Source organism: Hyperolius riggenbachi, chromosome 1, assembly GCF_040937935.1.
Source record: "Hyperolius riggenbachi isolate aHypRig1 chromosome 1, aHypRig1.pri, whole genome shotgun sequence".
Classification (NCBI taxonomy): domain Eukaryota; kingdom Metazoa; phylum Chordata; class Amphibia; order Anura; family Hyperoliidae; genus Hyperolius; species Hyperolius riggenbachi.
Window position 1 is genome coordinate 240,131,369 of NC_090646.1, and position 144,179 is coordinate 240,275,547.

The 144,179-nt window shown below is 46.0% G+C and overlaps 2 protein-coding genes across 2 annotated transcripts; both read left to right on the plus strand.

Moving 5' to 3' along the window:
- The first annotated feature begins 3,543 nt into the window (after nucleotides 1–3,543).
- On the plus strand, nucleotides 3,544–72,771 carry LOC137504071 (alcohol dehydrogenase 1-like). The gene is made up of 9 exons (XM_068232031.1): nucleotides 3,544–3,624; nucleotides 12,227–12,328; nucleotides 21,982–22,123; nucleotides 31,038–31,125; nucleotides 32,172–32,391; nucleotides 34,523–34,783; nucleotides 61,798–61,933; nucleotides 63,121–63,259; nucleotides 72,230–72,771. The coding sequence occupies exons 1-9, from the start codon at nucleotides 3,607–3,609 to the stop codon at nucleotides 72,252–72,254; spliced, it is 1,131 nt and encodes a 376-aa protein (XP_068088132.1). The 5' UTR covers nucleotides 3,544–3,606; the 3' UTR covers nucleotides 72,255–72,771.
- Nucleotides 72,772–76,392: 3,621 nt separating this feature from the next.
- Nucleotides 76,393–121,222, plus strand: LOC137547346 (alcohol dehydrogenase 1-like). Its single transcript, XM_068270851.1, has 9 exons — nucleotides 76,393–76,460; nucleotides 85,905–86,006; nucleotides 92,571–92,712; nucleotides 94,852–94,939; nucleotides 95,038–95,257; nucleotides 99,813–100,073; nucleotides 113,808–113,943; nucleotides 118,714–118,852; nucleotides 120,725–121,222. The coding sequence occupies exons 1-9, from the start codon at nucleotides 76,443–76,445 to the stop codon at nucleotides 120,747–120,749; spliced, it is 1,131 nt and encodes a 376-aa protein (XP_068126952.1). The 5' UTR covers nucleotides 76,393–76,442; the 3' UTR covers nucleotides 120,750–121,222.
- The last annotated feature ends 22,957 nt before the right edge of the window (nucleotides 121,223–144,179 follow it).

Sequence of the window (144,179 nt, forward strand, 5' to 3'; positions counted from 1 at the left end):
AAAAACCCCCTATAAACGAGTGAGTATCAATCCGTTTCCAGGGCTTATTGAGAAAATCAACCTTTAAGCTCCAGTGGGGATTTTTGGAGGGGGTACTACTGGAGAGGGAGCTAAAGTACTTGACGGTAACAGAATATACTATACCCACTTTCTATATACTCCCAAAACACATAAGAATGTAACTACCCCACTGGGGTGCCCAATAGTGTCAGGGAACAATAGCCCCCTAGAACGTCTAAACATCTAAATTTGTGGACACAAAAATTAAAGACATTGTCAAGAATCTCCCCTTGTTTGTGATGGATACCAGGGATGTGCTGGCTGGCATCGAGGGTGTGCATGTGGAAGAGGACTGGTTATTAGTGGGCTTTGATGTTGAGGCCTTCTTTACATCAATACCAAATAAAAAGGGACTTGAGGCTTTGGACTATTACCTCATCATCTATTATGCAGATTGTGTGAACCAGGTTGACGTTATTCTGGACTCTATGGGACTGAATTTGGAAAACAACTTTTTTGAATTTAATGGCAGTATCTAGAGACAAACACGAGGTGTCACTATGGGTGCGGCATGCTCTCCTGCCTATGCGTGCCTGCACTTGGGTTTTTAGGGGGCAGGAGGTGGTGAGGGGCACTATTGGGTATCGAGAGCACGTCGCACTTTGGATAAGACATGTGGATGACATCCTTGTTCTGTGGAAGGGTTCTGAAGCAGAGTTGCTGACCTTTGTTGGAATTTTGAACAATAATGATAATAACATATTTTTGACGGTGAATTACAGCCTCTCTGAGATAGCGTTTCTTGATCTCTCTTGATAATCTCCTTACTACATGTAGAGACCCCAGGAAACACCCTCTTGTCTGCGCATAGCTCTCACCTCCCCTCCCAAAAATGGGCTGTGCCGACCGGTCAATTTCTCCAGTTGTGCAGGAATTCTAACAATTTGGAGGACTTCTATAGAGAAGCTGGGGAGTTGAGGGCCAGGCTATTGGGAAGAGGGTATCCTAATAGAGTTGTGATTACAGTTTACCACAGAGTATTGGCCAGGAATAGGTCAGATTTGCTTAAAAAACACTGTGAGAAGGAGGAAAGTGCTGCTGCTGCCTCTGACAGTAGAACAATTGTTGGAGGGGAGGGGGGTTGTCCCGTATTGTCACCACCTTCGGGGCCCATTTCAATGAAGTCAAAGATATATTGAGCTGACATTGGCATTTAATGGGGAGAGATCCCTTGATTTCCAAAATTGTGGGGAGCTACCCAAACATGGCCGCACGGAGATGTACCAATCTGGGAGACCTTTTGGTCAGCAGCGAATTTAAATGGGACAGAAGGAAGAGAGGAATAATGCTTCCAAGAAAGGAATGTATAAATGTCTTGATTGTGACATATGTCAATATGTACAGACAGGGAGCCACTATTTCAATCATGATTGTAGTAAATCGTTCCCTGTGAATGATCGAATTGTATGTACAACAGAGAGAATGATCTACCAGATCCGCAGTCCATGTAACTTATCCTATATAGGTAAGACATTTAAATCCCTAAATACCCATATAGGTGAACATGTGTCTAATATTAAAAATCCAAATGTGGACAGAAAGAAACTAAATCCTATTGTCAGGCTTTTCTGGTCACCTACTGTGAGTCAGGCTGTATGCCCGTATGACTGACATATATAACCCAGCCCTAACACCTGTGAAAGCTCCTGCCTAATACAAACTATAATACCCTACAGTCAGATGTAGCATACAAGCTGGCAGACAGCAATCACCAAACACAGCAAGGCAATGTAACACAGTATATTTAATAGTCATTTGAGGCCTATAGGCTGAGGCAATCCAGATGAAGTCAAGGTGGCAGGGAATGGCTGAAGTATAATCAATAGACAGATGTGAGGTCAATCAGTCCAGGGTCAATGCATCAGGCAGTGTTCATGCGAATCCTTTAACAAGCCAGGTCGGTAACAGGGTATCCAATAGAGAAGCGTGGTCAGATTCAAGCCGGGTCGGTAACAGGTAATCCAATCTAGAAGAAGCTTAGTCAAGAGACAGGCATAAGTCCTCAGCAAGACAAGCACTCGGTGTGAGCGCAATCTCAGCAACAAGCCCAGTATAGGCTATCACGGGCACAGACTGGAGCACTCACCAGGTTCAAATACAAGGCCAGACTAATCGGAGCTCGGCGTGTCATCTGATCAGCTTACACGCAGGGAGACACGTGGCTACTGTTTACGTAGGCAGAGAGAGCGCACTGACACGCGTCCTCCGTCTGCTGCCCTGCACGCATGTGAGTCAGCGCCAGGGACGACAACAAACTGTGAATCAGCGGCAGGGGCCTGCCGACTCCTTACACCTATGGTTTTGCACTTTAAAACGGTGCACAACTCTGATCCGCGAGGGTTAAAAGTCATGGGTATTTTTAAATGAAACATAAGTTCCAGACGTGGGGACTTTGATAAAGAATTGAGAAAAAAGAATCTGCACTAATCTTTGAATGTGGCACTCTGATACCTTAAAGGAGTTATCAGGCAAAATAGCCCAAATGGGCTTTACTCACCTGGGGCTTTCTCCAGCCCCTTGCAGCCGACTGTCCCACGCCGACCGCTCCTCTCCCCGCCACTGTCCCGGTCTTGCCGCTCGCTATTTTTCTGCGACTGCGCAAAGCATCGCTGTCAATAATGGCCACGTGGGCCGCGCCGAACTGTGCAGGCGCAGTAGTTCTGCGCTTGCGCAAAACACCGCGGACAACGTGGCCATGATTGAGAGCGGCGCTTCATGCAGCTGCAGTACGGCTGACCACGCGGTCGGCCTGAATAACGAACGTCGAGACCAGAACAGCAGCGGGGAGCGGAGCATTAAGCGCGGGACTGTCGGCTGCAAGGGGCTAAAGAAAGCCCTAGGTGAGTAAAGCCCATTTGGGCTATTTTGCCTGATAACTCCTTTAGGACTCAATAAGGATTTGAATATAAAAGTCTTTCTGTAGTCTTTGTACTCTCCCTATATTCCGGAGTGAGTATTTCCTGCGTTCTCCCTGGTCGCTATGATAACAGCAATTGGAACGCATAAGCATATTTTTAAACTATGTGATTGGATATCCATTCGCCCACGGAGTATAAATGGGCGTTCCTACAGAAATGACGTCACGTCTGAAGAGGTCCAGTGACTATGTCATAGACTATTTCTTATGGTTTCTTCTTCTTATGGTTGAGCGATAATCAAGAAAATACAGGATTTGTTTCCTCAGTTAGGGCCTGTTTCCACTACACGCAGATAAGATGCAGAATGGATGCAGAAAAACTGACTCCAATGAATGCCTATGGGAAAATCTGCATCAGAAAAATTGCGATTAGTGGAAACAGGCCCATAGGCATTCATTGGAGTCAGTTTTTCTGCATCCAATCTGCGTGTAGTGGAAACAGGCCCTAAACTGTCTTAGCTGTAAGCCGATACGTTCTTTTCAGATATATTGGTGTCTGAACAAAGTACTCACTATAATGTAATCATTTACAGGAAGTGGGAGTGAACAACCTTTTACTTCCTTGTATAGGAATGCTGTATAGCTACTCTGCATGAGACAAGCTGCTTGTGGAAAATAAATCTTTCATAATGGAGACAACTGGAAAAGTAAGAAAACAAATTTTTTTATTTATAAATGTGGGTGTTTGAAGTACATAATAAAGGTAGCATTTTGCAGACACTGGAGCATAATGACCCTGAAGAGGGCAACCATTTGTGCCTTTATTTACAGCCATCTCTTCATGGGCAAACATTTTGAAAGTTCTAACAAGAACCTGAACTTTAAAGTTTCATTGCTGACTTTCTGTGGAAAATGCAATTTCCTGTCACAGTATGCTGCAGTGGCATAGTTTCTGTATTGTACAGGTTAGCTGTACCACTCTGGGATATAGTATAGGGTCTGTTGTGACACTGGAGTGCTGTGTGCTGTGCATGTCACCATTTTCTGCAGTGAATGCAAACAATAGCACCATAACAGACATGCAAAAAGGTTCAAGGACACTTTCTGTATATCGATTTGTCCAGTGTTGAAAAATGCAGACTGGTAGGCACAGCAGGCAAAATCAGTGGCCTAGCCCATAACAACTACATAGGTTAAGTGTTCAGACTGCACTAGCTGCATGTTTGTTCAAGATGTGTGAAACAGCTTATAATGAAAGAGTCTCCTCCTTTTAGCGGATCAGTGAATAATGGCGCACAGCGCCTATGCATACAAATGGCGCCGCATTAAAAAGATACGCTTATCGCTATTTATCGTTAGTACTGCATAATAATGGTGCACAGGGATAAATAAAAAAAGAAAAATGGCACACACTAACGTTATTTATCAATAGTGGCACACACTAACGTTATTTGTCAATAGTGCCGTTCATTTGCCAAACATCAGATGTTATTGCCCACAGTAACGTTATTTATCAATAGCGCCCTACATAAGCCAAACTGCAGACGTTATTTATAACTGCAAAACGGTGAATGGATTTAATGTAACACTGTCAAGGTTAGGGTTAGGCACCACTGGGGGAGTTTTAGGGTTAGGCACCATCAGGGGGGTCTTAGGGTTAGGCACCACCAGGGGGGGGGGTCTTAGGGTTAGGCACCAACCGGGGGGGTCTTAGGGTTAGGCACCACCAGGGGGGTCGTAGGGTTAGGCACCACCAGGGGGGGTCTTAGGTTTAGGCACCACCAGGGGGTCTTAGGGTTAGGCACCACCAGGGGGGTCTTAGGGTTAGGCACCACCAGGGGGGGTCTTAGGGTTAGGCACCAACCGGAGGGTCTTAGGGCTAGGCACCACCAGGGGGGTCTTAGGGTTAGGCACCACCAGGGGGGTCTTAGGGTTAGGCACCACAAGGGGGGTCTTAGGGTTAGGCACCACCAGGTAGGTCTTAGGGTTTGGTACCACCAGGGGGGTGGTTAAGGTTAGGCACCACCAGGGGGGGGGGGGTTTAGGGGTTAGGGATAGGTACAGAGAGGGTTCTTTGTGTTAACGCTAAATAATGATAAGGCTTTAACGCTAAATGACAATAAGGCTTTAACGTTAAATAACAATAAGGCTTTAGCATTAAATAGCGATAAGCGGCAAACGAATTAGTGGCAACACCGTGCGCCATTATTCGCAGGCGCCATTTTCAGATGGATCCTCCTTTTAGGCTTCTTTTCCACGTATTGTTGAACTGTGTGCTCACTGCTCAGCAAGCAGTTGCCAGGCTGCAGTGATCAGTTACCAGGCAGCAGCAAGCAGTTGTGAGAGTTTGAGAGTAGAGATGAGCGTAATGACGTAATTACGATTTCGCGAAATTTCGCGTAATTGGTGTAATTACGATTATGGCTGTAAGTACATAATCGTAATGAAGAAGGATTTCGCGAAATTTCGCGTAAGCGTAATTTTCGCTTAATTTTCGCATTACAGTGCCTATTACGAAATTAATGCGTATGGCCATGCTCCCAAGCGGAAAAGTTGACGCATGGATCAATGTTAGGTAGCCGCCGACTTTAAGGGTTAATAGCAAAGCCCCCTTAAATGCTAAGAGCCTCAAATTTGGAGAATATATTAAGGAGATCAGGAGGAATAAGAGGAAATTTTTTTTTTTCAAAAAGACCTTATAGTTTTTGAGAAAATCGATGTTAAAGTTTCAAAGTAAAAATGTATACATTTAAAAACCTGCCGACTTTAGCGGTTAATAGCAAAGCCTGCTTAAAGTTTAGGAACAAGAGGAAAAAATTTTTTTTCAAAAAGACCTTATAGTTTTTGAGAAAATCGATTTTTAAGTTTCAAGGGCAAAAAATGTCTTTTAAATGCGGAAAATGTCAGGTTTTTTTGCACAGGTAACAATAGTGTATTACCGTATATACTCGCAAGCAAGCCGACCCGCATGTAAGCCGACCCCCCCACTTTTACCCCAAAAAACAGGAAAAAATGATTGACCCTCATGTAAGCTGGGGGTAGGAAACGCTGGCCGCGTGATCCCCCCAGTATGTCTCAGTATAGCTAGTATAGTGCCCAGTATAGGTAGGTAGTGCTCAGTATAGCTAGTAAAATGCCTCAGTATAGCTAGTATAGTGCTCAGTATAGCTAGTATAGTGCTCAGTATAGCTAGTATAGTGCTCAGTATAGCTAGTATAGTGCTCATTATAGCTAGTGAAGTGCCCCAGTTTAGCTAGTATAGTGCTCAGTATAGGTAGGTAGTGCTCAGTATAGCTAGTAAAATGCCCCAGTATAGCTAGTATAGTGCTCAGTATAGCTAGTATAGTGCTCAGTATAGCTAGTATAGTGCTCAGTATAGTGCTCAGTATAGCTAGTATAGTGCTCAGTATAGCTAGTATAGTGCTCAGTATAGCTAGTGAAGTGCCCCAGTTTAGCTAGTATAGTGCTCAGTATAGTGCCCTATTATAGCTAGTATAGTGCCCCATTATAGCTAGTATAGTGCCCCCAGTATAGCTAGTATAGTGCCCCCAGTATAGCTAGTATAGTGCCCCCAGTATAGCTAGTATAGTGCCCCATTATAGCTAGTATAGTGCCCCCAGTATAGCTAGTATAGTGCTCAGTATAGTGCCCCATTATAGCTAGTATAGTGCCCCATTATAGCTAGTGTAGTGCTCCCAGTATAGCTAGTATAGTGCCCCATTATAGCTAGTATAGTGCCTCCAGTATAGCTAGTATAGTGCCCCATTATAGCTAGTATAGTGCCCCATTATAGCTAGTATAGTGCCCCATTATAGCTTGTATAGTGCCCCAGTATAGCTTGTATAGTGCCCCATATAGCTAGCATAGTGCCCCATATAGCTAGCATAGTGCCCCAGTATGGGTGGGTGGGTGGGTAGGTGCTGTCCCTCCCCGCTCCCCCCGCGGCCGCCGCTGCTATTACCTTAGGCGGCGCCGCTTCCTCTATCCCCGTCCTCCTCCGGTAACTCATTCACAGCAGCGCGCCTCTCGCTGCTGTCATGACGAGGAAACCATAGAGAGCGGCTTCCTGTAGCGGCGATGCCGTTACTATGGGAACCGCTCTCTATGGTTTCCTGCGTCATCACAGCAGCGGGGGGCGCGCTGCTGTGAATGAGTTACCGGAGGAGGACGGGGATAGAGGAAGCGGCGCCGGCTAAGGTAATAGCAGCGGTGGCCGCGGGGGGAGCGGGGAGGGACAGCACCTATCCACCCACCCACCCACCCATGACTCGCAAGCAAGCCGACCCCCCAACTTTTGGCCCACTTTTGGGGGGTCAAAAATTCGGCTTGCTTGGGAGTATATACGGTATTTTCATAGATTCCCCCAAGTGGGAAGAGTTTTACTTACTTCGTTCTGAGTGTGGGAAATATTAAAAAAAAAACGACGTGGGGTCCCCCCTCCCAGACGTCTTTAACCCCTTGTCCCCCATGCAGGCTGGGATAGCCAGAATGCGGAGCACCGGCCGCGTGGGGCTCCGCACCCTGACTATACCAGTCTGCATGGTCCATGGATTGGGGGGTCTCGGAAGGGGAGGGGCAGCCAAGCTTTCCCCTCCCCCTCCGAGCCCTTGTCCAATCCAAGGACAAGGGGCTCTTCTCCACCTCCGATGGGCGGTGGAGGCCGCGATTTCCTGGGGGGGGTTCATGGTGGAATCTGGGAGTCCCCTTTAAAAAGCGGTCCCCCAGATGCCCACCCCCCCTCCCAGGAGAAATGAGTATAGAGGTACTTGTACCCCTTACCCATTTCCTTTAAGAGTTAAAAGTAAATAAACACACAAACACTTAGAAAAAGTATTTTAATTGAACAAAAAACATAGCCACGAAAAAAGTACTTACCTGTCCCTTTAAATAAATGATCCCTCGCACTATCCTCGGAAATGCTCTATCAGTTACAATGTAACAAAGTTATTACAATGTAACAACTTTGTTACATTGTAACTACGCCGCACCCGACGTCACTCGCCGCTCAGCCGCCGCAGCAATTACGCGTCCGTGCAGGACGCTAAGTCCCCGCAGCTCCCGCTGTCCACCCCGCCCACATCTGTCACCCACATGTCACCCACATGTGGGTGACATGTGGGTGACATGTGGGAGAGGCGGGGAGGGCAGCGGAGCCGGTGGGGACTTAGCGTCCTGCACGGAGTCCGGACCCGACAGAGCTCTGAGCTATATAGCTCAGAGCTCTCTAAGCATCTTTGTATTTGGGCTCCAAGGAGCCCCATTGGTCCTTAGCAGACCAATGGGGTTCCTTCAAATCAGAAGGAACCCCATTGGTCTGCTAAGGACCAATGGGGCTCCTTGGAGCCCAAATACAAAGATGCTTAGAGAGCTCTGAGCTATATAGCTCAGAGCTCTGTCGGGTCCGTGCGGCGGCTGAGCGGCGAGTGACGTCGGGTGCGGCGTAGTTACAATGTAACAAAGTTGTTACATTGTAATAACTTTGTTACATTGTAACTGATAGAACATTTCCGAGGCTATTGCGAGGGATCATTTATTTAAAGGGACAGGTGAGTATTAATGGTTAATTAAGAATATTAAAGGACTTTTTTCGTGGTTATGTTTTTTGTTCAATTAAAATACTTTTTCTAAGTGTTGGTGTGTTTATTTACTTTTAACTCTTAAAGGAAATGGGTAAGGGGTACAAGTACCTCTATACTCATTTCTCCTGGGAGGGGGGGCGGGCATCTGGGGGACCCCTTTTTAAAGGGGACTCCCAGATTCCACCATGAACCCCCCCCCCTAGGAAATCGTGGCCTCCACCTCCACCGCCCATCGGAGGTGGAGAAGAGCCCCTTGTCCTTGGATTGGACAAGGGCTCGGAGGGGGAGGGGAAAGCTTGGCTGCCCCTCCCCTTCCGAGACCCCCCAATCCATGGACCATGCGGGCTGGTATAGTCAGGGTGCGGAGCCCCACGCGGCCGGTGCTCCGCATTCTGGCTATCCCAGCCTGCATGGGGGACAAGGGGTTAAAGAGGCCTGGGAGGGGGGACCCCACGTCGTTTTTTTTTTATATTTCCCACACTCAGAACGAAGTAAGTAAAACTCTTCCCACTTGGGGGAATCTATGAAAATAATACACTATTGTTACCTGTGCAAAAAAACCTGACATTTTCCGCATTTAAAAGACATTTTTGCCCTTGAAACTTAAAAATCGATTTTCTCAAAAACTATAAGGTCTTTTTGAAAAAAAATGTTTCCTCTTATTCCCACTGATCCCCTTAATATACCCTAGGAATTTGGTGTTCCTAAACTTTAAGCAGGCTTTGCTATTAACCGCTAAAGTCGGCGGGTTTTTAAATGTATTCATTTTTACTTTGAAACTTTAACATTGATTTTCTCAAAAACTATAAGGTCTTTTTGAAAAAAAAAATTCCCTCTTATTCCTCCTGATCTCCTTAATATATTCTCCAAATTTGAGGCTCTTAGCATTTAAGGGGGCTTTGCTATTAACCCTTAAAGTCGGCGGCTTTTTTATATTATACGGAGTGTTACGGTGTAACGCGAAATTACGGTAGCGCTTAATGCGAAATTACGGCATGAACGAAACGCGAAATTACGCGTTGAAAATTACGCTTACGGTATTTTCAATTACGATTTTAATGGCAATTACGCTACCGTAATTTCGCATCGTAATCGCAAATTTCGCATGCGTAATTATAGTAATGCGAAATTACGAAAATTTCGGCTCAACGCTATTTGAGAGGCATTTCAGGTAGGGGCAGGCTTGTGGCAGGGGCAGGCTTGCCACAATGTTCCCTTCTATCACTCTCCCATTCACTCTTCTTCCCTGCTCCATTTCCGCCGTCATAAAATTATGTTTGCTCTATATCTGTTGCAAGACTGATAGATCCTTGGAGCATGGATGCTTATTATTATTAAAGAGAACCCGAGGTGGGTTTGAAGAATATTATCTGCATACAGAGGCTGGATCTGCCTATACAGCCCAGCCTCTGTTGCTATCCCAAACCCCCCTAAGGTCCCCCTGCACTCTGCAATCCCTCATAAATCACAGCCACGCTGCTGACAAACAGCTTGTCAGAGCTGGCTGTGTTTATCTCTATAGCGTCAGTCTGCTGCTCTCCCCACCTCCTGCAGAACTCCAGTCTCCACCTGCATCCCTTCCCTTCCTGCTGATTGGAGGGAAGGGACGGGGGCAGGGACCGGAGCTATGCAGGAGGCGGGGGAGCAGCTGAGACTGACACTACAGATGTAAACACAGCCTCACAGCATGGCTGTGATTTATGAGGAATTGCAGAGTGCAGGGGGACCTTAGTGGGGTTTGGGATAGCAACAGAGGCTAGGCTGTATAGGCAGATCCAGCCTCTGTTTGCAGATAACATTCTTTAAACACACCTCGGGTTCTCTTTAATGCACAGGGGACAGGGGTTTGCATGATTTAAGCAGCAGCAGAAAGCTTGGAAAGTAGGTCTCCTTCGGACATTGCCATTATCAAAAATGGGTGACTTTAATTTTGTGGGGTTTTTTTAACCTTAAATAAGGTAGTTCACAGCAGTGCCACTGCTAAATTTAAAGAGAACCCGAAAAAAAAATTAAAAAACACTGCTGCGCTGCCCCCCTGGCGGTTTCTAATAGACCGCCAGGAGGGTTAGGTAACCTGCAGCACTACTCTGGCCCGGGGTCATAACTAAAAATCACTGGGCCCCTCTGTGAAACATTGGATGGACCCCCCTCGCTTTCTGCACAGGTAAACTGAGAACCAATGTTATTCAATTGGCTAGTGCTCATTTGAAAGTATTTTTTACCATGCAGATAAAAACAGGCAGCAGTGAAGCACTGGACGCATTTTCTCTATCAATTAGATTAGCTTCTGTGATAAAACATGCTAGTTTCACACATACAGACATACATGGTATGCAGAAAACGCACACAGAAAACCAACAGATGAGTGTGCTCCCAGCCTCGGCTTATAACACTCACTCTGTCCATCTCTGATGGAGCAGAACTGACTCGGCAGACTTCTCCAGCATCACTAGAGTACAGAGCACTTGGGAAGGGAGGGGGGGGGAGACAGGGCATTGTACACAAGACCCTGCTGCACACTGAATAGGCACCTTCTACAAATCTTTATCTACAAAACTTTGTATGATTCGTTATCAGTGGCTGAGCAGTTGCAGTCATTAGAACAACTGTGCAGAGCGCAGAAAACTTAGTCTCTGCTTGTCCTTAGTTGTCAGTCTCTCAGGACAGGGAAAATAAACTTCTCCCCGACAGGGCCCCCTGCAGCTTCTGGCCCGTCTGCGGATGCATCCCTTGCATGGTCTATTGTTATGCCCCTGCTCTGGCCTCCTGTCTGTAGCAAATCTTTACCAGGCAGTGGGAAAGGAGTGTTGACTCTACACACCTCTGTATTCTAGCTATAGCTGATACTTTGCTGTTGCTCTCTATACCATTTTGCTCTCTATTTGCCAGTTTCTTCTTACTCTCCACGACTTCTTTTGCTAAAAGTCCAAATCTAACCTTACTTTGCTTGATCTTTCTCTCTCTCTCTCTCTCTCTCTCTCTCTCTCTCTCTCTCTCTCTCTCTCTCTCTCTCTCTCTCTCTCTCTCATTACTTTATGCATTTTTACTCTGCTACTTTGCTCTCTCTCACTCTTTTTCTCTGTCCCCCTCTCTCAACTTTATACGCTCTATTTACTACCCTCTATTTACCATTTTGATATCTCTCTCTGTCTCACCCCCGTGATATCTCTCTATACAACTCTATACAAATTTGATCTTTCTATTTTTTTATCTCTTTCCATCACCCCTCTCTCAAATCAAATCAAAGATAGCTTTATTGGGATGACCAAGATTCATAAAGGAATGACCAAAACAGGGAAATGGGGGCATGGAAGGGGGTGGGGTAGTGGTATAGTGGGTTACCAGTTTGTGGACATTTTTGGTTCACTGTCCAACACAGTCACTCTAACAGGAGGGATGATGACTTTTGTAATGTACAATCCAGACATGCAAAAGGATCACAATGCATATTTCAAGGGGATAGAGCAAGCTCAAGATTAAACATCAGAGTACCAATACTCAGCAAGGTATTCATCAGGGGTTATTTTATGGGTAATTAGATCTTTTCGATGACTTTTCTCCAGTAGTAATAACTTTACTCAGCTCCACTTTAAAACATCATTGTGAAATCATCAAGAAACACGCAGCGTGTGATTTTGTTCACATGATTTCTATTTTCTCTCCTACTTACACCAGACTAATCCACTTCCAATCTTCAGGTACAAATAACTGTAATACTCCTATTTTACAGGCTATTAAATGCAAGGCGGCAGTGATGTGGGAAGCAGGGAAACCTCTGACTATTGAAGAGATTGAGGTTGCTCCACCAAAGGCTAATGAAGTTCGCATAAAGGTGAAACATACTTACTGTCTGTCTATTTTTAAAGCTCTTGTTTCATTATGATAAAGTGTGTCTACCCTTCACCATAGGAAAATAAGGCAATATTAAACTACCCTTAAGCTAAATAAACACATGTGAGAATTGTCACGCATTGGGGATCAGGAAACAGTACCTCGTGCAACAATTCCATGAACAAGTTTGTAAACACACATCTCTAGACTTGAGGCTAGTGATGAGTTCTGTTGCAGAGGAGAGGGGCAGAGGGACAATCATCGTGGAGGGACTTCCATTGGTCATGGCAGCCTTAAAAATAACATTGTGAACGGTGATGCTTGGGCATCGGGGTTCATTAAAGGACAACTATCAATAAAAGTATTTTTTAAATAATTGTATGTACAGGTAGGCCATGTTAGTGACCCTTCTGTGTTTTCTTTTATTTTGTGAAAGTTTCACAAAGATTCAGTGCCTCCTCAGATGGAGGGAAGGCAGTGACGGCATCACCTGGAGTGAGACAGGGCGTTGTACTGCTGTTTTCCTACAAAGGCCGCTGCTCATTACTTTTTCACATGGTGATCAAAGCTGAAAGATGCTCCTGATCACCACACTGTACAGTACAAGCATGAAGTTTTGATCAGGACTGTGTACAAAACCTGTGTTTTTCCCTCAGCTGCACTGACATTGGATGAGGTAATACATCAGCCAGCCAGGCTGTCCAGGTCTATTTCCTCTAAAATATTACATTTTGTCTACATTTTCCTGTTATGCGCATTTTAACCACTTGAGGACCGTGGGCTTTACCCCCCTTAAGGACCAGGCACTTTTTTCCATTCAGACCACTGCAGCTTTCACGGTTTATTGCTCGCTCATACAACCTACCACCTAAATGAATTTTGGCTCCTTTTCTTGTCACTAATACAGCTTTCTTTTGGTGCTATTTGATTGCTGCTGTGAGTTTTACTTTTTATTATATTCATCAAAAAAGACATGAATTTTGGCAAAAAAATGATTTTTTTAACTTTCTGTGCTGACATTTTTCAAATAAAGTAAAATTTCTGTATACATGCAGCGCGAAAAATGTGGACAAACATGTTTTTGATTAAAAAAAACACATTCAGTGTATATTTATTGGTTTGGGTAAAAGTTATAGCGTTTACAAACTATGGTGCAAAAAGTGAATTTTCCCATTTTCAAGCATCTCTGACTTTTCTGACCCCCTGTCATGTTTCATGAGGGGCTAAAATTCCAGGATAGTATAAATACCCCCCAAATGACCCCATTTTGGAAAGAAGACATCCCAAAGTATTCACTGAGAGGCATAGTGAGTTCATAGAAGATATTAATTTTTGTCATAAGTAAGCGGAAAATGACACTTTGTGACAAAAAAAAACTAAAACGTTTCCATTTCTTCTAACTTGCGACAAAAAAAAAATGAAATCTGCCACGGACTCACCATGCCCCTCTCTGAATACCTTGAAGTGTCTACTTTCCAAAATGGGGTCATTTGTAGGGTGTGTTTACTGTCCTCGCATTTTGGGGGGTGCTAATTTGTAAGCAGCCCTGTAAAGCCTAAAGGTGCTCATTGGACTTTGGGCCCCTTAGCGCAGTTAGGCTGCAAAAAAGTGCCACACATGTGGTATTGCCGTACTCAGGAGAAGTAGTATAATGTGTTTTGGGGTGTATTTTTACACATACCGATGCTGGGTGGGAGAAATATCTCTGTAAATGACAATTTTTTAATTTTTTTTACACATAATTGTCCATTTACAGAGATATTTCTCCCACTCAGCATGGGTATGTGTAAAAATGCACCCCAAAACACATTATACTACTTTTCCTGAGTACGGCGATACCACGTGTGTGGCACTTTTTTGCACCCTAACTGCGCTAAGGGGCCCAAAGTCCAATGAGTACCTTTAGGATTTCACAGGTCATTTTGAGAAATTTCGTTTCAAGACTACTCCTCGCGGTTTAGGGCCCCTAAAATGCCAGGACAGTATAGGAACCCCACAAATGACCCCATTTTAGAAAGAAGACACCCCAAGGTATTCCGTTAGTAGTACAGTGAGTTCATAGAAGATTTTATTTTTTGTCACAAGTTAGCGGAAAATGACACTTTGTGAAAAAAAAAACAATAAAAATCAATTTCCGCTAACTTGTGACAAAAAATGAAATCTTCTATGAACTCACCGTACTACTAACAGAATACCTTGGGGTGTCTTCTTTCTAAAATGGAGTCATTTGTGGGGTTCCTATACTGTCCTGGCATTTTAGGGGCCCTAAACCGTGAGGAGTAGTCTTGAAACAAAATTTCTCAACATGACCTGTGAAATCCTAAAGGTACTCATTGGACTTTGGGCCCCTTAGCGCAGTTACGGTGCAAAAAAGTGCCACACATGTGGTATCGCCGTACTCAGGAGAAGTAGTACAATGTGTTTTGGGGTGTATTTTTACACATACCCATGCTGGGTGGGAGAAATAACTCTGTAAATGGACAATTGTGTGTAAAAAAATCAAAAGATTGCCATTTACAGAGGTATTTCTCCCACCCAGCATGGGTATGTGCAAAAATACACCCCAAAACACATTATACTACTTCTCCCGAGTACGGCGATACCACATGTGTGGCACTTTTTTGCACCCTAACTGCGCTAAGGGGCCCAAAGTCCAATGAGTACCTTTAGGATTTCACAGGTCATTTTTGTTTCAAGACTACTCCTCACGGTTTAGGGCCCCTAAAATGCCAGGGCAGTATAAGAACCCCACTAATGACCCCATTTTAGAAAAAAGACACCCCAAGGTATTCCGTTAGGAGTATGGTGAGTTCATAGAAGTTTTTATTTTTTTGTCACAAGTTAGCGGAAATTGATTTTAATTGTTTTTTTTTCACAAAGTGTCATTTTCCGCTAACTTGTGACAAAAAATAAAATCTTCTATGAACTCACCATACTCCTAACGGAATACCTTTGGGTGTCTTCTTTCTATAATGGGGTCACTTGTGGGGTTCCTATACTGCCCAGGCATTTTAGGGGCCCTAAACTGTGAGGAGTAGTCTTGAAACCAAATGTCGCAAAATGACCTGTGAAATCCTAAAGGTACTCATTGGACTTTGGGCCCCTTAGCGTACTTAGGGTGTAAAAAAGTGCCACACATGTGGTACCGCCGTACTCAGGAGAAGTAGTATAATGTGTTTTGGGGTGTATTTTTACACATACCCATGCTGGGTGGGAGTAATATCTCTGTAAATGACAATTGTTTGATTTTTTTTACACACAATTGTCCATTTACAGAGAGATTTCTCCCACCCAGCATGGGTATGTGTAAAAATACACCCCAAAACACATTATACTACTTCTCCTGAGTACGGCGATACCACACGTGTGACACTTTTTTGCAGCCTAGGTGCGCTAAGGGGCCCAACGTCCTATTCACAGGTCATTTTGAGGCATTTGTTTTCTAGACTACTCCTCACGGTTTAGGGCCCCTAAACTGCCAGGGCAGTATAGGAACCCCACAAGTGACCCCATTTTAGAAAGAAGACACCCCAAGGTATTCCGTTAGGTGTATGGTGAGTTCATAGAAGATTTTATTTTTTGTCACAAGTTAGTGAAAAATGACACTTTGTGAAAAAAAAACAATAAAAATCAATTTCCGCTAACTTTTGACAAAAAATAAATCTTCTATGAACTCGTCATACACCTAACAGAAGAATACATTGGGGTGTCTTTTTTCTAAAATGGGGTCACTTGTGGGGTTCCTATACCGCCCTGGCATTTTACGGGCCCAAAATCGTGAGTAGTCTGGAAACCAAATGTCTCAAAATGACTGTTCAGGGGTATAAGCATCTGCAAATTTTGATGACAGGTGGTGTATGAGGGGGCGAATTTTGTGGAACCGGTCATAAGCAGGGTGGCCTTTTAGATGACAGGTTGTATTGGGCCTGATCTGATGGATAGGAGTGCTAGGGGGGTGACAGGAGGTGATTGATGGGTGTCTCAGGGGGTGGTTAGAGGGGAAAATAGATGCAATCAATGCACTGGGGAGGTGATCAGAAGGGGGTCTGAGGGGGATCTGAGGGTTTGGCCGAGTGATCAGGAGCCCACATGGGGCAAATTAGGGCCTGATCCGATGGGTAGGTGTGCTAGGGGGTGACAGGAGGTGATTGATGGATGTCTCAAGGTGTGATTAGAGGGGGGAATAGATGCAAGCAATGCACTGGCGAGGTGATCAGGGCTGGGGTCTGAGGGCGTTCTGAGGGTGTGGGCGGGTGATTGAGTGCCCTAGGGGCAGATAGGGGTCTAATCTGATGAAAAGCAGTGACAGGGGGTGATTGATGGGTAATTAGTGGGTGTTTGGAGGAGAGAACAGATGTAAACAATGCACTTGGGAGGTGATCTGACGTCGGATCTGCGGGCGATCTATTGGTGTGGGTGGGTGATCAGATTGCCCACAAGGGGCAGGTTAGGGGCTGATTGATGGGTGGCAGTGACAGGGGGTGATTGATGGGTGGCAGTGCCAGGGGGTGATTGATGGGTGGCAGTGCCACAGGGGGTGATTGATGGGTGGCAGTGCCAGGGGGTGATTGATGGGTGGCAGTGCCAGGGGGTGATTGATGGGTGGCAGTGACAGGGGGTGATTGATGGGTGATTGACAGGTGATTGACAGGTGATCAGTGGGTTATTACAGGGAAGAACAGATGTAACTAATGCACTGGCGAATTGATAAGGGGGGGTCTGAGGGCAATCTGAGCGTGTAGGCGGGTGATTGGGTGCCCGCAAGGGGCAGATTAGGGTCTGATCTGATGGGTAACAGTGACAGGTGGTGATAGGGGGTGATTGATGGGTAATTAGTGGGTGTTTAGGGTAGAGAACAGATGTAAACACTGCACTTGGGAGGTGATCTGACGTCGGATCTGCGGGCGATCTATTGGTGTGGGTGGGTGATCAGATTGCCTGCAAGGGGCAGGTTAGGGGCTGATTGATGGGTGGCAGTGACAGGGGGTGATTTATGGGTGGCAGTGACAAGGGGTGATTGATGGGTGATTGACAGGTGATCAGTGGGTTATTACAGGGAAGAACAGATGTAACTAATGCACTGGCGAATTGATAAGGGGGGGTCTGAGGGCAATCTGAGCACGTAGGCGGGTGGTTGGGTGCTCGCAAGGGGCAGATTAGGGTCTGATCTGATGGGTAACAGTGACAGGTGGTGATAGGGGGTGATTGATGGGTAATTAGTGGGTGTTTAGGGTAGAGAACACTGCACTTGGGAGGTGATCTGACGTCGGATCTGCGGGCGATCTATTGGTGTGGGTGGGTGATCAGATTGCCCGCAAGGGGCAGGTTAGGGGCTGATTGATGGGTGGCAGTGACAGGGGGTGATTGATGGGTGATTGACGGGTGATTGACAGGTGATTGACAGGTGATCAGGGGGATAGATGCATACAGTACACAGGGGGGGGGGGTCTGGGGAGAATCTGAGGGGTGGGGGAGTGATCAGGAGGGGGCAGGGGGGGGATAAAAAAAATAGCGTTGACAGATAGTGACAGGGAGTGATTGATGGGTGATTAGGGGGGTGATCGGGTGCAAACAGGAGTCTGGGGGGTGGGCAGGGGGGGGGTCTGAGGGATGCTGTGGGCGATCTGGGGCAGGGGGGGGAAATCAGTGTGCTTGGGTGCGACATAGGGTGGCTGCAGCCTGCCCTGGTGGTCCCTCGGACATTGGGACCACCAGGGCAGGAGGCAGCCTGTATAATACACTTTGTAAACATTACAAAGTGTATTATACACTTTGTATGCGGCGATCGCGGGGTTAACATCCCGCCGGCGCTTCTGTATGGCCGGCGGGTGAGCGGAGTCAGGCGCCGGCGGAGGATCGCGTCACGGATGACGCGATTGCTTCGCCCATGCCCCTAAAAGGACCGCCGCCTCTGTGGGTGAGCTGGTCCTTGTGGGCTCCACTTCCCGGCCGCCCCTGTGCGTTAGGCGGTCGGGAAGTGGTTAATGCAGAGTTTTGTATGCAAATGCAATTTATGGGAAACTGATGCCTGGTGCATTTTTTTCATTGACATGCATTGATTTCATTTTTAATGCAAAAAAAATTGCATTGCAAATTTGTACTTACAGGAAATGGCTGGCTTCCCTCCAAAATAGCCTTATTTATTTATTTTATTTATTTATTTATTGTATTTATAAAGCGCCAACATATTACGCAGCGCTGGACAATAAATAGGGATACATACAATATTTAGGGGTGACATACAGCAAAATGACAATACCTGAATTCAAGAAAGATCAGATCATACAGTATGAGTACAAGGTAATGCTTAGTCAGTCACTGGATGGAGCATGGAGATTAGGCAAGTTAGGTTCACTCAGATGCCTAGCATGGGTTCACAGTAATGGAGGTGCATGATCAGGTTGGACACAAAAGGAGGAGGACCCTGCCCAAAGGCTTACAATCTAAAAGGAGAGGTAGGGACACGAGAGGTAGGAGACCAGAGTTCAGCTGTGGGTTTAGAGCACTTGTGAGGGGTAGTAGGCCAGAGTGAAAAGGTGAGTTTTGAGGGCTTTCTTGAAGATGTTGAAAGAGGGGGCTGCCCTAATGGGTGGAGGTAGGGAGTTCCATAGTGTTGGAACAGCTCTTGAGAAGTCCTGGAGGCGTGCATGGGACTGGGTGATGCGGGGGATGGGGGGCGGTTAGGCGAAGTTCATTGGAAGAGCGGAGTGAGCGGCTAGGTGTGTACCTCTGAGTAAGATCGGAAATGTAGGTTGGACAGGTTTTGTGGACAGATTTGTAGGTCAGACACAGTATCTTGAATCTGATTCTGGACTGGATAGGAAGCCAGTGGAGGGATTCTAGGAGGGGATCCGCCATGGTGGAGCGATGGGAGCAGTGGATAATTCTAGCTGCTGCATTCATGATGGACAGCAGTGGGGCTGTTCGGGTCATAGGGAGACCAGACAGCAGGGCATTGCAGTAGTCAAGGCGGGAAATTATGAGGGCATGGATGAGGAGTTTGGTGGTGGCAGAGGTCAGGAAAGGGCGAATCTTACAGATGTTACGAAGGTGGAAGTTGCAGGACTTTGTGAGGTTTTGGATGTGGGGAGTGAAGGAGAGTGTGGAGTCCAGGGTGACACCCAGACAGCGGGCTTGAGAGATAGGGTGAATGTTAGTGTGGTTAACAGTGACATGCACATCTGGGAGGTTTATGGATGTCCGGGGTGGGAAGATCATAAACTCCGTTTTGTCTAGGTTTAGTTTCAGGAACCTAGCGGACATCCAGGAGGAGATGGCTGATAGACAGGAGGAGACCTTGTCCATGGTAGTGGTGGATAGGTCAGGGGTGTGGAGGTAGATATGGGTGTCATCTGCATACAGATGATAGTTAAAACCCATGGAGGAGATAACCTTGCCAATGGAGGATGTGTATAGGGTGAACAGTAGGGGGCCAAGGACCGAACCTTTGGGGACCCCCACCGAGAGGTGGTTGGGGGTGGATGAGGACTCATTGAAGGCAGTCGTGAAGGAGCGGTTGGAGAGCTAGGATGAAAGCCAGGACAGGGCAAGATCGTGAATGCCCATGGACTGGAGGGACTTGAGGAGTAGGGGATGATCTACTGTGTCAAAAGCTGCTGAAAGGTCAAGAAGGAGGAGAATGGAGTTATTACCTTCAGCTTTAGCGAAGGCAAGGTCATTGACCACTTTGGTGAGAGCAGTTTCGGTTGAGTGGGCAGGCCGAAATCCAGATTGCAGTGGGTCTAGCAGTGAGTTGGCATTGAGGAACTGGGTCAATCGTTTGTGAACCAGACGCTCAAGGAGTTTTGAGGAAAAGGGGAGGAGGGAGATAGGACGGTAGTTGGAGGGTAGCGAGGGGTCGAGGGAGGGTTTCTTGAGCAGGGGTAGTACAGTGGCCTGCTTGAAGTCTGAGTGGAAGGTGCCTGTGGATAGGGAGAGGCTGAACAGGGTAGTGAGGACTGGGGCCAATTCCGTGAAGTGAGGCTGGAGTAAATCAGAAGGGATGGGGTCAAGGGGGGAAGTAGTGGTATGGGAAGTCTGCAGTAGGTGGATGACTTCCTCGGTGGTAGTAGGAAGTGAAGGATGTGAGGGGAGGATAGGGTGGAGGAGGAGCTGGTTGGGAGGGGGTGGGAGGTGAAGATTTGAGATTGGATATTTCCTGGCAGATAGAGACAATTTGTTGGTGAAGTGGGTGGCTAAATCTGTGGCAGAGAGGGAGGAAACGGAGGGGGGGGGGGGGGGGGGGTTTAAGCAGGGAGTTGAAAGTGGCAAAGAGACGCCTTATACTATTGTAGGTATATTTGACTATGATAATGGTATGGAGTTAGGAACATGAATGTGACATTCTGTGCCAGTTAGCGACTAGTAAATTATTCATATACTCTGTAACGTTCTGCAGAAATGCTAACACTATATAACTGAATATTATTATTCATTTCTTATTTTATATTCTTAATTAGCAGCAGTGAAAGTTACTTAGACCAAGCAATTGGCACAGCAACAGAGCAGGATTATCCACCAGGCAACCTAGGCAGGTGCTTGGGGCCTAGTGGGTGTCAAGGGGCCCACCTACCACCTCCTCTGACCTCTCTCCACTTTTATCTTACTAAAAGAGTCACAAGGGGGCCCCAAATCTTTTACCTTGCCTAGAGCCCCATTACATCTTAATCCATCTCTGTAGAGCAAGGATGCTGCTGACAGGCCATGAGTAGAAAGAGGACATTCGGTGAGCTCCAGAGAGGTTGTCAAGAGTTATTTAGTTCCCCCTACTGGGTGAGGGAGGAGTTGTGGTGGAAACAACAAATTTTTGTAACAGGATGTCTGTGAAGCAAAAAACTTCATCTTCACTATTCACATGTTGTGATGAATGATACATTATGTAACCTTAAAGGGGCACTACAGCGAAAAACTGTAACATTTGCATGCAAACATATACAAATAAGAAGTACATTTTTCCAGAGTAAAATGGGCCATAAATTACTTTTTTTCCTATGTTGCTGCCACTTACAGTAGGTAGTAGAAATTTGACAGAAGTGACAGGTTTTGGACTAGTCCATCTCTTTATAGGAGAATCTCAGGGATATATTTATTTTCAAAAACACTTAGTGCAAAAAAAATGTGTAAGGAGCAGGGAAGCTGGCCAGCATCCTTGTTTAAAATCTTTTTAGGGAATATCTTTATAGAGAATAAAAGCCTTGCTGAGAATTCCCTATGAAGAGATGGACTAGTCCAAAACCTGTCACTTCTGTCAGATTTCTACTGCCTACTGTAAGTGACAGCAACATAGGAGAAAAGTAATGTATGGCTCATTTTACTCTGGAAGAAACGTACTTCTTATTTGTCTATGTTTACACATATTTTACATTTTACAGTTTTTCGCTGTAGTGCCCCTTTAATGCTGGGAATACACAATGAGTTTTTTTCAGCAGATTTACTGATTGATCTATTTTCCAATTTATTTCCTGATCGTTTTTCTAATTCACTTCAATGAGAAAATCGATCAGAAAAACGATTGAAATTAGATCCGGACCTGTCAGAAATTATCGTGTCATCTATCTGCCAAAAAAATCTCATGGTGTATTCCAAGCATCAAGGACGTTTCTGCTTAAATGTTATAAATACAGTTATGATTGTGTCCCCTTGTTTTGTTTATAGATAGTTGCTACAAGCATTTGTCGATCAGATGAACATGTGCAACATGGAACCTTAACCGGAGTGAAACTTCCCATCATTCTAGGCCATGAAGGTGCCGGAATAGTTGAAAGTGTTGGTGAAGGAGTGACCTCGGTTAAACCAGGTATGGCACAGCTTTTCAAAAGAATGCTCAGCTGCAACATGAAATGGAACAGATTTCATTTGCATTAAAGTGGACCTGAACACAGAACTATCTCTATGCTCTAAAGGATAAGCAACAGCATAAGGACCTTTAAAGAAAAAATTCTTTATTGTGGATACAAATCCTACAATAAATTAGTGTTTAGCATCCTGTGCTTTCAAATGAGCTTATTTGCCTTATCTGCCATGGCAATCAAGTGACACAGGGGAGAGATCAAATTACAACTTGTGATTAGACACAGATGAGGGGGAATTAGACTGGCTAAACTCTCTAAAACATACAGGGTGCATTTCTCTGTTTTCCTTCTGTCCTGGGCAAGAATAAAGTTGGTCAATTTCAGATTTTCATTAAAAGCCCTTATTCATCATATGTGCACAATTTTCATAGATGATGCAGCTGTTCCAGAGAAATTCATTTTGGAAAAGCCAGTCATGTGTCTAAACGTTCAATGAGAAAAGTGGCAGTTCCCAGAAAACTGGCCATTTCTAAGTTAGTGACTAGCTCAATCCTCAGCAAAGAGTTGATCACCTGACTTCACCATCACCTCCCTCTGTGGTTTAGAGGTTAGTTGTTTAACTCTTTGCAGCCGTCGCGCTACAACTCAGTAATCTCATCTTTTTGCATAGCTGCTCCCAGCTCAGTAGGTCATACAGCATTTTTTCCCTTCCCACACCATCCCCGGTGTGTTTATAAAGCCATCAGTACCTTCCTTTGTGTTACCTTGCTTGAAATGCTTGCTTTTTTTTTACTTTTTAAAATAAATCTACTAAGAAAAGTAAATGCTTTATTTCACACATAGCAGGAATGACTAAACAGGAACTGAGACTTTGCAGGGTTGTAGCAGTTGTGCTGGCTACTATGGCCTAGTGCACACCAGAGCGGTTCTGCTGCGGTTTGCGATCCGCTAGCGGTTGCGGATCCGCTAGGGTAATGTATTTCAATGGGCTGGTGCACACCAGAGCGGGAGGCGTTTTGCTGAAACGCATACTCCCGGGCTGCTGCAGATTTTGGATTGCGGATGCGTTTCTGCCTCAATGTTAAGTATAGGAAAAACGCAAACCACTCTGAAAAAAAGTGCACTTCAGAGCGGTTTGCCAGGCGTTTTTTGTTACAGTAGCTGTTCAGTAACAGCTTTACTGTAACAATACATGAAATCTACTACACCAAAAACGCTTCACAAAACCGCAAGATGCTAGCTGAAACGCTACAGAAAAAGAAGAAAAAGCGTTTCAAAATCTGCTAGCGGTTTTTGGTGTGCACCAGGCCAAAGAGTTAATCTCTCAGCAGCAGAGGAAGATGGGGGTTGAGTCAGGTGATTAGCTCTGTGTTCACGGTAAAATATTAGCTAGTACCACTTTTCAGCTCTTGTCTAATTATGTTGGTGATAACTGTATATAGGGAAATGTTTGAACAAAATACAGACTACTGTTCTGTCAGGCAAGCAGCATAAGACATTAGCAAAAGACAATTTTCCAAGTACACAATTAACCAAGTAATAAAATGAACACTATAAAATAGTTTACGAGCAGGTTTCTAAGGCCTCGTTCACATCATATGCGCTTCCGTGCGGATATGGAAGCGCGTATGATGTGCTGAAACGCAGGAACGGCAGAAGGGCATAGACTGCCCTTCTACCGTTCACATCTACTGCACTGTGCAGCAGTACGATGCGCTGGGAAGCGCTTGCGTATTGCTGCCTGCATTTTGCCCACAAGCGCAGAGCTGGTCCCATCACTGTCAATGGATGGGATCAGCAGCGCAGCGGGCAGCGGCGCAGATAGCGTGCGATCAGATGCGTTGCGTTCAGATCGCACGTCCATCTGCACTCCTCAGATGTGAACGAGGCCTTACAATAGATGAAGAAATGATCCGCATGACACTTCCAGCCTTTTTCTTTTGCAGAAAAAGAACGCTAACAGTGATAATGGGAAAACGAAATATTTGATTTGATCCTGATAAGTTGTACCTGAGGAAACATGATGAGATAATCATGTGTATGTATAGCGTAAAACTTATTCATCATAACCAGGCTGTTTTACTTTGCTGCCTAGACAACTTAACTTTCATGCATGCAAGTGACAGCTTCTGTCTTGTCTATAACCAGAGGTTGATGGATCAAAACCATCCTCTGCTAGGTGTACTTTATTTTTTTACACCTTGCTTTGCCACATGGGCCAAACGGTGGCCATAGCCCCTTAAGAGAAAGTGTCATTAGGGTCTTGCTGTAACATAGATTGTAGTGTAACTATTTCAACTAATGTACCCTTCTTAAACTTGAAGATTGTATACAAATGTAAGCAGACTGCAGAGTGGCGCAGCAGAAGTGTGCTGGGCCTATAACCCAGAGGTTGATGGATCAAAACCAACCTCTGCTAGGCATGATTTCATTTTTGCACCTCGCTGGGTGCATGGGCAAAACGGTTTCCATACCCCTGTAAGAGAAAGTATAATAAGGGCCCTGCCTTATGTGAGGAACCGGCCCGCGGCACGCCTGCGTATGCGGTTCCCGACGGCGGGTTTGACCAGATCAAGCGGGAAGCAGCCTTATTCGAGCTAAAACAAGGCTGGGACCCCTCAGAACACCTCTCACTGCCACCACTAGCGGTTCGCTAGACACTTCCACTCTGCTGTCGAGTCCTCAGCGCGCAATCCGCGTTTTCGTATTCGAGTCAGCTTTGCGCTTAGGCCGAATACGGGAACGCCACGCACCTCCACACACACACAGTTGCAATCTTACACTGTAGTGAAGCAAAACCACTAACAGGCATTCCAAACAATACTGTTAGCCACTCAGCTGTTGAGCTACTCGCACTGGCGTTTTCGTACGTTGGGTCAGCTGCGCGCTTTGGGCCAACGTATGACAAATGCCCCCACACACAATGCAATTACAATTTCATATGGTAGTGTTGCTCAAGCATACAATTAGGCATGGACTTATACACAGCTACACTGCAGTCTCCTCTAGGCTATGAGTGTTAGTTTAGTATAGCAGATGTCAAGCTTATTAAATAATAATTTAATATTCCAGGAAAAAGTGGAACAATGCAGAACAGAATATATCCAAAAGATTACAAAAAAAAAAAAAAGTTACAAAATTAAGAGTCTACAAAGATACACACAAGATAAGTTGCCAAAAATAAAAATGGAATAAACGTAAAGTGAACTTTTACCATCGCAAATGTCCAACCGTGGAGAGACGCGGATCCTCTGGATCATCTCTAGCAATGAGCTACTCTCGAGGGAAGATACCTGTGACTGTTCTGGACCAGCTTAAATAGTCTGAAGTGTCCCCTGGGGCATTTAATGCCCAGCCCCCAGGAACTAATGCCATTTCCCCGTTTGTGACATCACCGAACGCTTGTCATAATCCTCCTGTGATATGCAAACTTCAAAGGGTTCCTGTTTCAGCTTTTTGAAGGTTGCAGATTTCACAGGTAAGATTGTATCCTGAGAACAGCAAGTACCCTGTTTACACTTACATATTTCAAAGCAATTCCATTTCCAGAATCTAACATCCGCATGTGAAAAGTGTACTTTAGTACATACATGAAAAGACTTCCTTAGTCCAAGTTACAGGTGACAAACACATTGTTGACAGTATTGGCCTGATTAGCCATCTCCTAATTAGATTCTAGGCAGACAGGCCCTAATTGCAGAGATTTCCCATCTCCCAGTTAGGAGCAGACCATGGCCATTGTCTGATTACCCCAGCTCTATTCACTGAAGTCCTCTTTAGATGCAAATGTAGGTCTATTGACCCACACACACAATCACATGACCGGTCCAGGAATCTAGCCTGGCATATCTACACCTTTGACATAACACAGCAGATTAGAAAAATGATAGAAATATGTTCTTGTTATCCTTACATCATCAGCCTCATAACTAGCTGCTATATTCCTGACACCTTAACATAGATATTACGGTAGCTAAGACTACTCTTGGGCCTTTCCTGTAGTTGAAGAGATGAGTGAACTGTGACAACACACTTAAAAAAAAAAAAAAAACAGCAAACAGAGAAGCTTCCCCATATTAGAGCATTGGATTTGGTAAAGTCTTAAGCCAATGTGTTGTAAAAGACACAAGTAAGCTTTAGGTTAGCAGGAATGGTTGCATGGCCACCTAGCTTTTCATCCTTCCCAGGCCAGCTAGGCTGACTTCAGCCTGTAGTGTTGGTGGAATAGTGGTGAGCATAGCAGCCTACCAAGTGGTAGGCCTGGGTTCGATTCCTGGCCAATGTATGCGAGTTGGCTTTTGAAATCCTACAAATCCCTAAGCAAGCTCATTTTTATCTTGCATATATCATAATGGTACATGCTAGGCTGGCTTCAGCATGTAGTGGTGGTATAGTGGTGAGGCGAGCTGCCTACCCAGCACTAGACCTGGGTTCGATTCCTGGCCAATGTATGTGAGCTGGCTTTTGAAATCTTACAATTCCCTGGAAGACAGGACCCTCCTCCGGAGGAGGAGGAGGGGAGGATTACACTTCCTGATGTTGTAAAGCAGTGTAGGCCTGCTATTCAACATTCAATGAGATTTCTGACATTAAAATAGTGGTTTGTATCAAATCTAGGATTTTTATTGAGACTTTTGATGTGTATCCCACTCAACCATGTCTCTGTCCAGGTTTTAGACCGTCTGAACATTTTTTTACATCATTTTTCTGGACACCATAATTGTTTATAAATTTCCAAGATCGCCTCTCCATTGAAGTCTATTGCGGTTCGCGAAAGTTCGCGCGAACCGAACTTTCGCGGTAGGTTCGCGAACCTAAAATCGGAGGTTCGGGCCATCTCTAGCCAGGACAACATAGAGGTCAAATTTGATTGATTGTCAGCTGTTTCTTATGCTGGATACACACCATGCGTTTTCGCGTTTGATGCGGCCGTCGATACGCGTTGATTCGATTATTTCCGACCTGTCCGATTGAAGCTTCGATGGATCGTTAGGTCGATTTGCCATACTTTACATGGCATTCGACCTAAAAATCATCGAAATTCGTTCGGAAATGTTCAGAAATACTCGAATCGACGCGTATCGACGGCCGCGTGTGACGCGGAAACTCATGGTCAGGGCCGTTTCTTGCCCCGTTCAGCCGGTTCTGCTGAACGGGGCGCCGATGAGAGTGACAGATTGGGGGGCGCCAGGCTAGGCAGACCAGGCGTCCTCTTTTCCCCGGACAGGTCCACTTTTTCCGACCTGTCCGGGGGCGTCCAGCGGGTTATTTTAAATGTCCGGGTACAGGGGCGGCAAGCTAGCATACACTAATGTAATGTCACTGACTGATGCAGAGGCTCGGCGCGCTGCCTGCTCTGAAATAATAGCAGCAGCCGAGCAGGCAGCGTCACACAGATTTCCAACAGTCAACACTCCACAGCCTCCAGCTTCTTCCTGTATGGGATGTGGGGCCCCGCCCCCTTCCTGTCCCGGCCGCACAGCGGCACTTTCAATGTGTCTCTGAGACACAATCTGGTACACAATGGATGTTGTGATTTCCCTCTGGTCAGAGGAGATCAGCGCAGCAGCAGCACGGTGAGTGGAAGGAAAGGATTTCTGGCAAGCTTTCTGATTGGCAGGCTAGCAGGGAGAGGTAGCAGCAGTGCACAGTGCTTCACTCTCCAGTTTACAGAAGTCAGCTGTCATTGTTGCCTGTATCACTGGCTGCTGTGACACAGAGTGCCCTGCACTATTGATTTATTATTCTGATCAGAACAATGGATCAATAGTGCAGGGCAGTCTGGTGTTGCAGTTGCCAGTGATACAGGTAATGCTGACAGCAGACGTCTGTAGTACTGGGAGCAGCACTGTGTAAGCTGGGACAGTTTAGATTAGCTTGACTGCCTCTGAGCTCTCCTCTTCCAGTGTCCCTTCCCAGCCCCCCTCCCTATCTACATTTATCAGCATGTCCTGTCAAACGGGACATGCTCCTGTCAAACGGGACAAGTGAAGGCTACAGACTTTGTGAATTCTCCCTGCTGTTCCTCTTTTGTCCCATACTGTGTGTGACTGTCTTTATCCCCTCTGCAATGCCTCCACTTCATATATCCCCCTTTTCTCTTTCCCACATTTCTCTTCCTTTTATGCATGTGTCCTCTTTCCCCCACACTCCCTGCTCTGTATTCTCTTCCCTGGCTCTTTTTCTTTCTCTCTTTCCTACCATCTCCTTGCTATTCTGTTTATTACTCTGTTTCCTCAGGGTGTATAATCAGCAATGTCTGAGCTTTAAGGCCCATACTCACGGGCGAGAAATGTGGCCTGTCGCCAGCACACGTGAGCGTGTGGGCGACAGGCCGGCGACAGCTTCTCGCCAGGTCCCTCCGCGTACACACGCGGAAGAGGGACCAGCGGCAAGGCGGAAGCTGTCGCTGACTTTCCTCCTCCCCCCGCCGGAAGCTCCATGTACCTACATGGAGGTTGCTGTCGCTAGTCCGCGTACTCACGCGGACTAGCGACAGTTGCGGCGGGGGGGCAGCGGCGACTGTTGCCATACGATTGAAACTTTCAATCGCATGGCGACAAGAGCGGCGGGCGACAGTTCGGGGGGCGCGCGTGTGCGGCGGCCCATACTCACGGGCGACCTGTCGCCGCAACACGCGCGCGCCGCGTGTTGAGGCGACAAAAGTCCCTCGTGAGTATGGGCCATTATAAGAGTCTGAAGCCTACAAAATGACATCTTCTTTTAGGCATTCCTCTTTAGCACTGTAGCTCTGCCTCCAGGATAGCAGCGTTTAAGTTATGCCATCAATGCTGAAGAGGACTGCCTAAAAAAAGGTAATTTTGTACGATTCAGACTCTCTTTAACTACCTTAATGGTATTAATTTATACAGCACAGATGTCTTCTCTGGTGCTTTACAGGGTACATAGTCATGTCACTAAATGTCAGGGAAGGCCCTGTCTAGGGGAACTCACGGAGAAGCAAGTGATCAGTTTGATTTTTTTGGCTACCTATACTCCAGCACCTATAGCTCGCTACCTAAACTGAGGGCACCTCGTGTAAGCCATCTCGTATGGTTACCGTGGACTACCTGCATTTTGCTAGTAATTGGCTCCACCCACAGCACATCTTGGCCACACCCAATTTTTCAGCGTTTTGCGCTTTCTTTGGTGTTTATTTTTTTACGAAGTGTGCTTTGCGTGCCACTAATTTCAGGGAGGGGGGCCTCAAGTCAGTGCGTGCCGCTGGGGCTGATGGAAGAGGAGAGGATGTATGTGTGTAGCTGAAGCTGCCATGCGGTGAGTGATACACACCGAGCAGACATGAGTGGGAGCAACTGTGCTGAGGGTGGCAGGAAGAGCATTTTGTGGGGGAATGTGCTGCCAATCTCATTGCATTTGGGGGGAATATGCTGCCAATCTCATTGCATTTGTGGGGAAATGTGCTGCCAGTAAGATTGCATTTGTGGGGAAATGTGCTGCCAATATGATTGCATTTGTTGGAAAATGTGTTGCCAATAAGATTGCATTTGTGGGGAAATGTGCTGCCAATTAGATTGCATTTGTGGGGAAATGTGCTGCCAATTAGATTGCATTTGTGGGGAAATGTGCTGCCAATAAGATTGCTTTTGTGGGGAAATGTGCTGCCAATCTCATAGCATTTGTGGGGAAATATGCTGCCAATCTCAATGCATTTGTAGAGAAATATGCTGCCAATCTGATTCCATTTGTGGGTAAATCTGTTGCCAATCTCATTGCATTTTGTGGGGAAATCTTATGTGAATCTGATTGCATTTTGTGGTCGGCCGGCCCTCCACCATGTGGTCTGGAAAAAAAAACGTCCCTCCATGCCCGTGAAGTTGGACAGCACAATGCTAAGGTCTTGTATATTTGGCCCTTCCCATGACCACGCCCACATGCTGTTGTGATCGTCCTCTTTTTTGGAAATCAAAATATGGTCACCCTACGCCAGGCAGAAGGATGTGACGTCATGTCACTGCTAGGAGCCGGTGACGCGCGGACGCAGTGCAGCGAGAGGCAGGAGGAGCTGTGCACCAGCGCGATCACCGGCTTACTAGATCCTTCTGGGCGCTCCTGCGTGTTGACGGCACGTGACAGGAGCGTCAGCGTGACAGGAGCGGCAGTGCGATGACATCGATCCTGTCACGGACGTTTCCTCCTACTGTGCAACAGCAGTGTGCGGCGGAGCCCAGCCCCAGAAGGTGGAGTCTTTTTGGCCACTGCTGCTAGTGTGTGCCTTGGCCCTTGCTGCCGCTGCCCGCTAGCACCTCCGTTCTTTTTGCCCTGGGCTGGTGGTCAGAGCCCACCATGGTGATGGTCTAACAGTGTGACTCCCTGGCTGGGGGTAGGGGGGCGCTTTTTTTGCCCTGGGCTGGTGGTCAGAGTCTGACCACCAACCAGCCCAGGGCAAAAAGAGTACACCCCCATCCCCAGCCAGGGAGTCACAGTCAGACCATGGTGGGCTCTGACCACCAGCCCAGGGCAAAAAGAGCACCCCCCCTACCACCCACAGCCAGGGAGTCAAAGTCAGACCATGGTGGTCTGACGGTCAGACCACCATGGTCTGACTGTGACTCCCTGGCTAGGGGGGAGGGGGGGTGCTCTTTTTTCCCTGGGCAGGTGGTCAGACCACCATACTGTGACTCCCTGGCTAGGGGGCGGAGGGGTCGCTCTTTTTTCCCTGGGCAGGTGGTCAGATGCAGAGTAAAAAATAAATAAAAATGGTGAGTTGGTTTCAAGAAGCCTTTTGACATTATTTGGGATGGGGGGGGGGGGGGGGGGGGGCGCATTTTTTGACTCCCGAACTGGGTGAAATTTAGCCTAGAAACTGCCCTGCTCATGGTGTGATAATTGTTTTCTTACCTTCAGATTTAAGTCAGTAAACATGTATGTCACATGGATGTTTTCTTTTCTGTGCAGGTGACAAGGTAATACCGCTGTATAATCCTCAGTGCAGAGAATGCAGAGGTTGCACTGATCCAAGTGCAAATATATGCCACAAAAATGAGTAAGAATTGTTTTGTATTGATATACCTTTATAATTCACCAGACATTTAAAATTTATAAAATTGTGTACGATGCAATAAGAAAAAAAGTTCTCAAAAATTACAAGTTCTATTTAAAACAATAAGGACTTGACACATTTCCACTATTGACTCTGACATACTGTACATAGTAAATTTAGCAATAGCATGTATGGGAGCTTTACAATGGTGGCAGAGTGGATAACACTCTCTTGCTTTGCAGTGCTGGGTCCCTGGTTTGAATCCCAGCCAGGGCACTATCTGCAAGGAGTTTGTTCTCCCTGTGTCTGTGTGGGTTTTCTCGGGGCACTTCAGTTTACTCCCACATCCCCAAAACATACAGATAAGTTAAATGGCTATCCCCAAAAGTCGGTCCTAAACTACAACGGACAAAGGCAATTTTTACTTCCGTTTATTATAAATAGACATGGTCCCTGGTCAGGGTCATATCCATTCATACCAGGTACTGCGATTGGGACCCCTGGCCAATCGCTGGCATATAATTGCAGCCGGGCATGAGCAGCGCACCCGCAGCAGTAACACATGACGCGAATACGCGTCCAGTTAGACTAGAGCAGCGTCTATCTAGATGACTATAGTCATCCAGATAGACTGAAGTGGTTAAATTTGAGCGCTCCTTTGAGGGACAGTTAGTCATAAGACTAAGTACCTCTGTAAACCGCTGTAGAAGATGTCAGCACTATATAAATATTAAATAATAAAATGAACATTTCATGAAAATGTTGCAATTAAAAAAAAAAAAAAAAAAAAAATGAAATTGGTTTGAGCAAATTGGCTTATCCTTAGTGATATTTTCATGAAAATCATGGTGAGATCAAAATGGCCATATTCGCCAGTCACTATTGGCTATGACAAGATAATTCCCCCCTTCGCCCTACTAAAGTACCCCCTGGATTATGTGTACTTCATGTTTTATTCTCTGGCTCCAAATTTTATAGAAAAATATGGCTACCTTTGCTTGAATTTATCAGTCTTACACACATCAATAATTGTTTCAATATGTTAACAGTATCGGAGGAAAGATTTGTCTGATGGCTGACAACACCAGCAGATTTACTTGCAAGGGTCAGCAGATTCACCTTTTCATGCAGATCAGCACCTTTTCTGAGTACACTGTAGTGGACGAACTAAATGTGGCTAAGGTACACGATGATGTACCACTGGATGAGGCCTGTTTGATTGGCTGTGGATTTACCACAGGTTATGGCTCTGCTGTTAATGTGGCTAAGGTGAGTGATCCAGTTGACTTTAATCTTGTAAGTGGCTAAATCTTTATCTGAAAAGCAAAGACAAGGTTTATGTCCGGTTGTATCACTATGAGCCTTTGGGATCATGTGAAATTCCAGGAAAGAATAATTACAATACCTCAAGGCCTGGGCACAATGTCACGTTGCTCTGCAACACATGTGGCTGTTCATTTTACAAAAGCTCTCTGTTGTAGTGCTGATCCCATTCAACTATACTGAGTGAGGTAGCATGGCATTGCGCATAAAATGCGTGTAGCAGTACGTTGTCAGAAGTATGGCCATCAGATAGTACAGTCTATGTATTGATGCCTCTGATGTCCCTGCATATCACATTTTGACACATATTGCTGAAATGAACTCAGCAATCTTTGCCCAGGCCCTCAAACAATAACAATTAGTTAAGGCTACTTTCTCACATGCCACGTTGCATAGCGGCGCATCCAGTATTTTTTTCTTTACCTTAATATATTTTCTAGCCAGTGGCATACCTACCACAGGGCTGCAGGTGCTCACAGTCCTGGGTGTGCTTCAGAATTTGCCTGTCATTAGTAGCTGTGTGCCCTGGCTGCTGTAATACCAGAGTGCCCTGGACTATTGATTATTTACCCTGATCAGGGTAATTCATCAATAATGTAGGGCAGTCTGCTGTTGCAGAAGCCAGTGATACAGGTGTTGACAGCCAACTTTTGTAGTGAGCAGGGAAGCAGGCTCCAGGCAATTTTAGATTAGCTTGATTGCAGATAATCATATCTCTTTTGCCAGCTTCCCCTCACACCCGGTTGTCTTCGCCCATGCCCCCTTTCCTCTTTTCAGATTTCAGTGGCTTCTTTTAAAAGCATGTACCTGCTAAACAGCACTGGTGATATTTGCAGTCCTGAAGAGTCCTTCCTGCCATTTATCTTCTCCCACCAGGCTCTCTGCCTTGTTCCACTTCCTCTTTATCCCCCTCCTCCTATGCACCCCCCTCTTTCATATGTCCCCCTTTTCTTGAAGGAGGGGGGGTTCTCTAAATAATCGGCACCGGATGTCAAATTCTCTAGGTATGCCTCTGTTTCTAGCTACTTCAGGTCAGAGCTAATGCTTCTCCTCACACTAGAACGATCCAGGCCTAGCATCACCATGGGTCTCTACACATACTAGCAAACTCAGACATGAACGTTACTTATGTACATTACTTTAAGTACACACATGCAATTTTTTGTCACTTGGCAGGTATTAGGGCTTAATCCCTCAAGTGACAGTTCATGGCTGGTGTTGCACAGATGCTTCACTAGCCTCTAGGCTAGAGATCTGTTCTATTACTATGGAGGCGGCGTATATACAACAAGCTGTGCAAAACAGAGTGGGAGAAGAGCTCATGTCCCCGTGTACTTCTGAAGACAAGCAGATCTGTACTGCACATGTTGGAGTTCGTGCTTGCGCATGAGCAGTATGGATGCACCCATCTTCGGAGGCATTCGGGGACGCAAGTGCTTCCAAAGTCATCTGAGGAACCCAAAGGCAACAATTTTGAATAGGGTACAGCGAGGGAATGAGGACTGGGAAGACTCTATGGCAGAGAGACTGCTGGGGGGCCCAGAGTATATATAAAAACATTACATTGAATCTAGGTATTGATTCCCCAAATCATGGCCGGTGAGAACTCTCAGCAGCAGCCAGTCATGTGGCGCCCAAAGAATGTCTTGTGCACCAGACAGTGAAGAATACCCAGGTGAACACCTGCCATCTAGTTGGACAGCAGTGTTACCTGGTGCGGAATTGGAAGCCAGCGAATGACTGCTAGCTGGCTTCTACAGTATGTGGATGGGTGATGCCAGCACTGCGGGACGCAAATTATATATTTAAAGGTGCAGTGAGCTGCATCTTTAAGTAATACATTTTATGTTCGGGGGGGGGGAGTGATAAAGCCTCAGTGGGCCGCATTTGTGAGTTAGAGGACCACTGCTCTATGGGATCCAGAGCTTTCCCTCTAAATAGGTTAGTATCCAACCTTTTTTTTTTACAGCTCACCTCATGATTGCTTCAAGAACAATAATTTTATGAATAATTGTAAGAAGTGATAGTGTAAGTTAAATTGTATGTCTTAACTTTTATTTAACTTAATCTGTCGCAGGTCACGCCAGGATCCACATGTGCTGTGTTTGGCTTAGGTGGCATAGGCTTGTCTGTGATAATCGGATGCAAAGTTGCTGGAGCCGCTCGAATCATTGCAATTGATATAAACACTGATAAATTTGCCAAAGCAATAGAATTAGGCGCTACTGAGTGTATCAACCCAAAGGACTGTGAGGAGCCCATCCATGAGTTGCTGGCAAAGACAACTGAAGGAGGAGTTCACTATAGCTTTGAATGCATTGGAAATCCTGATGTCATGGTCAGTGTCGCTAAACTGTAATAATGGTTATTTCTTGAAACCGTTTAATTTCTCAATGGTTACCCTGATCCAGAAAAATTCATGAAACATTTCTGTCATTGATTATATGTGGAATGCTTATGGACGAATGGCATCACTCATATCAGCTACCCTTTGCCGGGTTCTAGGATCGGACGGAGCTTTGCTCAGGGTGCAGCTGCCAGGGGAAGCGCATGCAAATAGTGCACAACAGGAGCATGACTCACCTACCCGGGATCTAGCGCAACAAAATGTGACAGTACACCACATCTCCTTCCTGGTCTTAGACTCTTAGGCACTCTGTCACACAGGTAACAGCTCCCTCATAGGGAGCGCTGTTACCAGCGTGACAAAACACTAAAGACCAGGAAGGAGATGCAGTGTAGTGTCACATTTAGCTGTGCTGAATCTCGGCTTAAGTGTGTCACACTCCCGTTCCGCATTAAATGCGTGTGCCCCCCCTCCACTGTATACCTTATGAGGCAGCTGACTACCTCATGGGGGCACTCCAGCTAACTTATGGGGGCATTCTGGCTAGTGGCTACCTTATGGGGCGTTCTGGCTACCATATGGGGGGGGGCGCACGCTGGCTACCTTATTGGGGGCAATCTGGCTACCTTATGGGGGCTTTCTGGATGGTGGCTACCTTATTGGGGCACTCTGGCTACCTTATGGAGACACTCTGGCTACTCTACAGGGGGACTCTGACTACCTGATGGGGGCTCTGTGCTTACCTTATGGGGGGCAGTCTGGCTACCTTATGGGGGGAACTCTGGCTACCTTATTGGGGGCACTCTGGCTACCATAAGGGGGCACTCTGGCTACCTTAAAGCAAACTTGAACACAAAATTTAAAGTCAAAATAAACATACACACATCACACTCACCTCCCCGTGTAGTCTGCTTATCAATCTCTCTCTTCTCTCTTACTTTGTTTGTCCACTGTGATTAGTGGAATTCTCCATCCTCCATTTTGAAACTGGCAATTACCTCATAACAGCTTCCTGGTCAGCACACTGTTAAAGAGGAACTGCAGTGGAAATAATGTAATGAAAAAAAGTGCTTAATTTTTTACAATTATTTATACAAATTTAGTAAGATTTGCCCATTGTAAAATCTTTCCTGATATACATTCTGACATTTATCACATGGCGACATCTTTACTGCTGGCAGGTGATGTCTGTGGAAAGAGATGATGCATTTTTGGCAGTTAGAAACAGCTGTTATTTTTCCCACAATGCAACAAAACTCCCACAGTGTGATGTCAGTACTTAGGTGTTGACATCACACTGTGGGAGGGGTTTCACCACAATATCAACCATACAGAGCCCCCAATGATCCGTTTGAGAAAAGGAAAAGATTTTTAATGGGAAAGGGGGTATCAGCTACTGATTGGGATAAAGTTCAATCCTTAGTTACATTTACTTTTTAAACTGTAAATATTGCCCACTTGAGCCATAGAGAAACATGGACATTTCCTTGCTCATCAGCTGTCTTTTCAGTTATAACTGACAGCAACTGATATATTTCAGTTCTGCCAGAACTGGAAGGAATCGTTGGGCGAAGTAAGTATGTAATATTCATTTGCAGGTACATCCTGAGTTTATTTTATTTTTTTAAATTACTCGGTTCAGGTTCACTTTAAGGGGGGGCACTCTGGCTTCCTTGTAGGGGCACTCTGGAAAATCTGACAAATCTACAGGGAGGGGGGGCGCACAGTTTATGTGAGGTCTATAGCCTAGAAAATGCCCTGCAGCTACCAAACAAATTTAAGGCCTCTTGCATACTACATGCGGTTCCAATTTTTTTTTTCATACGATCCGATTTTTGATACTGATTAACCTCCCTGCCGTTACAAAAAATTGCTGCGCACGACAGGGAGGGTGTTTTTTGGCATTTTTTTTTTTTTGTTTAGCATGTAGCTAGCCTAGCGCTAGCTACATGCTTCCCCCCTCCCTGCGGCGTCCCCCCGAATGCGCCGATCGCCGCCGGCGCATTTACCCATCCGGAAATCCCGTTCTGAACGGGATTTCCAGGAGGGCTTCCCCCGTCGCCATGGCGACGGGCGCGATGACGTCACTGACGTCATCGACGTCGTGACGTCAGAGGGAGTCCCGAACCACCCCTCGACCCTCTGATGCGGCGGGTTACGGCGAATCGGCGCGGAGCAGCGGCGATCGTAAGTTACACGCAGCTAGCAAAGTGCTAGCTGCATGTAACAAAAAAAAAATTATGCAAATCGGCCCAGCAGGGCCTGAGGAATCCTCCGCGGCAGGTTACCCCGAGCTGAGCTCGGGATAACCGGCAGGGAGGTTAAAAAATGTAGCAGCATGCAGCGGGTGGTTTTTTTGGGGTTTTTTTTTGTTTGTTTGTTTTTAAATCGGAATCAAAACTCAGATTGTATAAAATATAAAAAAGATTGCATGTAGTGTGCAAGAGGCCTATTAAATGATTTTATTCAGCCCTCTCCTAGGGCTGGAGCACACTAGAGCGGTTCTGATTCTGAAGCGTTTTTTAAAACGCTTGCAGGGGGAAAACTGCTTGGCTAATGAGAGTGAATGGAATGGTGCACACCAGAGCGGCTCGTTTTTCCACAAACGTAAACTCAGGGGCTGCAGCATTTTTTAGATTTCTGAGGCGTCTCTGCCTCAATGTTAACCACTTGCCGACCGCACACTCATACCGTGCGGCGGCAAAGTGGTAGCTGGAGGACCAGCGACGCAGATCTGCGTCGCCAGTTGCCTCCCTAAACAATCAGGAAAGGCCGCTCGCGCGAGCGGCTGTTTCCTGTTAGATCACGGAGCGGGTCTCCGTGAATAGCCTGCGCTGATTGCGGCTCGCAGACTAAATGTAAACGTAGGAGACATTTGTCTCCTTTGTTTACATTGTACGGCGCTGCTGCGCAGCAGCGCCGTAAGGCAGATCGGCGATCCCCGACCAATCAGCGGCTGGGGATCACCGCCATGTGACAGGGGACAGCCTGCCACTGGCTTCACAGGACGGATAGCGTCCTGTGCAGCCCGGATCATCAGGGGTGAGAGGGAGAAGAGGAAGGGGGAATTTTGCCGCGGAGAGGGGGTTTGAGGTGCCCCCCCGCAACATGCCAGCCAGGAGGAGCAATCAGACCCCCCGTGCACATCATCCCCATAGGGGGAAAAAAAGGGGGGCGATCTGATCGCTCTGCGTGCCAGCTGGTCTGTGCTGGGGGCTGCAGAGCCCACCCAGCACAGATCACAAAAAATAGCGCTGGTCCTTAAGGGGGGGTAAAGGCTAGGTCATCAAGTGGTTAAAGTATAGGAAAGTGGAAAACCGCTTTGAAAAACACTAGATCAGAGCAGTTTGCCAGGCGTTTTTGTTACAGAAGCTGTTCAGTAACAGCTTTTACTGTAACAATATTTGTAATCTGCTACGCAAAAACGCTCCAAAAATTGCTAGGCATGTTTGGAAAGCCTCTCTAAACATGCCTAGAATCTGCTTCAAAAACCTCTAGCGTTAGCAGATCTGCTAGGATTTTGGTGTGCACTGGGCCTTAGTTTATGTAAAGGGGGGAAAAAAAATACCACACTCGGTTCTTAGTGATATATGTAGTGTGTTCAGAGCATTTGTATTTGCAGTCAGATCTATTCATCATCATCATCACTCTGTGTCACAGTGCACTTGCTGAAATTGCAGTGTTTATTACAGGTAGATACTAGAGGTGTCCATACATTACTTGATTTTCCTGTTCGATCAGCCAATCAATTCAATCATTTTATCGGATCAGCTGAGAGTCTATTTACGTTACATTTTTCTCTATTGATGGAAATTGGTCGATATCTTACTGAATTAACAAATTTACTTGATTGACTAATGTTCACTGGATTTTGTTCGAATCAGAATCAATATTTGGTTTTAAAGCATGGAAGCACAACATCTTTGAAATCCATAAGTGAAGGAGAATCACATAGGGTCTCTTGCAGTGTGTGGGCCAGACGATGGCTTTTGTTTGACCACACTGGTTTTCCATTTCCCATTCCCAATAAAGTAGATTGCTTAACCACCTGCCGACCGCGTCACGCCTAAGGGCGTGGCCGCGGCGGCAGCCCCAGGACCGCCTAACGCTGATTGCTGTAAAGTCCTGGGGCCAGCTAATGCAGGAGATCGCGCGCAGGCTGCACACGCATCTCCTGCTTGGGGGGTGGAGCTCCGCCCCGCCTTCTGTCCCCGAGCGGCTATTGCCTGTCACTGGCTGCACAGGACGGATAGCGTCCTGTGCAGCCCCGATCTCCGGGGGGGGGAGCAGGTAGGAGAGGGAGGGGGAATTTCGCCGCGGAGGGGGGCTTTGAGGTGCCCCCCCTGCCAGCCACACGCAGGCAGGAGAGATCGGACCCCCCCAGCACATCATCCCCCTAGTGGGGAAAAAAGGGAGGCAATCTGATCTCTCTGCCTGCTACCTGATCTGTGCTGGGGGCTGCAGAGCCCACCCAGCACAGATCACTAAACACAGCGCTGGTCCTTAAGGGGGGGTAAAGGGTGGGTCATCAAGTGGTTAAAGCAAACCTAAAGCCGAATATGGTATAACGCATTGTATGTGTAGTTTGGATAGATAATAGAACATTAGCAGCAAATAAAAGAGTCCCATACTTTTTTCAGCTATATAGTTTTTTTTGTTTTATAACCGTCCATCATTCTGTCCTATTTGTAGTATAGAAACCACACTTTGTCTTTTTAAGGGCACATTCACACTTGCAAAACGCAAAATGCTAGTGCTTTTGCTAGCATTTTGCTGTGGCGATTTTTGGCGATTAACGCAAAAAAAAATCACCATTCACACTTGGCGATCTTTGCGTGATCGCGATTAGCGCTTCTATAGCACTAAACACGATCGCTGGGACTAAACGCGATCGCTGGGACTAAACGCGATCGCTGGGAAATTGCCTGAAAATGGTGCAGGATACAAATTTTCGTCTGGAAATTTGCGTTAATCGCCGGGGATTAACGCAAATCGCCCAAGTGAGAATGGGCCCATAGGGTATTATGGCACTAGCGCTTTAAAAAGCGCCAGCGCTTGAGCGTTTTGCCAAAATCGCCGGCAAAATGCTCAGATGTGAATGGGGCCAAAGGGAACCTAAACTGAGAAGGATATGAATTGTATCTTTCAAATTAATACCAGTTGCCTGACTCTCCTGCTGCTCCTGTGCCTCTAATACTTTTAGCCACAGCCTCTCAGCAAGCATGCAGATCAGGTGCTCTGACTGAAGTCAGACTGCATTAGCGGCATGCTTGTTTCAGGTGTGTGATTCAGCCACTACTGCAGCCAAAGAGATCAGCAGGACTGACAAGCAACTGGCATTGTTTAAAAGGAAACATCCATATCCTTCTCAGTTTACGTTCCCTTTAAGCCAGGGGTCTCAAACTCAATTTACCTGGGGGCCGCAGAAGGCAAAGTCAGGATGAGGCTGGGCCGCATAAGGGATTTCACAATCAGCAGCACCCCCAGCACCCCCCCCCCCCCTCCCCGGCCCTTGCATTGATTTTTATTTCAAAATCAAATTCACACTGAAGCGAACTATTTTGCCTATTTTACCTTATAGTTCGCTTCAGTGCTCCCATTAAAAGTAGTCCACCGTGTCCCCGCTGCAAAACAAGGGCTGCAGAGCCCCCAATTCGCCCAAGGGGCAATCCGCCGGCATTTCCTGGAAAGGGCAGAGCTTTCAGCTTCAGCTCTGCCCCTCCTGACGTCAATCGCGGCGCATCGCCGCCTCTGCCCGCCCCTCTCACTCTTCCTTCACAGAGAGGGGCGGGGAGAGGCGGCGATCCATGCGGCGATTGACGTCAGGATGGGCAGAGCTGAAGCTGAAAGCTCTGCCCCTTCCAGGAAATGCCGGCGGATTGCCCCCTGGGCGATTTGGGGGCTCTGCAGCCCTCGTTTAGCGGCGGGGATGCGGCGGATTACTTGGGAGCACTGAAGCGAACTATAAGGAAGCTTTTGCAGGCGAGGGCCACAAAATATTGTATCGAGGGCCGCAAATGGCCCACGGGCCGCGAGTTTGAGATCCCTGCTTTAAGCTATGAAACAGCAGAAATAATGGCCCATTGAAATTTCCTGCAGTAAAATCTCAAACTCAAATCTCAAGCTGTCTTTCACTGTTTTTAAGGAAGCTTAAAGAGTAACTGTCGGACATAAAATCAATTCTTTATTTTTATCTGGTAAACAAGAATTGGCTTCAAAATAGCCACACTTAAAATGGGAAATGCTAAGAAGGATTTTTTCTTTTTTTACTGTAGAAAAATCACTAAAATCAAAACGTGGACAGTGCAATACATATGTTATGTAAGTAGAGCAAGTATGTGTTTTTTTTCTGAGATAGTATGGCTGACAGCTCCTCTTTAAAAGAAGTTTTATACATACCTGGGGCTTTTTCTAGCCCCCTTCACGGTGATCCGCCCTCGCCGTCCTCCTCTGCAACCTCATTCCTCCGCAATCTGGCCCGGTAACTTCGGGAGTTGGAGCTTACTGCGCATGCACAGCATAGTCGTGCGCACCCCTTTGTGCTCCTGACACCGGAGGCAGGCACAGAATGCTCCCAGCTACGGGAGCACGGCGGGGGAGTGCACGTGGCCATACTGCGCATTCACCGACTGGCCAAATTACCCAGGGCTGCCACCAGCTACAAGTGAAGCAACCCCCAAACGTTGTGAACGCTCTGTTAACCCTTTGCAGTATGCAGGAATCTGGGTCAGATCTGAATATCTGAGCCGGGTCCGTGCATACGGGTTATAAATGTACACTTCTATTAAACACAGGGTAGCGGTTTCAGCAGAATAGATACGTTGGTGTATATTCAGAGCAGGTCATAACCATAACGATTTTAAAATGTTTTAATAATAAAGTTGCATTACATTCATTTATACAGATTAACACTTAGACACATAGCTATAAATAAAAGGGATAAAATTAGAAGGATCTTACTTCAGTTATGGCTGTGCAGTCCATTTGGAGAGTGAAGAAGAGAGCCTGGTTTGAATTGGGCATTCATGGTAAGAGTCCTTGGAACGATGCATGTGTTCGGTCCTTCTGTAGGTGTTCGGTCCTTCTGTAGGAACGCATGCTAGGAGCTCTTCTTTAGCAGATGAAATGCTGAAAGACGAGGCGGACAATGCTGGCCCCAGATTTATACAATCTTAGAATTGGGGCTGGATTACCTCCAAACTAGGTGGGGTTAAGGTGGAGTTACCTCCTGGTCAGCAAGGTCGCAGCCCCCAGACTCAGAGCAGAAAATGTAACATTTATTAATCATCTGCGTGACTCCGCCCCAGATAGGCGTATCGCAAATCCGAGGCTATATTCACAAGCGGCCCGCGATCCTGTATCAAATTAGGGTACACATGTCTAGTCTACCGCATTTGATCTGCGCATGCTGAATAAAGCAGTTTCCCGATTGACCTCCAACAGTTAGAAAATTGTAATTCGGGTGGATGATAGAACTGGTGTATGGGTATCAGAAAATTTATTTTTGTCTTTCTGTGACAAGCCTATTTTGAATTACATATACATTAAAGTTCTCTTTGTTTGGTTTTAAAGGTCCGTACACACGCCGGACTGGAGGCAACGACGGGTCCGTCGTCACCTCCCGCTGGGTGGGCGTTCCAACGACAGTCCGGCGTGTGTACGCACTGTCGGCGGACTGATACGGCTGTTTCTGAGCGATCCGCCGGGCGGATCGCTCAGAAACAGCCATATCAGTCTGCCGACAGTGCGTACACACGCCGGACTGTCGTTGGAACGCCCACCCAGCGGTAGAGTTGGGCCGAACGGTTCGCCTGCGAACGGTTCCATGCGAACTTCAGTGGTTCGCGTTCGCGTCCCGCAGGCGAACCTTTGCGGAAGTTCGGTTCGCCCCATAATGCACATGGAGGGTCAACTTTGACCCTCGACATCACAGTCAGCAGGCCCAGTGTAGCCAATTAGGCTACACTAGCCCCTGGAGCCCCACCCCCCCTTATATAAGGCAGGCAGCAGCGGCCATTACGGTCACTCGTGTGCTGCCTGCGTTAGTGAGAGTAGGGCGAGCTGCTGCAGACTTTCTCTCAGGGAAAGATTAGTTAGGCTTAACTTGTTCCTGTCTGGCTGCATACCTGTTCTGTGAACCCACCACTGCATACCTGTGCTGTGAACCCACCACTGCATACCTGTGCTGTGAACCCACCACTGCATACCTGTGCTGTGAACCCACCACTGCATACCTGTGCTGTGAACCCACCACTGCATACCTGTGCTGTGAACCCACCACTGCATACCTGTTCAGTGAACCCACCACTGCATACCTGTGCTGTGAACCCACCACTGCATACCTGTTCAGTGAACCTGCCACTGCATACCTGTTCTGTGAACCCACCACTGCATACCTGTTCAGTGAACCCACCACTGCATACCTGTTCAGTGAACCCACCACTGCATACCTGTTCAGTGAACCTGCCACTGCATACCTGTTCTGTGAACCCACCACTGCATACCTGTTCAGTGAACCCACCACTGCATACCTGTGCTGTGAACCCACCACTGCATACCTGTGCTGTGAACCCACCACTGCATACCTGTTCAGTGAACCCACCACTGCATACCTGTGCTGTGAACCCACCACTGCATACCTGTTCTGTGAACCCACCACTGCATACCTGTTCTGTGAACCCGCCACTGCATACCTGTTGTGTTCAGTGAACCCGCCACTGCATACCTGTTCTGTTCAGTGGACCCGCCACTGTATACCTGTTTAGTGACCCCGCCACTGCATACCTGTTGTGTTCAGTGAACCTGCCACTGCATACCTGTTCTGTGAACCCGCCACTGTATACCTGTTCTGTTCAGTGAACCCACCACTGCATACCTGTTCTGTTCAGTGGACCCGCCACTGTATACCTGTTCAGTGAACCCACCACTGCATACCTGTGCTGTGAACCCACCACTGCATACCTGTTCTGTGAACCCACCACTGCATACCTGTTCAGTGAACCCACCACTGCATACCTGTTCAGTGAACCCACCACTGCATACCTGTTGTGTTCAGTAGACCCGCCACTGTATACCTGTTTAGTGACCCCGCCACTGCATACCTGTTGTGTTCAGTGAACCTGCCACTGCATACCTGTTCTGTGAACCCGCCACTGTATACCTGTTCTGTTCAGTGAACCCGCCACTGCATACCTGTTCTGTTCAGTGGACCCGCCACTGTATACCTGTTTAGTGACCCCGCCACTGCATACCTGTTGTGTTCAGTGAACCTGCCACTGTATACCTGTACTGTTCAGTGAACCCGCCACTGCATACCTGTTCTGTGAACCCACCACTGCATACCTGTTCAGTGAACCCACCACTGCATACCTGTTCTGTGCAGTGAACCCGCCACTGTATACCTGTTCAGTGAACCCGCCACTGCATACCTGTTGTGTTCAGTGAACCCGCCACTGTATACCTGTACTGTTTAGTGAACCCACCACTGCATACCTGTTCTGTTCAGTGAACCCGCCACTGCATACCTGTTCTGTTCAGTGGACCTGCCACTCTATACCTGTTTAGTGAACCCGCCACTGCATACCTGTTGTGTTCAGTGAACCCGCCACTGTATACCTGTACTGTTCAGTGAACCCGCCACTGCATACCTGTTCTGTTCAGTGGACCCGCCACTGTATACCTGTTTAGTGAACCCGCCACTGCATACCTGTTGTGTTCAGTGAACCTGCCACTGCATACCTGTTCAGTGAGCCCACCACTGCATACCTGTTCTGTTCAGTGAACCCGCCACTGTATACCTGTTCAGTGAACCCGCCACTGCATACCTGTTGTGTTCAGTGAACCCGCCACTGTATACCTGTACTGTTTAGTGAACCCGCCACTGCATACCTGTTCTGTGAACCCACCACTGCATACCTGTTCAGTGAACCCACCACTGCATACCTGTTCTGTTCAGTGAACCCGCCACTGTATACCTGTTCAGTGAACCCGCCACTGCATACCTGTTGTGTTCAGTGAACCCGCCACTGTATACCTGTGCTGTGAACCCACCACTGCATACCTGTGCTGTGAACCCACCACTGCATACCTGTGCTGTGAACCCACCACTGCATACCTGTTCAGTGAACCCACCACTGCATACCTGTGCTGTGAACCCACCACTGCATACCTGTTCAGTGAACCTGCCACTGCATACCTGTTCTGTGAACCCACCACTGCATACCTGTTCAGTGAACCCACCACTGCATACCTGTTCAGTGAACCCACCACTGCATACCTGTTCAGTGAACCTGCCACTGCATACCTGTTCTGTGAACCCACCACTGCATACCTGTTCAGTGAACCCACCACTGCATACCTGTGCTGTGAACCCACCACTGCATACCTGTGCTGTGAACCCACCACTGCATACCTGTTCAGTGAACCCACCACTGCATACCTGTGCTGTGAACCCACCACTGCATACCTGTTCTGTGAACCCACCACTGCATACCTGTTCTGTGAACCCGCCACTGCATACCTGTTGTGTTCAGTGAACCCGCCACTGCATACCTGTTCTGTTCAGTGGACCCGCCACTGTATACCTGTTTAGTGACCCCGCCACTGCATACCTGTTGTGTTCAGTGAACCTGCCACTGCATACCTGTTCTGTGAACCCGCCACTGTATACCTGTTCTGTTCAGTGAACCCACCACTGCATACCTGTTCTGTTCAGTGGACCCGCCACTGTATACCTGTTCAGTGAACCCACCACTGCATACCTGTGCTGTGAACCCACCACTGCATACCTGTTCTGTGAACCCACCACTGCATACCTGTTCAGTGAACCCACCACTGCATACCTGTTCAGTGAACCCACCACTGCATACCTGTTGTGTTCAGTAGACCCGCCACTGTATACCTGTTTAGTGACCCCGCCACTGCATACCTGTTGTGTTCAGTGAACCTGCCACTGCATACCTGTTCTGTGAACCCGCCACTGTATACCTGTTCTGTTCAGTGAACCCGCCACTGCATACCTGTTCTGTTCAGTGGACCCGCCACTGTATACCTGTTTAGTGACCCCGCCACTGCATACCTGTTGTGTTCAGTGAACCTGCCACTGTATACCTGTACTGTTCAGTGAACCCGCCACTGCATACCTGTTCTGTGAACCCACCACTGCATACCTGTTCAGTGAACCCACCACTGCATACCTGTTCTGTGCAGTGAACCCGCCACTGTATACCTGTTCAGTGAACCCGCCACTGCATACCTGTTGTGTTCAGTGAACCCGCCACTGTATACCTGTACTGTTTAGTGAACCCACCACTGCATACCTGTTCTGTTCAGTGAACCCGCCACTGCATACCTGTTCTGTTCAGTGGACCTGCCACTCTATACCTGTTTAGTGAACCCGCCACTGCATACCTGTTGTGTTCAGTGAACCCGCCACTGTATACCTGTACTGTTCAGTGAACCCGCCACTGCATACCTGTTCTGTTCAGTGGACCCGCCACTGTATACCTGTTTAGTGAACCCGCCACTGCATACCTGTTGTGTTCAGTGAACCTGCCACTGCATACCTGTTCAGTGAGCCCACCACTGCATACCTGTTCTGTTCAGTGAACCCGCCACTGTATACCTGTTCAGTGAACCCGCCACTGCATACCTGTTGTGTTCAGTGAACCCGCCACTGTATACCTGTACTGTTTAGTGAACCCGCCACTGCATACCTGTTCTGTGAACCCACCACTGCATACCTGTTCAGTGAACCCACCACTGCATACCTGTTCTGTTCAGTGAACCCGCCACTGTATACCTGTTCAGTGAACCCGCCACTGCATACCTGTTGTGTTCAGTGAACCCGCCACTGTATACCTGTACTGTTTAGTGAACCCGCCACTGCATACCTGTTCTGTGAACCCACCACTGCATACCTGTTCAGTGAACCCACCACTGCATACCTGTTCTGTTCAGTGAACCCGCCACTGTATACCTGTTCAGTGAACCCGCCACTGCATACCTGTTGTGTTCAGTGAACCTGCCACTGCATACCTGTTCAGTGAACCCACCACTGCATACCTGTTCTGTTCAGTGAACCCGCCACTGTATACCTGTTCAGTGAACCCGCCACTGTATACCTGTTGTGTTCAGTGAACCCGCCACTGCATACCTGTTCTGTGAACCCACCACTGCATACCTGTTCAGTGAACCTGCCACTGCATACCTGTTCTGTTCAGTGAACCCGCCACTGTATACCTGTTGTGTTCAGTGAACCCGCCACTGTATACCTGTACTGTTTAGTGAACCCGCCACTGCATACCTGTTCTGTGAACCCACCACTGCATACCTGTTCAGTGAACCCACCACTGCATACCTGTTCTGTTCAGTGAACCCGCCACTGTATACCTGTTCAGTGAACCCGCCACTGCATACCTGTTGTGTTCAGTGAACCTGCCACTGCATACCTGTTCAGTGAACCCACCACTGCATACCTGTTCTGTTCAGTGAACCCGCCACTGTATACCTGTTCAGTGAACCCGCCACTGTATACCTGTTGTGTTCAGTGAACCCACCACTGCATACCTGTTCTGTTCAGTGAACCCGCCACTGTATACCTGTTCAGTGAACCCACCACTGTATACCTGTTGTGTTCAGTGAACCCGCCACTGTATACCTGTACTGTTTAGTGAACCCGCCACTGCATACCTGTTCTGTGAACCCACCACTGCATACCTGTTGTGTTCAGTGAACCCGCCACTGTATACCTGTACTGTTTAGTGAACCTGCCACTGCATACCTGTTCTGTTCAGTGAACCCGCTACTGCATACCTGTTCTGTTCAGTGGACCCGCCACTGTATACCTGTTTAGTGAACCCGCCACTGCATACCTGTTGTGTTCAGTGAACCCGCCACTGTATACCTGTACTGTTCAGTGAACCCACCGCATCAGTGCGCATACCTGTGCAGTTAAGTGAACCCACCTACCTACGTGAGTGCACGCAGTGTGATATACCACTCCGTGCATACCCGATATGGACAAAACAGGTAGAGGAAGAGGTAGTGCCAGAGCCAGAGGAAGGCCACCCGGCAGGTCTGCGCGAGGTCGTGTAAATGTAATTTCGTGTGGACCTGGCCCACAGTACAGTGCTAGGAAGAAGGCACGTCGCATCACGCCTCAAGATTGTCAGGACGTGGTTGAGTATTTAGCGACACAGAACACCTCATCTTGCTCAGCCACCAGCGCTACTACTAGCATCACTTCCGCTGCATTTGACACTTCACAAGAATTATTTAGTGGTGAAATCACTGATGCACAGCCATTGTTGCCAGATGAATTTTCACCAGCTCATATGTCTGCGTTACGCGGCAACACTATGGATGTAACGTGTAAGGAGGATGAAGGACCTACTGATGGTGCATGTTTGGATTTTTCTGAGTCAAGCGAAGCTGGGCAGGATGACTACGATGATGACGATGATAGGGATCCTCTGTATGTTCCCAATAGAGGAGATGAAGAGGGGGACAGTTCAGAGGGGGAGTCAGAGAGTAGTAGGAGGAGAGAAGTTGCTGAAAGAAGCTGGGGCAGCTCTTCGTCAGAAACAGCTGGTGGCAGAGTCCGGCACCATGTATCGCCACCTATGTACAGCCAGCCAACTTGCCCTTCAGCATCAGCTGCTGAGGTCCCCATAGTGCCCACATCCCAGGGTGGCTCAGCGGTGTGGAAATTTTTTAATGTGTGTGCCTCAGATCGGACCAAAGCCATCTGTTCGCTCTGCCAACAAAAATTGAGCCGTGGAAAGGCCAACACTCACGTAGGGACAAGTGCCTTACGAAGGCACCTGGAGAAAAGGCACAAACAGCAATGGGATGGCCACCTGAGCAAAAGCAGCAGCAGCACACAAAAGCAAAGCCACCCTCCTTCTCCTCTTCCTCCTCCATCAGGTGCATTATCTGCTTCTGCCGCTTTCTCCCTTCCACCTTCACAGGGACCCTCCTCCACTCCGCCTCTGCCCTTGAGCGGTTTCTGCTCCTCTGCCCACAGCAGCAGTCAGGTGTCCGTGAAGGAAATGTTTGAGCGGAAGAAGCCAATTTCGGCCAGTCACCCCCTTGCCCGGCGTCTGACAGCTGGCGTGGCGGAACTGTTAGCTCGGCAGCTGTTACCATACCGGCTGGTGGACTCTGAGGCCTTCCGTAAATGTGTGGCCATCGGAACACCGCACTGAGCAAAAGCAGCAGCAGCACACAAAAGCAAAGCCACCCTCCTTCTGTTATGATCGCTTCTGCAGCGTTTACTGCTGACTGCAGTGGTATTGCAAACCAAGCAGTTCTAATGTCATTACATGCATTTGCTTGCATAGTTTGGTTTGCACTTGAACTGGTTGCTGATTCCATCTGCAGTCGCTCTGAGGCTAATGACAGTTTAATATGCTTTTGTGTAAACAGACATTGTCTGCTGCAGTGGAGGGGCAGTCCCTTTCCTGCAGGCTGCATATCATTGTCTGCCTTTTCCTGCTATCAGCCTGTGATTAATTACCATTCACTTGTGTGGGAATCTGCAGGTCTGCTCCCATTGGATGACCTCAGTATAAAGAACTGCTTCCTGCAATGTCTCATGGGCTACCATAGTCTCAGATCCTGTCTGTTACTCTGCCCGTGCCCCACCTCGTTCCTAGTCCGTGTGGACTGCGCTGACTCCTGCGAAGGGGTCAGCGAGTCCTCCTAGTTCTGCTCTTGTTTCTAGAAGTTGTTACTTTGCTTGTCTTGTGTCATATATTGGTTCATCGCCAATATATACGCATACTTGCACGTTTATTATTTTCCTTGTATTCGTGTTACGTTGATACATCAGTGTCGCTGATATATACGTACACGAACTGTTTATATCCTGTGTTCCGTTAGTCAGCGTTCCAGCACGCTGAGCTAGTTATCCTGTTCCTGGTCCTGTTTGTGGATTGCGTTCATCTCTGCGAAGAGATAGCGAATCCTTCTGAGTCCTGTTCCCTGTATTACTCCAGTCTTAGTCAGAGTTCCTGCTTATGTCATATATCGGTTCATTGCCGATATATACATATGTTAGTCAGACGTTACAAATAGTTTCATTAATAGCTGTAATTGTAATACGCTAGGAAATCATACTTATTGTATATTTATCTGTGTTACGTTCATCTATCTTGATCCTGCTGTTCCCTGACTATCCTGTCCTGTCTTTGTGAGGCACGCCATCGCTGCTAACGCATTGGCTACCTCATTCCAGTCTGTTTTATTGTGGACGCTTGCTGTCACTAAGTAGTGGCTAGTTAAGCAAGCGTTCATTCTGTCTACCTGTCCTGATCTCCTCAGTCCTGGTTTATGCGCTCAGCGCTACTTTGCGCTGAGACGTTATTACGAAAGTGTTGTTTGTGGCTGTTTGGATCTGCACCGGCTCTGTGCACCACAATCTCCTATTGGAGTCAGTCCTCTCCTCCACTAAACTGGGGATATCCTGATTCCTTGTGCTGGTGTGTGTACCTCCTTCACGTCAGCTTATGTGTTGCATGCTGACTGTGGAGAATACACCTCCAAGCTTAACACCTTCTCCTCTTCCTCCTCCATCAGGTGCATTATCTGCTTCTGCCGCTTTCTCCCTTCCACCTTCACAGGCACCCTCCTCCACTCCGCCTCTGCCCTTGAGCGGTTCCTGCTCCTCTGCCCACAGCAGCAGTCAGGTGTCCGTGAAGGAAATGTTTGAGCGGAAGAAGCCAATTTCGGCCAGTCACCCCCTTGCCCGGCGTCTGACAGCTGGCGTGGCGGAACTGTTAGCTCGGCAGCTGTTACCATACCGGCTGGTGGACTCTGAGGCCTTCCGTAAATGTGTGGCCATCGGAACACCGCAGTGGAAGATGCCAGGCCGCACTTATTTTTCGAGAAAGGCCATACCCCAACTGCACCGTGAAGTTGAGAGGCAAGTGGTGTCATCTCTTGCGAAGAGCGTTGGGTCAAGGGTACACCTGACCACGGATGCCTGGTCTGCCAAGCACGGGCAGGGCCGCTACATTACGTACACAGCCCATTGGGTGAACCTGGTGGTGAACGATGGCAAGCAGGGCGCAGCGGACCAAATTGTGACACCTCCACGGCTTGCAGGCAGGCCTCCTGCCACCTCCTCTCCTCCTGCTACATGCTCTTCGCTGTCCTCCTCCTCCTTGGCTGAGTGGCAGTTCTCCTCTCCAGCTACACAGCCCCAGCTCCGCAGGGCCTATGCTGCATGCCAGGTACGACGGTGTCACGCCATCTTAGACATGTCTTGTCTCAAAGCGGAGAGTCACACTGGAGCAGCTCTCCTGGTTGCTCTTAAGAAACAGGTGGATGAGTGGCTGACCCCGCACCACCTGGAGATAGGCAACGTGGTGTGCGACAACGGCAGCAATCTGCTTGCCGCTTTGCATATGGGGAAGCTGACACACATACCCTGCATGGCACATGTCATGAATCTAGTGGTTCAAAGATTTGTGGCAAAGTACCCTGGCTTAGCGAATGTCCTGAAGCTGGCCAGGAAGTTCTGTGGGCATTTGAGGCGGTCTTACACAGCCATGGCACGCTTTGCGGAAATTCCGTGCAAAAACAACATGCCGGTGAGACGCCTCATTTGCGATAGCCCGACTCGCTGGAACTCGACCCTGCTCATGTTCTCCCGCCTGCTAGAACAGAAGAAAGCCGTGACCCACTACCTCTACAACTACAGTAGAATGAAACAGTCTGGGAAGATGGGGATGTTCTGGCCCGACAACTGGACACTGATGAAAAATGCATGCAGGCTCATGCGGCCGTTTGAGGAGGTGACCAACCTGGTGAGCCGCAGTGAGGGCACCATCAGCGACTTAATTCCCTACGCTTACTTCTTGGAGCGTGCTGTGCGTAGAGTGGCGGATGAAGCTGTGAATGAGCATGACCAGGAACCGTTACGGCAGGAACAGGCATGGGACCAATTTTCATCAGACCCAGCTGTTTCCTCAACACCTGCGGCAGCACAGAGGGGGGAGGAGGAGGAAGAAGAGAAGTCGTGTGCAGAAGACGAGTCAGACTCAGAGGATGATGAGCAAGGTGTTTCTTTGGGGGAGGAGGAGGAAGAGGAGGAGGAGGGGACAGCGGCAGGAGAACAACCGCAGCAGGCGTCGCAAGGGGCTTGTGCTGCTCAACCTTCCCGTGGTATTGTTCGCGGCTGGGGGGAGGAGGTTGACTTACCTGACGTCACTGAGGAAGAGCAAGAGGAGATGGAGGGTACTGGATCCGACTTTGTGCAGATGTCGTCTTTTATGCTGTCCTGCCTGTTGAGGGACCCCCGTATAAAAAACCTCAAGGGGAATGAGCTGTACTGGGTGGCCACACTACTAGACCCTCGGTACAGGCACAAAGTGGCGGACCTGTTACCAACTCACCGGAAGGTGGAAAGGATGCAGCACATGCAGAACCAGCTGTTAACTATGCTTTACAATGCCTTTAAGGGTGATGTGACAGCACAACGCCAGCAAGGTACCACTGCCACTAATCCTCCTCCCGTGTCCACGCAGTCAAAGACAGGACGCTCCAGCGATCTCATGGTGATGTCGGACATGCGGACGTTCTTTAGTCCAACGCCTCGCCGTAGCCCTTCCGGATCCACCCTCCACCAACGCCTGGAACGGCAGGTAGCCGACTACCTGGCCTTAAGTGTGGATGTAGACACTGCTGTGCACAGCGATGAGGAACCCTTGAACTACTGGGTGCGCAGGCTTGACCTGTGGCCAGAGCTGTCCCAATTTGCCATCCAACTTCTCTCCTGCCCTGCCGCAAGCGTCCTGTCAGAAAGGACCTTCAGCGCAGCTGGAGGCATTGTCACAGAGAAGAGAAGTCGCCTAAGTCACAAAAGTGTTAAGTACCTCACCTTTATCAAAATGAATGAGGCATGGATCCCGGAGGGCTGCTGCCCGCCCCAAGACTAAGTCAGTCCCCGCACACACAGCATCTCTGCCTGCACGCCGTGTGACTGGCTGCCTGGCCTGCCCCAAGAAGACTAAGTCGCTCCCAGTCCCTTCACACAGCATGTCTGCCTGCAGGCCGCTTGACTATCTTCTCCGCCACCACCAACAGGGTCCGGGACTCCAGGCGGATTGCTGAATTTTGGCCGCTGCTAGCAGCGGCCGCTGTAATAATTTTTCTGGTGCGTGTACATGACTGCCTCATTTTTCCGGCTGCACTGCGGGCAGCTGCAACAACAAAAGAAAAGGCATGTACATGCGCCCATTCCCCTTCGTGATCATTACCTTGCCGTGGTGAAGGGGCTTGCGTATCACAATGAAGCAATGACCGGCGCCTAGATGAGTGTCTCGGGGGGCACACAAAAGATAATAAGGTCATTGCTTCATTGTGGTCAGACCAAATTTGATCAGCTGGACAGTCACTGTTCTGTCATTCAGCTACATCAGCCAGGCGACCATATGGGCTGTAAAGCCACCAAAACCTGCACTCTCGCCATGGTGCGCACCAGTCCAGCACGGCCGTCACTACACAAACAGCTGTTTGCGGTGCGTTACACGGTGAGTTTGGTGTGTCAGTGTGAAGCAGTACCTTAATTACACTACCTGATTGATGTATACACATGCAAGATGTTTTAAAGCACTTTAGGCCTGTCATTTAGCATTCAATGTGATTTCTGCCCTTAAAACGCTGCTTTGCGTCAAATCCAGATTTTTCCCGGGGACTTTTGGCATGTATCCCACTCCGCCATGCCCCCCTCCAGGTGTTAGACCCCTTGAAACATCTTTTCCATCACTTTTGTGGCCAGCATAATTATTTTTTTTTTCAAAGTTCGCATCCCCATTGAAGTCTATTGCGGTTCGCGAACTTTAACGCGAACCGAACCTTCCGCGGAAGTTCGCGAACCAGGTTCGCGAACCTAAAATCGGAGGTTCGGCCCAACTCTACCCAGCGGGAGGTGACGACGGACCCGTCGTTGCCTCCAGTCCGGCGTGTGTACGGACCTTAAGATTTTGGAGGTAATCCCTTATCTATGCTGGTTCTACCTGGTTTTTGGGGATGAACTGTAGGCAGCAAATGGTCTCCTCAGGAGGTCCAGCCACATGTGACATTCCTCTCTGTACCTAATGCAGGACATGGGGGAAGGTGGGTGAGGGGTTTGCTTTTATTCAGAAGAGAGGGGAGAGCCATCTGTGGTACATTTACAAAGGGCTGACAGTAATGGGGCTGGACCAATACGAAAGTCGTTGGCGATTACACACGACTTTTCGTAATGTTCATCACACCTGTCTTACCTATATTAAGGCACCACCTGTACCTGCCTACCTATACTGGTGCACCTATAGCTCACTACCTATACTGTGGCACCTGTACTTGGCTAACTTATACTGGGACACCACTTGTGCCTGGCTACCTATACTGGGGCACCTATGCCTGGCTACCTATACTGGGAGGTACCTATGCCTGGACATCTACACTGGGGGTACCTATTCCTGGACACCTATACTGGGGGCACATATGCCTGGCTACCTATACTGGGGGACCTAAACTTGGATACCTATACTGGGGCACCTATACCTGGCTAGGACAGGGGGGGGCAAGAGGTGACACAGTGCAACACAGAGGGGGGCAAAAGGGAAAGGGGGCACAGGGGGACAAAAGAGTCACAGGGAAAACAGGGATGAGACATGAGTTGACACAGAGGGGGACAATAGAGGCACAGGGAAAACAGAGGGAGACAAAACAGAACAGATTTCGGTTAAGAACGGGCCTACCGTCCCTATCTCATTTGTTAACCGGGTACTACCTGTATTTCGCTAGTATTTGGCTCCACCCAAATCATGTCATGGCCATGCCCATGGTGAGGGTCGATTCAGAGTGAAGGGGGTTAGTGGAAGCCTCAGGTATGAAAAAGCTTCAGAAAACAGGACTGTATTCGACCAAGTGGGTGTAAGATCTCAGAGAGGCTCTTTTGTTTAGATAACGGGAGTTTTTAACTCTTTCTGTACATGAAAACATGACTCTTTTTTTCATTGCTACTAATGTTCTATTTCCCAGCTGTACTACACATACAATTCATTATCTCATACATTTATATTTTCGTTCAGGTTTGCTTTAAAGAGGACATACGGTATGCCTATGCTTTTGGCAAATAAACCATCCTTCGAGAAAACATTAATTCCTATGCACTTCTAAAACACTGATCTTTCTCTTAAAAGCAAATTTTAAACACATCTTGGGTCACATCCAAAACACTTTATGGACAGTTTATCAGATTACTGAATTTGAGCTGCATTTCCAAAATGCTTTGAATTACTGTATATACTCGCATATAAGCCGAATTTTTGAGCACAAAAAATGTGTTCAAAAATCCCCCTGTTGGCTTTTATGCGAGTCATCTACTTTAGATGGACATTTTTACATGAAGTCTCCCCCGTTTCCTGAGCCCCCGAGTGACCAGAGTTTAGTGAAGCTGTGATGCAGGCTGCTTTCAGGATCGAAGCTGATGCCAGTGCACACAGGATGGCAGACAATTAGTCAGACATGCTTCCTGACATGATCGGCGCACATTGGGACAGGAGCTCCTCCACTTTTAGCAGGGATGCCGGCGCCTGCAGGATCGGATGCCATCCATGCTTCCAAAGATGATCGGTGCACAGCGGGAGAGGAGCTCCTCTACTTTCAGCCAGTCATGGATCCTATGTTTTCTGCATGTGGGTGGCCAGAATGTGTTACGGAGCGGAGCGGGCATCCGGTGCTGTGAGTGACAGAGCCTGCAGGCAGACCTCTGCTGTGGGTGAAAGAGCCTGCAGAGTCGCCTGTGCATTAGTGTTGTCCGGATCATGAACGATTCGGATCTTTGATCCGAATCTATTTTGTGAGTCGAATCATCCGAATCATCAAAATGAGTGATTCGGATCGAAAAAGGGCCGGGGCAAGGAGCGACACGCCCCCTCTCAGCGGGCAGCGGGGTCCTGGAAGCAGAGCAGAGATGGATCGCTCTGTTGGAGGGGAGGCAGCCATGCAGGGAGACAGGTAGATGGGAGAGAGGGGACATGGGTGCCACTGCCAGATATGTGTAGAGCACACATACTGGCTATACGTGCTGCTGATTATAGGCTGTCTGTTCCGTAGTTGTGCACAGTGAACATATTGGAAGTAGTGTTGTCCGGATCATGAACGATTCGGATCTTTGATCCGAATCTATTTTGTGAGTCGAATCACCCGAATCATCAAAATGAGTGATTTGGATCGCAAAAGGGGCAGGGCCAGGAGTGACACGCCCCCTCTCAGCGGGCAGCGGGGTCCTGGAAGCAGAGCTGAGATGGATCGCTCTGTTGGAGGGGAGGCAGCCTTGCAGGGAGACAGGTAGATGAGAGAGAGGGGACATGGGTGCCACTGCCAGATATGTGCAGAGCACACATACTGGCTATAACGTGCTGCTGATTATAGGCTGTATGTTCCGTAGTTGTGCACAGTGAACACATTGGAAGCTTTTGGCTCAGCTCAGCACAGCTCAGTAACTTTGCAGGCACTGTGATTGCAGCACAATATGATCCTCCTGCACTCGCTCTAAACAGCTGCACTTATCTTCTGGGAATGCTTTCTTTCACTGTGCGACGTTTGCATTCAAAAGTACACAGATGAGCATATAGGTGAAATACATGTAAAGCATATGATTGCAGCATGTGGGTATTGTGTGCAAGCAAACATTTCTGCTCTCTGCTCGTCCCTTCTCCCTTCTCTGTCCACTCCCTGCCCTCTGTCCATCTTCTCCCTGTAACGATTGTGGAACTTTCTCCGTGATCAGCGCACATCGCGTGCGCTGATACAGCGTAAATCCTCCACAAGCGTATATTTGCAGGCACCCAGCAAAAGGTGCTACGCACCCGTAGAGGGAAAATTCCTGTCGGCAGATGGCGCTGGGGAGTGCAGAGGAACCAATCCTCTGTACCTCCACAAATGCCAGACAGGAATTTGTACGAAGCGCAGAACGCAATCGCAAGAGAGGCGATTGCGAATGAGAACGAGCAAAGGGACAGGTTGTATGTGTGTGCGCCAACCTAGTCGCCACCCCGCGACAGTGCACACACAACAGCAGATATGAAACAGGAACGCGATCGCGAGAGGTGCGATCGCCAGACGTGACACAAGGCAGATCAGAACAGAATACGAGGTTAGCAAAGGCACAGCAAATAATACAATGAGGAGATACGGAAAATAACAAACGCTAGCTAACCGCGAACACCGCACTCATTCGCAACAGTGCACGCGGTTATGCGCGGTCTCCACGTGATAAGCACAATAGAGACAAGCACGCCTAACTAACCATTAACAGACAAACATGAAACAGAGGACGCGAGCGCTTGCTTAACGGTTACCTCACCGAGCCTCCAGCAAGCGTAGCAGACAAGACAGACACACGAAAACAGGGACAAGCGAGAGATAGGATCCACAGCACTAGCGGAAAGTGGCTAGCGCGATCCCAGGAGACAGAACAGAAGGATCCACAGCGCTAGCGAAAAGTGGCTAGCGCGATCCAAGGAGACAGAACAGAAGGATCCACAGCGCTAGCGAAAAGTGGCTAGCGCGATCCCAGGAGACAGAACAGAAGGATCCACAGCGCTAGCGAAAAGTGGCTAGCGCGATCCAAAGAGACAGATCAGAAGAGATAGCTGGTAGCAACCGCTGCACCAGCTATACTCCAAGAACAGAGATCAGAACCATTTCCTGTCGACCACCGTTGGGACAGGACAATGGCAACAGAACAAACAAACAGATAAACAATCCTAACTGCACTAGGGAAAACCTGCCTAGCGCAGATTCAGGAATTACTCTAAGCTGATCTTCAAACAGAGAGTAAGGCTGACACCCCACCAGGAGTGTTACATAGGACGAAATCCTTATGACCAGCGAAGCATTGTGGGAAAGACATAGTACTTATAGTACATGCCTCCAATGAATGTGGCCAGGCAATTTGCATGACAACGTATGCAAATTCCTCTGCAAGCACAAGCTGCAAAACTGACAGAAGCTCTTCTTTCCAGAGTCCTGCAGCATGCAAACCTACACAATGGCCAAAAAGCTGCCTGCCTGCACAGGCAGCTGAGCAAATCATCACACTCCCCTTCTCTGTGTGTCCACTCCCCTACCCTTCTCCTGTCCACAGCAGGGAAAGACCTGTCCTGCTATTCATTTCATCCCCGAATGCTTTGGTAGTAAAATGATCCGAGATTCGGATCAAAGATCCGGATCTTTTCAATGATCCGATTCAAATCATCCGGATCATTGAAAAGATCCGAACTTCCCATCTCTAATTGGAAGCTTTTGGCTCAGCTCAGCACAGCTCAGTAACTTTGCAGGCACTGTGATTGAAATGCTTTCTTTCACTGTGCGACATTTGCTTTTAAAGTACACATATGAACATATAGGTGAAATACATGTAAAGCATATGATTGCAGCATGTGGGTATTGTGGGCAAACATTTCTGCTCTCTGCTCGTCCCTCCTCCCTTCTCTGTCCACTCCCTGCCCTCTGTCCATCTTCTCCCCTTCTCTGTGTGTCCACCCCCCTCCCCTTCTCCTGTCCACAGCAGGGAAAGTAGTGATGGGTCGTTCGCGAACGAGCCGGCTCTAAGAGCCGGATCTTTGCTGTGAACGACAAGAGTCGGCTCTCAGTTTTAAAAGAGCCGATGCCTCAGCCGCCCCACACAGCTCTGCTTTGCTGTGTAATAAAGGGCGCTGAGGCATGCTGGGAGATGTAGTCCTCTTTTGCAGCTTGTAGGAGCGTATGGGGCGGAGCAGAGCAGTAGCAGGAGGGATTACCCCAGTTAGCGAAGCAGTCTGGAGTTGTCATGGAGACGGGGGCAGGGCTTTTACTCCGATTCTGAGTGGTGTCCAGTGATATTTAATGAAGAGCCGATTGAGAGCCGTAAGAGCCGGCTCTTTAATGGGAGCCGATTCAGAAGAGCCGATTCTCTGAGAAGAGCTGGAATTCCCATCACTAAGGGAAAGACCTGTCCTGCTATTCATTTCACCCCCGAATGCTTCGGTAGTAAAATGATCCGAGATTCGGATCAAAGATCCGGATCTCTTCAATGATCCGATTCGAATCATCCGGATCATTGAAAACATCTGAACTTCCCATCTCTACTGTGCATGGATCGGGTATTTCCTCTTCCATCCAGTCTAATGTGAGTGACGGACTGCAGAGTTGCCTGTGCAATGATCGGGGATTCCCTCTTCTGTTCAGCCCTCACTGTGTCTCATATAGATGACGCCATCTAGTGGCGTGTTTAGACAGTGGGTTCTGGATGGAAGAGGGAATCCCCGATCATTGCACAGGTGACTCCGCAGGCTCTGTCACTCACAGCAGACTGGACGGAAGAGGGAATCCCCGATCATTGCACAGGCGACTCTGCAGGCTGTCACTCACAGCACCGGATGCCTGCTCCACTTCGTAACACATTCTGGCCACCCACGTGCAGACAACATGGGATCCATAAAAGCTCCTGTCACGCTGTGCACCGATCATCTTTGGAGGCATGGATGGCATTCGATCCTGCAGGCCTGGGCATCAGTTCCTGACCACAACCTGCACCCCTGCTGTAAAGGTAAGCTGGACAGCCATTGTTTGTAGCAGGTTATTAATGCCTCAAGTTGTTGTGAAGTTGCTTAAACCTATTATTCAATTATTTGCTTTTATTCATGGAAAAAAGATTCACTATGCTTCCTGTTGATGATGATAAACACAGGTACATTAAGCTTGTACATGACAAAAGTTGAACCCAGAATTCTAGCACTGTGAAGAAAGAGTGCTAACTAGCAAACCAAAGTTGTTTAACCACTTGCCGACCGCGCACTCATAACGCGCGTTGGCAAAGTGGTAGCTGCAGGACCAGCGACGCACATCTGCGTCGCCGGCTGCAGGCTAATTATTCAGGAAACAGCCGCTCACGCGAGCGGCTGCCTCCTGTCAATTCACGGCGGGGGGCTCCGTGAATAGCCCGCGGGCTGCCGATCGCGGCTCGCAGGCTAAATGTAAACACAAGAGGAAATAATCCGCTTTGTTTACATTTTTACAACGCTGCTAACAGTAGCAGCGTTGTACTAGATCAGCAATCCCCGGCCAATCAGCGGCCGGGAATCGCTGTCACATAAGAGGCAGGAGCCTCTTAGAGGCTGCACAGGACAGATGCGTTCCTGTGCAGCCTCCGATCTCGGGGCAGGGAGGGAGAAGAGGGAGAGGAGGAATCCTGTGGCGGAGGGGGCTTTGAGGTGCCCCCCCCCACCACCACCCACACGCAGGCAGGAGCGATCAGACCCCCCCAGCACATCATCCCCCTAGTGGGGAAAAAAGGGGGGTGAGCTGGTCGCTCTGCCTGTTGTTTGATCTGTGCTGGGGGCTGTAGAGCCCACCCAGCACAGATCTTCTAAATCAGCGCTGGTCCTTAAGGGGGGGGGGGGGTAAAGGCTGAGTCCTGAAGTGGTTAAATACTGTTTGAACTGTACATTTCACAAAGTAAAACTAGAAGGAGCATCAGCTCCTGACCACAGACTGCATCCCTGCTGAAAGTGGAGGAGCTCCTGTTCCACTGTGTGCTCTGTGTCTCTGGAAACGTGTGATTACATGCCTTGCATCCTGCAGGCGCCGGAATCCGTTTTAGCTACTGCTGGCTATATATATTGGGGAGGGGGTTTATATGTGAGTCGACAAATTTTCCCTGGTTTTTGAGGGAAAAGGGGGTACCTCGGATTATATGCGGGTTGGCTTATATGCGAGTATATATGGTAATCTTGCAGGGATTGCATAAATCCATTGTCTGTAAGGTACAGCAGGGTGAAACCAAGAGACACAGTTTTTCTTTCTCCCACAAAAATATAAGACTTAGGTTTTAATTTACTAAGACCTTTGTGGTAAAAATGTAATGTTTGGTCATTTACATCATGTGGTAAAATATATCTTTACTGAGTATTCACTAAGAATTTCACACACGCTGTATTAATTTGGTAATTTACTGAAAAACTGAATAATTTGCAAAGATTTTTATCTCCCATAATATAAATTTTAAGTCATCATGCACTATTTTATTCAATATTTGATGGATTATTGCAGTAATACAGATTGTAAAATTGGGGAAATATGTTTTTATTAACTTTCTTATTTTCCTATGTATAATTAGTTTTCACCTTTTTTTCTGTTTCATTTCCCCCCTACTGTAACCCCCCAGTGGCTGTTTGTTATCTTACTGACAGCTTCAGGCTAGAGGCAAAATTCCAAAAATCTCACTTGTTTTACCCCATTCTCTATTTACCTCACAAGTTTAAAGGGTTCACAAACTTTTAAGCACAATTTGTTGGTCTTGAAAAGAATTTCAGCCAAAAATAAGAGGGAACCATGCATAGTATAAGCTATTTGATGAGGGTACTTTGAATACAGTGTACTCTGGGCTTTCAGAGTTAGCAGTATGTATTAGCAGATATCTATATTTAGGAATCAAAAAACAAACAAAAAAAAAACTTGTAGAAATTGTGCAGACAGTTTCAAAACATAATATTGAAGCAGAGTTAAAAATACACTTGTTTATTATTATTTTGGTTAGTTGACAGGTTAAACTGTAAATTCAGGAGTTGACATGAGGAGGGGGATAAATAATGAAAATCTACATCAAGCCCAGAGTGTAGTGAGAGGTTATACCCAGTAACCAGAGATGGATAAATCAAAACAGAACACCAGCTACCAAAGTTTTCTTCTATTTGTATTGCCTGTTGCATATCACCCAATGCATGCATCAACAGATTGCCTATACTTTTGACTGTTTACTGTAATTCATGCCAAAGGAAAATTATTATTTCAATATTGTGAAGAAAAACCTATGTGATCAAAATATGTGGTGTGATGTTGCTAGGATTGCATTACCACACTCGTTTTTTTGTTTGGTTATTACATGTTTTACAGCTGAATCCAATATAATATGGATGTAGAAAAAAAATGAATGTTGTTTTCTCATATTGTTGTTACATCTTTAGATGTCTGCATTTCTGTCTTCCTATCCTGGCTCGGGCGTTACAGTAATTATTGGAGCAGCTCCTTTGCTTTCACAACTCCCACTTAATCCATTACTGCTTCTAGGTGGCCGCACTTTGAAGGGTGCTATATTTGGAGGTAGGTTGAGTACGCTGCTGCCTGATTACTGAGGGAATTGCCTATCATCTGTGACATGCCTGTGCATGGGTGTAACACTACAGTTTCATCCAGGCTGCACAGAAATGTGGACAGAGGAGCACCCTATCAGTAATGTACCTACATAAACTGCTGAGAGCTATGCTTCATGTGCAAGCTGTTGTGTGATTGCATGCAAATCCCTCCTTATAGTGCACTGTGTATTTTGATCTAGCTTAGGTCTGTGCTCGCTTACCGAAGCATCGAAAGGAAAAAATGACTACCAATTATTGACTGAATTAAGATCCAGTACTACAGAAAACTTTGTGCTTGAGTATGACCATTTCTGATGTAGTAAACTTCTTTGCCTGGCCCCTTGGAGTTTACTATAAAGGGATTCTACTGTATTTGGGGCAGCACGGTGGCATAGTGGTCAGCAAAAAAGATTGTATGTTCTCTTGGTGTCTGCATGGGTTTCCTCTAGGCGCTTTGGTTTCCTCCCACGTCCCAAAAACATACAGATAAGTTAATTGGTTTCTCCCTAAAATTGACCCTAGACTACACTACACAATACATACATAGACATGTGACTATGGCAGGGATTAGATTGTGAGCCTCTCTGAGGGACAGTTAAGCGACAAGACAATATACTCTGTACAGCGCTGCGGAAGATGTATACTAAATACTGCATTTAAAAAAAAAAATTTGGACAGCAGCTGGTTTCCAATTTCATATCCATCTACCTTCTGCAGTACAAAGCAGTGGAGCCTCTCTCCTGCTGCCTTGCCACCCCCAGCAGCACCCACAGTGACCTCTCCCACCCCCCAAGCTGATTATTGTAATTCACCAGCTTACAGTTTACTTTTATCTGACAAAATTAATTAGCTGTTAAACTGTATTGAATTGAATGCATCAATTAAAACAGGGCTGAGAACTAACATGTCTAGAAAAAGTAGACCTAAAGCCTAGTACACACGCTCCATCATTCCCCAAGCCATTGTCCCTAGTGCTGTCATCCATCCTCCTTTCTTCATGGACAAACAGTATGTCACTTGACAGTGGAGCACTTTTTTGTTTAGTTTCAGACATATTTGGCACAGTAAATTCAGTTAGTAAATTATGTTGTGATTTTTTTTTTATATAACCATGTAACTTTATGTGTAACATATTTATGTTCAATTTATCCTTAGGTTTCAGAGGCAAAGATGGTGTTTCTCAACTTGTTTCAGATTTGATCTCAGAAAAGTTCAAAGTAGATGGCTTGATATCTCACAAACTGCCTTTTGATGAAATAAACAAAGGATTTGATCTACTGCGTAAAGGTGAAAGGTATGGCTCAATTGCTGGAGATAGAAAAAAAAAATTGAATGTGCTATGTGTTATATACAGGGAGTGCAGAATTATTAGGCAAATGAGTATTTTGACCACATCATCCTCTTTATGCATGTTGTCTTACTCCAAGCTGTATAGGCTCGAAAGCCTACTACCAATTAAGCATATTAGGTGATGTGCATCTCTGTAATGAGAAGGGGTGTGGTCTAATGACATCAACACCCTATATCAGGTGTGCATAATTATTAGGCAACTTCCTTTCTTTTGGCAAAATGGGTCAAAAGAAGGACTTCACAGGCTCAGAAAAGTAAAAAACAATGAGATATCTTGCAAAGGGATGCAGCGCTCTTAAAATTGCAAAGCTTCTGAAGCGTGATCATCGAACAATTAAGTGTTTCATTCAAAATAGTCAACAGGGTCGCAAGAAGCGTGTGGAAAAACTAAGGCGCAAAATAACTGCCCATGAACTGAGAAAAGTCAAGCGTGTGTCAGGCTTGGTGGTGTATTCTCCACAGTCAGCATGCAACACATAAGCTGACGTGAAGGAGGTACACACACCAGCACAAAGAATCAGGATATCCCCAGTTTAGTGGAGGAGAGGACTGACTCCAATAGGAGATTGTGGCGCACAGAGCCGGTGCAGATCCGAACAGCCACAAACAATGCTTTCGTGATAACGTCTCAGCGCAAGTAGCGCTGAGCGCATAAACCAGAACTGAGGAGATCAGGACAGGTAGACAGAATGAACGCTTGCTTGACTAGCCTCTACTTAGTGACAGCAAGCGTCCACAACAAGACAGACTGGAATGAGGCAGCCAATGCGTTTGCAGTGATGGCGTGCCTCACGAAGACAGGACAGGATAGTCAGGAAATAGCAGGATCAAGATAGATGAACGGAACACAGACAAAAATACAATAAGTATGTTTTCCTAGCGTATTACAATTACAGCTATCAATGAAACTATTTGTAACGTCTGACTAACATATGTATATATCGGCAATGAACCGATATATGACATAAGCAGGAACACTGACTAGGACTGGAACAATACAGGGAACAGGACTCAGAAGGATTCGCTATCTCTTCGCAGAGACGAACGCAATCCACAAACGGTAACAGAACAGGATTCAGAAGTATTCGTTATCTCTTCGCAGAGATGAACGCAATCCACAAACGGTAACAGAACAGGATTCAGAAGGATTCGTTATCTCTTCGCAGAGATGAACGCAATCCACAAACAGAACCAGGAGCAGGATAACTAACTCAGCACGGGTGATCACGATACGCACAAACTACCAAAACGTGCTGGAAAGCTGACTAACTGAACACAGGATATAAACAGTTCGTGTACGTATACATCAGCGACACTGATGTATCAACGTAACACGAATACAAGGAAAATAATAAACGTGCTGGTATGCATATATATTGGCAATGAACCAATATATGATGCAAGACCAGCAAAGTATCTTTAGAACAAGAAACATGATCTGGGGCTGAAGCAACAGCAAGACAGGCTTAAACTGAAGCTATGATAGCCCAAGGAGCCCTGCAGGAAGCAGATCTTTATACTGAGGTCATCCAATGGGAGCAGACATGCAGATTCCCACACAGGTGAATGATAATTAGTCACAAGCTGACAGCAGGAAAAAGCAGACAAAGCTATGCAGCTTGTATGGAAAGAGATCAGAACTGCCTGAGCTGCAGCACTACTACTGCCAGCAGTACCTGCTGCAGAAGCGATCATAACAGCGTGCAGCTGCCAAGATGCCACTTGCCACCAGTTTGGCCATATTTCAGAGCTGCAACATCACTGGAGTGTCCAAAAGCACAAGGTGTGCAATACTCAGAGACATGGCCAAGGTAAGAAAGGCTGAAACCACCACTGAACAAGACACACAATCTGAAACGTCAAGACTGGGCCAAGAAATATCTTAAGACTGATTTTTCTAAGGTTTTATGGACTGATGAAATGAGAGTGAGTCTTGATGGGCCAGATGGATGGGCCCGTGGCTGGATTGGTAAAGGGCAGAGAGCTCCAGTCCGACTCAGACACCAGCAAGGTGGAGGTGGAGTACTGGTTTGGGCTGGTTTCATCAAAGATGACCTTGTGGGGCCTTTTCGGGTTGAGGATGGAGTCAAGCTCAAGTCCCAGTCCTACTGCCAGTTTCTGGAAGACACCTTCTTCAAGCAGTGGTACAGGAAGAAGTCTGCATCCTTCAAGAAAAACATGATTTTTATGCAGGACAATGCTCTATCACACGCGTCCAAGTACTCCACAGCGTGGCTGGCAAGAAAGGGTATAAAAGAAGAAAAACTAATGACATGGCCTCCTTGTTCACCTGATCTGAACCCCAACCTGTGGTCCATCTTAAAATGTGAGATTTACAAGGAGGGAAAACAGTACACCTCTCTGAACAGTGTCTGGGAGGCTGTGGTTGCTGCTGCACGCAATGTTGATGGTGAACAGATCAAAATACTGACAGAATCCATGGATGGCAGGCTTTTGAGTGTCCTTGCAAAGAAAGGTGGCTATATTGGTCACTGATTTGTTTTTGTTTTGTTTTTGAATGTCAGAAATGTATATTTGTGAATGTTGAGATGTTATATTGGTTTCACTGGTAAAAATAAATAATTGAAATGGGTATATATTTGTTTTTTGTTAAGTTGCCTAATAATTATGCACAGTAATAGTCACCTGCACACACAGATATCCCCCTAAAATAGCCAAAACTAAAAACAAACTAAAAACTGCTTTCAAAAATATTCAGCTTTGATATTAATGAGTTTTTTGGATTCATTGAGAACATGGTTGTTGTTCAATAATAAAATTATTCCTCAAAAATACCACTTGCCTAATAATTCTGCACTCCCTGTAGAAGACCACTTACAGGCCCGGTTCACACTAGCAATTGAGTGGCAAACTGATCTCAGATTACCGGTCGATCAGATCTGTTTTCACTCCGTTGCCACTCAGCTGCTTCCATTCTGTTTCCCCACATCCCGACCCCCATCCCCAAAGTGGATTTTGCGCCCTAGAACTAGTGTGAAGAAACATTCCATTTACTCGTTGCCCCCCAATGCAGTGCAGGGCTTCAGCTTCCATTCCACTGGGCTCAGCGGGCCAGAAAAATTGCTGCAGAACCAAATTTGCGGTCCATTCAGCGGATCCATAGGTTAACATTGGATCCGTTCGCATCCCCTAGGATCCGTTCCAATCTGGGAATCGACTGTTTTTTAATGCAAAAGTTTGAACTGGCCCATGGACGGCAGGCGCATCCTGCAGAGCTCACACCAACCACTGTTAGCAGAATCAAACGTGCTGCCAGTGCTAACCACATACAATCAGACTAGGATGTATTACAAAGAAAGTCTCGCTGCCAGGGGCGTAGCAATAGGGGGTGTAGAGGTAGCCACTGCATAGGGGCCCTTGGGCCAGAGGGGCCCCAAAGGGCCCTCCCTCAACTACAGTATTAGCTCTCTATTGGTCCTATGCTGGTAGTGGTAGTAATCACTTCTATAGATACTTTGAATAGTAGTGATCACTAACAATCGTTTCCCCATCCCCTTCTTGCTCCTCTGACACTGTGGTTGTCCTTGGCAGGTTTTGGTGCACCGTATCAATTGTTATGTATAGAGTGCTTGGGGGGCCCCATGTAAAACTAGGATCGGGGCCCACAGCTCCTTAGCTACACCACTGCTCGCTGCAGGTGCTGATATGCTAATGCAAATGCAAATGCACACCCACATATTCATTCATCATGTAACAATTCTCATTATGATGGGATATGACTTAGGTGAGGTTTGCAAGCATTTGATGCATAGCGAACCATTAAAAAAAAAAAATTAGTCCGGGTTTGTTTCATTAACCAAGCCTTTGTAATTAGGGATCAGCTTGTATATTGAAATTTTTATTTTTGCCCGACTTGAAATGTTACAAAAATATAATGGAGTTTCCACAGGATAAACTGTTAATGAAAATAAGAACTTTCTCGAAAATGTGTTTTCTCATGCCCATTTACTTCAATCCATTTCATGAAAATGTGTTTTCTCATGCTGAAATATTTTAGCAAATACTCTCATTTGTTTTAAAATGTGACCTTTTCCTGAAAATTGAGAAATGAAAACTGCCATGTTTGCTCATCGTTCTTTGTAACACTTTCTGAAAGTCAGGCACATTGGGCATTATGTTTTTATCGGATCCTGCTTAAAGAGACTCTGTAACTTAAAAAAAAAAAAAACCTATGTGGGACACTTACCTCAGGGTCCCAATGAGGCTTCCCTGACCTCTGAAGACAGCAGGAATCCAGCGCTACAACCCCCCCCCCCTATCCTCCCCCCCAATCCTCCTCCAAAAGCTTGAAGAGCTAAGATTTATTTACCTCTCCGGGATCCAGAGCAGGGGCAGTAGCTGCTCTTCCTTCGGGTAAGTTGTATCGATCGTATCCGCATTACTGTGCAGGTGCAAAGGACTCGCGCCTGTGCAGTGGAGCGGATCCAATCGGGTTCGGCTATTTCCGCCTTAACCGGAACAGAAAGCTGCTAGTGCACCTGTGCAAGATCACATTAGGTAGATATTTACCTCGCTACACTTTGGGGGACCCGTGCAGTAGGACATAGAAGGACGAGGAAGCCACATTAGGATCTAGAGGCTTCCCCCTCCCAGGGTAAGTATCCCCCAGAGGGAGTTTTTTCCATTACAGATCCTCTTTAATTTACATACCTGTAATATGTAGGATTGAAGTAAAGTTGGGACACATCTGCCAGTTGAACTTTTCTGATCTGGTGACTATTTAATATTTAACCACTTGCCGACCGCCCCCAGCCGATGGGCGGCGGCAAAGACTGGGCCCAAACGACCGCAATACGCCCATCGGCGGGGGCGGCTGCGGGAGTGGCTATGCGGCGATCGCGTCATTCGTGACGCGATCAGCCGCCGGGGACTGGCTCCGCCCACCGCTCGTAGTAACCCGCCGGCCGTTCGGAAGCGCCGGCGGGTTACTAGCACCCGGATCGCCGCATGTACATAGTATAATAGGCTTTGTAATGTATACAAAGCCTATTATACTGGCTACCTCCTGCCCTGGTGGTCCCAGTGTCCGAGGGACCACCAGGGCAGGCTGCAGCCACCCTAGTCTGCACCAAAGCACACTGATTTCCCCCCCCTGCCCCCTGATCGCCCACAGCACCCCTCAGACCCCCCCCCTGCCCACCCCCCAGACCACTGTTTGCACCCAGTCACCCCCCTAATCACCCATCAATCACTCCCTGTCACTATCTGTCAACGCTATTTTTTTTTATCCCCCCCCCCTGCCCACTGCCCCCTCCTGATCACCCCCCACCCCTCAGATTCACCCCCTGTCACTGCCACCCATCAATCAGCCCCTAACTTACCCCTTGCGGGCAATCTGATCACCCACCCACACCAATAGATCGCCCGCAGATCCAACATCAGATCACCTCCCAAGTGCAGTGTTTACATCTCTTCTCTCCTCTAAACACCCACTAATTACCCATCAATCACCCCCTATCACCACCTGTCACGGTTACCCATCAGATTAGACCCTAATCTGCCCCTTGCGGGCACCCAATCACCCGCCCACACCTCAGAACGTCCTCAGACCCCAGCCCTGATCACCTCGCTAGTGCATTGCTTGCATCTATTTCCCCCCTCTAATCACACCTTGAGACACCCATCAATCACCTCCTGTCACCCCCTAGCACACCTACCCATCAGATCAGGCCCTAACTTGCCCCGTGTGGGCTCCTGATCACTCGGCCAAACCCTCAGATCCCCCTCAGACCCCCTTCCGATCACCTCCCCAGTGCATTGATTGCATCTATTTTCCCCTCTAACCGCCCCCTGAGACACCCATCAATCACCTCCTGTCACCCCCCTAGCACTCCTATCCATCAGATCAGGCCCAAAACATCCTGTCATCTAAGAGGCCACCCTGCTTATGACCGGTTCCACAAAATTTGCCCCCTCATAGACCACCTGTCATCAAAATTTGCAGATGCTTATACCCCTGATCAGTCATTTTGAGAAATTTGGTTTCCAGACTACTCACAGTTTTGGGCCCGTAAAATGCCAGGGCAGTATAGGAACCCCACAAGTGACCCCATTTTAGAAAGAAGACACCCCAAGGTATTCTGTTAGGTGTATGATGAGTTCATAGAAGATTTTATTTTTTGTCAAAAGTTAGCGGAAATTGGATTTTTATTGTTTTTTTCACAAAGTGTCATTTTTCACTAACTTGTGACAAAAAATAAAATCTTCTATGAACTCACCATACCCCTAACGGAATACCTTGGGGTGTCTTCTTTCTAAAATGGGGTCACTTGTGGGGTTCCTATACTGCCCTGGCATTTTAGGGGCCCTAAACCGTGAGGAGTAGTCTAGAAAACAAATGCCTCAAAATGACCTGTGAATAGGACGTTAGGCCCCTTAGCGCACCTAGGTTGCAAAAAAGTGTCACACATGTGGTATCGCCGTACTCAGAAGAAGTAGTATATTGTGTTTTGGGGTGTATTTTTACACATACCCATGCTGGGTGGGAGAAATATCTCTGTAAAAGGACAATTGTGTGTAAAAAAAAATCAAACAATTGTCATTTACAGAGATGTTTCTCCCACCCAGCATGGGTATGTGTAAAAATACACCCCAAAACACATTATACTACTTCTCCTGAGTACGGCGGTACCACATGTGTGGCACTTTTTTGCACCCTAAGTGCGCTAAGAGGCCCAAAGTCCAATGAGTACCTTTAGGATTTCACAGGTCATTTTGCGACATTTGGTTTCAAGACTACTCCTCACGGTTTAGGGCCCCTAAAATGCCAGGGCAGTATAGGAACCCCACAAATGACCCTATTTTAGAAAGAAGACACCCCAAGGTATTCCGTTAGGAGTATGGTGAGTTCATAGAAGATTTTATTTTTTGTCACAAGTTAGCGGAAAATGACACTTTGTGAAAAAAACAATTAAAATCAATTTCCGCTAACTTGTGACAAAAAAAAAAAAATCTTCTATGAACTCACCATCCTCCTAACGGAATACCTTGGGGTGTCTTCTTTCTAAAATGGGGTAATTTGTGGGGTTCCTATACTGTCCTGGCATTTTAGGGGCCCTAAAGCGTGAGGAGTAGTCTTGAAACGAAATTTCTCAAAATGACCTGTGAAATCCAAAGGTACTCATTGAACTTTGGGCCCCTTAGCGCAGTTAGGGTGCAAAAAAGTGCCACACATGTGATATCGCCGTACTCAGGAGAAGTAGTATAATGTGTTTTGGGGTGTATTTTTCCACATACCCATGCTGAGTGGGAGAAATATCTCTATAAATAGACAATTGTGTGTAAAAAAAAATAAAACAATTGTCATTTACGGAGATATTTCTCCCACCCAGCATGGGTATGTGTAAAAATACACCCCAAAACACATTATAATACTTCTCCTGAGTACGGCAATACCACATGTGTGGCACTTTTTTGCAGCCTAACTGCGCTAAGGGGCCAAAAGTCCAATGAGCATCTTTAGGCTTTACAGGGGTGCTTACAATTAGGCACCCTCCAAAATGCCAGGACAGTGAACACACCCCACAAATGACCCCATTTTGGAAAGTAGACACTTCAAGGTATTCAGAGAGGAGCATAGTGAGTCCGTGGCAGATTTCATTTTTTTTGTCGCAAGTTAGAAGAAATGGAAACTTTTTTTTTTCTTTTTTTTGTCAGAAAGTGTCATTTTCTGCTAACTTGTGACAAAAAATAAAATCTTCTATGAACTCACCATGCCTCTCACTGAATACTTTGGGATGTCTTCTTTCCAAAATGAGGTCATTTGGGGGGTATTTGTACTATCCTGGAATTTTAGCCCCTCATGAAACCTGACAGGTGCGCAGAAAAGTCAGAGATGCTTGAAAATGGGAAAATTCACTTTTGGCACCATAGTTTGTAAACGCTATAACTTTTACCCAATCCAATAAATATACACTGAATGGTTTTTTTTTAATCAAAGACATGTAGCAGAATAACTTTCGCGCTCAAATGTATAGGAAATTTTACTTTATTTGAAAAATGTCAGCACAGCAAGTTAAAAAAGTCATTTTTTTGCCAAAATTCATGTCTTTTTTGATGAATATAATAAAAACTAAAACTCGCAGCAGCAATCAAATAGCAGCAAAAGAAAGCTGTATTAGTGACAAGAAAAGGAGGTAAAATTCATTTAGGTGGTAGGTTGTATGACCGAGCAATAAACCGTGAAAGCTGCAGTGGTCTGAATGGAGAAAAAGGCTCTGGTCCTTAAGGGGCGAAAAGACTGTGGTCCTCAAGTGGTTAAAAGAAATTCAACTGGAACAGCACTTTCACCCAAAATTCCCCCCAAAACTGAAAGTGAAGGCTCAGCTTATAAAAGTTAAAAGGGGTATTGTCTATTGCCACACCCAAATGCAATGAACCAAAAAAAAGCAACAGACCAAGCAAATTCATAAAATTATGAGGAACCCAATTTCAAGAAGCAAGAGATTTACAGGTAGCAGCTTCAGTCACTCAGAAGTAAAGGCAATAATATGATATGATGGTGGTGGGTGGGCGGGTATCTCAGGAAGATGGGGTTTAGCAACAAAGCAATGGGGACTGGTAAGACTTCCTGTAAAAATGCCCTATTCAAGAAAATCTCTTTTTTTTTAACAATAATCTTTTTGTTAAGATTAAAGGCACAAACAGAATAAGACAAAATCTGAAATATAGGCAGAGTCATAATCGTAAACAGGATGTGTATACTCGCACATAATGCAATATATATAGGGGATACATCGCCAAATGTAAAAATTCAAATAAAGAAGAACATATAGTAAGCTTTGCGATCGTTGATCAACCCTGTAGAGTCGATAGGCTACGATTTCATTATTTAATGTATTGTGTTTAAACTACAGAAGGTAGTTAAACATCATCTTATTATTTTCTCTTGCAGCATACGCACAGTTCTTCATTTTTAATTTCCTTTGGATTCAAGCAGAACCTTCTCTTATGACGAACATGGTGCTTATGGGTCTGGTTTACCAACATGGACATTTTACCTCTGTGTACAAGAAATAACATAAAACCCTGATACAAGAGTGGGTACTACACACAGGGTGAACTTTCATTATGTAAATAATGAATAGATGCTTATTTCAGAAAGTTGTGGACACATCAGCCTCATCTAAACTCCACAGTGGATACTGATCCTGATATCTACCTACTTGGAGGATGTAAAGAGAACCTGCCATGAGAAGAATATATGTCACTCACTGACAACTCTCTTCTATAGTACCATCGTGTTGCGTACAATGCTAATCATTTGATGTTTGATTCTAAAGGAGAAGATCTACATTTAGGGATGTTCATTTTTTTAAAAGGGAAATTGTGTAGAAGCACATCATCTGTTTTACAATGTGATAGATTAGCATGTTAGCCAGATCACATGATCATGTGTTTCCTGTATATATTAAAACATAAAGTTGTTGCAACATATTTATGGTGGCCATGCATGAGTCAATATTTCTGATATACTAGATCACTTTAATTCAATCTGTCAATATTAAACTCCTATGTCAGTAACAAACTCCTTTCAATCGGATGTTGGGAAATATAAAAACACTTGATTCCTTAGAAGCTTGATCTAACCAATGTTTTTTTTTTTTTTTTTTTTTTTTTTTTTTAATTCCAAGTCAATTAAAACCTTGGCAACACATCATGAATTGTGTGAAATTCTTCTTGTATGTGTTGAGTTGCACTCACAAGTTATTATTTTATTATGTTGCTTATGAGTATCTAACCCTGGAATCCCATTCAGCGGTGGCTCCACTGTCAGATTTTTGTAGGGGCTCAAAAGGGGCACAATGGCAGGCAGGCAGGGTTCAATGGGGGTGGAGTTTCAAAGGATCGTATCACACAAATACTAAATAATAATAATAATAATAGGATGCAGGCAGCTACATGACACATTCCCCAGCTTCTACAGCAAGTAAAAATAAAAACCTAGCTGTGTGCCTCCTCCAGCTGGGGGAGAAACAGCAGAAAGAGCAGGAGATGTGATTATTATTATTATTGATTTATAAAGCGCCATCATATTTCGTGGCGCTGTGATCAGAGTCATGCACTTTTACTTTAGTTCAGCAGCAGAGCAGTGCACAGCACCCAGTGACAGGCCATCTTTGCGGCAGTATGCTGTGCATTCTGCTCTACAAAAAAAGTGCATTGACATGATCACATCTCCTGCTCTGTCTGCTGTTTCTTGCCCCATATTACATTATGCTGATTACCTGCTCCCTGTGGGAGAACGAGGAAGACGGAGGAAGCTGCAGCTGCACCCACATTCCCTGACTATTGGCCCACGCACCCTGTCCTTACTGACTGACTCTCTGAGCTCTGACCTTTCCTTCAAGCATTCACCTGCAGTTCAAAACACCACATTATTTTTAGTTCAGGCTGACTGTCCAAGCATCGGCAGCATCGCTGTGAATAACTGAGCCTGAGGGGTGTGCGATGGCTGATGAGGACAGAGGGCTGGATGTGAAGAGTGGCTGCCTGCCTACCTCGGGAGAGAAGTACACAGGGTGACCCAGGCTTTCTGGAGAAGTCTCTGCACCCACACACAGACTGCTGCCTGTGTTTCTGCTCAGAAAGGACGACCACGAGTGAAGCTCATGCTGATGGACGTGTGGGGGGTGGACTGGCTCAGCTGCCTCTCCATTTTCATTGGCAGCAGAGACACCCGAGGCTGTTGCTGATTGGAGGGAGCTAAGGGAGGGACAGAGGAGGACTCCTGGCTAAGCCGCCCGGGTGATCAGCAACTTGCTAAAGCAAAACTGCATGTGCGCATTGAGGATCGCTTGGGAAATTGAACATTTTATATGAACGCTTGGCAACCCTGCCAGGGGGGGCTTTAGGGGGGCTGACAACTTCTCAGCTGGGGCTTGAGCCTGGGTAAGCCCAAGTGTAGCGCCACCACTGGTCTTATTTTGATTTTCAATGTTAAAAATCTAGGTTTAAAGTCATTACTGTTTCAGGCACCTGCAGACATTTTTAATAATAATTCAAATCTCATACAGGCAAATCTTGAAGTTTTCATCATTTCTGTTGCCTGCGTTCTGAAGTGTTTTGCATAGCCACACAGGAGTTTTAAGACCTTTAATAGGCTATTAGTGAGAGTTATGTTGCAGTCTGACTTCACATATGCAGATAAATTGTAACTTGGAGCTCTGGATACTTAACCCTTACAGTGAGAAAAATAAAATAAGGGGACACTGACGAACCAAAAATAAGGGAACACTGACAAACCAAAAATAAGGGAACACTGATGAACCAAAAATAGGGGGAACACTGATGAACCAGGCTTAAATCCAAGATAGGGCAAGACCCTCTGTGCCTGAAGATGGGTCAGTGGTCGAAGATTATGGACTTTGTTTTAGCAAAGTCTATAGTAGTTGGATATATTGTGGTGGCCTAGTCTGTGTATTCTGCTGGTAACTGAGCAATACACAGGTTATGCCTGGATGGTTATGCTCCAGCAATGGAAACGAAGGATGGTAAATGAGATGAAAATAATTCTGAGTTAGTGCACACTTTTCCTTTAAGTTTATGCAAATTTATGTAGCTTGAAAATTAACCAATCAAATGCTGCTGCTTTGGCAACTGATTGGTCCATTCAAGCTGAAAGCATTTGCCTAAATATAGTATAAGGTTCTGCATCAACTTGGTAGTGTGCGATGTCCTTGTGAGCTATGGATAAGCATTGTATATAGCTTTCCAGATATGGTAGAGAAACATATTGGAAGCCAGGACAGTTTATTAAAATCTGGGTAACCAAAATGGGTCTCTGGGTAGGGAGCAGGTTGAGGCCCTCACTATAAAGTACTGTAACAAGTAAACAGGCTCACTTATTACCTAAAAGCCATAAAGAGTTACATGCAACAAATAAAGTACAGTATGTCAAAGTTCAAGAGCTTTAAGTAACATTCCTGCTTTCAAATGTTCCTAAAATGTATTCACTGTTTCAGTTTCCTAAATAGTATATCCCAACTTTAACTTACTGACTGACTTCTGTGATTACTATTGGCTTAACTCCCTGCTGGGGGGGGTAGTGGGGTAGTTGCCGGAATGGTTATACACAAAGGCTATTTTTGTGTGTGTGTGTTACATGGGGGGGGGGGGGGGGGAGTCATAAAAAATACTTGCTGGGGAGCCCTCTGACTTCTAGTTATGCTCCTGTATAAGATGCACAATGAATACTACATAGACACGATTTGTAGAACTATAACTATAGCTGTGCAGGAATACGGGAGGAGGACGAATAGGCTGGATGCCAGAAATATAACAATGGTTAAATGTAACCTGTCTCCCAAACTAATTTTTGACACTAACCTCCTTTATACTAACCCTACCCTGAAATTACTTTAATAATTAGGGCAGGTGTAGATGACAAAATGCAAACATGTCAAAGTAAGGCAACTCTATCCCACGAAAAATAATAATAATAATAATGGTCCCATAAAGCAAACTTATTTTTCTAGAAAACAATGTTTGCACAACAGAATCTAAATTTGCCTCTCTAAAATAGCCGGTCAGTCAGTCAAAAAATAAAATATATTTAAGGCAGGGAACACACTTGACTTTCAGTTTTCCGCGCGCGTTTTTCTGCATACTTTTTCTGCACACTAAGTGTGTTTCCATGCAGGAAAACACGCAAGTTTTTTTTACAGCAGCTGATGTAATTGATACAGAAAACTGTCAAAATGTGCAGAATCAGGATGCAGAATGTCAGTTTTTTTTCTGCGCGCGAACAACACAGTAAGTGTGCACTAGCACGTTGATTAACATGAGTTCTCAGTTTTTCTGTGCAGAAAACGCCCACGAAAACAGTCAAGTGTGTTCCCTGCCTGATGCTTAACATGAAATGTATAATTTTGTTTAATATTATGGTACATTGATAATCATAAAGAAGGTGCCATATGTACAGGGTATTTGCTTCCTCAGTAAGCGTTTTAGCAATAAGCCAATACATCCTTTTCAGAGATATTAGAGTCTGAACAATCATTTACATGGACTGGGCGTGGCCAATGTATTACTTCCTTATACAGGAAAGCTATATAGCTCCTCTGCATAACACACACACACTGTTTGTGGAAAAGACATCTTTCAAGATGGAGACAACTGGAAAAGTAAGAAAATGTTGTTGTTGTTATTATTATGTGGGTGATTTAAGTACATAATAAAGGTAGAATTTTGGACACTGGTCTATTGTACCACTGTGGGGTACATTACAGGGTCTGCTGTGACATAGGAGTGCTGTGTGCTATGAAGGCCAGCATTTTCTGCTGTGAATGCAAAGATAGCACCATAATGTATATGCAAAAGGTGTGTTCATTGTTTTAAAATTGAGGGCAGTTGACACAGCAGGCAAAAATCAGTGGCTTAGCCTCAAAGCACATTCTTTTCTGCACATACAAGTGTGCTTCCTGCTCCATTTGTTAAGCAATATGTGAATTGGGAGGCAGAAAGAAAATATAGGGTGAAGGTATAAGTTATATTAAGACTTTTAAGGGGCTATTCCGTGGAAAAAGCCAACAATGGAGGTAGCTGGCCAAGCTCCCGTGTCTTTTTATATTGGCCTCCTAACTATTTGTCTTCGCTTTTTGAGGTATTTTAACTTTAATCTTAAAACAGCATTGGTGGTAGTTTTTATGAACTCTGTGTTGCTTAGCTGTCCTGCTTATCCTGTAGCTTTGGTGTGCATATAGAGGAAGAATACGTGATCAAATGTCAAATGGTCAATTGCCTCTTTATACAATGCTCCTTTTTGCCACCTTGATACTTCTTATACATGTCCTGAGGTACTTTCAGACAAAGGCTTCCAGCCATGTAGTGGTGAGAACAGGAAAATGTGCATTTTGTTTATCAACATAGTGGTTGAAATAGTAGAATGCTGAAGGATGAAGGAAACCTGTGACAAAAAGGCAAAAAGATAAGGAGTATTGCTTAATCTTTGGCACCAGCTAGAAGTATTTAATATAGCTTAGTCATTATATGACTTTGTGCTTCACACAACCTTATCGGAAAGAGTAAGGTCAGTGCAAGCACTCAGGACACTATAAGCAGATTAGTGAAGAAGAGCAAGCTGATGGCAACTTAGAAATATGTTCCCTTATCATAAAGTCCAGTTAAAAGAAAAATATTTTTTTAAAATATAACTGGACTCCCCACCCAGATCAATAATGCAGTTATAGCCTACTATTACTATTTTTGTCTACCTGCAGTGAAGTGAGAATCCCCCAGCTGCTTGTTGTTTATAACCAGGCTCTTTGCATTCCAATTTTGCCGCAATTTGCGTTGTGACTCCCATTCAACAGAGTGAGAATCACAATACAATCGCCCCCAATGCACTGCATGCAGTGCATTTGCAATTTACACAAATGGAAAATACTGCTGTGAGAATGATCACATAGGGATACATTAGCAGCAGCTCTTGATGTTATGTTAATGTGTGACTCAATAAACAAAAATGCAGTTCCCAACAGACCCCCTATATACATTAAATAAAGTTCAAGTAAACCAGAGATGCTGACAAGGAAAGATTTGATACTTACACAGGGTTTCCTCCAGCCCCATAAGCAACGCTGAGTCCATCGCCACCCTCTCGCGTCCCTCCATCCAACCACAATCAACCCTGGTAACTGGCTCAGTCCAGTCAGTCAGGGTAAATATCAAATCTTTCCTTGTTGTCAGCATCTTTGGTACAATTTAAAGAAAACTTGTGAGTTTATTCAAATAAAAAAAAGACCTCAGGAGCAGGAAGCCTCCGAATCCTAATAAGGCTTCTCCCATCCTCATTGGTGAGTCCGCTCCAGTGCTGGTAGCCCAGAACAATTACAAACAATAACCGTGCCAGTGCAGGCACACTAGCGGATTTCCTCTCAGGCTGCCTATGCAGTAGAGTGGTCTGGATAAGGCTCAGCTATTTCCACTGGAGCCTGATCAGTGAGCTGTTAGAGTAGAGCATAGCAACAGCAGACAGCTGATTGAAGGTTCCTGAGAGCGCACGCAAACACACTGGATGAAGCATACCTGCAGGAGAGAGGAAGCAAGAGCGGTTTCTATTGCTCCTCTCTCAAGCATATTAGGACACTGTGTTGAAACTTTATCGAATAACGGCATATTCTCAGGCACATGGTTTCTCCTGTTTATCGATGCTGACACCACACTACATCTATGGCCCCGTTTGCACAGTACTTTTGGGGATGGGGGGGGGGTTAAGGACATTTATGCTCCTACATTTTTTTACTGTCGTTCTGACAGTAACCTCAGCTTTGATAGCTGTCCTCTAAAGCAGGGGTCCCCAACCTTTTTAAGCCCGGGGCCCACTATCCCAACCAAACTTTTCTCTGGGGCCCCCCCGGGGGGGGGGGGGCGTGGTTAGTGGCAGTGGCAGCCCCCCTCTTTTCCCTGATTTTGAGTGTAGTATATAGGTAAGTAGGTAACTAGGTATAGTTGCCCCCAGTATAGGTAGCTAACACAGTTGCCCCTCTATAAGGACTATAGTTGCCTCAGTATAGTTAGTTAGGTAGGTAGTATAGTTACCCCAATATAGTTAGTATAGTTACCCCAGTATAGCTAGTACAGTTAGCCCAGTGTAGCAAGTACAGTTACCACAGTATAGCAAGTACAGTTAGCCCAGTATAGCAAGTACAGTTAGCCCAGTATAGCAAGTACAGTTAGTCCAGTATGGCAAGTACAGTTAGCCCAGTATGGCAAGTATAGTTACCCCAATATAGTTACCCCAGTATAGCAAGTACAGTTAGCCCAGTATACCAAGTACAGTTAGCCCAGTATGGCAAGTATAGTTACCCCAATATAGTTACCCAGTATAGCAAGTACAGTTAGCCCAGTGTAGCCAGTACAGTTAGCCCAGTGTAGCCAGTACAGTTAGCCCAGTGTAGCCAGTAGAGTTAGCCCAGTGTAGCCAGTACAGTTAGCCCAGTGTAGCAAGTACAGTTACCACAGTATAGCAAGTACAGTTAGCCCAGTATACCTAGTACAGTTATCCCAGTATAGCAAGTACAGTTTGCCCAGTATAGCAAGTACAGTTATCCCAGTGTAGCAAGTACAGTTATCCCAGTGTAGCAAGTACAGTTAGCCCAGTATAGCAAGTACAGTTAGCCCAGTGTAGCCAGTACAGTCAGCCCAGTGTAGCCAGTACAGTTAGCCCAGTGTAGCCAGTACAGTTAGCCCAGTGTAGCCAGTACAGTTAGCCCAGTATAGCAAATACAGTAAGCCCAGTATAGCAAGTACAGTTAGCCCAGTGTAGCCAGTACAGTTAGCCCAGTGTAGCCAGTACAGTTAGCCCAGTATAGCAAGTATAGTTACCCCAGTGTAGCCAGTACAGTTAGCCCAGTGTAGCAAGTACAGTTAGCCCAGTATAGCAAGTATAGTTACCCCAGTGTAGCCAGTACAGTTAGCCCAGTGTAGCAAGTACAGTTAGCCCAGTATAGCAAGTACAGTTAGCCCAGTGTAGCAAGTACAGTAAGCCCAGTGTAGCCAGTACAGTTAGCCCAATGTAGCCAGTACAGTTAGCCCAGTGTAGCCAGTACAGTTAGCCCAGTGTAGCCAGTAGAGTTAGCCCAGTGTAGCCAGTACACTTAGCCCAGTGTAGCAAGTACAGTTACCACAGTATAGCAAGTACAGTTAGCCCAGTATACCTAGTACAGTTAGCCCAGTATAGCAAGTACAGTTTGCCCAGTATAGCAAGTACAGTTATCCCAGTGTAGCAAGTACAGTTATCCCAGTGTAGCAAGTACAGTTAGCCCAGTATAGCAAGTACAGTTAGCCCAGTGTAGCCAGTACAGTTAGCCCAGTGTAGCCAGTACAGTTAGCCCAGTGTAGCCAGTACAGTTAGCCCAGTGTAGCCAGTACAGTTAGCCCAGTATAGCAAGTACAGTTAGCCCAGTGTAGCAAGTACAGTAAGCCCAGTATAGCAAGTACAGTTAGCCCAGTGTAGCCAGTACAGTTAGCCCAGTGTAGCCAGTACAGTTAGCCCAGTGTAGCCAGTACAGTTAGCCCAGTATAGCAAGTATAGTTACCCCAGTGTAGCCAGTACAGTTAGCCCAGTGTCGCAAGTACAGTTAGCCCAGTATAGCAAGTATAGTTACCCCAGTGTAGCCAGTACAGTTAGCCCAGTGTAGCAAGTACAGTTAGCCCAGTATAGCAAGTACAGTTAGCCCAGTGTAGCAAGTACAGTAAGCCCAGTGTAGCCAGTACAGTTAGCCCAATGTAGCCAGTACAGTTAGCCCAGTGTAGCCAGTACAGTTAGCCCAGTGTAGCCAGTAGTTACCCCAGTATAGCTGCCCCAGTGTAGCTAACAGAGGTGCCCTCTCCACCCCGTGGCCGCCGCTCCTGTTACCTTATGAGCGGGCGTTCCTTCCTTATATTCCGCCAGCCGCGGCTCTCCTCTTCACAGCATGTTGTATTACAGCAGCGCTTCCTGTGCGGCTGCTCTAAGGAGGGAAGGAGGCGGAGCAGCAGCTTCCTGTAGCGGCGATGCGCATCACCGTTACCATGGGAACCGCTGTTCCTGGCTCCCTTGGCTCCTTACAGCAGCCGCGCAGGAAGCGCTGCTGTAATACAACATGCTGTGAAGAGGAGAGCCGTGGCTGGCGGAATATAAGGAAGGAAGCAGCCGCCCGCTCATAAGGTAACAGGAGAGGCGGCCGCGGGGGGAGAGGGAGAAGCCGCGGCCCCCCAGAAATCTGCCCAAGGACCCCCAGGGGGCCGCGGCCCCCAGGTTGGGGACCCATGCTCTAAAGGATGCCTGACTTGCGAAAACGCTATCTAAGGTAAGCACACAGATATGATCATGCTGAATCACTCCTTGACAAATCTAAAGTAACATTTTCAGACAGGAAGAGACAGACTTTCCATGATGTTCCCTCCTATCAAGGCTGGGCCGAGGCAGAGGGGAGAGAGGCTTCAGCCTCAGGGCGCAGTGTAGGAGGGGGGCGTACAACTCACTCAGCTATCATTCCCCTATTGTGTTTGAAGCAGAGAGAAATAAGAAAAGGGGATACATGGCAGTGACTGCAAGCCAGATAACTAGAGATTAAGGTGTTGGGGGCCCTGGGGCGCCTCTTAGTCTAATAGCAATCAGTGTGTGACAGCTGGGGTGGGATGGATGGAGGGGCGCACTTTGGTGTCTCAGGCCTCGGTGCTGGAGGACCTTGTCCCGGCTCTGCCTCCTATCACCCTACCACCCTCCCTATACTCCTCCTTGCCCCATTCCTGCCTGCGACAAGATTATGTACTTTGATAATAGTACAACCATTATATAGTTTCCATCCTTTATTATTGTGCTCCAGTGCTCTCCATTGTAGCAGGTCCACTATAGTACTCTTATTGTACTTTAAGTTCTTACATTTACAGATTATTGGCAACTCTGCTATACTATTAGCTTACCCTGCTACTGGATGAAGCACAAACACTTATACTATTAAAAAATAAATGGTTAATGCTTGCCCTGTGCTTTTTTAAGTTTTTACACCCTCCACTCTCTGTTAAAGCACACCTGAAGTGTTAGGGATATGGAGGCTGCCATATTTATTTCCTTTTAAACAGTGCGCTTTACCTGGCTGTCCTGCTGATCATATACCTCTTTTTTTTAGCCATAGACCCTGAACAAGCATGCAGCTGTGTTTCTGACTGGATTAGCCACATGCTTATATCAGGTGTGCGATTCAGACACTACCGCAGCCAAGCAGGACTAAATAACTGGTATTGTTCAAATGGAAATAAATAGGGCAGCCTCCATATGCCTCTCACTTCAAGGGTACTTTAATTGCCTTGTTTTTTTCTCTCGCTCTGCTACTTTGCTCTCTTTATCTCTGTGACACTTAAATGTCTCTCAGTATCTCTCTTTGTCATATCTCTCCTTGCCTCTTTGCCCTCTCTAGCACTGACACTTTACTCTCACCTTTATGACCTTGCACACTTTTCATGTGAACTTTGCCCTGCCTGTGTATTTCTCACTTTGCTCTCTCTCTCCAGTGATCCTTCTTTCTCTGATACCTTGCTGGAGCTCTCTATACCACTTTGCTCTCTGTTTGCAAATGTATTCTTTCTGCCCACCACATTCATAGCTACAAGTACAGCTCTTTCCTCTACCACTTAGCCCCCCCTCCCTCCAGGACTTGCCATTAAGGCCAAGGGGGAAATTGCCCCAGGGCCCCTGACCGCTGCTGGGCCCCCCAGGAAGTCACCCTCCTGAGTCCTCGTGGCTCCTGCATGTTGTGTGGCTGTATTGTAATAACTAACCTGTCCTGCCATGCTGCTCTGTCAATGCTCCATCTTCATCCCCACGACCTGCCTCTTCTCCATGATCCACTTGGTACAGTTTATTTATGCATAACATGCACCACATGGAGAAGAGGCAGACAGCATGGCTGAAGATGGAGCATGGGTGGAGCAGTGTGCTGGGACAGGTGCAGTGTGCTGGGACAAGTGAGTTATTACAATGCAGCCACACATCCTGCAGGGCCCTGTGGAGCAGTCGGCGGGGAGACCATTGGAGCGGGAAGGGGGGGCAGGGGGAGGGAGCCAGCTTGGGTGCCCTGGGAGCTGCCTCTGCTGGGGGGAGGGGCTACAGAGGGCCCAGGTTACCTTTGCTCCAGGGCTCCATCTTGTTTAAAGTGCCCACCATCAATTATTTTATGCAGTCTTGCCTGCAGCTATGTACTGTCTGTTTTCCAGTCTACCTTCTGCCCCAAAACTCCCACACATCTGCTGCTTTGTGTCTTACTGCTACTATTCTTTTTCCATTTCACCACTTTGTTCTCTCAGCAGTCAGTCTCACAGGAGGATTGTTGGAGGGTGCTGAGTTTTGTAATGTATATTCTAGGCATTGAAATGGAAGGATCATGGCCAAGGTCAAAATGCCTGTTTCAAGGAGACAGAGAGGAACAGATTTCCATTACATTTCAGAATGAAATCTATTGGAAATCTCTTAAAAATCGATCTAAAGGCATTACTGCACCATTAGATCCAATGCAACTCTATGGGCCATCAATCTGCTTGGCAGCAGCAGATCGACCTGGATTTTCCATCCTGTCAGATACCGTATATACTCGGATACAAGTCGACCTTGTGTAAAAGTCGACCCCAATATTTGACCCTCTTAAGCTGGATTTTTTTATTTACTCAAGTACAAGTCTACCCAGGAAAGTTAAAAACTGCACTTGGGCACCAGGATGTCTCAGCGTGGTCACTGTGACCCCTCTGTGTGGCCCCTGTGTCCGCTAGGCTGTGTGGCCCCTCTAGCTTTGTGGCCCCAGTGTCCCCTTGGCTGTGTGGCCCCTGTAGCTATGTGGCCCATGTCCCCCTGGCTGTGTGTCCCCTAGCTGTGTGTCCCCTGTTTTACAGGAGCTGCAGCAGCCGGTAACAGTAAAAAAGGGCGCAGGAGGCTAGTGGACAAATCGGGCGCCGCCATTCACTCCCATAATAAATATCGTTTAATGGGCGCCCGATAGGAAAAAATGGCGCCGGAGAAAAATAACGTTTTAAAAGCGGCGCCCGGAGACTTAATGTTGTATTACTGCTTCTCATGATTACACATTATTTAATGATTTATACATTTTTTAATATTATTTTTAAACGAAAAACAGTACAATATTTTTTTCAAACATTATTTTTAAACGAAAAACAGTACAATTTTTTTTTTTACATTATTTTTAAACGAAAAAACCGCACAATATGTTTTTGAAACGTTATTAATGCTTATCACAGGGGGGTCTTAGGTTTAGGCACCAACAGGGGGGTCTTGGGTTTAGGCACCAACAGGGGGGGTCTTAGGTTTAGGCACCAACAGGGGGGTCTTAGGTTTAGGCACCAACAGGGGGGTATTAGGTTTAGGCACCAACAGGGGGGTCTTAGGTTTAGGCACCAACAGGGGGTCTTAGGTTTAGGCACCAACAGGGGGGTCTTAGGTTACGCACCAACAGGGGGTCTTAGGTTTAGGCACCAACAGGGGGGGTCTTAGGTTTAGGCACCAACAGGGGTCTTAGGTTTAGGCACCAACAGGGGGGTCTTAGGTTTAGGCACCAACAGGGGGGTCTTAGGTTTAGGCACTAACAGGGGGGTCTAGGGGTTAGGGGTAGGTACAGGGAGGGTTACTTAGGCACCAACAGGGGGGTCTTAGGTTTAGGCATCAACAGGGGGGTCTAGGGGTTAGGGGTAGGTACAGGGAGGGTTACTTAGTATTTTTTTTTTAAACGTTATTATACGTTTCACTATTTAAACGAAAGATTAACGTTTTTACAATTGGCGATTTAATGCACATTATTTAATGATTTATAACTTTATAAAACATTAATTTTAAACGAAATACAGTACAATACATTTTTAAACGTTATCCATGCTTATCGTTTAAAACCCCGCGCCCTTTTTTCCCAGCGCCCCTTTTTAACGTACGCGCAGCAGCCAGCATCTGTCTCCCCTTCCCCGAAGTGCTACAGCACACAGCTTGCTGAAATGCCCCCCTCCCTCCCACCACCAAGGAAAGGCCCCCCCTCTCACTCACTCCCTCCCCAGCAGCTTTCCACAAAGCCCCCCTCTCTCCCATCACCACGCAAAGGAAGGCCGCTTCGCCCTCTCGCTCAGCCCTCTGTGTCATCAATGCAGCATCAGCGCTGAAGCAGAAACTCACTGATTACACAGTGCGGCATCCTCTCTTGTCCCTCTGCTCGTTCTGGTCTGTTAGTTTACAATACCACAGCTACAGCTCCGATGTCATGTGACTTATGTGTCATGTGACATTGGAGCTGTAGCTGTGGTATTGTAAACAGACCAGCGTGAGCAGAGGGACAAGGGAGGATGTCTCGCTGTGTAATCAGTGAGTTTCCGCTTCAGCGCTGACCATCAGATGAGGCAGAGGGGGGAGAGGGGGAGAAGCAGCCATCCTTTACGTGGTGATGAGAGGGAGGGGCCGGGGGGCTTTGTGCAAAGCTGCCAGCGTTAGGACTGGGTAAGGGGAGAGAAAGAGGCTCCCCTACAATTCTCGGCTATAAGTTGTGAAATTTAGGACTACTCAAGTATAAGGCGACCCCCCCACTTTTATACTTTGAGTCAGTCCTAAATTTCTCGACTTATAGGCGAGTATATACAGTAAATCAAATTGATCGAAATCAGCTGCAAATCGATCGATCGGCCGTTCAATCATGCATCGATTTGTGATCAATTGATTCTATAGAATTGATTGATCGCTGAAATCGACCACTGTATGGTCCCCTTAACTCAAGCCCAAGAGACAAACCAGTATGGTCACACTGATCACAGCAGAGCAGCAATACTAGCAGGGTATACTGACAAATTCCTTCATCAGGGGTTATTTTATGCATATTTTGATCTCTTTTAGATGACTTTATTCTAGTAGACTGTTTATTAACTTGACTCAGTATAGGCCCACTTTAAGACATTATTGTGAAAACATCAAGAAACACCCAGCTTATGATTTTGTTCATTTGATTTCTATTTTCTCTGATCCTCACACCAGACTAATCCACAGGAAAACTGCACATGCTCTGCATTCTGCAGGTACAAATAACTGTAACATCCTTGTTTTACAGGTTATTAAATGCAAGGCGGCAGTGATGTGGGAGGTAGGAAAACCGCTGTCTGTTGAAGAGATTGAGGTTGCTCCACCAAAGGCTAATGAAGTTCGCATAAAGGTGAAACATACTTACTGTCTGTCTTTTATTTAAAGTCTCCAATCCCCATTATGTTAAAGTATGTCTACCCTTCCCCATGGGAAAATAAGGTAATAGTAAAGCAGCCTTACTTTCCTCCCTCACAACATGCCAACAATTCTCTATTCTTGAGAGACCCTTCACAGTCCCCTAAAATCTCTGTGGGGTGTGTGTATTAATGTGAGGTTTTAGACTTTGCTAACCCACTCTCTGCACTTTCCCAGAGGGTGGTGGCATGCTCACATTGGAGGTATGGGTGAATCAGGGCTGCACTTGACACTTCAATGGCAATGACTTTCTTGGAGCTAAAGCAGGAGCCTCAAAAATAGTCTATTTTACCAGGCTGTATGCTTTTTTTTTTTCCTAGTTAAATATTGTGCATGCTTGCCATAAAAGGCTAGTATTGGTATGCTTAAACAAACATAATGTAATGAAAGTCATAAACACAGTACTAACAAACTGGTGACCAAAGGTATCGTTGGTGTCATCAGGACAACAGGTTATAAGTTTGATCCCAATTGCATTTGAAATCTGGCCCTTTGGAGTTATCTTAAAGAATGTTATCTTATCTTAGAGTAATCACACTATATTCATTTTGGGCCTGTACAGAGATTCCTTGTGTCAGCAGTTTTATGTGTTGTTTCCACCTCCAACAATAATGTTATGATAAATACATGAATAGCTAATGAAAAATGTAATAGCAACTATAAATGCAGGCGATTATGCATATATATTTTATTTTTATTGGCGAATGCATTTCTGTGTTAACTATTTTAATAAGAAGCACTATAAATACACTTAGGCCTCTTTCACAGTGCGACGTTAAAGTCGCACGTTAGAAAATGTTTCAACGCAGACTAACGCACAGCAATACTAAGTCTGTGTAACATTCATAGTGCACACGTTGCGTTTGTGTGTAGTGCTATTAGAAAGTGCTGCATGCTGTGCGTTATACACGTTATTAGCTGTGTTAGACTGTTTGCACATGCTCAGTAATTACTTAGAAGCATAGTTTTCATTGCCTGTATGCTCTACTGTATGCAACAATAACGGGGCATTAAAGAGAACCTGTACTGAGTACAAATATTTAAAATAAACACATGAGGTAACTTCAAATGAACATTACAGAGTTACCTTGCCATCAGTTCCTCTCAGAAGCTCACCATTTTCTTCTGACAATAATCCCATCCAGTTCTGACAATATTTTGTCAGATCTGAAATATATCAGTTGCTGTCAGTAAAATATCAGTTGCTGTCAGTTATAGCTGAGAGGAAAACGGATGTACCAGGTAATGTTCATGTTTCCCTATAGCTCAAGTGGGCGATGTTACAGTTTAACTGTGTGCTGACCAGAAAGCTGTTATGGGGTAATGGCTATTTTCAAAATGGAGGACGGAAAATTCCCTTGATCATAGTGAACAAATAGGACGCGGGACAGGAGAAAGACACTGAGGAGTAGACTACATGGAAGGTAAGTATGACTTGTGTATGCTTATTTTGACTTTTATTTTCAGTACAGGTTTTCTTTAAGTTGCGGTGCAACTTTTTTGGGGCGTTGCGTTGAAAGTGTGCATTGCGACTTTAACATTGCATCAAAATGCAACGTCCACTGTGAAAGAGGCCTAAGTGTGCTTTTTTTTTTTTTTTTGTAACACCAGTTCCCCAAATATATTTAAAGTGTATACTGTATAAATTGTTTAAAACTGATCAATGTTTTGTTAATACTTTATTTTTATTATTCATTTATTTTATAGTTTTAATTATTAACTTATAAAAACATGTCTTTATTTTTATTTATTTCTAAATTTCATAATGTCAACTGATTTTTTTCCAAGGTATTGTATCCTGTTTAAAAATGACATGGAAAGTCTTTGACAAGCCACACATTTACAGTGGGTTGCAAAAGTATTCGGCCCCATTTAAGTTTTCCACATTTTGTAATATTACGGCCACAAACATGAATCAATGTTATTGGAATTACACATGAAAGACTAACACAAAGTGGTGTACACATGAGAAGTGGAATGAAAATCATACATGATTCCAAACATTTTTTTACAAATAAATAACTGCAAAGTGGTGTGTGCATAATTATTCGGCCCCCTTTGATCTGAGTGCAGTCAGTTGCCCATAGACATTGCCTGATGAGTGCTAATGACTAAATAGAGTGCACCTGCGTGTAATCTAATGTCAGTACAAATACAGCTGCTCTGTGAGGGCCTCAGAGGTTGTCTAAGAGAATATTGTTAGCAACAACACTGTGAAGTCCAAAGAACACACAAGACAGGTCAGGGATCAAGTTATTGAGAAATTTAAAGTAGGCTTAGGCTACAAAAAGATTTCCAAAGCCTTGAACATCCCACAGAGCACTGTTCAAGCGATCATTCAGAAATGGAAGGAGTATGGCACAACTGTTAACCTACCAAGACAAGGCCATCCACCTAAACTCACAGGCCAAACAAGGAGAGCGCTGATCAGAAATGCAGTCAAGAGGCCCATGGAGACTCTGGACGAGCTGCAGAGATCTACAGCTCAGGTGGGAGACTCTGTCCATAGGACAACTATTAGTCATGCACTGTAGAAAGTTGGCCTTTATGGAAGAGTGGCAAGAAGAAAGGCATTGTTAACAGAAAGCATAAGAAGTCCCGTTTGCAGTTTGCCACAAGCCATGTGGGGGACACAGCAACCATGTGGAAGAAGGTGCTCTGGTCAGATGAGACCAAAATGGAACTTTTTGGCCAAAACGCAAAATGCTATGTGTGGCGGAAAACTAACACTGCACATCACTCTGAACACACCATCCCAACTGACAAATATGGTGGTGGCAGCATCATGCTCGGGGGGTGCATCTCTTCAGCAGGGACAGGGAAGCTGGTCAGAGTTGATGGGAAGATGGATGGAGCCAAATACAGGGCAAACTTGGAAGAAAACTTCTTGGATTCTGCAAAAGACTTGAGACTGGGGCGGAGGTTTACCTTCCAGCAGGACAATGACCCTAAACATAAAGCCAGGGCAACAATGGAATGGTTTAAAACAAAACATATCTATGTGTTAGAATGGCCCAGTCAAAGTCCAGAGCTAAATCCAATCGAGAATCTGTGGCAAGATCTGAAAAATGCTGTTCACAAACGCTGTCCATCTAATCTGACTGAGCTTGAGCTGTTTTTCAAAGGAGGATTTCAGTCTCTAGATGTGCAAAGCTGGTAGAGACATACCCTAAAAGACTGCCAGCTGTAATTGCAGCAAAAGGTGGTTCTACAAAGTATTGACTCAGGGGGCCGAATAATTACGCACACCCCACTTTGCAGTAATTGTTTGTAAAAAATGCTTGGAAATGATGTATGATTTTCGATCCACTACTCACATGTACACCACTTTGTATTGGTCTTTCACGTGGAATTCCAATAAAATTGATGCATGTTTGTGGCAGTAATGTGACAAAATGTGGAAAACCTCAAGGGGCCCGAATACTTTTGCAACCCACTGTACATAGACTTATTTCAAGAACAGCTAGCCACTTAGTCTCCGCCCTCCAGTACCAATCAGAGAACATCTGTTCTGGCTGGCTGATTAATGATACTTTAGCTGCTAAAGTAACTGTAACGATCGAAGACGTTACCACTGTGGGGGAAAGCAGCGCAGCTGCTTTCACACCTGATGTCACCTCTGCGGCCACGCCATCCCGGGTGTCGCTTCCCGACTCAGGGGGGACAGGAATCTCTCTTGCACAGCAGCTTAAATCCACACGCCTGCGCATGGAGCAAAAGGACCTTTATGGGCGGAGGAGACAGATCAGCTGACATTGTGGTCAGCTGACTTCCACCTGTCAATCTACCTTGCAGGCTGGCTCAGCCCCTCGGGCGGGGCTGCTTGAATCTGCTTTCAGTATTTAAACCAGGAATTGTTACTCTGTCCTTGTCTGTTGTCTGATTAGATCCCAGGTGTGATGCCAAGGATTTCACACCTAGATTAGGATATTGCTATTGCTCTGTTATCTGTCAGATTAGATCCCAGGTGTGATGCCAAGGATTTCACACCTAGATTAGGATATTGTATTGCTCTGTTATCTGTCAGATTAGATCCCAGGTGTGATGCCAAGGATTTCACACCTAGATTAGGATATTGGTATTGCTCTGTTATACTTTAGACTAGTCTCAGGGGGTTGAGACCAAGGACCTCACCCCCAAGCTCAGGATTGTTGCCTCGTTGCTCTGTTATACTTTGGACCACTTCCAGGGGGTTGAGACCAAGGACCTCACCCCCAAGCTTAGGATACTGCTACTCTGTTATTGCTATTTGTTTAGACTAATTCCCGGGTGTTGACGCTACAGATTTCACACCCAGACTAGGTTATTGCTTCTGTATTGATCTCCTGTGTATGACTCCTAGCTATTACTCTGATCCTGATCCTGTCTACAGTTCCTGTACTTTCGCCTATCTGCCTACCTGTTGCTGAATCTCTGCCTGATTACCGACTATTCTCTTGCTTCACGATTCTGTACTGATACTTACCTCTCTGTTGCCGAACCCTGCCTGTCTGACCAATCTACTCGCCAGTGGGCCCTCGCCACTGGTGAGGTGTTAACTGCGCCAGCTCCGCTGGTTAAGAAGCTCTGCTAGGATATAGTTAGTCCTAATTACCTGCTCATTAGGTACCTGTTCTTTTAGTATTACTGTATCTTGTAGGCTGCAGTTCAGTATGACTCACCCGCACCTCGGGTGTTCATTTGCCTGCAGTATAGTCTGAATCACCCGCTCCTCGAGAGATTCAGTCTCGTCAGTATTATTTCCCCAGCAGGCTGGAGGTTGTACATTAGTACACACGCAGTGTACTGTTTATACCTCACCAGCCCCTGTGGTGAGGTCTCTTTAAAGCATTATAGTGACGGTTACACCAATCACTACACACTCTGCTCTCAGTCTTGCTATACTGGCATTATTGGTGATTCTGCGGATCACACATAATTGGGTATAGCGTCTGCATTCTTGGTGATTCCGCAGATCACCAATAATCAGACATCTGAGGTGTGGCACTCAATCGTCACAGTAACCAGGTAAAACAATTGACAGAAGGGCATGGGCTGGGGAAATAGCCAATGATGTATTTAAAATGCTCTCAGCATAAGAACCTGCTAGGAAACCAGTGCAATTTCTATACAGGAAGCTGTATAGAAGGCTCTCCACAATCTCTCTCCCCTGTACATCTCCTCACTAGTTTCCAGATACCAACCCAGCTGCAATCTCAGATCTGCACAGCTTCTTTTATCCTCCTCTAGAATTACCTTTTTGCATTCACGTATACAAGACTTCTCGCGTGCCACACCCCTCCTCTGAAATGCCCTTCCACGGCACATCCGTCACTCTCCCACCTTTAAAATCTTCACACACTCCCTCAAAACTCACCTTTTCCGACAAGCATATGCTCCAACTTAGGCCATTCCCCCTTCGACCTCACGTCTAGTTTAACTCCTTACTAAATAACCTAAACATGCACTGCTTATATGTATACTGCATACTTCCCCCACCTCTTGCCCCCCCCCCCCATTCCTTTAGATTGTATGCTCACAAGGGCTCTATCACCCTTATGTAGCTTGGATTTTGTTATTTATTTCATAGCTCACACTCTATTATACATTTTATTCATCATGCTACATCTGTCATTTTAATCACCAGTTCTGCGTTGTGTACCAGTGTCCATATTTGATGTATATCATTGTCTGTATCATTATGTACCCCTTGTTTGTTTTTCTACTTTGTACAGCGCCACTCCTTGTTATAAAGCTATGTTGGCGCTTTATAAATAAATAATAATTATACTACAGGAAGGAGTATCTAGACCCCTCTAATGATGTCCAGAAATGATGATGTAGTGGCTCAACCGTAAGGTACCCATATGTTGATTTCAATAGGTTACATTCCTGCCTCCAAAAAACATCCACAATTCAGGGCTAGTGGAAACAGGCCCTTATGGATTGCCAACCGATGTGGCAAAACGATCAATTCCTCTCTGATCGGAATCAATGTGATCATCAGCTGTGGGCAAAAAGTGGTATCTTGCCTAGAGCCCCACTTCAGCATAATCATTACAATGCCATGGGCCGCTGATCGACCTTTGCTCCTGCCCCACTCCCATACAATCTAAATCTTCCATCTGGTATAGTTCTGGGTATTTGCTTGGGGTTTGTACATTCTACCTATACTGTATATGCATAGGTTTCCTGCTACACCCACAAAAACATACTGATTGGTGAACTGGCTTCCCTTTCAAAATGGCTATAGGCCTTATTCACACTATACATACTGCCATGTGCGTTTCGATAGCGAGTAAGGTGTGCGACACGCAAGAACATCAGAAGTGCATAGACAGCACTAAATACCTTCACACTAGTGCAATGCGCTTTCGCACTGCTGCATGCATTTTCGGCAAAGTGCATCACTGCTTCCATTCACTGTAATGATAAATTATACATTAAAAAACATTGAAGGCCTTCTCTGCTTGAATGTTATAAATACAGTTATGATTGTGTCCCCTTGTTTTGTTTATAGATAGTTGCTACAAGCATTTGTCGATCAGATGAACATGTGCAACATGGAACCTTAGCCGGAGTGAAACTTCCCATCATTCTTGGCCACGAAGGTGCCGGAATAGTTGAAAGTGTTGGTGAAGGAGTGACCTCGGTTAAACCAGGTACGGCACAGCTCAAGAGTAAGCTAAGCTGCTGCATGGACCACATCAGCAATGTGGGCTATATCAGCAGCATGAAATGGAACAGAATCATTTGCACTGAAATTTTCATTAAAAGCTCTAATTTACTCTTCTGGATATAAGTGAGGAGCACAAATTTATTTTCACAATTACGTTGCGAAACCGTAATGCAAAATTTTGGGAAAAATCTTAATTAATTTCGCCTGTGACCATAATCAGGAACCGTAATTTTGCAATTACACATCACTTTTGCATAATTTAGTGCTGACTTTAGCAGTTAATAGCAAAGCCCCCATACAAACTATTGTCACCAAAATTGCTACATGCGTAAAGGGGAATAATGGCAACAAGTACAACATTTTTCTAAAAGACGATGTACTTATTGAGAATACTTCTTTTAAAAATGCAAAGGAAAAATGTTTAAACTGTCAAAAAACATTCAAAAAAACACACGCATATGCAGAAGACCTCGACTGATGCGACTGAGCCAGTTACTGGGGCTGATTGCCGCTGAATGGACGACCGCGGGAGGACAGCGAGGGACTCAGGCGAGCTTATGGGGATGGAGTAAGCCCTGGATAAGTAAAAATCTTTGTATAACACCATTTTCCTTTAAAATCAATTTTCTCAAAAACTATAAGGCCAGTTTGAAAAATCCTTTTTCGACTTGTTCCCACTCTTTCCCTTAACATACTTAGCAAATTTGCAGATGATAGCATGTATGAGGCTTTGATATCAACCGCTTAAGTCGATATTAACCACAAAACTATGAATGGAATACACTCCCAGTGACAGGAGTGCAATGGGGGCGCATGCGCGGCTGAACTGTGCCTGCGTCAACTAGCCCTGAATGGAGGACTTTTCGGGGTCAATTGCAGATGATGCAAGCAGTGGAGGAGGACGGTGAGGGAGCGATCAGCCTGCAGGGGGCTGAAGGAAGCCCCAGGTATGTATATTTTTCCCCCCTCCCCGTCTCTAGTACCCTTTAATTAGAAAGTTATAGATATTAAAATGTGTTGTTTTTTGTATTTAACAATTCTTTCTTTTTGATGCACACGATTTTATGGTTAGGCGTCCGGAAGGGGGATTTTAGGGTTAGGCGTGAAAGCGAGTTTAGAGGTAAGGTGTCAGGAAGGAGTTTTTTAGGAGGAGGGTTTTAGGGTTAGGCATCAAGAAGGCAGGTTTAAAGAGACTCTGAAGCGAGAATAAATCTCGCTTCAGAGCTCATAGTTAGCAAGGGCACGTGTGCCTCTGCTAAACCGCCGCAATAGCGCCGCTAAACGGGGGTCCCTTGACCCCCAAACCCCCCACTGCGACACTTGGTCGCAGACTTAGTCGCTCCTGGTGGCAGGGCTAACGGCTGCAGCCCTGCCTCCAGTCGCATCTATCAGCGGCGCATCGCCGCCTCTCCCCCGCCCCTCTCAGTGAAGGAAGACTGAGAGGGGCGGGGAAGAGGCGGAGATACGCACTGACAGACGCGCGTGGGGCAGGGCTGCGGCGGTTAGCCCTGCCCCAACCAGGAAGCGCTACCCCGCATTACGGAGGGGATTTGGGGGATCAGGGACCCCCGTTAAGCCGAGGGATAGCGGCGGTTTAGCAGGGGCACACATGCCCCTGCTAACTCTGAGGTCTGAAGCGAGATTTATTCTCGCTTCAGACTCTCTTTAAGGGGAGGGTTTTATGCCAGAGTAGGGTAAGGTTTCGTTGTAGTAAAATATTGGTAAAATGTTTTACTATCATCACTACCACTGTAAATACATATTGGACATGTATAGCCTTTGATTTGAAAGCAAAGAGCAACCACTCATAATCATAGATACGATGAATAAAACACACCCAGCTTTTTATGGATCAGAAATGTCTAGGCACCATAGTTTTTGATGCCTGCTCCAGAGGTACTCATTTGGTGTCTTCAAATCCTAATGACTAAAGAACACATTTACTAAAATTGGGCATAGATTGGATGCTTATTATGAGGGCTAGGACAACATGGAGGACAAACTTAATTGTCAGCTGTTTCTAACATTAAGGACTTGCACTCACACTGTGGATAATTGTTTTCCTTGCTACATATTTAATTCAGTGAACATATGTCACATAGATGTTTTCTTTTCTGTGTAGGTGACAAAGTAATACCGCTGTATAATCCTCAGTGCAGAGAATGCAGAGGCTGCACTGATCCGGGTGCAAATGTTTGCCACAAGAATGAGTAAGAATTTGTATTGCTATAACTTTTTAATGGTTACGTTTGTTTGAATTCTACAGACTTACACGCACTCATTAATAATTGTTTAAATATGTTTACAGTATTGGAGGACAGATTTCTCAGATGGCTGACAACACCAGCAGATTTACTTGCAAGGGTCAGCAGATTTACCATTTCCTGCAGACCAGCACCTTTTCTGAGTACACTGTAGTGGACGAAATAAATGTGGCTAAGATACACGATGATGTACCACTGGATGAGGCCTGTTTGATTGGCTGTGGATTTACCACAGGTTATGGCTCTGCTGTTAAAGTGGCTAAGGTGAGTGACTCACTTGACCTTAAAGGGACACTGAGCAACGAGAAAAAAAGTAAATATGCCCCCCCCCCCTCCATAGCCTGTGAGGTTCCCTGGCATCCTCTTGGTCCTTTCCATACTCTTGCTGGAAGCTCCGGAATCTTCTGCTGCAGTCGCATGTGCGTGCACCCAGCACGTCATCACGCTGGTCAGCGTAATGGCGGCCACTAATGATCCAATTTTTTCATCCAATCTTACCATATCTATCTATCTAATAGAAGGGCTAGAACTGCCTATAGTATACAATCAATATATTCCATCAGTTTACTCTTCTACTACATAGATTTGGTAAGATTGGATGAAAAAGATTGGATCGTTAGTGGCCACCCTAAGAGTCCTGCTCATGTACGGTTCTCTAAAGACTGAACCACACATGCCCAGATTTTTTTTTTCTTTTTACTGCTCAGGGTCTCTTTAATCTTACATGTGTCAAAGTCCTTATGTGACAAGCAAAGTCAAGGTTTATGTCAGATTGCATCACTATGAGCCTGTGTGAAATTCCAGCAAAGAATAATTACAATACGTCAGGGTTTGGGCACAATGTCACATTGCTCTGCAACGCATGTGGCTGTTCATTTTACAAAAACACATGGCAATGCTCCCATAGATTCATAGTTATTGGGTTGAAAAAAGACACGTCCATCGAGTTCAACCAGAGAACAAAATACAACACCAGCCTGCTCCCTCACATATCCCTGTTCATCCAGAGGAAGGTGAAAAACCCTTACAAGGCATGGTCCAAGCAGCCCCAAAAGACACTCCAGATGGCAATCAGATAAACATCATTGGGCATTCCCTAGTAATTGTAGCCATGGATGTCTTTCAATGCAAGGAAAGCATCTAAACCCCTCTCGGTTGCAGTGCTGACCGCATTCAACTATAGTAAGTGAGGCAGTACTGCATTACCCATAAAACGCATTCAGCAGTAACTCACTTCTGTATGCATTTTATGTGTAATGTAGTACCGCCTCACGTACTATAGTTGAATGGGGTCAGCACTGCAACCCAAGAGCATTGCCATGTGTTTTTGTCAGAAGTATTCCCATCAGATATTATTGTCTATGTATGTATTAATGCCTCTGATGTCCCTGCATATCGCACTTTGACAGACATTGCTGAAATTAGCTCAGCAACCTATGCCCAGGCCCTCAAACAACAATAATAATAATAATAATATAATAAGAATAATATTATTAATAATAAGAATAACAAGCCAAATACATGATTTTTTTAATTATTTATTTATTTATTTTTATAGTGTCTCAAGTGGATTTTACCATTGTTTATCCTCCTATGCAAAATTTAGGCAGTGTATACAATTATATTTGTAAAGCAGCCTTGTCAAGCTTTTATTGCTGATATAAGTTGCTGGGACCGTAAAGGTCTATATTAAAGTGACTATAAAGCCTAAAATAAACATGGCATGGACCGCGTTCTCTTAAAAGGTTATGACTTCATGGGGAGGGGGGTTTTGGTTTAGCTCACCCTTTGAGACCCCGTGTGTGCAGACTTTTGTTTCTTAGCCCCGCCCGCTTACACACACGGAAGGATCGTAGCATGTCTCTGTAACAAAAAAAAGTCATAACTTTTTAAGAGAATATGGTACATGGTGTGTTTAATTTAGGCTTTATAGTCACTTTAATATAGACCTTTGATAGAGAATTTCTTTCATGGGAACATAGGGACAGCAGTCTAGGCTTGAGAGCTTTTATACTTTGCATATTTTACAAAGGGATTTCTACTCCTGTTGCTGGATATCAAAATATGACTGTGCAAAAATGACAGTGCTTAGCTGATTGAAATCTATGCCGTTTGGGGCCTGTTATCTGTGCCAGGGCATAGTTTTCAATTCATAGTTTTCACGTTCCCACCACTACTGCTAACTGCATCTTCCTCACTCTGCTGTCGGTATGACAGCAGAGCTCTGTGCGCCAGTCAGGAGACGATTTAATTGGCTCCTGACCCCATGATAACTGTGGGCCAATCTCATTGGCTCACATTGATGACAGGGTCAGGAGCCAAGTGGCGCAATTGGCGGTTCGTGTGGTTTGACGTCGGTGAGCCCCATTTTTTGTACCAGCAGTCTTCGGTCTTTAAAGTGAACCTAAAGCCTGGAAAAAATGAGATTAACTCACCTGGGGCTTCCCTCAGCCCCCTGCAGCTGATCGGTGCCCTCGCAGCCCCGCTCTGACGCTCCAGGACCCACCGGCGAACACTTCCGGTTTGGCCGTCACCGGCCGACAGGCATGGGAACGCGAATGATTGTTCGCGTTCCCAGAGTGTATATCGCCCCCCATGCTGCTATTGCGGCCAGGAGGCCGCAATAGCAGCATAGGGGGCGATATACAGGCTGGGAACAAGAACAATCACTCGCGTTCCCATGCCTGTCGGCCGGTGACGGCCAAACCGGAAGTGTTCGCCGGCGGGTCCTGGAGCGTCAGAGCGGGGCTGCGAGGGCACCGATCAGCTGCAGGGGGCTGAGGGAAGCCCCAGGTGAGTTAATCTCATTTTTTTTCACACATCACCAAGGGCGTAGTAACAAATCAATAGCACTCACAGCAAAACCTGCCCTCCTCTTGCTATGTTTTATCCTTCTCCACCATCCCCTCCTTGCCCCAGTGGCCACCCTCGGATTGGATAAGAAATTCCACAATCATAACCTTGCAAGTGTGGCCACCATAACCTTTGCCTATTTCCATTAATAGTAATACCCTGCATTTGCCCCATTTCCAAAAATGTTAGCCACCCACTAGCTAAATCTCTACTACACATGTGCAATCAGCCAAATACATGTTCTAGAAGTACCATAAGTAACAGAACACCTTCTCTACTCTCCTAATTTGTAACTGCTCGTAGCTACACAGAAAAAGCAATAGGCAGTTTGACAATGAACTACAATAAAGATCTGGCTTTGAGTTCTCTCTTTGTCCACTGTCTAATATAAGAGCATTGACCTGCCTCACTGTTGCTTTTGCATTTATCTAATAAATACTGGTAATTATTACCATACCTTACTTTTCTTTACCTTAACCAGAGCAAGATCATCCACCAGGCTACCCAGGCAGGAACTTGGGGCCCAGTGGGCATCAAGGGGTCCACCTGTTACCTTCTTCAACCTCTCTCCACTTCAGCATGCCAAAAGGACCAACAAGGGTCCCCTAAATCTACTACCTTGCCTAGGACCCCATTACATCTTAATCCATCTCTGACCTTAACACATATATTTCCTAGGCCAGAGCTAATGCTTTTCTCAACACTAGAATACCATGAACTCTATACGGTATATGCCAGCACACCCAAACATTACTCTAAAAATGTCAGGTACCTTTAATACAAGTTCTGAGTCTGTGGATCAAAAAACACAAACAAGCCTTAGTGATAAGTTTGAGATGTCTTTTGGTTTAAGTGCATCACTTTTGTATGATGGGCTAGCTACCCTAAGTGAGCCTTTGCCCATGCAGTTACTTTTTGCCCGTCTTTTAATGCTACTTAAGCTAAGTACACTAAGTACACAGAGATTGGGTCTTAATCCTTCAGGCCACAATTCATAGCCAATTCTGTACAAACATGTCGCAAGCCTCCAGGCTAGTGACCTGTTCTGTTTTATGGAGTGGGAGGGGTGAGGATGGAGAACAATGGTGTCAGGCAGCATTCTGTTGAAATGATCCACCATGATGGATCTCTCACTAATGCATTAGAAAGGGTTGGGGGGCATAGTACATTCACAAGATTCTGGGCAGAGGCAGTCTTTAGCAGCACGCCAGCAAAGTTTAATCTAATGTGTGTACATGCCTATTCTTATTGCCCAGTCTTCAGCCTGCGTGTGAATAACAGGTCCAGGTTATACTTAATCCCAGATAACCGTGTAGGATACATTACAATCCTTTCCTATAATTACCAATGGGTCACAGCATGTTCCTCTTGGCTAAAGGTGGTATCCTTTCAAAAGCGGTGGCTAGTATCATGAATTAATTGCTATTATATTACTGTGAAATTACTAAAAGCAACACTGAAGCGAGCTGTAAAAAATACTCACCCATTTAGAGGGAAGCTCTGGATCTCATAGAGCCTTCCCAGTCCTCTTCCCGTGTCCTCATTCCACCACTGTCCCCCCAATAAAGTAATTTGACCTGCAGGTCAAATAAGCCTTCGGCCCTCTTCAGGCAGGCTTTGAAAGTACTTGTCTACCCAAGTACTTCCCTTCCCAACATGAGTGTCTACATACAACACACGATGGAGTCTAAGCTTGCGCATCTGCAGAACGGATGCGCCTGTGTTCGGAAACACTCAGGAATGGGCATGCTTCCAAAGCATTCCAAGGAGCCCCATTAGCACCAGCTTTGAATAGGAGACATCAGTGGAACAAAGTAACGGAGAAGGTGAGTATCTAACTTTTTTTTTTACAGCTCAGGTTTGCTTTACGTAAGAACACTAGTTTTATTAATAATGGTAATAAGTGATAGTGTAGGTAAAATATGTGTGATAAAGTATGTCTTAACTTTTATTTGATCTGTCGCAGGTCACACCAGGATCCACATGTGCTGTGTTTGGCTTAGGTGGCATCGGCTTGTCTGTAATAATCGGATGCAAAGTTGCTGGAGCCGCTCGAATCATTGCAATTGATATAAACACTGATAAATTTGCCAAAGCAATAGAATTAGGCGCTACTGAGTGTATCAACCCAAAGGACTGTGAGGAGCCCATCCATGAGTTGCTGGCAAAGACAACTGAAGGAGGAGTTCACTATAGCTTTGAATGCATTGGAAATCCTGATGTCATGGTCAGTGATGCTAGACTTTAATAACGGTTATTTCTTAAAACAGTTTCATTTCTCAGTGGTTACCCTGATCCAGAAAATCATGAAACCTTTCTGTCATTGTTTATATGGGCAATGCGTAGGGATGAATGGTGTCACTCGTATCAGCCTATCACACAAATTTGTTACATGGCTTTATTCAGCCATCTGTCATTTTATACAGTAGAATTCCTTTATAGTGAACTCCAAGCAAAGTAGCTTATTAGTAGTTTATTATATCCGAAATTGTTATACTCAAGCACATAAAGTATACTATAGCACTTTATTTTAATTAAGCCAATAATTGGAGTCATTTTTTATCTCCGGGGCTTCAGCAAGCGAGCAGACAGCCTATAAGCAAAATCAAAATGCACTGTGCTCAATATGTAGGGTATACTGCAGGTATGCTACTAAAGCAGGCCATACACTGGCTCGATTCGCGGCCGTTTCGACAGCAGATTCGATCCTGGGATCGAATCTGCTGCCAATCGTTCGCGGTAAACGCAGCCGCCGATCCGATTTCCTCCCGAAATCGGATCGGTCCGTCGATCGCGCCGTGCGGGAAATTACCCTCGATCGCCCGCGGGTAAAGTGCGCGTCGCTAGCGGCGGCCGATCCGATCAAGTATACATTACCTGAGGCTGGCTCCCGGGCGTCTTCTCCGCGCTGCACGGCTCTGTTCCGGCTCCATCCATCCCGGCGCTTCCTGTGTCACTGCAGTGACCAGGAAGTTCAAATAGAGGGCGCTCTATTTAAACTTCCTGGTCACGGAGTAACACAGGAAGCGCCGGGATGGAGCCGGAACAGAGCCGTGCAATGCGGAGAAGATGCCCGGGAGCCAGCATCAGGTAATGTATACGGGGGGGACAGGCGGCAGGAGCAGCTCAGCAGATGGTGAATCGTGAAATCGATTCACAATCTGTTTGCAGTAAAGGCAGCCATACGATCCCTCTCTGATCAGATTCGATCAGATAGGGATCTGTCAGCTGGTCGATCTAATGGCACATCGACCAGTGTATGGCCACCTTAAGAGTTTCTTGTACTGCCAGAAGATCACCCCAGTCAATACTTAAAGAAATAAGGCAGCGTTTCACTAGAAGGGCTGATACCACTATTAAAACTCAAATACTTTGGTCACATTATAAGAAAACCAGATTCTTTAGAGAAATTATTGATGCTTGGAAAAATTGAGGGCAACAGAAGAAGAAGACAACAGAGGCTCAGATGGTTAGACAGCATATGTGAAGCTATGGACATTTAGCATACAGAAGTACTTATAGTCATGAAGAGTCAGAGGAGACTGAATGAGGAGGAGGTGTCATAAACCTGAGAGGTTCATGCCTTTTTCATGATTGCTAACTCAGTAAAGGACCAGCCTTTAAAGCGTTGCTATCATATAAATCCGGCCCTCTATAATAGTAATTATAGATAGTGTTGGGCGAACATCTAGATGTTCGGGTTCGGGCCGAACAGGCCGAACATGGCCGCGATGTTCGGGTGTTCGACCCGAACTCCGAACATAATGGAAGTCAATGGGGACCCGAACTTTTGTGGTTTGTAAAGCCTCCTTACATGCTACATACCCCAAATTTGCAGGGTATGTGCACCTTGGGAGTGGGTACAAGAGGAAAAAAAAATTAGCAAAAAGAGCTTATAGTTTTTGAGAAAATCGATTTTAAAGTTTCAAAGGGAAAACTGTCTTTTAAATGCGGGAAATGTCTGTTTTCTTTGCACAGGTAACATGTTTTTTGTCGGCATGCAGTCATAAATGTAATACATATAAGAGGTTCCAGGAAAAGGGACCGGTAACGCTAACCCAGCAGCAGCACACGTGATGGAACAGGAGGAGGGTGGCGCAGGAGGAGAAGAAGGCCACGCTTTGTGAGACACAACAACCCCGGCCTTGCATGAGGGCAAGAAGCGTGCGGATAGCAGGCTTTGTACCGCCATGCAGTCATAAATGTAATAAAGATAAGTGGTTCAATAAACAGGGACCACGCGGCAACGCTAACCCAGCAGCAGCAGACGTGATGGAACAGGAGCAGGCGCAGGAGGAGAAGGCCACGCTTTGTGAGACACAACAACCCAGGCCTTGCATGAGGGCAAGAAGCGTGCGGATAGCAGGCTTTGTACGGCCATGCAGTCATAAATGTAATAAAGATAAGTGGTTCAATAAACAGGGACCACGCGGCAACGCTAACCCAGCAGCAGCAGACGTGATGGAACAGGAGGAGGCGCAGGAGGAGAAGGCCACGCTTTGTGAGACACAACAACCCAGGCCTTGCATGAGGGCAAGAAGCGTGCGGATAGCATGCTTTGTACCGCCATGCAGTCATAAATGTAATAAAGATAAGTGGTTCAATAAACAGGGACCACGCGGCAACGCTAACCCAGCAGCAGCAGACGTGATGGAACAGGAGCAGGCGCAGGAGGAGAAGGCCACGCTTTGTGAGACACAACAACCCAGGCCTTGCATGTGGACAAAAAGCGTGCGGATATAGCAGCAATGCTTTTTGCCGCCATGCAGTCATAAATGTAATACAGATGAGAGGTTCAATAAACAGGGCCCGGAAACGCAACACCATCCCAGATGTTCATTGGTCATGTTACTTGGTTGGGGTCCTGGAGTGTTGCGTAGTCATTTCCAATCCAGGATTGATTCATTTTAATTTGAGTCAGACGGTCTGCATTGTCTGTAGAGAGGCGGATACGCCGATCTGTGACGATGCCTCCGGCAGCACTGAAACAGCGTTCCGACATAACGCTGGCTGCCGGGCAAGCCAGCACCTCTATTGCGTACATTGCCAGTTCGTGCCAGGTGTCTAGCTTCGATACCCAATAGTTGAAGGGTGCAGATGGATGGTTCGACACAGCTACGCCATCTGACATGTAGTCCTTGACCATCTTCTCCAGGCGATCGGTGTTGGAGGTGGATCTGCACGCTTGCTGTTCAGTGGGCTGCGGCTGCATGGGTGTCAGAAAATTTTCCCACTCCAAGGACACTGCCGATACCATTCCCTTTTGGGTACTAGCTGCGGCTTGCGTTGTTTGCTGCCCTCCTGGTCGTCCTGGGTTTGCGGAAGTCAGTCTGTCTGCGTACAACTGGCTAGAGGAGGGGGAGGATGTCAATCTCCTCTCTAAAGTCTCCACAAGGGCCTGCTGGTATTCTTCCATTTTGACCTGTCTGACTCTTTCTTTAAGCAGTTTTGGAACATTGTGTTTGTACCGTGGATCCAGAAGGGTATAAACCCAGTAATTGGTGTTGTCCAGAATGCGCACAATGCGTGGGTCACGTTCAATGCAGTCTAGCATGAATTGAGCCATGTGTGCCAGAGTCCTACCAGAATCCTCATCATCCTCTTGTGAGCGTTGTGATAGTTGTTGTGATGCATCATAGTCGTCACCTTCCTCCTGGTCTGCTTCTGCTGACCATTCGCGTTGAATTGTGGAAGTCCAACGTGCACCGCTCTGGCCCTCGTCAGTGGTGGCATGAAATTCCTGCTCCAACTCCAGCTGTTCCTCCTCCTCTTCTTCGTCATAGCTGCTGGGGCCAGCGTTCCCTGAGGCGGATGGCCTGATGTTGGTACCATCACGCTGATCGTTTTCTCCTTCAGATTCCCCCAGTTGCATCATGACAGCTGTTTCCTTGATTTTTAACATCGACCTCTTCAGTAAACACAGCAGTGGTATGGTAATGCTGACTGAAGAGTTGTCACTGCTCACAAGCAACGTGGATTGCTCAAAATTTTGGAGGACTTGGCAGAGGTCCAACATGTTGGCCCAATCGGATCCACAGAAGCTTGGCAGCTGGCCGGATGCGCCTCGGTACTGCGCCGTCATGTACTGGACCACTGCACTCTTCTGCTCGCAAAAGCGGGCTAGCATGTGCAGCGTAGAATTCCAGCGCGTAGGGACATCACACAGCAAGCGATGGTGGGGGAGATTGAAGCGCTCCTGCATCTTGGCGAGTGCCCCCGAAGCAGTACTGGAATTTCTACAATGTTTGGACACTCGACGCACCTTCAACAGCAGATCGGGCACGCCTGGGTATGTCCTCAGGAACCGCTGAACTACTAGGTTCATCACGTGCGCCAGGCAAGGGATGTGTGTCAGCTTAGCCAACCTTAAAGCGCGAATGAGATTACTCCCATTATCACACACAACCATGCCCGGTTTCAGGTCCAGCGGTGCCAGCCACAAATCCGTCTGTTCCTTTATTCCCCTCCAAATTTCCTCCCCTGTGTGCTGCTTATCCCCAAGGCAGATTAGCTTCAGCAACGCTTGCTGACGCATGCCAACAGCTGTGCTGCACTGCTTCCACGATCCTACTGCTGCTGGGTTAGCGTTTCCGGATGAGGTACAGCTTTGAGATGCGTTGGAGGAGAAGGAGTCAGAGAGGTAGGTGCTGCTGTTATCCAGTGGGAGGGACGGCGGTGCAGCTGTTTGTGGCGTGGGCAACACCCGTGCCGTAGCAGGTGAGGAATCGCTGCCAGGCTCCACAAGGTTCACCCAGTGCGCGGTAAGGGAGATGTATCTACCCTGGCCGAACGCACTCGTCCAGGTGTCAGTGGTGAGGTGAACCTTGCAGGCAACGGCATTCTTCAAGCTTCGGGTTATTTTGCTGACCACGTGCTCATGCAACTCAGGCACTGCAGAGCGTGCAAAGTGGTAGCGGCTGGGAACCACGTAACGTGGGATGGCCACTGACATCATGCCCTTGAAGCTGTTTGTCTCCACCAATCGATATGGCAGCATTTCGCAGGCCAGAAGCTTGGCTATGCTGGCTGTTACTGCCACGGCCCGGGGGTCATTTGCTGGCAATTTCCTCTTGCGCTCAAACATCTCCGACACAGACAACTGAACCGTAGCGCTGCACACGGAAGGGCTGTTGGTTGTTGTGTTTGATGAACACTGGGAGACCTCAAGAGCACTACTCCGGAAAGTGACAGTGTCAGCGTCGTCTGATGTTTGTGAATGTTGTGAACCACGCAATGGCTGGGCTACTGCTGCTGCTGAGGCGGGTCTGGTGAACCCAAGGGAGGCAGTGTTGTTTCTGGTACCCTGTCCTGACGCGTTTGCCCAAAGAGTGGGATGTTTGGATAGCATGTGACGGCTCATGCTGGTGGTGGAGAGGTTGTTAATATTTTTCCCCCTGCTCAGGCGGGTCTTGCACACCTTGCAAATCGCCATGGTAACATCCTCAGTGCAGTCTTCAAAGAAAGCCCAGACTTTGGAGCACCTGCCTCCTTGCTGGCGATTTCTGTTTGCTCCTCTTTTGCCTCTCACTTGAACTTCCACGCTTGTGGTGCCTGAAATTGCGCGCCGCCTACCTTGTGGCACAAGGCGAACTCGTGCAGCAGTGTGTTCTTCAACAGACTCATCTGTGCTGCTGCTACGACGGCGATGTTCTCGTTCACAAACAAAATCTGGGTCTCTGTCCACATTGTCCATACCCTCCTCTTCCATCTCCTCAAACTCGTCATATGTCATTGTGGGCCACCGCCGTGGAGTAGAGCTCCCCACAACAACCTCTGCGCAGCACACTCCAACGTCGTCTTCCAGATCTTGTCGGCCGACCTCCTGCAATTGCAACCCCTCCTGCCCAAATTGCTCTGGGATTTGGGTTTCCGAGTCCTCTTCGGACTCGCCTCGTATTTCAGTGCGCGGTACATTTCCCACAGTTAACGGTTGTGAATCCAGGCACAACATTTCTGGCTGTTCCTCCATTGACCTTTGAAAGGTGGAAGTTTGTTGGGCTGGGAATAGCTCCTGCGAATACCCCATTGTGTCCTGAGGTAATTCATCGGACTGGTTATCTGGCAGTTGTGTGCGTGGTGTCGCTGCCGGTTGTGTCAGCTTTGTGCCCACTGGCTCCTTGTAACTGGCTGAGGACTCGGACCTCGTGCGTGATGTGCTGGTGCTGCTTAACCCACTGCTGGACGCTTGAGAGGTCATCCAAGTAATTATCTGGTCCTGTTCTTTTGGATTTGTGAGGGTTGTTGTCCTGGACAACATGGGTGGTATTGAGTGGGTTTTCTTGGGTGCTCCCCTGTGGCCTGTACGTGAACCGTCAGGGGAAACACCTCTTCCCTTGCCCCTCCCTCTTTCACCGGATTTCTTCCTCATTTCACTTATCCTTACAGTACACGCTGACTGGCAGCAGTACAGTGGCAGTACAGAAATGCTATACAGTACCACTATTCCCAGCAGCGACACAGAGCACAATGCTATACAGTGACGGGTGAGCGGTGTACCACTATTCCCAGCAGACACAGAACAGTGAACAGAATGCTATATAGTGTGGCTGAGCGAGCGGTGTACCACTATTCCCAGCAGACACAGAACAGTGAACAGAATGCTATATAGTGTGGCTGAACGAGCGGTGTACTACTGTTCCCAGCAGACACAGAACAGTACACAGAATGCTATATAGTGTGGCTGAGCGAGCGGTGTACCACTATTCCCAGCAGACACAGAACAGTGAACAGAATGCTATATAGTGTGGCTGAACGAGCGGTGTACTACTGTTCCCAGCAGACACAGAACAGTACACAGAATGCTATATAGTGTGGCTGAACGAGCGGTGTACTACTGTTCCCAGCAGACACAGAACAGTGAACAGAATGCTATATAGTGTGGCTGAGCGAGCGGTGTACCACTATTCCCAGCAGACACAGAACAGTGAACAGAATGCTATATAGTGTGGCTGAACGAGCGGTGTACTACTGTTCCCAGCAGACACAGAACAGTACACAGAATGCTATATAGTGTGGCTGAACGAGCGGTGTACTACTGTTCCCAGCAGACACAGAACAGTACACAGAATGCTATATAGTGTGGCTGAACGAGCGGTGTACTACTGTTCCCAGCAGACACAGAACAGTGAACAGAATGCTATATAGTGTGGCTGAGCGAGCGGTGTACCACTATTCCCAGCAGACACAGAACAGTGAACAGAATGCTATATAGTGTGGCTGAGCGAGCGGTGTACCACTATTCCCAGCAGACACAGAACAGTGAACAGAATGCTATATAGTGTGGATGAGCGAGCGGTGTACCACTATTCCCAGCAGACACAGAACAGTAAACAGAATGCTATATAGTGTGGCTGAGCGAGCGGTGTACCACTATTCCCAGCAGACACAGAACAGTGAACAGAATGCTATATAGTGTGGCTGAGCGAGCGGTGTACCACTATTCCCAGCAGACACAGAACAGTGAACAGAATGCTATATAGTGTGGCTGAGCGAGCGGTGTACCACTATTCCCAGCAGACACAGAACAGTGAACAGAATGCTATATAGTGTGGCTGAGCGAGCGGTGTACCACTATTCCCAGCAGACACAGAACAGTGAACAGAATGCTATATAGTGTGGCTGAGCGAGCGGTGTACCACTATTCCCAGCAGACACAGAACAGTGAACAGAATGCTATATAGTGTGGATGAGCGAGCGGTGTACCACTATTCCCAGCAGACACAGAACAGTAAACAGAATGCTATATAGTGTGGCTGAGCGAGCGGTGTACCACTATTCCCAGCAGACACAGAACAGTGAACAGAATGCTATATAGTGTGGCTGAGCGAGCGGTGTACCACTATTCCCAGCAGACACAGAACAGTGAACAGAATGCTATATAGTGTGGCTGAGCGAGCGGTGTACTACTGTTCCCAGCAGACACAGAACAGTACACAGAATGCTATATAGTGTGGCTGAACGAGCGGTGTACTACTGTTCCCAGCAGACACAGAACAGTACACAGAATGCTATATAGTGTGGCTGAACGAGCGGTGTACCACTATTCCAAGCAGACACAGAACAGTGAACAGAATGCTATATAGTGTGGCTGAGCGAGCGGTGTACCACTATTCCCAGCAGACACAGAGTGGCAGTAAACAGAATGCTATATAGTGTGGCTGAGCGAGGTACACAGAGTGGCAGTAAACAGAATGCTATATAGTGTGGCTGTGCAAGCGGTGTACTACTATTCCCAGCAGACACAGAGTGGCAGTAAACAGAATGCTATATAGTGTGGCTGAGCGAGGTACACAGAGTGGCAGTAAACAGAATGCTGAGCGAGCGGTGTACTACTATTCCCAGCAGCGACACACAATGACTGGGGGGGACCCTGGCTAGCGTGGCTGGAGCGCGAACTACCCTGCCTGCCTACCCAAAGCTAAACCCACAGACAAATGGCGGAGATATGACGTGGTTCGGGTATTTATTTACCCGAACCACGTGACAGTTCGGCCAATCAGAGCGCGTTCGGGTCCGAACCACGTGACCCGTTCGGCCAATCACAGCGCTAGCCGAACGTTCGGGGAACGTTCGGCCATGCGCTCTTAGTTCGGCCATATGGCCGAACGGTTTGGCCGAGCACCGTCAGGTGTTCGGCCGAACTCGAACATCACCCGAACAGGGTGATGTTCTGCAGAACCCGAACAGTGGCGAACACTGTTCGCCCAACACTAATTATAGATTGACGGTATACCTTGAAATGAATCAGAGCACTCAGTATATGATTTTATATAAAGAATTGTATTTGCTTATCATACAGCATATATACAAAATATGAACAGTTCCAAGTAGTGTTTCCTTATAACAGTATTCCATCTCATCAAGACTTTATAGCCAAACGATCTTTAATCTTCTAAGCACATTCAAAAAAGAATATAACAGTTGTGTTATGTAGAATAGCTGTGTATATAGTAGCTGTGTAAAACTTGTAGTAATCTTCTTAAAGAAATAGCATAAAAATAGCTTCTAAAAAAACTTCTTGCTAACATCTTAACAGAACTTAATGCTGAAAAATTAATAAAGTAAATCACCAAAATATTAAGCATTTTACCCCTTCTCTGTCATCTCTTCAGCATCTAGAACAGGCATGGGCAAACTTGGCCCTCCAGCTGTTATCCAACTACAAGTCCCACAATGCATTGCAGGAGTCTGACAGCCACAGTCATGACTCATAAAGGCAAATGCATTGTAGGACTTGTAGTTCCGTAACAGCTGGAGGGCCAAGTTTGCCCATGCCTGATCTAGAAGCTTCTGCCTCGTGTGTCTTCTTAGGAGATTGGTAGGCTAGTGCAAACTATGAGCTTTCAGCTCCTACTTTTATAGTGATTGGATGCAATATGGTTGCCTAATCTGGAATTTCCCTAAATCCCAGGTTCTGATTGGCTGAAACTTCTGTACATCAAATGCTATCTTTGTTTTGAATCTGAGTCTACAGCAATTAGATGCTTATTGAAGTACACAGGGCTTCCTCCAATATACTTATTTAAATATAAAGCTTATTATATAATTGCACATTAAAATGTAATAATATAAAATCCTGTTCTATAAATTTGTCTCTTAGAAGTAAATACATTTAATATTTTCCACCGGCAGAGGTCACCATTTAATCATGTTTAAATAATTGGGAAAACCCCTTCTTTTTGTTTCATATTTTTCATATTTTGACTTTCTCTGGCTGGGAAATTTTATCTTTTCTTGCTGGCTGTAACGGCCTTGTAACAAGTACATGTCAACAATCTTCTATCTTACAAGTTAAAATAATTTTATAAAAGTTTTACTTTCTCTAACTATCACTGACAGAATCCAGCATTAAATGTAATTCAAAGTAATAGATTTTATTATGTGTGATTATAGGTTTAATAATAATTATTTCTTTCTTTAGAAGGACTGTATTGATTATTAATATGTATATGTAATAACTGAGCAATATACATATTTGATTGCTGCAGTAATGTGATTTTCAAATTTGCTTTTTTTCAGTCTTCACACAGTACACGTATCTATAACCTTGACATTTGAAAGATGCTTGTAACATAAACAAAAATGTTTTAGCTTCTGTAACTAAAATAATATAATAAGTTTCACTGCCTGGAATGTGTTGAGATGTCCCAGAGCAATATTTTAAAGAAGTACTCTAACTTTACAGTTCTTTACAGTACAGTCAATAGACACAGAACCAAAATAGAAGATAAATGATACATTGAAATCATTTTGATTACAAATTGTGATGAAACGCGGAAAAGCCGCTGCCTCTCAAGGTGAGGCGGCTGTTTCCGCGTCCAGCAGGGCGTCACAATGCGGAAAAAACGCTGCATGCCGCATAGGCAGAGCGGCGGAATCCGCATTGGGAACGGCGGAATCCGCATCGGTAACGGCGGAATCCGCATTAGAGGCGACTCCCGCACTCAGTTCACTGGATACATTGCAAAACAGTACTGGTGTGGCTGGGACTGATAGTCCACCTAGATTCAGAGTGACACGTACGCGTGCGCACAGAGGCAGAGCTTAAATAACAGCCAGAAGGGAGTCAGCTGACCAGGCGGGTCAGCTGACATTTTCCACTACTCTCATTGGTCCAGCAATTAGGGAGGTCCTGGAGAGGTCCTTGTGTATATATACTGCTGGCTGTTCACTTGCTCTTTGTCTGGCGTTGCAAACACATACGTGGGAGCACTCAGACCTGTAGTCAGATCCTTAAGTGTGCCGGGACCAGCTGGAGCTGTAATCCTACACTTAGCTAGATTATGTTGATAGTTTAAAGTACTAGTTTGATTGTGATTATCTGTTATGACTCTTTGCCTGCCTGACTATCCTCCTGAACTCTGATCTTGTTCCTTGACATTCTGATACTCTGTTGCCGAACCCCGGCTCGTCCTTAGACTCTGCTTCTGCCTCCTGATCTTGTACCTCGATATTTCTGATACCCTGTTGCCGAACCCTGCCTGTACCTAGACTCCGCCTCTGCCTTCTGATTCTGTACTTTATATGTCCGTGTGTTACAACCTGGCTTGTCCGACCTCGAGAACCGACCTTACTATTGGAGGCGGTTCCCCGTCCTGTTAGTGACACTACCTCCTGAGTGTCACTTTCAGACTAACCTTCCTACTGTCAGCCTGACTCCTCCCACCTTGGAGAGTTCAGGTCTTCGGAAGGAAGCCGTGCAGTACTCCTCACTGCACTGAGGCCAGTCCTCTAAGTGTTACTGTTACACCAAACACTACACTCTACTCAGGTGAACCGAGGTTAGCTGGTATATCGGATTATCGGTGATACTGCAGATCACTTATAATCTGGTATACATCTGTATTCCCAGTGATACTGCAGATCACCGGTAATCAGATCCTCTCTGTGCTTCACCGTTCGTTACACAAATGTATAAATAATACTTGGACAATATCAAGAGGACAACTCTATATAAGCAAAAGATCACCTATGTATCTCCCACACAATGCAATTTTCCCCACAAAGAGGAGGCAAAGCAAAGCTAGATGCTTGCATTTCTGGCCCCTGGTAAAGCCTACTGTTGCAATTTAGGGTTCCTCTTCAATGTCTGACCCCACTCCCGGACTTTTGCATTTGGACTGGTCTTGAGCAAGTAATGCCCATTGAAGCCCAGTAGTACAAAGTAGGGCATGGCTTTTCTCCTCTGCACATGAGGACTTTGTTCTACTGGGCATGTCCAGACCTTACTTGCACATCACCAGTCTGGATGTGTTCATCCACGGCCAGGACCACGACTACAAAAAAAAAATATTGAAAAAGCTTTTGTCAAATAGGTTTAGAGGGAGTCGGGACCCTGAACTGATACAATGAGCTGCAGGAGGATCTGGGAATTGATCATGAAGCAGGTAGTTTTGGTGCCCAGCGCCAAAACTAGGCACCACTATAACAGTAATGCTATAGTGTGCGGGGCGCATAAGGGTAATTGGGGGTTCTGATGATCGCTATAACTCTGAGGGGGAATAGTATTTAACACCGCCAGGGATTTTTAGCGGCAGCAGGGTGAGCCATCATTCGGTTCACCCTGCGCCCAGCTCGCCATGGTGCATTGTGAGCCAATTGGATACGTACGCATGCATCGGATCATCCAGAGAAGTATCTAACTTAATTTTTTTTTTGCTTCCTTCAGGCTCCCTTTAACTTCTTTATCTGTATGGCCTGGCCTATATAGGTGTAATTTGTGGTTTTGATACTCAGCTATGATTAAGGATCAGTGTGGTCTGAAGCATTTCAGCTGTTGCTGAATTTCTGTATGTCTTGATTTAATAAAGGGCCTGGTTTTATGTGAAAAATACTGTGTGGATCGACTGATGACAGATTGATCTATATTGGGACTGGCTGGCCTGAGATTCTGCATGGCTTCATGCTATTGGAACTTGTGGTTAAGTGGTGCTTTTCCCATAGTCCAAACACTGTTTTTTCAAGTTCAGAGATCAAGCACAGAGTGGAGTTAGATGTTATACCCAATTAGCGATGGGCTCACGGGTAGAAAACTAGCCAAATCCTTGATTCTAATGAGGCTTAATTGCCTCAGGTGTGTGCATGGGGACAGGGGTTAATTACCCAGATGCCCGTACACTTCTGTGCATATCAAACGCTCGCATGTGTCCAATGGTATGAGTTCCACAACTCAATTCCATGTACTTGCTCCTTCCGGCCGAAGGAGGAAGTGTGCGGTATTGAGTGCTGGAACACGTCCCAATGGACGCGTGTGAGCGTTTGTTACACAGAGAAGCGCCCGGACATCTGGGTAAGTAACCCCCTGTGCCCCATGCACACACCTGAGGCAATTAAGCCTCATTAGAATCATGGATTCGGCTAGTTTTCTACCCATGAGCCCCTCACTGTACCCAATCACTAGAGATAGATAAATCAGAACAGAACATCAGCTACTTTTTGATGGGTTTTCCTATTTTTTATTGCTCCTGTCTTGAATAACACCCTATTACATTTCCCTGTGCAACACCAGATTGCCTATTTGTTTACTAACTCATGCCAAAGTAAAATAATTCTTACAATATTTTGCAGAAAGCATTATATCTCGAGCGCTGTAATCACAGCGCAGGAGATTTGGGCGCACACTGAGTAACTTATGCCCTCAGAAGACAGAGCAGAAGTTACATTTTAAAACACTATAATTCTGCCTCCAAAATAGCTGGAAGCTGAATTATATCATTCACCACTATCCACGTGGACCTAGAGGGGGAATAGTAATTAACGTCACTGGGACTTGTGTAGCAGCAGGATAAGCCATACCGGCTGTACCCTGCGCCCAAGTCTCCCGGCGGCTATTACATATGTACGCATTATATCTGATTTATAGAGTACCCAAGCTGAAGCTCAGGTACAAAATGAGATACTTACCTTAAGAGAGAGAAGCCTCAGGATCCTATTGAGGCTTCCCACCCTGCTGTGATGTCCCCCATTGCTGAGCGTGACTCTCCAGAAGAATAGCAACAAGGCATTGTCGCTAATCATATCGGGGCTGTGCAGCTCCTCTTCCTATAGTGTGGCTGGCTACTCGCCGCGTGAGCCTGACCACACATGCGAAGTAAGCCAGAGCTGCGGGCTCCGTGCTACTGTGCATGAGCGAGCGGGCTCACACGTGGCCACACTATAGGAAGAGGAGCTTTGCAGCCCTAATGTGGAGGGGGCCGCGCTAAGCAAGGGAGGATGCTGGAGTAGGGAGGAAAGCCTTGATAGGATCCTGAGGCTTCCCTCTCTAAAGGTAACTATCTTTTTTTGATCTCAAGCTTCGGTCCGGGGTTACTTTAAATATGTGGTGTGATGTTGCTAGGATTGCATCACCACACTCAGTTTTTGTTTGGTAATTGCACATTTTACAGCTGAATCCAATATAATATGGATGTAAAAAAGACAACATTTAATATGTTGCTTTCTCATATTCTTGTTACATATTTAGATGTCAGCATTTCTGTCTTCCTATCCTGGCTCGGGTGTTACAGTCATTATTGGAGCAGCTCCTTTGCTCTCACAACTCCCACTTAATCCATTACTGCTTCTAGGTGGCCGTACTTTAAAGGGGGCTATATTTGGAGGTAGGTTCAGACCAAGGTAATCACCAAGTAGTACAATAATGCTTGCAAAATGTCTTTCAATATGTTGTTCCTTTCAAACCTTTATGTTTTGGGCTTGGGTTAGGAGTTAAAATATTGGTAGGTGTGGCAACAACAGAGATTACACAGGCACTGTGGTATGTTCAAAACTAAAATATAAGAAGACATTATATAACTATACATATCCCTACATATTACTTCAAAAATAGCCATTTCCAAACTATCATTTTCTATGTATTTGTACAGCAGCAAATTTCCAATCTCCTATCCATCTACCTACTGCAGTACAAAGCGGTGGAGACTCACTCTCCAATATAGAATGAAGAGAAGGCACACCACGGGTTAGCAATCTTGCTGTACTGAAGTGTGTCAAACAGCGCACAGCTAATTTTGGGTGGTGTATGTCAAAAAAAGGGTGTGTGGAAATGTGGGCGGGCACCCAGAAATCTGTCAGATCCCACAAATTCTGTCAAAGATCGATGCGGCAGCATGGCCACCTAGTCATAGTTTTGATCGATTTCCAGCCTAAATTAAATTGAAGCGATCAATATGGCATGCTGGAAAGATTTTGCTTGAAAGCACTTGGTTGGATCCATAGTGGTAGTGGCAATCGATTTCTGATGACCAACAAATGGACCTCTGGCCGGTCTCCTCCCATATGTAATGAATACCTCATGGACCTGGGGTGAGTGTGCAGTGTAATGAGTGCGAAGTACTGGTGTGCAGTGTAATGTGGCCACACACACTACAATCAAAAGAATGTATGGTAAAATCAAATAAACATTTTTTTTTATTCCAGCAAGAAATCAGATCGAATTTCCCATTTTTTAAAATCTTAGTGGATTTGGAATGACTGATTTTTTTTTATATGTATATATAGTACAGACCAAATGTTTGGACACACCTTCTCATTCAAACAGTTTTCTTTATTTTCATGACTATGAACATTGTAGATTTACACTGAAGGCATCCAAACTATGAATTAACACATGTGGAAGTATGGTACATAACCAAAAAGTGTGAAACAACTGAAAATATGTCTGATTCTAGGTTCTTCAAAGTAGCCACCTTTTGCTTTGATTACTGCTTTGCACACTCTTGGCATTCTCTTGATGAGCTTCAAGAGGTAGTCACCTACAATGGTCCTCCAACAGTCTTGAAGGAGTTCCCAGAGATGCTTAGCACTTGTTGGCCCTTTTGCCTTTACTCTGCAGTCCAGCTCACCCCAAACCATCTCGATTGGGTTCAGGTCTGGTGACTGTGGAGGCCAGGTCATCTGGCCCAGCACCCCATCACTCTCATTCCTGGTCAAATAGCCCTTACACAGCCTTGAGGTGTGTTTGGGGTCATTGTCCTGTTGAAAAATAAATGATGGTCCAACTAAGCGCAAACCGGATGGAATAGCATGCCGCTGCAAGATGCTGTGGTTGCCATGCTGGTTCAGTATGCCTTCAATTTTGAATAAATCCTCAACTGTGTCACCAGCAAAGCACCCCCACCTCCTCCTCCATACTTCACGGTGGGAACCAGGCATGTAGAGTCCATCCGTTCACCTTTTCTGCGTCGCACCAAGACACAGTGGTTGGAACCAAAGATCTCAAATTTGGACTCAGACCAAAGCACAGATTTCCACTGGTCTAATGTCCATTCCTTGTGTTCTTTAGCCCAAACAAGTCTCTTCTGCTTGTTGCCTGTCCTTAGCAGTGGTTTCCTAGATATTCTACCATGAAGGCCTGATTCACACAGTCTCTTAACAGTTGTTCTAGAGATGTGTCTGCTGCTAGAACTCTGTGTGGCATTGACCTGGTCTCTAATCTGAACTGCTGTTAACCTGCGATTTCTGAGGCTGGTGACTCGGATTAAGGAAAGGTGGGGGGACAGGCTGCGCATCCCTAAACACATGCTGCAATTGAATGGTTAATCGCATAGGTATACACCGCCTCTGCCAGACTGAAAAATGCATGCCCTGCATCCAAGACAAGTGCTAACATTTATTAAACTAGGAGGTACTTTAGCTTCCAATATGGTTTGCATGCAAAGTATATTATACTAGACACTTGCGCCACGGTGAGGCAGACCTCCGGGCGAGTGACCTAACCTAAATTTAAAACCTCGGGAGCAGCTAAGCAGAAAAAAATGTGTAACTTACATTTGGTAGAACAGCGAGGAGAACGCCAGCGCATACCACTAAGGCTGCATCTGAAATGACCACCAGCTCAGTGTGTAGCACCTATATAGACTTTCTACACACTTCGCGTTCAATTCAGATGCAAATCATATGCAAATCTGCTACTACTTATCATGCAAACAGGAAACTCAGGAGGAGGGGCTGGGAGCAGCTAACCTGACAGTTACATAGTTACAAAGTTAAGGAAAGGTGGGGGGACAGGCTGCGCATCCCTAAACACATGCTGCAATTGAATGGTTAATCGCATAGGCATACACCGCCTCTGCCAGACTGAAAAATGCATACCCTGCATCCAAGACAAGTGCTAACATTTATTAAACTAGGAGGTACTTTAGCTTCCAATATGGTTTGCATGCAAAGTATATTATACTAGACACTTGCGCCACGGTGAGGCAGACCTCCGGGCAAGTGACCTAACCTAAATTTAAAACCTCGGGAGCAGCTAAGCAGAAAAAAATGTGTAACTTACATTTGGTAGAACAGCGAGGAGAACGCCAGCGCATACCACTAAGGCTGCATCTGAAATGACCACCAGCTCAGTGTGTAGCACCTATATAGACTTTCTACACACTTCGCATTCAATTCAGATGCAAATCATATGCAAATCTGCTACTACTTCTCCTGAGTTTCCTGTTTGCATGATAAGTAGTAGCAGATTTGCATATGATTTGCATCTGAATTGAATGCGAAGTGTGTAGAAAGTCTATATAGGTGCTACACACTGAGCTGGTGGTCATTTCAGATGCAGCCTTAGTGGTATGCGCTGGCGTTCTCCTCGCTGGTGACTCGGATTAACTTATCCTCCGCAGCAGAGGTGACTCTTGGTCTTCCTTTCTTGGGGCGGTCTGCATGTGAGCCAGTTTCTTTGTAGCGTTTGATGGTTTTTGAGACTGCACTTGAGGATACTTTCAAAGCTTTCCCAATTTTTTGGACTGACTGACCTTCATTTCTTAAAGTAATGATGGCCACTCATTTTTCTTTACTTAGCTGCTTTTTTCTTGCCATAATACAAATTCTAACAGTCTATTCAGTAGGACTATCAGCTGTGTATCCACCTGACTTCTCCACAACGCAACTGATGGTTCCAACCCCATTTATAAGGCAAGAAATCCCACTTATTAAACCTGACAGGGCACACCTGTGAAGTGAAAACCATTTCAGGTGACTACTTCTTGAAGCTCATCAAGAGAATGCCAAGAGTGTGCAAAGCAGTAATCAAAGCAAAAGGTGGCTACTTTGAAGAACCTAGAATCAGACATATTTTCAGTTGTTTCACACTTTTTGGTTATGTACTATACTTCCACATGTGTTAATTCATAGTTTGTGTGAATCTACAATGTTCATAGTCATGAAAATAAAGAAAACTCCCTGAATTAGAAGGTGTGTCTAAACTTTTGGTCTGTACTATATATATACATTTTTCTAAAAATTGAATTGTGTGTCTGCGCCAATTTCTTTAAAGATCTAAGCCATTTTGGGGGGATTTTTCAATCATTTTTTTTCATAATTGGAGAAAAACTGGAGAAATAATCAAACACAGGTTTGTGATACATTGGTCAGATTCTTTTTTTATGTTTTTATATTTTTATGTCATAATCAATATAAACAAAAAGGTTGTAATGGTGTGAGACCAGTGACCACCTTTAGTGTAAGGAAGGTCAGATCTTCAGTCTGTATTTTGTGTCACTACTGCACAACATAACTGGCAATAGACTGCTCTATAATTTTTCCACTGAGCTAAAGGTCATTTGATTGATTCGCTGTTTGTGTGTACCTTTATAATGTCTTCATAAATGAGTTGGTTGTTACAGTAATCTACACTTTAGACCACATCTTTAGACCAAATCAGCCTATAGGAGAACCTTAAATGGACTTTTAGTTCCAAATGATTAGGCCATAGGGTCACTAAAAGAGACTTCCAGGTTGCCTCTTTTTTAACCCCCCAGTAATATAAATTACTGTAATTACATTTTCAATGATGTTATTTGCTTGTTCAAAATCACTTTGAAAGGTTACCATCCATGAATAGGTTGTTACTATCTTTGAGCTTGAATCTTTCAAAAGATGTTCCTATATATTTTACTGTATTAATAATGATAATCATCTCTTTCCGGGCAAAAGCGAATAATTTTTATCTTTCAAAGATAAAGCATTATCCATCAATCTGTTAAGCCTTATAGAAAGGCTGGACTGTTTTTGGCTGAGACAGTCGATGAGGGCCTTCTTGACTTTGAATACAGTATAGCATGTGTGCAGGTGTCCCCTGACGTCTGCCAAAGTCACTTAATGATCTAACATGCCAGATTTTAAGTGGCAATTGTTGGTCATGTCCTTTGTTCTTCTCCTTACTTGCCTGCAGAAGCCGCTTCATCATTCCCTACACCATTGTCCCTAGTGCCCACATCCCTTCTTCAAGTACAAAGATTGTGTCACTTGACATTGGGGTATTTTTTATCTAGTTTCAGACATTTGGGCACAGTAAATGTAGATAGTAATTTATATTATGTATTTAGTTATAATCATGTAACTTATTTTGTAACATCTTATGTTCAATTTACCTTTAGGTTTTAGAGGCAAGGATGATGTTTCTCAACTTGCGTCAGATTTGATCTCAGAAAAGTTCAAAGTAGATGGTTTGATATCTCACAAACTGTCTTTTGATGAAATAAACAAAGGATTTGATCTTCTGCGTAAAGGCGAAAGGTATGGCTCAATTACTGGAGATAAAAAAATTGCTGGCAAAGTCAAAAATGCTGCCAGTGCTCACCACATACGATCAGCCCTCTCTCAGTGCAGGTGAAACTCTCAGTGCAGGTGCTGATATGTTAATACAATTGCACATCCACTAACTCATTCACCTGGTAACAATTCTTATTTTGATCTGATATGACTAAGGAGGTTTGGAAATATTTGATACATAATAGAAGAAAATTTTAAAAATTATTTAAGGCTGGTGCACACTGCAAGAGCTTTTTCTAAGCGCCTGAGATTTAAAAAAACCCTTACTAATGTAATGCTATGGGTGTGATCTCACTGGAGCGGTGGGATTTTATAAAAATCCTCCATAGCATTGCATTACCAAGAGTTTTTCAAATTAATTGTGCTTAAAAAGCTCTTGCAGTGTGAACTAGGTCTAAGTCTGGGCTTGCATCCACCAAGCCTTTGTAATTAGGGTTGAGCTGTAATTTTTGTTAAAATAATTTTTGCATTCACATTTTTTTCTCACTTTCAAATTATAATGCCTTGTATGAAAATATAATGGACTTTCCAAAGCATAATCTTTTTTGCGGAAACATAAAACTTTCCTGTAAATGTGTTTTCACATGCCCATTGGCTTCCAAGCATTTGGAAAAAATAGTTACATGCATGCCCATAACTTGGTGCAAATACAGCTGTTTTCACATGCCCAATTGCCCATCCATAAGTGTGTGTTTGAACATACAGTGTACTTACCTGTGCAAACATGTTTTTTTTTCTTATTCCCATAGACTTCAAGGCATTGGGTGAATATGTGTTTTCTCATGCCCACATATTTTTGAAAATATTCTCATTAGTGCAAAAATGAGACATTTTCGTGAAAATTATGGAGAAACAAAAATTGCCATGTCCATTTATCACTGTTTGTAATATCTTCTGAAGGTCTGTCACACTGGGCACAATGTTTTCCTCTGACCCTTCTTAATTTATATACTTGTGTAAGATTTTAGTAATATTAGAACACATCTGTCAGATGGCATTTTCTGAATCTGATTTGGTGACTACTAATATTAAAGATTAGGAGCAATTTAACTTTACTTTGGTAGCTGAACAGCACTTTTACCCAACTTTCCCTAAAACAACAACAGAAAATTTGACAAAGAACACTTAGCTTGTTTATTTATTTATTTATTGTACTTATAAAGCACCAACATATTACGCAGCGCTGGACATTAGTTTAGGTTACAGACAACATTTAGGGGTGACATGCAGCAAAATGACAATACATGAATACAAGAAAGACCAGATCATGCAGCACAGTATGAGTACAAGGTAATGCTTAGTCAGTCACTGGATGGGAGCATGGAGATTAGGCAAGTTAGGTTTACTCAGATGCCTAGCATGGGTTCACAGTAATGGAGGTGCATGATCAGGTAGGACACAAAAGGAGGAGGACCCTGCCCAAAGGCTTACAATCTAGAGGGAGAGGTAAGGACACGAAAGGTAGGGGTAATACTCCTTATAACAGCTAAAGGAGTATTATGCATCGCCACACCACACCCAAATATTTTGAACCAACAAAAGTTAAGAAAAAAAGGCAACTCGTAAATCTACGGGGACCAAATTTCAAGAAGCAAGAGGTTTACAGGTATCTAAGGATCTGTTCTTCAGCTACTCAGAAGTAAAGGCAATAACAGGATATGCATGGGCTCAGGCAGACCGGGCTTAGCAACGCATCCATGGGGACTAGGAATGCCTTATTCTTCATCATTCTTTTTCAGTCTTATTTTTATCAAGAGTTCTAATTCTCTTTTTAGTTGTATTTATGTTTTTTCTACATTCTAAAGTCTAAATGCATCTTATTATTTTCTCTTGCAGCATACGCACAATCCTTCATTTTTAATTTCCTTTGATTTCAAGCAGAACCTTCTTGTATGACGAACATGGTGCTTATGGGTCTTGTTTACCAACATGGACATTTTACTTCTTTGTACAAGACATATATAAAACACAGATTCAGAAGAAGGTATTATGGGACAGGTTGAACTTTCATTATGTAGATAATCTATAGGTACTTATTTCAGGAAGTTGTGGACACATCAGCTTCATCTAAACACTACAGTAGATACTGATCCTGAGATCTAACTACTAGGAGAATGTAAAGTAAACCTGTCATAAGAGGAATAAATATTTCACCGACAACTCTCTTCTACACTATCTTCATGTTGGGTATTATACTAATAATTTGATGTCACATTCTAATCTGCAATTAGTGATGTTCACTTTCAAGGGAAATTATGCAGAGCAGACGTATATGAATTTTATATAATATAATAGATTTGCCAATCTCCAGCTAACCAAGATCACGATTGTGTATTTCCTGTGTATGAAAGCTAGAAGTGGTTGCAGCTAGATTAAAGGAGGCCATACACAAGTCAATATTTTGGGCAGATTTGATCACTTTCACCCAACTTTCAAGTATTTACCGTATTTTTTTTGAAAAATAAGACACTTTTTCTCACCAAAAAATCGGGAGAAAAAGTCCCTGCGTTTTATATTCCAAAGACAGGCAGTCCCTCATTTACGATCGCCCACCAATACAAACCGATATCATGTAATCAAACCGACTATCATATCTTTCCATAATGTCTCTAATTGGTTAAAGTTTCTGTTTAGAATTTATTAAAGGAGAAATGTGAGGAATCAGATGTGGAGAAATATAAAAACACTTGATGACTTAGAAGCTTTACACATAACCCCAGTTCAATGCTTTCTTAGGCATGTGCCCGTCACTGAATTCTGCTCTCTGTGAGTTACTTACTCAGAGCAAGTGTGCAAATCTTTATTTTACCAGTAAACTGGATGGTTGAGGCCGGTTTTACACATATATTTTGCATTGTGGTGGGGATGTGATGTTCCTGCTGCATCCCATCGCAATGCAAAAAATGACAAACATTTGAACCTGCAGCAGAGTGCGCCGAGAGGGTCATATGTATAGCGCCACTCCCTGCTCAGTAACATACTCACTGCAGGGCAGGAAATACATCACTGGGATTCCCGTCAGTCCAGGCATGCGTTCTGAAATGCACCCGGCTCCCTTTGATTAAATTCCTGCATCGCCCATGGACTGCAATGATTTCTGCCGCTTGGCAGAAAGCTTCAGCTGCAATGTGGTGCAACGTGGTAAGTGTTCAAGGCCCCATACACTTGCATTGATATTGCGTTACCCTGCAGTAAAACAGGTGATCCTATTGAAATAGAAAGAGCATAATACTAATCTCTGGATAGTGCTGGTTCCTTGTTTCTCCTTCGTTAAAACAGGGTAATGAAATGCACACTTGCAATGCAAGTGTAAAAGGGGTCTTACTTTCTCTGTATGTTTACCCTTTTCTTCTGTAACAGTGCTATTAATTTCTACATACCAAGTTCTATCAATGAAATCCTTTGCAGCACATCATGAATTGTGTAATATTGTTTTCTTGGATAAAATATAATTATGTTGCTGACATAAGCTAGTCTTTCCTGAAGTTGCTATTGGGTCACATAATTATTTTGAAATAAATGAGATAAAATATATAACTACTCCTGGAATCCCATGGTCTTATTTTGGCTTTAAAGATCTAGGTTTAAAGTTATGACTGTTTCCAACCCCAAAAGCCATTTTTATATTTATTAACCTCCCTGGCGTTCTATTAAAGATCGCCAGGGGGCAGCGCAGCGCTATTTTTTAATATTTTTTTTTTCAATCATGTAGCTAGCCTATTATTATTATTATTTATTGTATTTATAAGGCGCCAACATATTACGCAGCGCTGCACAATAGATAACTGGGTTAACATATAAGGTAGAACATACGGAAATTCACAACAAAACAAGATCATGCAAATGATTTGATAACAATACAGTGTCATAGGTCAAGATAGAGACTGTTCGAGTCTACAAGAAGGGTGATTGTGAGTAAGATTGCATAATCAAGCTGGAAACACTAGGGAGGAGGGCCCTGCCAGAGGCTTACAATCTAAAGGGCCTAGCGCTAGCTACATGATGCCCCCCTCCCTTCCGCATCCCTCCCACCCCTCCGATCGCCGCCGGCGCTGTAAGCCATAAGGAAATCCCGTTCTTGAACGGGATTTCCTTTAGGGCTTCCCCCGTCGCCATGGCGACGCACGTCGTGACGTCATCGACGTCGGCGACGTCGTGACGTCACAGGGAGACCTGATCCACCCCTCAGCGCTGCCTGGCACTGATTGGCCAGGCAGCGCACGGGGTCTCGCCTGGGGGGGCCCTGCATCGCGGCGGATCAGCGGCGGGCGGCGGCGATCGGGTGAGACATGCAGCAAGCAAAGTGCTTGCTGCGTGTTTAAAAAAAAAATATTCAAATCGGCCCAGCGGGGCCTGAGCGGCGACCTCCGGCGGTAATGGACGTCACAATGCGTCCATACCGCTAAGGAGGTTAAACTTCCATGCAGGCAAATCTTAAACTATGGAACTTTTTATTTCCTGCTCTCAGAAGCGTTTCACATATAATAGGCTGTTAACAAGCGTTATGTTGCAGTCTGATTTCCCCATATGCAGAGACCTTGTCATTTGGAAATCTGGATTCTTAACCCTTGCGGTGGGAAAAATAGAACAAAAGGAACACAGATTTACCGTTGTCAAAAACCTGAGCGGTTCTTGCCTTTTTCATGATTGCTAACTCAGTAAAGGACCAGCCCTTAAAGCGTTGCTATCATATTAATCCGGCATAGTGGGGTCTGAACCCTCTATAACAGTAATTATAGATTGACGGTATACCTTGAAATGAATCAGAGCACTCAGTATATGATTTTATATAAAAAAATTTATTTGCTTATCATACAGCATATATACAAAATATGAACATTTCCAAGTAGTGCTTCCCTCTAACAGTATTCCATCTCATCGAGGCTTTAGAGCCAAGCGATCATCAATCTTCTAAGTACATTCAAAAAAGAATATAACAGTTGTGTTATGTAGAATAAGATCAATAGTAGTCTCATCTGTATCAATAGCTGTGTATCTATTACTGTGTAAAACTTGTAGTAATCTTCTTAAAGAAATAGCATAAAAAATAGCTTCTAAAAAAACTTCTTGCTAACATCTTAACAGAACTTAATGCTGAAAAATTAATAAAGTAAATCGCCAGAATATTAAGCATGTTACCCCTTCTCTGTCATCTCTTCAGCATCTAAAACCATGTGTGGGAAGGTAGCTTCTGCCTCATGTGTCTTCTCAGGAGATTGTTGGGCTTCTGCAAACTATGAGCTTTCAGCCCCTATTTTTATAGGGATAGGAAGCAATATGGCTGCCTAATCTGGACTTTCTCTGAATCCCAGGTTCTGATTAGCTAAAGCTTCCATGCGTAGCTCGCTAACTTTGACATTTAAAATACCCATAACACTTTTTTGTTTTGAATACCTAAATCATAATATTATTGTTTATAAATTCCTTAATTATCTTGTAGGAATTAACGTCATCTGACATTTAGAAATTTGATAAAAAGGTCATATTTGACGTAGTTAATTAAAAATGGACGTCACCAGCCATCTTGTCTGCTGGCTGCCCCAGACATTGAGACTAAACAATGTCATTCATGAAGCATTTCTGATAAAGTGTTCACTGCTAATTAGGTTGGAATGTCTTGGTACTTCCCCAGACATGAGATTGGTCAGGTTGACACTGTAACCAGACCTGTGAGAGTCTTCAGCAATTTAAGGCTTATTAAAACATACAGGGCTTCTAATATACTTATTTAAATATAAAGCTTATTATATAATTCTTCTTAAAACAATTAATCATATAATAAATAATTGCATATTAAATCTTAATAATATAAAATCATTTTCCATATAAATATAATAACTTCAACCGGCAGAGGTCAGCCTTTCATAACAAATAATATTAATTTTATAAGACTATGAAAGCGCCAGGTGGCATAATTGAATCATCTTTAACTAATTGGGTAAACACCTTCTTTGTTGAATATTTATAAAACTTGTTCCCAAAACATCATGTGTTATCAGCTTTCAGTGTTCAGCTAACTGAGACAGCCTTGTACCCAGAACACGTCAACAATTCTTCCAGAACCAAAACAATCCTACGAGAATGTTTTACTGTCTCAAATCATCACTGGCTTTGAAATATATTTCAAAGTATTACATTCTGTTATATAGGGTTTTACAATAATTATTTCGTTCTTTAGAAGGACTGTATTGATTATTAATGTTTATATATACATACACATATGATATATACGCTTTTCCTGCATAAATAAAACCGCTAGAATTCTGACACCGTAAGAAATGACGTGTATTTAAACTGTTGTATGTAAATTCTAGACACCTTGAAAGAGTTACATCATTTTAATAGCGTAGTATAAAATAAATATAAAACATGGGAATATAATATAGAGGTGATGTACAACATAAGTGTGGCAGTAAATAATACAGACAGTTGCCCAACAAAACATGCAATTGTAAGGAGAGAGCCCTGCCCATGGGATCTTACAATTTGATGGAATAGAGGAAGAAAACAACATTTCTTGTAAATGCACAGACACACTTTTTAATTAACACTTATTATCCGGCAGATCCACAAATCCTCTTATTAGACTGTGCCTGGATCATGTGCACCTTTGATACATATAAAGTGTGTGTATAAGTTAGCAGTGAAATCCTGAGTCACAGCATAGGTGATTTGCAGAGCATAGTTTACAGTAGGGCTGCTATATGGAAATCAGTTAAGAAGTGTATGGAGAATATAAATTGTGCAGAGCTTTATAGGTTAGAGCTAAAGGAACACTGTCGCAAAAATCCTAACATTTAAAATACATGTAAACACATACAAATAAGAAGTGCATTTCTCTAAGAGTAAAATTAGACATAAGTTACTTTTCTCCTATGTTGCTGTCACTTAAAGTAGGTAATAGAAATCTGACATTACCAACACGTTTTGGAACAGCCCATCTCCTAATAGGGGGTTTACAAGGTTTTCATTATCTTCAAAAGCACTTAGTGAATGGTAGTTGCTCTGTCCAACTGCCAAAAAAAAGTGTACAGCAATCAGGGCTGGCTAGCATCTTAGTAAAAATACTTTTCAGGGAGTGTCTTTAAAAAGAATAAAGGCAATGCTGAGAATTCCCCATGAAAAGAGAGACTAGCCTAAAACCTGTCGGTAATGTCAGATTTCTACTACCTACTGTAAGTGATAGCAAGATAGGAGAAAAGTAATTCATGGCTCAGTTTACTCTGGGAGAAATGTACTTCTTATTTGTATGTGTTTACATGTATTTTACATTTTTGCGCAATAGTGGTCCTTTAAGAGTGAGAAGTGGATCTGGTTGGCAGGCTTGGCAAATAGGAGGCAAGGTGATTGAGACATGCAGCTCAGTCATCATGGAGTAAAGTGGCACTAGTGTGTAAGTTGATAGATCTCAGAGTCAGAAGGGAGTGTTACAATTAATTTTATTATTATTAATATTATTTTGCATTTATATTATACTTTTAATATTACTATGCATTTATACAGTAGTCTATGTGAGATCCAATAAGGACTTTCACTAGTGCACCAGGTGTGAGGAAATAATGGATGTGGGATATGCTTTTTAACTTGCAGAAAGCTGTTTTTGGTAACAAATGAATATGTGGTGTAAATAAATATATAACAAATAATAATACAGTAATTATAATGAAAAAGTAGAAATATTACCGCTAAGCGGCATACCTAGAGTATGTCACTGGCATTTACAGTTATTTTGGTTAGAGAAGTGGGCTAAGATGGTGGGAAAATAGTATTTTAAATATTATGTATGTTAAGTTTTATGACGTAAGAAGCCATGAATGCAGTGTCAGACTGGGAGCTGGAAAAGCTGAGGAAAGCCACCTGCTGGCCAAGCAGCAGTAATGAGGTGTTGCTGTGCACGAGGACTTGCTGCATGTTTCTATTGGGAGAGATAGCACTGGGATACTGTCAGTGCTGCTCGGATACCACTTTTCACTATCTGGCTCTAATTCCAATCCGGATAAACCTATATCAGATCCGGGTCGGATATCAGAGTTCAAAATTTTCCAATTCGAATCGGATATCCGACCGCAATTACCGACGGATTCGGATAGAAAACCAGAAGTGGCCTTTAAATTGCTTTAAAAACGTTTTTTTAGGGTATATGAGGCATGTAGCATCATTCTTTTGTAAAGGGGAACACTAATTGATGATGTGGGGACTTAACCCTCCCCCCCCAAAAAAAATGGCTGTCAACATCAGGACTAGGTTCCAGGAAGCGGTCGTACTGCCGCAGTTGGGGCCTCCCCACAGCTGGGACAGCACAGACACCTCCAAAAAAATTACACAGCTATTGTGTTCAGAGAATCGCTATGGCACCTAGTGTTGGTACCATGGCACAGATAAAACATTAAAAAGGGAGAGGTTCCAGGAAGCGTTCCTACTGCCGCAGTTGGGGCCTCCCAACAACTTGGACAGCAGAGACACCTCCAAAAAAAATTACACAGCTATTGTGTTCAGAGAATCGCTACGGCACCTAGTGTTGGTACCACGGCACAGGTAAAACATTAACAAAGAGAGGTTCCAGAAAGCGGTCGTACTGCCGCAGTTGGGGCCTCCCACAACTTGGACAGCACAGACACCTCCAAAAAAACTACACAGTTATTGTGTTCAGAGAATCGCTATGGCACCTAGTGTTGGAACCATGGCTGTAAAAAAAAAATTGAACTTGGCTTAATGAAGATGGAGTCTGGAGGTTGTGGTGGTAAAGGGTGGTGAGGCAGGCATAGTGATTCCCACTCAGCCACTTCATTTCCCCCTCTTGCCAACAGGGGCTAGGAACTCACCAACCGCCCAAGCCTGGTTTCATTTTTTTAAAAAGTCAGTGTGTCCACAGACTGGGTGGACAGACAAGAGCGCTTCTCGGTGACCTCGCCACTGGCCGCACTGAAGCACCTTTCTGACAGCACGCTGGAAGGCGGGCAGGACAGCACTTCCAGGGCGTACTGCGCCAGCTTGCTCCAGATATTCAGGTGCTTGACCCAGTAATCCAAGGGGTCCACAGGGGTGTCGGTGTCAAGCCCGCTGTAGGAACCCATGTAGTCGGCCACCATCCGGGTCAGGTGCTGGTTCTGGTTTTGAGAGCCGGATGCTGCTGCAGGCACCTCCTCTATAGGCAGCGGTACTGGCGTGGCGTAGAGCGCCTTTGTCAGAGACAGCAGGTTTGTTGGGCATCTGCTGCTGCTGGATGCAGGCACCTGCTGCTGTTATGGCTGGACTGTGACAGCAGGAGGGGTGGGAGTCTGGGGGAAGGCTTCCTCCAAGCGCCGAACCAGAATCCGCTGCAAGTCCCTCATTCGGCGCACAGGGTCTCCTCCTACAGGCAGGAACTAAGCCAGCTTCCCCTTCAGCCGTGGGTCCAGCATCAGGGTGATCCAGATGTACTCCCGAGCACGCATCTGCTTCACCCTTGGGTGTTTGCGCAGGCACTGCAGCATGTGCGCTGCCATGGGGAAGAGGGCTGCCATCTCTGCTGACCCATCATCTTCCGCACCGCTGACAGTGCTGTCCTCCTCTGATTCCTGAGCCTCATCCTGCTCTCTCCACCTCCGCACCACTGCAGCTGCACTCCACTGTGCCCCCTCCTCTTCAAGGTCAGGGACCTCCAACTCCTCCAAGTCCTCAAACTCCTCCTCCTGCCACACAGAGGTGGACTGCGAAGGTTGCTGCTGCTGCTCCTGCTGGATCAAGGCTACCTCTCCCACTTCCAGCAGAGCATCGAGGGCCTTTTCCAGCATGCACACCATGGTAACCCACTCACACAGCGACGCATGGTCCCAGCTGACCATGTTGGTGGCTGTGACAATCCAGCCCCGCGATCCCGTCGAGATCTGCTCCCGTTAGCGTACGCAGGAAGTACGGGCTCAGATGGACAACGAGACCGGTTGCTGGATCGTCAGAGGTAAGAAGAAAAGGGCGACAGAGCGTGCCAATCCCGTCTAATCTGCTCCCGTTAGCATACGCAGGAGGTACGGTGAACAGACTGACAATAAAGATTGGTCGCGCAGCTGCCGACAATATGTAATGGGACAAACATCCACCAATCCCGTATTACTAGGCCACTGTTGCCATGCAGGTCTCATGCACTAGAGACTGCTGGAGGCAAATTCACTGTGTGCGTAGTAAACGGTTAAGATTGGTTGGAGGTGCCCATACATGTACAATTTTGATTGTATATACAATCGGTACACTAAAAATATCGATTTCGCACTGGAAATCGGGTAAATACACTGCCACCACTGTCTGATTGGATGAATGGAGCAGACAGTCTCCAACTAGGGCGAAGAGACCCCAACGCTATCATAATACGGTAGCCAGCCCAATCACGTTCAACACGCTCAAGTCACCGTTCGGGGAATAGTCACTTCCGACGGCTTAAAGACTGTGAGCAATGTGACGTTAAAGAAAGGTTACTGGGTCCCGATATGATGCAATCTCGAATTGTATTTATAATCGAGAACGAAGTTATCGATTTCGCACAGGAAATCTGGTACTAGCTAATCCTAGAAGGAAGAAACGGTTATTTACAACCTAGCTAGCAAATCAACAATTTATAAGCAAATCATAAAACAATGCGGTAGTATGACTGACTCTTCAGAGGGCAGATTCGTTATAGCAGCAATCAGATGACCAGAAAAGGCACACAACTGAACGATAAAATCGTTAGTTTATTTCTAAACTACATACACACAGCTTATTTTAGAATAGATTGATTGGACAGAGAGAAGAGAGGAAGAGAAACAGAATGAACAGAATGTCTGATTATATACAGTTCAAATACCGTTATTGGTAGTCCATGCGGCAATCGCAAGTCTTTGGCGAAAGTCCCAAAATGGCGGTTGCCATGTGGCCAACAGGCCTTTGTTAGGAAGTTCCAAGAGGGAGGGTTTGCCCGTGTCCTTCCGGGCTGCCAGGATGTTACTAGGCATCAGATTGAAGGTAAAGGACACTGAACTTTTGTGTCATGTCAGTTTTGTTCCTCCCTGTAAGTGGGGGGAGTTATGACACGTACAAGTCCAGCCTTGTGCAATTTGAATAAGGCAGTGCCCCCTTAGGCAGGGAGAAGTTTGGGCCAATTCATATTTTGCCCGCTCTCGGCATGCCCGTGGGTAATATCAGGAAACCGAATAAATATTCATAGTCAGCACAAGTAGTTGAATCCGTTAATACCAAACACGAGGAGTCTGGATCGCTAATAGCACCGTCCCTCACTTTCACCTTACTGGCACTGGTTCTGAAAGCTCTAGAGGGCTGAAAATCTCTCAGGACCAGTGTCATGTGGAATCTAATAAATTCCGTGAATTTGAGGGGACTGCGATCTTGGGAACACCAGAAATATTACCAAATTGTGTCTATTTATTAAATACAGTTTCTACAGTTCTGTTGAATCCTTGGGTGCCGCCAGATGGCGTGATAAGGATCATTCCTGTCTCCTTTCAACTCAGGCCACAAGGCAGCTATCTTGGACTCATGCTGGGTCGGGGCCGATCAGGCTGGAGAAAGCTACCATTTATGAGCTTCTGTCAACTGATATCTACCCTTCACCTGATGGATGAGGTCATAAACACCTCAGGGGGTCCCCTGTGCTGGCCGAATCTTCCAACAGGAGGCTAATTAACTGGCCATGAAAAGATTTCTCCAGCCCTTTGGTGAAGGGAAAAAAAAAGTGTATTTAAACCAAAAACTGTCAGTTTGGTGGGTTTGCGCAGAACTAGCGTTGGTAGCTCCATGACGCATTCGATATGTCATACCGACGGCGTCACATCTCCTCCCCTTCCAAGATTGGGGAAGGATAGGTTAGCAGGACCTTGACTGAAGCAATACCAACTTGCTACTTGGGCTCAGTACAGCGGGGCAGCCTGGGTTCCACATGACCTTGGGTTTGCCCTTTTTTGTGTTGGTCAGTGGTTTAGCCAGGAGGCTACAGGGCTTCACAAACGTCCTGTAGTATCCCGCTGTTCCCAGAGAGGCCTGTACCTCTGTCATGACAATCTGATCTGCGTCTAATTCAACGGTCAGATTGTCAGCTGACAGCTGTCCTAGTACCAGGGATGAGTGATCGCAGTGTTGCTCCCAAGTCGCGGGGAACACAGGGATGTCATCCGGGTACGTGACTGTACAACCGTGCTTGCTCTTCCACAGGTCGTTCCACGCCTGGAGAAAGGTGGCTTGGGCATTCATCATGCCAAACGACATCTGCATCGAGGCGTTTAAGTCCAAGGGCAGGGTGAATGTGGATTCCAGGCGTGCCTTGGGCACGGTTGGAATCTGCCAGTATCTGTAGCTCCGATCTATGATCGTTAGGTAGTTGGCGGATGCCAGCCAATCCAACAGATCACCGAGGGGAGTCATGGGATACGCAACGGTTGTTGGGATGTCGTCCGGCATCCTATAGGCCTCACAGAACATGGTGGTCTGTGAGCTGGAGGATTTGCGGAGGACAGACATCTGTAACATCTCCTCATACTTCATCTTTACTTTGGCTTGCACCTCCGGAGAGGCGCTGTAGGGGATCTGCCATAAGGGCTCGTGAGTCCCCGGGTCCCTTCTGTGAACTGCTGTTGTATCCTGCCCAGGGTCTTTGCGAAGATTTCGCTGTGGGGGCGCAGTGCGCTTCAGCGAGGCCTTCTGGGAGTACGAGAGGTGGGGGGTGACTTTCACATCATCCGCCAATTCTCGTGTGGGAGCTATCAAGCCTGACAGGGGACCTGTGTCTTCCTGTTCTAAGTGGCCGTACTCTCCTAGAACTAACTGCGTTCTATCTGACTGGGCTTCTAACAGATCCACATGGACCGTGCTTTCACCTGGGGTGTCAGTTACATGGGGAATGGGTTCACTGGAGTAGTTACCATTCTCCCTGTACACCTGTAGTGGAGCTTTCACTGCTGGCGGCTTAGCGGTCTGGCCACTAAGCGCACGCAGGTTGGAGTCGCTCTGTAGTATCCTCACGGATGTGGGACTACAAGTCTCAGCCAGCTGCCTAGTGTGATCTGAGGTCAGCTGCTGAAAATCAAACTCTCTGGGGTCAGAGCTGACAGGAATGCCTGCAGGCTCTGAGCTCAGGTTACCAACAGTACTGTCTGTGTCTGTCTGCACAGGTATACCACAATAAACATCACCTTTTGGGTAAATCAAAATCACGTCAATATTGGCATTGGTCTGGGGGTCAGAGATATCAGGGGAAGTCGAGACTTCTCCAGATAGTCCTGAGTCCAGGCTACCGGTGACACTGAAAGCGTCATCCAGCGTACTCTCACAGACATGCACAACATTATCAAAAGCATTTGCATAACCTGATATGTCATTTTTAGCATGAGTGTCACCCGCCTGAAAGTCAGAATTGTCAGAGGGAATCCCTGCTGTCAGCTCTGAGTTCATGCGGCTGGCCATAGAGTATGTAATGGCCAAAGAATGTACAGCGTTTCTATCACAATTATCACTGACACATGCAATTTCATTAGTAATAACAGGTGCAAAAAGAGATAAAAGACAGTCAGTTGCTTGTACATATAAATCTGAGGGTACCTCCCGCCCAGTGGCGTTAGGTGCAGTAGCAATAGCAGGTAAGGGGTTGACATCTCCCTGTTTTCCCATAGGATTGTACAGTACCTGGTGGTCAGGGAGTCCTGCTGGGAACTCCTGCATATCAGCAGAAAATTCCGAAGGGCATACAAGCGTGCCTAGATCAGTGCCAAGCACAGGAGGAGAGGGAAACTCAGCAACAGCCCGCTCTGGAAAACCCACCCCCCATCCGGCCTTCTCGGGACCTGGGATAACAGGGTTGTGGTGGTTGGGCCTGACTTCAGTCAGGGTGAGGAGCTTTTGTGGGAGAATATCTTCCTCTGTGGCAAGGTCGGAACAGACCAAGGAAACATCTGCTTCTGGAGCACTGGAGCAAAAGATGATCTGGTCGTCCACTGGAGCACTGTGAAGATTTCCGGAACCGTAGAGCATCTCTGACACACTGACAGGCAGTGCAGAGGGTGATGCAGGTGACGGATCAGGGTTGCTAGCCATCTTCGGGCTAGGGACGGTCGTTCTTTTCCTCTTGGGACAGAAGAACTGTATGTGGCCAGTTGCGCCACAAAGATTACACGTGCGAATGGCAGGTGTGTCAGACTGGGATGCAGCAATAGCAGCAGCTGCAGGTCTCAGTGGCACAAAGCTCACTGGACCAGGAGGAGCAAATGCAGTAGGCTTACCTCCTTCCAAGTCTTGGGACAGTGTTCTGTGACTGTCCAGCACCAGGGTTCTCTGGCTGTCAGGTACAGGAACCTGATGGTACGCCCTCTCAGAGGTGCGCACAGGAAAGTCTCGTTCCGTGCCCTCTTCCATGGCAGGAAGTTTTGCTGTGGGGGTCACGAGTAGAGGTTCGCATCTCTCCACCGAAACACATAGTGAAGAGTGCTGATTTGATTGGGTTAGCTGGGCCAACTCCAATTCACGCTGGAGCCGTAGCTCTTCGATCTGGAGATCCCGCTGGTGCAGACACTCTCGGTGCTCCTGGTATCTGCGCAGTTCCTCGCCGGTCAGGTTTGCCAACTCCAATTCACGCTGGAGCCGTAGCTCTTTGTCCTGGAGATCCCACTGGCGCAGTCGCTCTTGGTGCTCTGCTTCACGCTGGAGCATCCGTGCTTCATGCTGGAGCATCTCTGCCTCATGCTGGCGCTGACATTCTTGGAACTCCTGGTACAAGCGCAGATCCTCGCCGGTCAGGTTTGCCAACCACTCCGGGGTTATCAGGACTGCAGGTAATAGAGGCATCAAGCAAGGTGGCGACAAGGATTCCATCTCTGGGGTAATGCCACCAGCTCAGCCTTGTTTGTGCTGCAAGCAGCAATGCCGTGCGATTCGCAGAGGGCTTGCACGTCAGGAACTGACCAATTTTGGTGAAACTGAACTGAATCAGACATTCAGAAGAGAAGAGTATAAGAAAGAATAGGATATAGCAAAGAAAAAGTTAGGAAATGTAGACCAGTCTATTGCTATCAATGTGTACCGTTTTGTGCCCAGAACTTCGGTTCTGCAAGACAGGATACTTAGTGACCACTGTCTTATTATTCTGGTTGCAAAGACTGAGTTTGTCAGATCTTTGCGCTCTGATTTCCCAAAAGCTGGCTATGCCTGGTTTTGGGGTGTGCTATCCCACCACTGCCACCAATGTGACAATCCAGCCCCGCGATCCCGTCGAGATCTGCTCCCGTTAGCGTACGCAGGAAGTACGGGCTCAGATGGACAACGAGACCGGTTGCTGGATCGTCAGAGGTAAGAAGAAAAGGGCGACAGAGCGTGCCAATCCCGTCTAATCTGCTCCCGTTAGCATACGCAGGAAGTACGGTGAACAGACTGACAATAAAGATTGGTCGCGCAGCTGCCGACAATATGTAATGGGACAAACATCCACCAATCCCGTATTACTAGGCCACTGTTGCCATGCAGGTCTCATGCACTAGAGACTGCTGGAGGCAAATTCACTGTGTGCGTAGTAAACGGTTAAGATTGGTTGGAGGTGCCCATACATGTACAATTTTGATTGTATATACAATCGGTACACTAAAAATATCGATTTCGCACTGGAAATCGGGTAAATACACTGCCACCACTGTCTGATTGGATGAATGGAGCAGACAGTCTCCAACTAGGGCGAAGAGACCCCAACGCTATCATAATACGGTAGCCAGCCCAATCACGTTCAACACGCTCAAGTCACCGTTCGGGGAATAGTCACTTCCGACGGCTTAAAGACTGTGAGCAATGTGACGTTAAAGAAAGGTTACTGGGTCCCGATATGATGCAATCTCGAATTGTATTTATAATCGAGAACGAAGTTATCGATTTCGCACAGGAAATCTGGTACTAGCTAATCCTAGAAGGAAGAAACGGTTATTTACAACCTAGCTAGCAAATCAACAATTTATAAGCAAATCATAAAACAATGCGGTAGTATGACTGACTCTTCAGAGGGCAGATTCGTTATAGCAGCAATCAGATGACCAGAAAAGGCACACAACTGAACGATAAAATCGTTAGTTTATTTCTAAACTACATACACACAGCTTATTTTAGAATAGATTGATTGGACAGAGAGAAGAGAGGAAGAGAAACAGAATGAACAGAATGTCTGATTATATACAGTTCAAATACCGTTATTGGTAGTCCATGCGGCAATCGCAAGTCTTTGGCGAAAGTCCCAAAATGGCGGTTGCCATGTGGCCAACAGGCCTTTGTTAGGAAGTTCCAAGAGGGAGGGTTTGCCCGTGTCCTTCCGGGCTGCCAGGATGTTACTAGGCATCAGATTGAAGGTAAAGGACACTGAACTTTTGTGTCATGTCAGTTTTGTTCCTCCCTGTAAGTGGGGGGAGTTATGACACGTACAAGTCCAGCCTTGTGCAATTTGAATAAGGCAGTGCCCCCTTAGGCAGGGAGAAGTTTGGGCCAATTCATATTTTGCCCGCTCTCGGCATGCCCGTGGGTAATATCAGGAAACCGAATAAATATTCATAGTCAGCACAAGTAGTTGAATCCGTTAATACCAAACACGAGGAGTCTGGATCGCTAATAGCACCGTCCCTCACTTTCACCTTACTGGCACTGGTTCTGAAAGCTCTAGAGGGCTGAAAATCTCTCAGGACCAGTGTCATGTGGAATCTAATAAATTCCGTGAATTTGAGGGGACTGCGATCTTGGGAACACCAGAAATATTACCAAATTGTGTCTATTTATTAAATACAGTTTCTACAGTTCTGTTGAATCCTTGGGTGCCGCCAGATGGCGTGATAAGGATCATTCCTGTCTCCTTTCAACTCAGGCCACAAGGCAGCTATCTTGGACTCATGCTGGGTCGGGGCCGATCAGGCTGGAGAAAGCTACCATTTATGAGCTTCTGTCAACTGATATCTACCCTTCACCTGATGGATGAGGTCATAAACACCTCAGGGGGTCCCCTGTGCTGGCCGAATCTTCCAACAGGAGGCTAATTAACTGGCCATGAAAAGATTTCTCCAGCCCTTTGGTGAAGGGAAAAAAAAAAGTGTATTTAAACCAAAAACTGTCAGTTTGGTGGGTTTGCGCAGAACTAGCGTTGGTAGCTCCATGACGCATTCGATATGTCATACCGACGGCGTCACAGTGGCCTCCAGGAAGGGTGCCAGCACCAAGCACACCAGGTGCATTGTTCCCCACTCAGCAGGGCGGATGATGTCCAGGAGGTGGGCGGTGCCGGTCCCGGACAAGTTGGCCCCCATGGTGGCTTTGGCTAGGTAGCGGTTGACAGCCCGCCTCTGTTCAACCAGACGTTCACACATTGCCAGGGTGGAATTCCAGCGTGTTGGAAAGTCAATAATGAGCCGGTGCCGTGGGAGGTTTAGCTCGAGCTGCATGGCTTCCGAGCGGCGAAAATGACCCACGGTTTTCCTTGCTGCTCCCAAAAGAGTGTCCATCCCCTGGTAGGTGCGCAGGAATTTCTGCACCACCAGGTTCAGGACGTGGGCCAGACAGGGAATGTGGGTGAGGTTTCCCCGGTGGATGGCAGCAACCAGGTTGGCCCCATTGTCAGCCACCACCTCTCAGACTCTGAGGCCTCTGGGGGTCAGCCAACTCCTCTCCTGCTCTCGGAGCTTGGCCAGGACGTGGTCTGCCGTAAGCTTGCTCTTCCCCAGGGTGACCATCTGCAGCAGCGCTTGGCAGTGGCGGGCCTTCACGCTGCTGTTGAGGCGGGGGTGTTTGGTGGCGGGTTTGCCAGAGGATGGAACCTGATCAGAGCTGGAACCTGCTGCACTTCCCCTGACCCTGCTGCGGGGTGGCACCACCCACTGGGGTGAGGATGTTGCTCTCCCCTCCTCACCCCCTTCCACCAAACTGACTCAGTGCGCCGTGAAAAAGAGGTACCGGCCTGTCCCAAACCGGCTTGACCATGAGTCCATGGTCACATGGACGCGCGCACCCAATGCATGATCTAGCCCACGCTCCACATTGGCCTTCACAAAGTGGTGCAGTGCTGGGATGGCCGTGTGTGCAAAGTAGTGCCGGCTGGGGATTGGCCAATCCGGCGCTGCGCACTGCATGAATGCACGCATCTGGCTCCCCTCCTGCATAAACGAGTACAGGAGGAGCTGGGAGGACATGGCCCGTGTAAGCAAGCCGTTCAGCTGGTGTATGCGACGGCTGCCGGGAGGCTGAGCCCTGACCATGAACGACTCACTCAGCAGGATCTGGTGGTGGTGGCATTTTGGGCTTGCACAGGAAGCCGAGGAGGGAGCAAAGGAGACCACTGAGGAGGACTGGCTGCCTGAACAGGCCTCAGTGTCGGCAGGAGTGGCAAATGGGGTTATGGTGCTCTGACCACTGCAAGGGCCAACGCCAGCTTCCTTCAGCCTCTTGAATTCCTCGTGCTCAGGTTTGTGCTTACTGGCCAGATGGTTGATGAAGCGGGTGGTGCCATAATTGGAGGAGTTAGACCCTCTGCTCATCTTCACATGGCACACATTACAAGTTACAAACTTGCTATCAAGTGAGGGCAGATGAAAAAACTGCCATATTAGGCATTGCAGTTTGCCCTTACGTTGCTCAGAATGGGATGCTGCTTATTTTCACCCAGTGGTTGTTGGGGCCTGTGGTTGAGTGGTGCTGCTGGTGGTAGTAGTGGCAGATGGAGCAGCAGGCTGTGGGTCACGCATTCCATGCCCACTGCTGCTCCTGCTAATCCCTGCAATGCTGATCCTGCGTGCCAGACCCACTGAATCCTCCTCCTCAGAGTCAGAGCTGACATCCCCCTCCGGGCGATGATAGTCCGGGTCCTTCACCTCATCATCAACATCAAACCCCCCCCTCCTCGAACAACTGCTGGGATGATGAGCCCGCCTCAAACTCCTCTTCTGCTGACAAATCATGGACGGACTCCCCTGCCCAATAACCACCGTCACCATCTCAGACTCTTCCGCAAAGCCCATTGTGCACAGAATGTTTTTTCTAGGGCTGGTGGTGGCCTCACTGGTCTGCTCGTCATCCACCATCAGCTGCATCACAGGTACGGCGTCTTTCTCCTCCAATTTGCGCCACTGACCCTGCTTGAAAATGGCTGCAACACGCTGCTGCGTCTCTGCAGAGTGACTCTCCCTAACAGCTGGACGGCCAGTGGTAGCGGCGGAATGGAGACTGATGCAGCAGAACTGCTGATGGAGGCCGCAATGTTGCTCCCTCTCCTCTTGGCCTTGCTGCCCCTCCCCCGGCTGCCAGTGCCAGACATAGTATAATGTGTTGACGTCACAGATGATGTGTGGGGTACTTGTACTTTATTAATGGCGGGCTTGGACTGTGAATCAGCACGGAGTGACAGACAGAGTACAACAAGACACACTGACACTGCTCAGTCAGCAGCACAGCAGCACTGCAATAATCTGTAGTAGCTAACAGTACTACTCTCACGCTCTAACAACTAATAGCACTGCAGTAACTACACAATATAACACACAATATAACAGTAATCCTACCTACCTATACTGTGTAACTACTAGCTAGCTAAGGCTAATAGCAGGCCAGCCAGCAGCAAGAGGCCTGCCCTGGACTGTGTGCACAGCACACACAGACACAGACAGGACATAACTAGCAGGCAGCTGCTGCAGCTCAAAGTCTGACTGACTGACTGACACTAACAAAGTATACACAGACTAGCTAACTACAACACAGTATAACAGTAGTGTAGTGAAGATTTTTTAAGTGTAAAAACGCTGGGTTTATCACTCAGATAAGGCACTTGCTTTAGCCAACCACACTGGAGTTGTCTCTCAGTGGCAGTCACAAAGCAAGAACGAAATTCTCATCATGGCCCCCTCCTTATAGGAGGGACTGGCCAAGGTTCCTCTCTGTGATTGGTTGCTTGGGCTTAGGCTGGGAGCCTTCTGATTGGCTCAATGACGTCATGGACGTCATCTCCATGGTAATAGTACCCGGATCCGGATATCCGGGTATGCGACCAAATATCCGTGGTTTACTATCCAGATTTGGGCCCAGGAATCCGAATCCGGTCGGATAGCCTAAAAAAGTTTGGATATCCGGGTTACCCAGATATCCGGAATCCTGATGAGCAGCACTGGTCATGAGATTTAGACTTTGCTAACGGCCATAGCTGCAATTTATGCTGGTCATCACAGTACCATTGCAAAAATAAACTGGTTTTTGTGACCCTAGGCTATGATCTCTTTGGGTTAGGGGCCCGAAACTCACCAGTCCTGAGTCCACTAAGAGTCCCTAAAAGGCTAGAAAATTTGCCACTGCTGAGCCTTTGAAAAATGAGAGATTTTGGAAAGTGAATAGGAAGCCCAAATCAGTGATGATTTATCACCCACCAAATTTAGCAGTTAATAGCAAAGGCCCCTTACATGCTGGCAACACCAAATTTGCAGGTTATGTTAAAAAGATAGTGTAAAACAATATGTTTTTTAAAGAAAATAAAAATGTTTAGTTTTGGGGAATGGTTTGAGTGTGGGAAATCTGAAAAAAAAAATTACGTGGGATCCCCCTCCTTAGCCTCTGTAACCCCTTGTCCCCCCATGCAGGCTGGGATGGCCAGAATGCGGAGACCTGGCCGACTGGGTCTTCGCACCCTGAGCCATACCAGCCCGCATGGTCCATGGTATAGGGGGGCTCTGCAGGGGAGGGGCGGCAAAGTCTTCCCCTCCCCCCGGAGCCCTTTTCCAATCCATGGACAAGGGGCTCTTCCCCACCTCCAGTGCCCCAGGAGGAGGTGGGGGCAACGACTCCCTGGGTAGGTTTATGGTGGCATCTGGGACTCCCTTTAAGAAGGGGACCCCAGATGCCCACCCCCCTCCCAGGAGAAATGAGTATAGGGGTACAAAGTACTGTATTGGTCAAGGGCTTCGGGGGGGGGGGGGGAGGGAGGGGGAGGCTTTACCGCCCCTCCCCCCCAGAGCCCCCCATGCCATGGATCATGCGAGCTGGTATAGCTCATGGTGCGAAGCCCCAGTTGGCCGGGGCTCCGCATTCTGGCTATCCAAGCCTGCATGGGGGACAAGGGGTTACAGAGGCTCAAAAGGGGGGACCCCACATCATTTTTTTTCTGATTTCCCACACTCAGAACATTCCCCAAAAATAAACATTTTTATTTAAATTTTTTTAAAATATTGTTTCCCACTACCTTTTTAACATAACCTGCAAATTTGGTGTTGCTAGGATGTAAGGGGCCTTTGCTATTAACTGCTGGGAAATATTTCCCACAATCTGTCATTGACCAGCATTTAAATGTATCGTTTTTTCTTTGAACTTTTAAAATCAATTTTCTCAAAAACTATAAGGTCTTTTTGGAAAAAAAAATTCCCCCTTGCTCCCACTTTTCTTCTTAACATAACCTGCAAATTTGGTGATTCTGGCTTTTAAGGGGGCTTTGTTATTAACCCTTAAACTCAGCGGGTTTTGGGCTACGGTAGCTGAATCCAATTCGTGATCACGGGTTTAACACAAATTCGAGAGGCACTATTCGGATAAATTCGACTTCGAATTCGAGAGCAGTATAGCTATTCGATTTCGATTTCGGCATTCATGAAAATATACCCGTGATCACGGGTACATTAGATATTCACGAATTTGGAGAGCAACCCTGCTCACTTATATACGGCGTCCCATATCTTTTTAACCTGTGGGAAATCTCACCGTATACGCTTAAAGCTACCTATAGTGACACGGCTTCTGAAACAATTTGGGTCCTCATCTGTCAAATAATTTGAGTACCTGTCAGGTGTTAACCTTCCTGGCGGTATGATTATTTCCGGGTTTTAGGGTCTTTTTAAAACATTTCAGACCCTAAAATCAGGAAAAATCATGCTGCCAGAGTCTCTGCAGCAGCCCCTGCTCTTACTCACCTCCCTTGGCTCCAGCGCTGCAATTTTACCTCCATCATCTGGGTGGCGCTGTAACTCCACTGTCAGCAATCTCACTACAATCTCACCAGAGTGATTTAGAGCTTCAGAGAACAGGAAGAAAAATGGCTACCGACGTCTGGATCCCCTGGGAGGTGAGTAAAAGCGCCCGCTGTACGCTAAACTCTGCATTGAGCTCCCGGCAGCTAGCCCTTACCGCCAGGGAGGTTAAATATGTACAGTGTAAAACTAAGGGATGTTCTGTCAACGTCATATTGGTAGAACGTTTTGGGGTAAGGTTCCATATTTTCTCCCATTCTTCTGATATGGGGTGCAAAAGGTGAGCTAACCGTCCTGCCACGGCCTGAAAATGTAAAGCCTCCGTTTCATAGGAAAATTGGAACATGAAAGAGGAAGTTCATCTCTAATTACCAGTCATATCCATGTTCCAAAGTCTGAAGACTTTGCTGGTGTTCTATAGATAAACCCTATGAATTCATCCTACACTAACCACCCTTCGCCACATTATAGCTATGCACACAAATGACACCAAAAAATATTTACATTATTGTGTTGGTGGTGTATATAGAAGATAGTGGAGGAAGAACAAGCAAGCAAACATTGCAGGGATTTGAACCCTGTCCTGCCAGGCAGGAGTGCCTATCACCAACACTTTCTGCTTTTCTGCCAAATCATAGTAACAGATTGAGTGAGAAGAAAAAAAAAAGACATACTTCCAATTCTAATCAGTAAGGGGAAAAAAACTGCCCATTTTCCAGTTGATCCAGAGGAAGGAGAACACCCTTACAAGGCCTAGGCCAATTAGCCTTAAAAAGGGAAACATTGAAAAATTCCTTCCTGACTCCTTATGGCAGTCAGATAAATCCCTGGATCCACTCTCCCTGGCCCTATATTGTAATAATAGCCGTGGATCCTCTTCAAATCAAGTAAAGCAACCAAGCCCTCTTTAAATGCAGATACAGAGTTTGCCATAGCTACTTCCTGAGGAAAGATATTCCATATTGTTCTACTGTGACGGAACCCTTTTATAAATGGATAATAAAAACTTTATTCCTCCACTCACAGATCTTTTCCCTCTTGTCCGTTGTACAACCCTAGGAACAAAAAGTTCATCTGCCAAGCTTTTTTTTATTGCCTTGTGATATACACGCTAATCAGGTCACCTCTCAGTCTCCTTTTTCCCCGAGCTAAATTAGCCCAGCTTGTACAACCTTTATTTGGTAAGTGATATCTTCCATCCCTATGATTAATTTAGTTGCCAGTCTTTGTACTTTGCTTAGTGTTGCCAATTCTACATAATTTAGTATAATCTGAAAAGCTAGATACATTACTCGTATTATAGCCATATAGTGGTTGTGAAGTACATTCTGGGGTAAAGACGAAAACTAGCTGCCGCCGGGTGTGCACAGATGCATGAGGTGCAGCAGAACTTGCCGGTGGTGGCAGCAGGGCCCAGTTTCACAACCAGGTGGTGAGGAGGCATATGTTGGGGGGGGGGGGAGGGTAAAGTACCTGCTGCCGGGTTTGCACGGATACTGGTGGCGGAAGCAGGGCCCATATTCACAATCAGGTGGTGGCGAGGCATTTGGTGTGGAGGATAGAAGGAGAAGCAGCTGCCACCAGGCTTGCGCTGATGCAGGTGGCGACAGCAGGGCCCATATTCACAATCAAGAGGTAGGGAGGTATATGCAGGGGGTAAAAAGAAAGTAGTTGCTACTGGGCTTGCGCTGATGCAGGTGGTGACAGCAGGGCCCATATTCACAATCAAGTGGTAGGGAGGCATATGCAGGGGCAGACGGAGAGTAGCTGCCGCCAGGTTAGCGCTGATACAGGTGGCGACAGCAGGGCCCATACTTACAATCAAGTGTTATGGAGGCATATGCACGGTGTAGAGGGAGAAAAGCTGCCGCCGGTTTTGCACTGATGCAGGTGGCGACAGCAGGGCCAATACTTTCAAGTGGTGGGGAAGCATATGCCAAGGGGAGATGGAGAGTAGCTACCGCCAGGTTAGCGCTGATGCAAGTGGCGACAGCAGGGCTCATATTCACAATCAAGAAGTAGTGAGGCATTAAGAAGGGGGTAGGGGGAGAAAAGCTGCCGCCGGGCTGGAGTTGATGCAGGTGGCGACAGCAGGGCCCATTTTTACAATCAAGAGGTAGGGAGGCAAATGCAGGGGGTAAAAGGAGAGCAGCTGCAGCCGGGTTTGTGCTGATGCAGAGGGCAAAAGCAGGGCCCATATTCGCAATCAAGAGGTAGGGAGGTATATGCAGGGAGTAGAGGAAAAGCAGCTGCCGCCGGGTCTGTGCTAATGCAGGTGGTGACAGCAGGGCCCATATTTACAATCAAGAGGAAGGGAAGTATATGCAGGGGTTAGAGGGAATGTAGCAGCCGCCAGTTTTGCGCTGATGCAGGTGGCGACAGCAGGGCCCATATTCACAATCAAGAGGTAGGGAGGCATATGCAGGAGGTAGAAGGAGAGCAGCTGCAGCCGGTTTGCACTGATGCAGGTGGCGACAGCCGCGCCCATATTCACAATCAAGAGGTAGGGAGGTATATGCAGGGGATAGAGGCAGAGTAGCTGTCGCCGGGCTTGCTCTGATGCAGGTGGCGACAGCAGGGCCCATAATCACAAACAAGTAGTAGGGAGGTATATGCAGGGGGTAAAGGGAAAGTAGCTGCCGTCGGGTTTGCGCTGCTGCCAGTGGCGACAGCAGGGCCCATATTCATAATCAAGTGATAGGGAGCGTGACGCTCACACGGTTTCCAAGAAAACCATGTGTGCGCCATTCAAGTAGCAAATGGAAATTTTATTGCAAAACCACCAAAATGACATTTTTTGGTTTAAATCCACTTTTTTTTTTCTCTTCTCCCTGGCTTGGTGATAGCTTCTAATTACAGGACCATTCACCTAAAGGGGCCCATACACCTAACGATTTTCCCGCCGATATACGGCCGATTCGATCACAGTGATCGAATCGGCTGTGAAATCGCTGCGCACACCGCTGACAGAACGATCCGAAATTGATCGTTCCCGTCGATTCCCGTTGATCCGTCCGTGCGGAAGATTTTTCTCGATTGCCGGCGGGTCGGGAGTGCGTCAATAGCGGCGTTCGAATGCCCGATGACCGTCGCAATACAGCGGGTATACATTACCTGTTCCGGCCGGCGTGAGTCCCCTTGTCTCTGCTGTCTTCTCCGCTCTGGTCTGGTCTGGTCTCCGGCATGCTTCCCTTCTTCCTGCCCGGCAGGAAGTTTAAACAGTAGAGACCAGACCAGAGTGGAGAAGAAGACAGCAGAGACCTAGGGAGTCGCGCCGGCGGAGCAGGTAATGTATGTTGGGGGGGGAGCGACAGCGTGGCCATAGT

Coding starts and splice junctions, on each gene's coding strand:
- LOC137504071 (XM_068232031.1), top strand. Junction 31,126..32,171: donor AATATATGCCACAAAAATGA/GTAAGAATTGTT, acceptor ATATGTTAACAG/TATCGGAGGAAAGATTTGTC. Junction 63,260..72,229: donor CTACTGCGTAAAGGTGAAAG/GTATGGCTCAAT, acceptor TTTCTCTTGCAG/CATACGCACAGTTCTTCATT.
- LOC137547346 (XM_068270851.1), top strand. Junction 113,944..118,713: donor AAAGGGGGCTATATTTGGAG/GTAGGTTCAGAC, acceptor ATTTACCTTTAG/GTTTTAGAGGCAAGGATGAT. Junction 118,853..120,724: donor CTTCTGCGTAAAGGCGAAAG/GTATGGCTCAAT, acceptor TTTCTCTTGCAG/CATACGCACAATCCTTCATT.